The sequence below is a fragment of the Equus przewalskii genome, chromosome 17 (genome assembly GCF_037783145.1).
Source record: "Equus przewalskii isolate Varuska chromosome 17, EquPr2, whole genome shotgun sequence".
NCBI lineage: Eukaryota > Metazoa > Chordata > Mammalia > Perissodactyla > Equidae > Equus > Equus przewalskii.
Genome location: NC_091847.1, coordinates 46742495 through 46874002, shown reverse-complemented (window position 1 = coordinate 46874002; position 131508 = coordinate 46742495). Strand labels below are relative to the sequence as shown.

The 131508-nt window shown below is 36.5% G+C and overlaps 1 long non-coding RNA gene across 2 annotated transcripts; it reads right to left on the bottom strand.

Annotated features, from left to right (window-relative positions):
- Window positions 1–26760: 26760 nt before the first annotated feature.
- Window positions 26761–96484, bottom strand: LOC139076624 (uncharacterized). Of its 2 annotated transcripts, none has more exons than XR_011528390.1 (3): window positions 96348–96484; window positions 27343–27455; window positions 26761–26775 (listed from the first exon to the last, which is right to left on the bottom strand). It is a non-coding gene; the product is annotated as an uncharacterized lncRNA (long non-coding RNA). The 2 variants fall into 2 exon arrangements; XR_011528391.1 differs by having other exon boundaries at window positions 26765–26775; window positions 27329–27455.
- Between the last annotated feature and the right edge of the window lie 35024 nt (window positions 96485–131508).

The following is a 131508-nucleotide window of genomic DNA, read 5'->3' as shown; positions in this document are numbered from 1 at the left end:
CACTCACATGTTGGTGTTTTCTATTCTGTCATTCAAAATGTGTTTTTGTTGTTTATTTTCAATCAGCTTACTCAAAAAGCAGGGTGAACAAATAGATGTATTCAAAACTGATGATTCAACCAAATGTGTATGAGGAGAAATGATATCTTTAAAATGTTGAATAGTTTTTACAACCATCCTTTCTTTAAAACTATTAGACACCAAGGTACGTTGACAAATGGGTCTAATAGTTTCTTTGCAGTGGTCATCACTGAAGAATTGGTAATGCACTCTATTATTTTGTTAGACACGCACTTCTAGTGACATTATAGTGCCCATAAAATGGTCTGATAACTTACAATTGGGGAAAAAAACTAAAGTAATATATTACAGACTTCGTAAAAATGTTTCTTTGGAACTCACTTTCACAGTATTTTAGGATTTCACTGTATCATCCTTTCTCTTCTGTCTAATCTCATTTCATTCTTCTTATCATCCTTAAACTGTTCATGCAGCTAGTTTTTGTTTAAAGACTTCGGTGCTGTTATTTTTTATGGTCAATCACTGCTTAGCCTGGAGCAACAAATGTGCAGCCGAGTCAAGGATGTGAACACAGTGCGGCCAATCTGAGAGTGGGTCACATAACACCAAGGATGTCATTTCATCCTGCCCTCTAGTTCTACTTGCCGACATGTCTTTTTAAGCACTTTTAATTTATGTCCTTCTTCCACTTTTTCTGAAAGGCTAACATGTCACCCTCCTTCCCACGTACAGGGTTTAAATCAGCCCAACATTCAAAAGCACATATACTCCTAAGTGGAGAAATCTTAAACATGAAAAGCATTTGCCAAGGTCTTAGCTTTTGCTCCTCCTTTTGAGTTGAGCATTAAGATCCTTTGATGACTCCTAAAGCTTGAAGAATTAATGAAAACATGGATATGATCAAACAGTTTTAAAGTAATTGGCCAATCTGTTCCTTTTATCTTCTGCAGACAGAATTATTTACAAAACTACAATACTTACTGAAGAGAGGCTTTCTGAATATTCAGAAGAAACTTTTTTCTCTGCTTTTCTTCATATTTGGTCACCCTCCCTTTCTCTTTTTTCTTTTCTTCTTTGCCTCCTCTTCTTTAATTTCCTTCTTGCTAATGATTCCATTTCATCAATTAAAATTAAATATGAATTGTAAGTGATAAAATAAGTTGCTCAACTTTGCTCAAAAAGTTAAGGAAGTTATTATCTCAGTGAGACATGTAGAGGATGGAATTTCAAAATTTTATTTTTAATAAGTACCTATATTTTTAAATGAAGGAATAGACTTTTTCATAGAATGTTTTATTAAGATATTAAGACCCTAAAACAGCTGATAGAATTTCAAATCTGTCAACAGTATTCCTGGCTTAAAGGAAAAGCCCAAGAAGCTGTCAAGGCTTAACAGGACAAAAAGGATCATGTGTTGTATCTTTCAACATCAGTTGCTTTTGTAAAGCTGCAGACTCCAAAAGGGAAATGTGACTTGAGGCCACAACCATGTGGTCAAGATATAATATTTTCTGAACTTCAGATCATAAAAATAATAAATACTTATAACCACATCCACTGACATTAGAAAAATTCTCAATACTTCTAGCTGTCCTGACTCTGGCTGTGCTTATCCAAGATAAATACCTAGAGCTGCTAATTTGAATTCTAAGCACTGTCCACAATAGAAGTAAGCCAACTGCATGAATGCCATAGTGTTCTTTCTGATCCATTTATTATCATGAGTTGTTATGGTTTGAATTGCTTTCCCCCACAATTCATATGTGGAAGTCCTAATTCCCAGTACAGTAGGATGTGATCTTACTTGTAAAGAGGGTTGTTGCCCACGTAATTAGTTAAGATGAGGTCATCCTGGAGTAGGGTGGGCCCCTAATCCAATATGACTGTGCTCTTGTGAAATGAGGAAATCTGGACACAGACAGATACACAGGGAGAACGCCATGTGAAGATGAAGGCAGGGATCGGGGTGATGCAGCAGAAGCCAAGGAACAATGGAGATTGCCAGCAAACCCCCGAAAGCTAGGAGACAGGCATGGAACAGATTCTTCTTCACAGCCTTCAAAAAAACCAACCCTGCCCACACTTTGATCTCAGACTTCTAGACCCAAGAACTGTGAGACAATAAATTACTGTTGTTCGAGCCACCCAGTTTGTGGTACTTTGTTACGGCAGCCCTAGCAAGCTAATAGTTATTTAGTAAGAAGATATATAAAATCTGATGTGATAGTTACAAAGCATAGCATGTATATTTATTTGTTATTACAAGGAAATAAAATCTTCAATCATCCAGTAATTATACTGAATTGGCAATCCAAAATTTTTAGAATCACATTTATGTACTTCCTTTCGAGAACAAATTACACCATGAATAATTTACATTTTAACATCTGGGTCAAAATCCCATCAAATTTTAAGAGTCTACCAAATAGTGATAGAAAGAAACTACAAGATAGCTTCAAGAACCAATTAAAGTATTATTGACAGCTAGTTCAATTTGTGCCACATCATTTGCATCTGAGCTAACTGCAGTGGATCCAGGTTTTATGGGGTCTGAATCTTATACAACTTTGGGATCTCTACTTAAGAAAAAAAGACAAGATTATAAGTCAAAAGTTAGATTCATATGGAATGGACACATGTAGTGATAGTCCTTGAAGCTTAGTCTTGATTAACTTCACCTTAAATCAATCTCTGGAGATAAGACAGTGACAACACGGTCCAGAGACACACAACCAGTTTCACAGGGATGCAGTAATGTAAGACAATTTTGCTAGACTATAACTGTGAAATAAACAAAAGTGGAAACACAAGGGAAAAGACAGACAATGATGCCAAAAGATACTGCAAAAGTTCTAGACAGATCAATCCAGCCTAATCTCACGTCATCATTTCTCGACAAGCAATTGTGCTCTATAGACAATGAGTAAGACTGTGTTGATGAGAAGCCAAATCAATTAGTGGTCCAGTTTGGCAATTTAGAGCAAACAGTAAGTCAAAACAGCTATTGAAATATGAAACAACTGATTGATTAGAAATTCTCCATATTCCAGTTGGGTATCTCATGGACACAGTTTCATATACTAACATCTCCATTCTGTCCTTTTCCCTCTGTAGAATATTCAGTACCGAGCCTTTTTAAGGTCAGCTAAACAACCTGTGCTATTTCATGTGCTTACACCTCTGTCCTTTCTAGTTTCTCTTTTTGGTTATCATTCCTCTTTGTCTTCCCAGTAAATGTCTACTTACCTTTCCCATATGGTTCAGTCCCAGACCTTAAAATAATGGGTTGAGCTTCCATTTCTTTTCATTACTCTACATTACTCCAGGATAGTTATGTTCTTGAACCCATAAAATGTGATACATTGTCTAAGAAGAGACACTTTAAAGTCTCCACCTTTCTTTCCTGTTTATTCTCCTCACACGCAACAGCAATCCCTAGTCATCTTCCTTCTAAATTATCCTCAAACTCCTCCCGCAGCTTTGGTTCTCTCATATATTCCCCTTCCTCCTTCACTTGATTTGCGTAATCAAAGAACTGATCAGCCAAAGGCAGAACCTTTCGAGGAGGGCAGCGGAGGGAAAGAAACTAACAACACCCCCTTTAGCTCCAGGTGGAAGGGAAAGGCTGGGGACACTCTATGTTGATAATACATGCTTCGTCTCTTTGCAGAACCCAAATACTCTCAGACACTCCAGGAAAACCTCCTTAATGACCCACTGCTGCCTCTCTCATCATTAACTGATCACTCTCCCTTCCTTTTTTTTTTTTTTTTTTACTACCTCTGTACCTTTAACATGTTTATGTTATTGCACTGCTGATAATATATTGAAATTTATTTTTTTTAAGTCTGTTTCTGCCAAAGTATGTGAACTTCTTGAAATCAGGGACTCTATATTCTTAGTGCCTAGTATAGTGATGGGCACACAATACCTTCTCAGGTACTGTTTGTAAGAAAGTGTTATCTCCACAGCTTATTCCCAATGTGTCAGTTCCTTTGAGTCTTGTTTCTTTAGAATATATATGATAATTGGAAATGCGTTATGCTAACTTTTAGAGAGGCAGGCATATAGTAGTTGCTCAATAAATATTTATTGATTGAAAGAATGAATTTATACTATTTGAGCTTGCAGATAATTAACCTCTGCAAATAGACTTTAAGGCCCTAAGTAGAACTCATTGCAGATTTCTGAATACAGAATGTACCCAATACTGATTTCTTAATTAATTATATAATTAAGTAGTCAAATTCAGGCAAAATTTGCTTTTGGCAATTTTAATGTTTCACACAGAAAATGAGTTAACATTCCTTCATTTTTTTCACACAAAAAATAGGAAGGACAATTAGACCACACGTATATGGCAGCTCTGTTCCTTTGATGCTGCCAAATAAAGACTATACTTCAGTCACAAAAATGAAGAGTGAGGAAGAGCATAGCAAGCAGAGGGAAAAACAAGGGGAAGGCTTTGAAACAGGAGGAGCTTGGAAAGGTCAGACAAGAGAAAGGATAATTTAGTGTTTCCCAGACAATAGTGAGGGTTTGCTGGATGGGTTAATCTGTGTAGGATCTTTTAGGCTATGATCAGGATTTCAACTTTATCCTAAAGTTTCGTGGGAAGTCATTGAACCTTCAGCAGGGTGTGAGTCACCAAGCTGGATCCACCAGACCCAAGAAGTAGGAGGATTAGATTTTGTGGGGAAGACTGGATTAAACTCATGAATTGGGAGTTCATGAGTGGGAGGGTGCTGAGATGGTTTGGAAAGGTCTAATATACTCAGAGGCTAAGCCTTTGGCAAAGAGATTCCGGTTCATTCTTGTAAACATTTCCTACTCCACTTTTATTCTGCAGCCTTCCAAACATATGCACTGAGATAGGAGTAACTGAAAAATGTATATGTATGAATTCTGACTTGAAGTCCTATGACAGCATCTTATCAGCATCAGCATATAAAGATTGGCTAATTTGTAAATCCTGTAAAACCTACACCCAGATGCGTAGGAATAGCAGAGTTAAATATGCACTAATTATATTTACACAGTGAAAACATATTGAAATAGACACTGAAACGCCGAAACTAGCTGGTTAGTATATAGCCAATCATAGCAAGAAAGTGAACAGCAAAACCACTAGAAGAGCCGATTACAGAAAGGGAGTTCCTTACTATAGAGTATAGGAACCCTGAGCTTTCATGGTCTGATAGCACTTTCTCCTACTACAGTGGTTCATACTATGCCTCTGCTCTTCTAACCCCTGGCTGAAGACTCTGGGCCTCTCACTGAGAGCCCTGGAATTGGATAGCCACCATGAATGAAAGGTCATCCATAGTTTTACAGTGACTAATGGATCATTTGGTCACTTACCAAGAGTTTAAAGTACTAGGAACTTTTACTCCTGCTTCAAGAGGAGTATGTGTGGTGTATATATTAACAGGAATGTTAATTCTAGATATATTGAATAATACTACACTGGGTAGTTTTTTGTAATGTTCAATAATCCTATAAGTTATTTGGAAAGGCTACCTCTGGTCAGTTTCCATGTGCCACCTTGAAACCAATTCACTGTAGGTGTTAGACACCCTATAGCTTTGATAGCAATCTACCCAAACTCCGTATCAGCTGGATTTCCCCAATGCTCATTAGTTTCTGACAAAGGCTGCCAAAATCTCAGTTTCTACATCTGCTCTGTTAAATCTTCAACTCCAAAACCCATCTTTCATTTTCAATGGGAGTAATTTGGAAGATGGGATTTAGTATATTATTTTTTTTTTCCTTCTCAGCTAACTGTGAAGGGATAAAACTATTCTATCTATAAAAGGATAGTTTGAATATAAGAATGTGTCTTTCCACTAAGTCTTAGTTCTATTTATGTGACATAAATGAACCAAGTGTTGATTTTTATTTACAAAATGCACATGTATTTAATGTGTTTTAATTAATTAGCAGGTCCTATTCAGACGTAATAGTTCCCACAGGCTTTTTCAGGAGAAAAACCTAAACAAGAAAGAGTTTCTTCATCTTGTTTATCCAGTATTCTGCTTATCTATTTTTAGCAGATTCCTCTTTACTTTTCCCCAATGGACGGGATCAAGGAGCTGAAACTACATTATAATGAATCTCTTCAATCAGCCCGCTCTTTCTTACCTGCAAAAAGGATAACAAAATATCAAGCTGCCAAGAGCCACGAAGCCTATTTTCTATGTAGAATAATGAATCCTTGGGACAGAGGCTCTGAATGTTCCCTTCAATAGCTAAACGAAACTAATTAAGCTAGTTGGTAAAGTAGGTACATATTTTATTTTTAATTTTACATTTCCTCAATGCTTTTCAAAGTTCAGTAAATAGAAATAAGCTCCCAGAAACCAGTCTACTATATCTCACAAAGTAAAACTAAAATACTAGTGAATATAATCTTAAGTAACACTGTAAAATCTTCACCATGAGTTGAATGAATCGTGATACTGTGCAGTCAGTAGAGTGGGGGTGGGCTGTAGAGGTTATGGGGGTAGGGGCAACTTCAACTCATAAAGATGAGTTCCAATCCCTCTCCAGCTCCTTATGTTTCCAACTGCAATTTAGAAATCAACGTTAAAAAAGAAAAAAACCCAGAATACTTAATAACTATTGTAGTTATTAAAACAATCTCATATCACTCTATAAAGTATTATCTAAAATCCAAATCTTTACAACATTCCAATAAATTTCATTAGATTACAGCTATATCTATATATTATTTACAATTTAAAGTTATGATGTTGAGACCAAAATCTATTTCTTAATGAGAGAAAAGGAAGACAAAACATGTTCACGCTACTATTTCTATTTAATTTTTAATTGCTAGAACCCATAAAAATGAGTTAACTGATTTTTAGTTTTTCATGGATTGATCTGACAGCAGAAAATGATTAATGGGCCCATTCCTGGACATGATTATACCAGTGAACTTAGTGGACCTTCTGCCACTATAAAATTAATGGCACCAAATAAACTCCCTTTGAGATAGAGCAGGAATCAAGTAGAGAGACATTGGGTTTGAAGTTGATGAGATGTACTGCTGAGCCCTTGGTCCTGGAACTCATGAATATATATCAGGATTATGGTTCAGAGGAAAGCTACTGTGATGGGAGCTTATTTTTGAAAGTGGACAAAATGAGTGCTCAGAAAAAAATAATAATTCTATTCTTGAGAATCTACACTGTGGGAAGACAGTCTTCTGTTGCAAATCCTACAGAAATAATTTTACACAATTTGTTACTAATAAGGAAATAGAGAATACTTGACAATTTGTGTAGGTTTTGGAGATGTAAAAGGCTAGTCACTTTTTAATGCTAGCAATAGTTTTTTCTTACTTGCCATGAATTTTTAATGATCACACATATTAAAAAAATCAAGTGTTGATATCTAAAAATATGAATGATAATTAGAAACTGCACTCCAGTATAGTTTCATGTTTCTAGAAAGACAAGTATAATTTGACAGCATGTTATCAGACTCTTTACTCTATATAGATAATATTTCTATATAGATAATATTTTTAACTGTTTTATTTTACAATAATTGCCAGTAACTGTTAAAACACATTTTCAGTACTATTAATAGTGATTTAAGATACATTTTATTAAGATTTAGAATGTGTTCTTATCATAGACATATTTATTCATGTGTACTGCTTAGTGCTTAAGTGTACCCCTGTACTGCTTACTAGTTGGTAAAGACTTTAGATAAATGGAGAAAACCAATTTAATTCTAAACGTGAAATCTCAAAATTTCATAGTTGAAATTTTGTTTTTCCAAGATATTATTTATTTAACAAATATGCAATAAATGCATAATAAATATATACTAGACATAAATACATATTAAATGTTAGTTTAATAAATATATACTAAATAAATATTTAGGCAGTATATGTCATTATGCGTCATTTAACAATTGGGACATGTTCTGAGAAATGCCTCGTTAGACGATTTCATCATTGTGCTAATGTCATGGAGTGTACTGAAGGGGAACAAATTTTGCCACTCCAAAATGTGTTTCTTTAACATGAAGATTGTTTTAGGCTGATTATTTTTAAGAAACAAAAGACTCAGAAAGCTTGTCTTGTTACCTGCCACTTAACTGCCCAGAAAATCTCAGGTTAAAAAAAAAAAAACAACCTGTCTCAGGAAGCAAGCTATCACCTTAGCATAACATGAATGAGGTGGTAGTTAGAGAGGAACCAAGAAAAGCCTGTTGATTGGGCTCCCCTCTGTGTTCTTCTGTTTCTATGTGGCCAAACAAACTCTTGTTTCCCAATGTTTGCTCCTTTTCACCTACCTGTGAATTGCCTTCCATCCCTTTGGAGTCCCTGACTTTCTCCATCACCATCTTCTTTTGTCTTTAGCTGAGGATGATATTTAAGGTGAGGGTTTCAGCCATTTTGGCAAGTTACCTGGTTTTCCTGGGTTTCTCCCCTGTATACTTGTTATTAAACTTTCATTTGTTTTTCTCCTGTTAATCTGTCTCATGTCAATTTAATTCTTAGACCAGCCAGAAGAGCCTAGAAGCGTAGAAGAAAATGTCTTCCTCCCCTACATTACTTACACAAACCTAGATGGTACAGGCTACTACACACTTAGGCTATATAGTATTAATCTTTTCTTTTTTTAAAAAAAGATTGGCCCTGAGCTAACATCTGTTGCCAGCCTTTTTCTTTCTTTCTTTCTTCCTCTCCCCAAAGCCCCAAGTACGTAGTTGTATATCCTAGTTGTAGATCCTTCTGCTTATGCTATGTGGGACGCCTGCCTCAGCGTGGCTTGATGAGTGGTGCCAGGTCTGCGCCCAGCATCCAAACTGGCAAAATCCTGAGCCACTGAAGCAGAGCATGCGAACTTAACCTCTCGGCCATGGGGCCAGCCCCTATATGGTATTAATCTTATGGGACCACTGTCATATATGTGATCTGTCATTGATTGAAATGTTGTTATGCAGTACATGACTGTATAGCCACTTATATCCAACATTGTACTGGAGGACCCATCCAGTGAATAAAATGAAAAGAAACTAATGTCAAGGGGTTAGAAAAAAAAAAGATGGCATGGTTGTATAAGAAGACAAGACAAAGGAATCGATAGAAAAATTATTAGATTAATAAGTGAATTTAGCAGGATCTCTGGACCTGAAGTCAACATCTAAAAAAGTTTATATTTCTATATAACATTGCAATGAATTTGAAAAGATGGTCACCAACTATATATGTGTGTATGTGTGTGTGTGTGACGTATATGTGACATGTACAAGAATTTTGTTATGGGTTGAATTATGTCCCATAAAAAAGAAATGTTGAACTTCTGATGAGACAGGAACCAGCTGCTGACCCAACAAGATAAGGCCCCTAATCAATCGACAAGCTAGGAGAATCAGATAGAGGCCACCAAGATACACATTCCACAGCCTCTGGACTTTCTTGTGCTTATGCATGGACCCTAGTACCCAGGAGTCTACTGACCAGGTGACCCTAGCCCCACTGGCATAGTAAAAATCACACCCAGGGGTGGAGAGCTAGCATGCTAATGATATATGCAATGCATGTGGTGGCATGTTGAACAACAGTGCAGGCGCAAGCACAACCCCACCTCTACATGCCAGGACAAGGCACTCCTCTCCAACCTTTGCCTAATAAAAGCTCCACAATCCCGGTCCCTAATGAGCCAGTCACCTGCCCCTTTCCTTTCTGCACCAGCTCCCTTGTGCCTCCCTTGTGCACAAGCTAATAAACTTTTACTTTTCTACTCCCATTTGTTGTCTGTCTTGATTTCCACCATGGGGGACAATAAGAACCCAATGTTCCAGTAACACTAACCCTTAACACTTCAGAATGTGACTTTATTTGGAAATAGGGTCTTTACACAGGTAATCAAGTTAAAGTGAGATCATTAGGGTTGGCCTGATCCAAGATGACTGGTGTTCTTATAAAAAGGGGAAATTTGGGGGCCAGCCCCATGGCAAAGAGGTTAAGTTCACGTGCTCCGCTTCAGGGGCCCAGGTTTCGCAGGTTCGGATCCTGGGCATGGACATGGCACTGCTCACCAGGCCATGCTGAGGTGACGTCCCACATGGCACAACTAGAGGCACTCCCAACTAGAATATACAACTATGTACTGGGGGGCTTTGGGGAGAAGAATAAAGGAAAAAAACAAGAGAAATTTGGACACAGAGACAGACATGCACAGAAGGAAGATGATGTGAATATACACAGGGAGAAGAGGACCATGTGACTGGAGTGGTGCATCCACAAGCCAAAGAACACAAACGATTGCCCACAAACGACGAGGACGTAGGAAAAGGCAAGGAAAGATTCCCTTATAGTTTTCAGAGGGAGCATGGCTCTACCATAGCCTTCAGAACTGTGTGATAAACAAATTTCTGTTTTAAGCCCCCTACTTTTTGTTACTTTGTTAAAGTAGCCCCAGGAAACTAATGCAATTCATATCAACATTATTTGTTGTATCTGAAATGTTTAAACATCTTAAAGAAACAGAAGAACACACAGGGGAGTCCAACAAACAGGCTTTTCTAAGTTCCTCCCTAACTACTACCTAGTTCATGTTGTGCTAAGGTGATAGCTCACTTCCTGAGACAGATGTTTTTATCTGAATTCTTGTAGGCAGTTAAGATGGAGGTAATGAAGACAAACTTTCTGTCTTTTGTTGCTTAAAAATAATCATCCTAATATAATCCTCATGTTAAAGAGACCCATTTTAAGGTGGCAAATTTTTTTCCCCTGTAGTATACTTTATGATGCTTGCACACTGACGAAATCGCCTCATGACACATTTCTCAGAACATATCCCTGTCATTAAGTGATGCATGACTGTAGTGGTATCCTTGCCGTGTTCCTGATCTTATGGGGTAAATACTACCCATTTTGTCATTAAGCATAATGTCAGAAATACTTTGTCAGATTGAGAAAATCTTTTCTATTACTAGTTTAACAGTTTTAATTTTTATTAAACAGAAATGTTGAATTTTATCAAATTCCTTTTCTCTATTTATTGAGATGAACATCTCATTTCTTGTTTATTTTATAAATGTGTAAATTTTATTTTGTAAATCTTGTAAAGGTTAATTTTTGAATCTTGCATCATTGGAATAAACCCAACTTGATCACTATGCATTATCCTTTTTGCATATCGTGGAATTTGATTTGCTAATATTTTGGGTAAGATTTTTGCTTTTATGTTATGAGAAAGAGTAGTATGTAATTATCTTTTCTTGTAAGTCCTTGTCAGATTTTGATTAGATGTGATTAAAAAACCATTTTATAATCCATTCTCAAAAGTAATTTATATTGAAAATTGTTTATCATAGACCTAAAGGCATAAAATTTTTTTCTATAATATTACTGTCCTTCAGATAGTGAAAATCAGTAGTCCATAGAATTTTCCCAAGATTGGCATTATTCCAGAAAGATTTACGCTTCCACGATTTCATGGCCCTGGAGTCTCCCAGGGAACAATAATAATCTGTCCCTTTCTACCCTCTTACTATGCTTTATACTTTTTCCAAGCACTTATCACCAACTAACATATTATATGTGTATTTGTTTGGATGATTATTGTCTATTTTCCTCCACTGGAATAGAAGGTACATGAAGTAGGGCCTTTGGTTTACCCCAATGCCTTATACATCTGGGGCATACTAGACACTTAATATATATTTTTTGAATAAATACATTAATCTCATACTGTATCCTCTAGATTGTATATATGCACGTATGTTGTACCAAGTTTATAAAGTGTGTGGTTATTATCTGTTTACTTGATTGCTTTTTTCCAGTTGTGGAAAACAAATATTTCTGACAAACAAAATACAAACGCTACACAAATGGCATTTCGAGGTAAAAACCAATTTATTAATCTCTTCATTATCTTTACCATGGAATGGCCTTCTGCTCTCATCCTCTACAAGGAACACAACTCTGCCTGGCATATGTCATCATGTCAGAGCACTGGCTGACAGGACAAAGCAAAGGACCACCAGCCGACAGTTTATAACATTGAGTTTACAAACAGGTGGGAATAATAATTCAAAGAAATAAGGCAATCTTTTGAGAATCTGAATGTGACATATTTGTTCTTTACTGTTTGCTCTCCTAAGGAATACATTAACTCAACTTGGTTGCTGAGGACTATTTATGAGTTATCAAAAGCAAGGCCTGAGGGTGGCCCTACATTAAGTAATAAGCCAAGGGAATACCTGGGTTTCTGTACTTTTCTTTTTACTTTTTCCTAGGAGAACGAAGAATAGTTATAGATTAGCTTAGAGGAAGATGCTTGATACTAATGAGGCCCTGAGTGGGTGAGGCAGCTTTGCCCTTTTCCTTGCTAAGCATGCCTCCCTTCCCTTCAAATCTGCCTTCTCATCTCCAGAATGTGAATGTGTCCTCTTCATGTTGGTCACTAGATTGACTAAAGGGAAGTGGAGATGAATTTGCATCCAACCAAAGGCCTACTGCTACTGCATAATGGCACCAGTTTTGTAATATAAAAGAACATGATAGTAGTTAATAATTATACAAATAAGGTACAAAGATGACTGAGACCAAGTTAGCAGCTTTTTAAAATTTTCAAGACCATCCTGCTTAAAATATTAATAAATAACATACATATTTCTTAATATATGCTGAATATCTCCATATTTGATTATCAAATTTAGTGTTTTCTTTTTTGATATTTTAGTGTCTTATTTCTTTTCTTAAAAAAAACCCCACAACTCCCTAGACATACAAATGAAACGAGGCCATAAGTCACACTGCCTTTGAGGAATTCACTGAAATATTTCAGTCTGACTGGCAGCGATGGGCTTGCATTTTTAGGAGGGTGAGGCTCTCTGAAGACAGCACGCTGAGGAGTGACTGGGAGCAAGGTGCTATCTTGCCTTGAAGCAAAACCTGTGACTGACTTAGAAACAGCAGATGCTTTCTGCAGGCAATGTCATTGAGCTTTTCTTTCACAAAGGTCATTGTGAGAAAGGCCCTTGGAGATGAAAAGAAATAACCTTATTGAAAGGAGGGAGAAAAAAAAAATCTAGTGACATCTTCATTAAGTTGTCCACTGTCCCTTTAGGTGATAGGAAGTTATTTTTGTTTTATCACTTGGCACTATTCTGTTTTACAGTTTAATCTCAATTACTGGACAATGTTTTAGATAATTAAAAATAATGTATATTTGCTTTTTGGAGTTCTGTTTGAAATACATTTGAATACACACATCTTTGATCCTGTTATGAACACTTTAAGCCATATTAAAAACACACATTCAAATAAGTTGAATGGACTGATGTTTTTCTCTTACATACCTTCCTCTTTCTTAATACTTAAATATTTTTAAACATTTTCCTCTTCACATTCCAGAATGGAAAGAAAAGCTTGGATTCATACAAAGGACTAAAATAGAGCAGTTAGTAGGTACCTCTAAAGTAACTGAGGAAATGCTTTATATGGAAAACCAAGATATCTATCTATCTATCTGTGCTTAAAAGAACTTCCCTCTCAAGAACCATTTGAACACTTTAGTATGCTATTTATGTCAACACATAAAGAATTGAGAATGGACTACAATGCCAATACAAATTTGAAAAATGTTCTTGTAATCAATTATGCTGTGAATAATACATGAATGAAAAGTAGAGTGTTGAGTTTATATTATAACATTGTAACTTCCATTTATTGCACTCAGCACCTCATATCTATGAGATCATCTATTTCCCGCAATGATCCTTTGAGTCAATATTTCCATTCATATCCAAGTCAAAGATTTAGAAGCGAAGGTTAGAGAAAATTACCTAAGGTCACTCAACTAATAATTAGAAACGCAGAATTTCTAATTTAAGATTATCTGACTTCAACTGACCCCCTACCCCCACCTGCTACAAAATAGATAAAGACAGGTCACTATTAGCACTCAAAGTTTTCTCTTTTTTTAGAAAGAGGTTGGATTACATTTTTCTTCTTACTTGGAAAGTCATAGAACTTTCAGATGGCCAAATAAAATCTGCTGCATGAAACCACAATTTTAACTTCTTACAAGGAGAAAATAGCCCATTCTAAACATTATAAATTCTATCCTTGTCTGAAAAGAAGAATGATTACTTTCTGGAGGACAAAACTTGCATTTCTATTGTCTTTATTTTCAAGTTATTTCCTTTAAGTAACAGCTGAAGCAGTGTAATAAGGGCATTATATGATTATTATCTTGATGTTTTGGGTTTTCCAAGCCCTTATTTTAAATAAAAAGAGATCTTTTACAAAAAAAAACCACATAGGACTCCTGGTTTCTAGTAATGAAATCCTCATATAAATCACTTAAATTAATTATGTTTCAGAAAGCCCCTCTCTTTCAGTTTGACTTTTTTTTAGAAATTATATTAAAGATTAAAGATGGAATAATTAAGTTTCTCAGGGCTGAATAAGGCAGAGCTTTGAAAGGATAGCCCAGCCCAAAGCTCAGCTTGCTTACATCCTCTGGGTTAGACAGGCCTTGCCAAAGACACAAACTATAGTTCTTAAAATGTCAGGTCTGATCTTACAAATGCTTCCAGTCTTTATAGTAAATTTTCAATGAAGTACCCTACATCTCTTATTTCTTACTTTCTAAAGAGCTCAAATCAAATGTCTGTATTATTCATAGTTTATTCTCACATCTACACTTACATTTGGTCTTATACTTGCCATTTTCATATCTTTTACTGGGTTATCTTAGAGAACTTCCAAAGTTCCAAATTCCCTTTTTCCATTTTTAGATAATTTTAAAAGCATTGAAATCCATCAATGTTGGAGTTTTTGTTGGCAGACATTTGAAACATGCTGCTACTGATTAATCATATCTGTATGTGAAGTGGTATAGTAAACGATTATTGGTGAATATTTTAGAGTCAAACTTCCTGGATGCCAGTCCTTAAACTATGCAAACAAAGAATAATTTTTTTTCCTACTACCTAGAATTTGTGGTGAGAATTATGTGAATAATCCATGTAAAATACTTAGAATAGTGCTTAGCATTAATAAGCACTAAATAATACTATTAATACATTATTAAGATGATTTGGGGAGATTTCTATAGAGACCCATGTGCAGAACCTTACACTTATTTCTAATAAACTTTAAAAGGCATTGGGTAAAGCTGTGTTCCTGATGCTGCTAGGGGTTATGAGGGACAAAAGTAAAGTAAAAGATGCTGCTCTTATGGATCTTAAAATTTAATGAAGGTAAGATGGTAATGAGAGAACAATGGAGTTCTAATTTTGCCACAAAGAAAATAAGTGTACTAGATGTCAGAAAATGAAAAAAGTAAATAAACTAGCGCAAGTCATTAGGAAAGATTTTGCAAAGAAGATAGGACTTAAGTTGTGTCTTGAGAGAAAGGCTTATGATGTTTTCCAGAAGCTTAAGTAGAAATTGAATTTCACTCACAAATAAATTTGCATTTGTCTCATAATTAACAGGCTTAAAAAATTCTAAGGAGAAGTGCTAAAGAAGAAACTTATATGGCAATTTGCTTTGTCATAGTTGAAATTTTGTTCCCTGAATAAGGTAACTTCCTTTGATATCCTTTACATGAAATATTAGAGACAATATGTAGACAGAATGGGTTTAATTAGTATTTATTTATTTTTTTATAATATACTATCATGAACTAAATATTACTGTGAATAAAGTTTATATTGAAAGAATTCTCAGCATGGTGAACACAATCCAGCCAACAGAAGCTAACTGCATTTAAATTATTAGTATTCCTCACTGAAGTTAATGATAAAATTACACCAACCTTTAGATATCAGATGGTTTTCAACTCCTCTCTTCCTTGTGGTACCCAAATCCAATCCATCAGGTACATTAGGATAAAGGCAGATACAGTTGTCAATTTTTAGGGAGAAAATAATTTGATTATGGAAAAGAGGAGTAGATAGACATCAGATTTTCCTCTTTTAATAGAGATGCTTAGGTAGTCCAGAGAAAGGATAAAGGTCTTGAAATGGCTTATTACATTTGCCACTTTTTCTCACACATTTTGAGTCAGCAGTAAGCATGGGGAGTGGCCTAAACCAGCAGCTTTCAAACGTTCTGGCACAGTCTAATTGTGTATTTGAGCTGGCTCACATCAGCTCATTAAAGATGATTGTTAAATTTTCAGGAATGTTGTGAGACAGTTGTTGAAGATGGCCATCATTAAACATTAAATTATATAATTTTAAATAAAATACAATATATTAAAAATAAAGGTAATAAACACTCCAAACGTACCATTTTCTAATTTATTTTGAATTTATTTACATATATTATACCTTCATGGTTAAAATACTATATAATGGCATGTATTGTACATCTTGCCCAACTCCACCTTCAATGGTGTCACAGTGGTAGCTTGACGTCTGCTATGGGGTGGGGGTAGGATTTACATCATAGAAGTTGGCAAACTATAAACTAGAGTGTTTGGCCCCCAGACAGCTCGTTGTTAAGGATTTTATATTGCAACCTACTAGCACATACATATTTATAAATGTAGATATACATTTGAATCAAAATTTCACATTGCTGCACTCTATTTTCTATTCTATTCTCTATACTGAATCTAATAAATGAAAATATCTGGTCATGATTATAAAGTAATTTCTACAATCATCTAAATGGGTCATAATCCAAAGTATGAAAAATAAACTAATCCAAATAGATAAGAATTTATCCCATTTAAAATCTCCTCCAAGAAATGATATTTTACAACTTTAATTGATTAAAATAATGCTTTTAGAAATTTTTTACTATCAAATAAATATACCATAAATACTTCATGTGCGGTTGACTCCATGGCTATTACTATAATACATTTCACACCTTCCCAATTAATCAGTAGCTGTCTAGTTTGAGGGTTTGAGTCCAGCTCTAGATGTAGCCTCTGATGAATCAAAAACAGTGGTTCTCAAGTTTTAGTGTACACAGAATCTCCTGGAAGGCTTGACAAAATACAGATTGCCCAGGTCCTCCCTCAGAGTTTCTAATTCAGTTGATCTAGAATGAGGTCCAGGAAATTACATTTCTAATAAAGTCTCAGGTGCTACTGATGCTGCTGCTTCAGGGAGCACACACTTTGAGAAGTCTTGGGCTAAGTTACTCAGGTTAACTCCAGGCCACTTGCTCCAGGGATTCATTCAAGATGGACAGCTTAAGCCAGGGCCATTCCCTGGTAACAAGGATTTGCTCAAGAAAAGGATGCATGATAGATTTCAGAACAAAGACATATAAGGGCAGGTTTGATGATGGCTCCTGGGAAAGCAGCTTCAACTATGGGCCAAATTTTGAAAGTCATTCTCTCTGCATTTGATCTACTATAAATGTGAAAGATGAGTACAGTGTCTGTTGTAAAGAGTCTGATGATGAAACTGACACACAGAAGAGGCAGAGCCATAGTAGAACAGAGAAATGAACTTGTTCCCTGAACCGCTTCTGACTTTATTCAGTTAGTAGAGACCCCCAGCATTCTCAATATTGTTTAAACTGGTTTGAGTTGAATTTTCTTTTCCTTATAGTGAAAACCATCTTAACTAGTATACCTATATCCTTGATGAAGGAAAGTATTTAAAAATCCCTTGAAATATATCTAAAACCATTATGCTTTTTGCAATAATCTTTATAAACTGAGATATTACTGTGGGGGCCTTTCATCCTTCATAAGTGGATGCAAAACTAACATTCTGTCTTGCTGCCAATAAGGAAAAGTGTGCACATCACAATCCAACTGTGAATCTACATTTTGCATTCTAAGAAAAAACAAAAAAAACAAGATCACTTTGAATAATGGAAGTTGCCCAAATAAATGAAAACTTAAGGATTACACACTCTAACAAAAGAACTTAACCCTTGACTTTTGTAAAGTGGATTTCTGAAGATATGTCTTGAACTTTGTGGTATAATATTCATTTGAGGGAAAAAAATGCTACTCTTCCACCATAAACAGACTGATTATAAATTTGGTAACCTTGGAAATTTTGTGGGGTTTTTTATCTCCATTGAGACACATGATGGGCTTATATTTGAAGAGCCAGTCCTTCTCAAGTTTTTTCTCTTCCAACGGCTTAGTAAGGAAATGTCTTCTTTCTTTGACAAAATGCTTTTATCTCTCTGTCTTCCTTTCCTTTCCTTCCATTTTCTAAACCAAGGGTCAGCAAACCATAGTCTACAAGCCAAATATATCTACAGTCTTCTCTCTGTCTGTGCCTTGCCTTTTCACTCTCTTAGTGAACTTAAGAACTTTGATGAACCAAAGTTCTTAACCTTAGTATGGTCCCATTTACTTTATTTATTTATTTATTTATTTTTGAGGAAGATTAGCCGTGAGCTAAGATCAGCTGCCAATCCTCCTCTATTTTTGCTGAGGAAGACTGGCCCTGAGCTAACATCTGTGCCCATGTTCCTCTACTTTATATGTGGGGCACCTGCCACAGCATGGCTTGACAAGTGGTGCATAGGTCCATGACTGGGATCTGAACCAGTGAACTCTGGGCCACAGAAGCAGAACGTGTGAACTTAATCACTGCACCACCACACAGACTCCCTATTTACCTTTTTAAAATTCCTCTATTATTAGCACTTTTTGTTTCCTATTTAAGAAATCCTTGCCTATTCCATGGTCAGGAAGATGTTTTGTATGTTTTCTTCTAAGAGTTTCATTGTTTTACTTATCGTATATAGATCTGAAATCATTTGTAGTTGATTTATATGTATGGTTTGAGTTAAGGGTCAGATTTATTTATCTTATACAGTAGTCCCCCCTTCTGTGCAGGCCATATGAGCCAAGATCCCCAGTGGATGCCTGAAACCATAAATAGTACCAACCCTATATATATATTATGTTCTTCCTATACATACATACCTATGATAAAGTTTAATGTATATATTAGGCACAGTAAGAGATTAACAATTTAATAATAAAATAGAACAATTATAACAATATACTGTGATAAAAGTTACTGTAGATCTTCACAAACTTAGCATATGATTTTTTTCTTTTTTTATTAAGTAAAGAACTTTCACCTTTTCACTTAAATGAAGCATTTTACAGCTTCTCTTTGGCATAAGCAAATTGCCAGCAACACTACTCTTGTACTTTGGGGCCTTTATTAAGTAAAATAAGGGTTACTTAAACACAAGCACTGTGATACAGTGGCAATTGATCTGATAACTGAGAGGGCTACTAAGTGCCTAATGGGTGGGTAGCATATACAGCAGGGATACGCTGAACAAAGGGATGATTCACGTCGTGGGCGGGATGGAGTGGGACAGCACAGGATTTTATCACACTACTCAGAACAGTGTGCAATTTAAAACTTATGAATTGTTTATTTCTGGAATTTTCCATTTAATATTTTTGGATGGCAGTTGACCATGGGTAACCAAAACTGCAGAAAGCAAGACCACAGATAAGGGGGAACTACTATATCAGATTGACTATTTATTGAACAGATGATCTTTTCTCCACTGTACTATATGGTCTCTTTGCCATAAATCAGGTGATCATATATCATATATTGGTTGGACCTCATTTTTAAGCGAATGTGATATGCTGTACTCAATGATTCTACAGACATTTACTAAGAGTACAGCATTTAGAGTGACTCATTAAGAGTAAAGGACTGAATTCTGCTTCAAGGTGATGGAGCAATGGCAATTTTATTTTGCTCCCCTATCTTGAAGCCTACCAAAATCAACAAAACTAAAAAAGCCTACATGTAATATTATATATATATACATATATATATATATTTAATGAAATAAGGCACTGACCTTATCCCGCAAATGATATTAGGTATATTTTTCCAAATCTGGTGAAACTTGGATTTAAATCCGGGAAAACACTAAAAGCTAACTGTGATCCAGTTACAATTCTCCCTAAAAGTAAATGTCTTCATTCTGAAATGTCCAATGCATGAGTATATTTTTTAGATGTTCTTAATCTAGGGGAATATTGGGACATAGGAAAAGTATGGAATGTCCAATGCATGGAAACTCATGTGTGGCTAAGTTTCAGTTTGGAAATGTTGAACTTAGGTACATGAAATTCTTGCAAACAGAGTAGTCAGTTGAAATAAAGGTTTGGCATCTTGAAACATGTTCTCCACAGGGAGATTCCCCTGACTTTTGCTGCTCTTTATTTAGTCTTAGGTACAGGAATGCACAACCTGCATGTGCCTCTCGATCCTTGGAGGTAGGTGAGGCTTGAACATTGCTTGGAAAGAGGCAGGCATTCAGTATTTGCACGTTAAATTGATTGTTTTTAGCACGGTAAAGACTAACATTTATTGACCCTGATTTTCTCATATGAAAACCTGGTATCACAGTAACAACTGCCATCTCACTTCAGAGGGATGTTCTGAGTAGCAAATGAGATAACAGATGGGAGTTTTGTTTTATTTATTACTATAAAATCCTATTTAAAGGGGTTATTATTTCTAACATTGCTTTCCTCTCTTAGCATATTCAATTTTCCAGGAGAACAAGGTTGACACTTAAATAAGCAGATGATATTTACATGAGGCATAAGTCCAAACCACATCTCTCCTGCTGTGTCAGTGATATTTGAGAAATTGGTCTCTGAACTCTTAAAGCATTTTCCCTTCCATATAGCTCCCCAGGTTCTTTTTTCTTTTCTGAAATGATGAGGTTGATTTTAGGTCTTCCAGGACCAGCAGGAAATGAAGTGGAAGGACATTGGGCAGAGCTGGGAGGGAAGTAGCTATCTGTAACGGTTAATTTTATGTGTCAAGTTGACTGGGTCATAGGATGCCCAGATATTTGGCTAAACATTATTTTTAGATGTGTCTATGTGTGTATTTCAGATGAGATGAGCATTTGAATCCGTGGAGTGAGTAAAGCAGATTGCCCTCCCTGATTTGGGAGGGCATCATCCAATCCACTGAGAGCCTGAAAAGAACAAAAAGTGGAGGAGGGAGAATTCGCTCTCAGCCTGACTGCTTGAGCCTTGCCATCAGTCTTCTCCTGCCCTTTGACTGGGACTTATGCCGTCTGCGCCTCTGGTTCTCAGGTCTTTGAACTTGGATTGAAGTACACCACTGTCTGTCCTGGATCTCCAGCTTGCAGATGGCGGATTGTGGGACTTTTCAGCATCCATAATCATTGCATGAGCTAATTCCTTTATATATCTTTACTCTACTAAAACTAATCAATTTAACGTCCATATATTGAATGCCTGCCACTTTCCAGGCAATATTTAGGCTTCACTCACCCCCAAGCATCCATATATTTTAGTTTTGTTGATTTGAGTGGGCTTCAAGATAGGAAAGCAAAATAACAATGCTATTCTCCATCATATATCTATCCTATTGGCTCTGTTCTCTAGAGAAACCTGATTAACACACACACACACACACACAGACACACACACACATATATATATGTCCATTATGGGCTATATTATGGGCTATATTATTGTATTACCATATGTTATGTATTCTCCATAAGGTCAGTCCTGATACCCCAAGCTAAGCTAACATTTCACTTACAGACCCTTGGCTTTGTGGTTTACACAAACACACACACACACACACACACACACAATATTCTGTTATTACTGTATCTGATAACTGTGGTTCATTTCCAGTTTATGTGTCAAGAATATACAAATATAGGCATGGTTATGACATTAACAAAATTCAGTGCACAGATACAAAAATCTTACATAATTTTGGATAAATCTCTGGTGTGGATAAACAAAACTCTAACCATGAAAGATTCCAGTCTAGACTACTCTTTAAAAATCTGTAATTTGTATGCCAAACAAGTAGAAGCTGAAGTTCATTTAAAGTCAAGGTAAATTACAGCTGTTACTTAAACTGATCTATCAGTCCTATCATTCTGACAGAGAGGAAAATTCAATTAGTCTGACAGAACTGCACAAAGATATCCTGATTACTACCTCCTTCCTTTTACATGTTTCCAAAATGATCTGTTGTTAAAATTTCCATTGAGTGTAATGATAATAAAAGTTTGCCCCTCAAAAGAGAATAATTCTTGGTCAAACATTACCCCACTTAAAATAGAAAGTCAGTTAAACATTCCACTGACAATTATCCAGTTTTCAGGTTGAAGTCCCTTTGTAAGAAAGTGCCTTTGTACATATAATTTCAATTTTATGTTAAACACTTTTTCCTAAATGACCGAGAAATGTAGGAATGTTCTATGACCCTAAACCAAAAAATCTTCTGCTCAGCCTCATTTCAGCTTTGTCTTCAGATATTATAGCTCTTGCATTAACTTTGTGAAAATTAACAGAATATATATTGCCTTTCATACACTCATCTACCTGACAGTGAAGAAATGATTTAAGAAATATAAAGTCAGCAGGGCTGTCCAACAATTTGGAAATAAGGCTCACTCTCTAGGGAAAAAACTTAAAAAGTAGAAAATATAACAGGAAATACTAGACATATATAAAGAAAATTCACTCTAAGTCAGGAACTATGAAACAAACCATGGAGGAAATGCTAAAGCATCTACTTTCAAATCAATGGGACTAAGAATTTTAGGGAGCTGGAAAGAGATGATTTATGTAAACAGGAATAAGTAAATAAAGTGAAAGTGTGTAAAATGTTGAAAATATGTTTTAAAGAATGGAGAAAAATAACATGAGTGGGATAGGCTGCCTTAGTGTAGAAAATGGGAGCTCAGGATGCAAGAATCTATCAGCTAGAGACCGGCACTGAAGGGTCTCCCTGCACACCTGCCTCCCTGGGAAGTGTGTCCTCTCGTGAAGATGTACCTATTGGGCTCGATGAGGCTGTTGCTCAGGTTATTTAACCCCTTCCCTTGTGATTCTGTATTCCTCAAGCAAGCCACCAACTTCATATTGGCTTCGTATATAGACGTCTTCTCAGGAAAGAGAATGTGCTGATCAACTAAGATTGGTATTTTATCTACTTGACATTACAATTCTCAATGTAAATCAGTGATCCTCAATGTGGCTGCATATTAGAATTACCTGGATGTTTAAATATGGATGTCAGGACCATTCCAGACCAATTAAATCAGAATTCTCTGGAACCGGGTCTAAGCATTGACATTCCATACATGATTCTCATGGCACTCATGGCTAAGAACCAGTGCCGTAATTAAACTGGTCATTTGGCTTATACATCAGCCTCTTGTCTCTTTGGTTGTTGCGTGTTGTCTTTTCATAACCAAATTCTATATGAATTGGCAAAACTGAGATTTTGGATTTGCAGAGTTGAAGATTAGTCTCCAGACCTTTTGCTACTCAAAGTGTGGTTTTCTGAATGAGCAGTGTTGGCATTATTTGGGAGCTTTTTAGAATTCAGAATCTCAGGGCAGACAAAAGACATACTGAATCAGAAACTGTATTTTAACAAGATATTTAATTGATTGGTTTTCTCATTAAGTTTGAAAAGCACTCTGCTTTAATATTTCTCAAAATACAATTCTTACACCTGTATATCTGAATAATGCTACAAATATACATTCCTGAGCCCCACCCAGACTGAACACAATAAGCTCCTTGACTCTGCAGCCAGGCAGGTTTCCACTGTGATTACTTTGTCACCTCTTTCTCTTTCATCATCAATAAATATTTCAAATACTCCTGAGAGACACAGATAATCATGATCATGAATTGTTTACAAAATATGAAATACTTTAAAATTAATCATCTAGTTCAAAAATGCTGAAAGAGTGGTAATTCTCTCTTTGATGAATCCATGCTGTTATTCACCAAGTTAGAAACCAGCATGGCCATAAAAGTAGTTACTAAAAAGGAATAGGAAAAATATTTTTAAAAATATATTTTACATAAAAAAAATTTGTCATTGAGTTATGGTTATTCATGCAGCTGCTAAAGGCTCTATTCAGAAGAAAATAAACCATTCAGCATTCGTATGGAATTGGTCATTCTACCACAGCATTCTGAATAATGTATGAGGGATCCAGGGAAGATTAATTTGAATGAAAGAATATTCTAAATAACTTTCACTTTTTAACTCACGTCAAAATTGAAAACAATATTACTGCTAAATCATTCATTCATTTTTGTTTACATTCTGGAAGTTGCATGGCTGGGAGTTCCTCCCAGGAAAAGGATGATATACTTCAGAAATTACACAGGGCTCATGCATTTTCTTTCTTCTGCAGTAGATAACAAGTCCCTAAATGCTCATGTTTTTGTAGAGCAAGGGAATAAAAGATCCTCCCATCATTTAAGAGAACAGTTAAAAGTGGAACACCTGGTCATCAGTAGGAGTCCATGAACTTGACCCATGAAGTGACTCAGAAAGAAAGAGCTACATTGGAGAATGATTTGAAAACAAGCTTTGTGGATATGATGCCCCGAAACACAACTGTTTGATAACAGAATAATTATCTTTAGGATGCCATGCCATGACCATTTTCCTGTAGAGTTCCCATCTTGTCATAACTTTAATGTTTGGTTGTTTTAATGAATTATAAGATGCAGCTATGAGGAGGGGTCACTGCCGTTATTTGCCAGTAGAATCAACAGAAGGATGATTCTCTCCACTCTATATACCCTGGCAACCTCTGTTGTTTGAGTAGGATGGAAGCATCTGACTGACTATTTTGATCTGAATTCAGGAAGCAAAGGCAACACAGCTGATATTCTTCCTGAATATCTCTGCTTCTGAATATGTTATCCTGGCAGATTTTCAATGTAATTCCCCAGTAAAAGTTAACAAATGTGAGAAAAAGAAGCCATAAATAGCAAAACATCCTATTTCAACTAAATACAAGTAAAATAGTTTAATGAACTAGATATCAGAATCACAATTGTTCCAAATGATTATTTTGTAAATAATACAAGACTCCTTAACACTAAAAAAAAGATGTATCTGCTTTTTAATAATCAGATGTCTAAATCCAATAATCTGGATGATTAAAACAAGAAGAGCATCTGATTATATTTGCTCTTCCCAAACCCCACTGAAATGTTAACATATAAATAAAAGTAAGAATAAGTCCAGTATACTAATGGTTAACAAAGAAGGGTACCATCAAATCAAATCTTGAAGAATTTCTGGAAGATAACATATATGTGATAAAAGATTGGTGGAAAACCATGCAAAATTTAAGAACTCACAATGCTGTAAAAACAAAACTGCCAAAAAGTGAGCTTTCTCAGAAGACCCTCGTAACAAACACAAGATGGGGCAGCAAGAACTGGGAGCAATCAGTGGACCCATTTATAAAAAGGCTACACAAACCTGTTTAATACCCCTGCTGTCAGAATTACTGGCTCTAGAGTTTGATCCAAATAAAGATGAAACAGCCTCAAAAGTAAACAATCATCTGCCACCAGAGATTCAGACTGTGGGTGTTAGGACCAAAGCTAGAAGTGGAGTCATGGTCCAGGCAACTTCTGGATCTCTTCACGAACCTTGAAATTCTATTCTCAGAGCATATAATACTAGAGTCCACCTGACCAAACATATGCCCAGTCCAACCCATGACAGACAGGGATCCTGTAATCAGAGTCTAGATCCACTGCCCTTAGGCCACTGGTAATAAATAAACCCCGTCTAGCAATCTAGACTCTACCCTTTATAATATCAATGACAATCATGTTTAATTAGAATTCTCAAAAATTAATCACGGTTATTGTTTTTAAAGACCCAATAAGAAGGTTGAATAAACTAATGGCTATGGTCGGAAAGAAATAAATAGAGAAAAAAAGTTAAAGTTAAAAAAAATCAAGTTAGGGATCTGGAAAGCTTAAATAGGAAGTTCTGTCAGAACACAATGCAAAGGGAAAGAAAAAAAGAAAATTATGAAAGAAAACCCATGAGATATGGAGGATCAATTGAAGAAATCTTATAACTAGCAAAATGGTCATCCCAGAAGGAGATAGAGCTAATAGAGAGGAAGAAATAATCAAAGAAAAAATAAAGGCCCACAGTAAAAAAAGAAAACACTTGAACATAATTAAGTTAAATTATGAACCAAAAAAATAAAGTAAAACATCATAAAACCATATAAATTTAAAAAATATATTATTTCCAGAGGTAAACTAAAACCTGAAATTTCAGGAAAAACATAGTACAATGTTTATTAGGTCCAAGAACTAAAAAATTAAACCTCAACTCTTGTGCCTAGTTAAGTTAGTATTCTGAATTCATATTCATATTCATAATGCATTTAACACCTTAAAATGTTATGATTTATGGGGCTTTAAGTTTTTTTCTTGTTGATGAAAAATATTTCTGAGAAAATAACAAAATAAAAATCCAAGATACAAGAATATATGAGGCAAAAGAAAGGTAAGCCAAGAGCTCAGGAAAATGTTTATTTAATTCCAAATAATTATTTATATTGTAGCTGTGAAATATACTGCTTTTATTACATAAGAATTCATAAAAGAGGCATAATGGAAAACCACAGTATAACTATTCAAATTTTGGAACTAAAATTGTAAACAATTCTTACAAAATCTGAAAGGTAAATAAAGAGGGAGAAAAAGACAGGTAAAAATTTTGCTAAACATCTTCTCTCATTCATAGGCAAAGTTATAGGTATTGATAACCAAAAGTATGTTTAAATGTGTCTATTAAAATATTAAAGGTAATTTTTACTAGTAGAGAAATAAGCTCGTATAAGATGGCAAAAATAAGACCAAAACATACCTGCAATTTTAAATATTCATTCTCAGATTGGAGAAAGTATATACATTTACACCCAAATCCAGCGATCTAAAACAAAATAACATATAAATTTGAAAATGAGTAAACGCAAAATAATATACTAGGAAAATATTAATAGAAAAAAAGAAGTTGATAACATTGATATAAAAATTAGGATTCAAAGGAATTAAAGTGGCCTAAGAAGATCTAATGACTACAAGCTTTATGTATCAAACAACATAGCTTTAAAGTATAGAAAGCAAAACCTGTTAGTGTAGAAGAAAGTTGACAAAGCAACAATTATATTGAACTTAACACCATTATCTCAGGTATCAGAATATGAAGGCAAAAACCTATTTAGGATATAAAGTATTTGAATAACAAAATGAACAATGTTGAGATACATATATATATGAGAACATACCTCAGCTGCCATTTATCTCTGTATATATATACATAAAGTGTATATATACAATGTTTAATATACAACATATAATGTATATATAATATATATTGTGTATATGTATATTCCATATATATATAATACATGTATTATATATAATGTATGTGATATATTCAAAGGGCAGAAGAAAGGGGCAAAATAAAGCAACTTAATTTTCACCTCTGAAAACTCACTTGTTGGGGCTAGGTCTTTCCTTGTCCTTGGATAAAATCTCAGGCAGACTTCATCTCTCATTTGTTCATTTTTTGACAATACAAAGTCCTTCTGTGTGCTATAGACGGAAACACTTCAAAAGGAAAGGGGGGCATAGTTACTTCTTCTCTATTGACTCCACCTGAAGCTACTGTCTCTCTCCCCTATATCAATTTGCTAGATTGTCAATGCTCTTTGAAGTTTGAAAGGTGGTGGGGAGAAGCAAAGAGCAGAGAATAGTTTCCTAAAATGAAAGAGTTGTAAGCTAGAGTCAGTACTCTCTTAGCTTGGTATATGTTAAATACTGAATTTCACTCCTCAGTGTGCTTTGTGGATTCCATGAAGAATATTCATTTTTTGGAATCTCTCACTGAAATTCTTTAATGCACTTTCCAGCCGGCTGCTTATGCTGACCTCGCTCTCCCACCACCCACTGCCCCAGCTTGAGATATTTTGGTTCTCAATAGTCTAAGTTCACTCAAAAGGCTCTCCTTCTGAATTCCACCAAATCTCCAGGTTGCACTCTTGGAAATAATACCAATAAGAGAACCCCAGGCAAATCTCTCTGGGCGCATATTCATAAGAAACACACATTTTTAATCAATCTTTGAGAAAGCATTCTCCAAATCATAGCATTCTATGGGAAATCAAGAGACTTCCATTTCTTGCTCTTTGGTTCCTTCAGGCACGTCAGGCACCAATCAACAGTGTTGCTCAAGCCTCCAGAGAAATATGACGTTTCCTGAATGGTTTCTAAACCTCCCACAATCTACTTGAGGTTAGAGGAGGAGCGCCTCCCTACTCCTATCATGTTATATGTGGGGACATGCCACAGCATTCCAATGACTTTTTACAAAGAAATTCTCTCTCCAATCTCCAACCCCCTTTCATCCTTTCTATCCTCTTTTATAAGTGGTCAATCAGCTAGAAGTTGAAACCTTCCTTTGCAAGACAAGTGCAAGGTTAAGTGGTCTAACACCTTACTTTAGACCATGGGAGAAATTGTCACCTATTGTTTTCTACTCTGTCATTTTGGCCTCACCAGAAACTAAGACTAACATTCCATTTAACATCCTGTTAAAGAATGAGTTGGTACTGGCGTCAACAGGTCTACTCCTGCAGACTATAATTTTCCAGCGTCTACTGTAGATCAGACAGCAGCAATGACAATGTGAATTTCTCCAGCTCAGCTCATGGAAGTTGTTTCCCATGAGAATCAAGGCAATCGAGGACTCAATGGTAGCATGTGATAATCTTAAAGAAGGAATAGCTGAGCATTTGGAGATTTGACTATGACAGAGAAATATGTGACACTGGGAAAATCTCCATTGCCTCCATCATGTCCGGTGATAAACAGAAGAGAAAAACTATTTGAACAAATAGATCAGGACAACTTAAAATGTTACTTGAGTAGTGAATTCATAAATAAGCTGTGCCTTTCTCAGTTCAAGGTCAGAGGATAGAGTTGGCCTTACTCCATAAGTATCTCCCTGATTTTGAGAATATTACATGACGGTTTTAGATATCTGAATGGGGACAAAAATTTTAAAAATAATCTACACGGTGATTCCCCCCACTCCCCAATTACAGAAGTTATCAAATCCAAATGGAAAACTTGCGCCTGCTGCTTCTAGCAGAATGCTCTGCCCACACAGGCAGCTTAACTTGAAAACCATTCAAACAGGAAGCTTTGGAATTAGTGTGCATAGACCCTTGTGCTTAACCAGGGACTACATTTACAGTGGCTGAACACTTCACCTTCTAGAGCCAATTTATCCCACCCAAGATCAGAAGGCACAAACAGATGCTCATTTATCCTAGGAGACTGTATGAGCTTCTGACTCATAGAGGAAGAGTTCCAGAATCCCTTGCTGTGCAAAGTGTTCCACCTAGTGGGAGTTCAGAAATCTGGAACCTTCCATCCCCAAAGAGATTTAATGAAAATCTACTAAATATCTCGGGGATACAATACAGAGTGTTCCTCCATAATGCCACCAGAACTATGCCATTGGTTTTACCTCTGTTTTTCATTTTGGAGAACATACCTCAGCTGCCATTTATCTGTACAGTATGAGTGATGGAAATTAGATACAAGAAACCAGTATGCAGCTAGCCTCAGGGGCAAATTTCAGAAATAACACCTCTAAGTATCAATGTAGAAATTGGGCTACTTGACCATGGTATCAAACTAGAGTGAATGCTCCTGAATTGGGGACTATAGTGTAAAAGCAAAATGAATGACAACTAGAAGCCCACAGCATGTCTCAATTAGGGTGGTGCAGATTTTACCTGCATGCTAAGTGAGAGATGAGAGTGGGTCACATTCAATAACCAAATATTTATTGAGTAAATGATTGTTATAGGACCTGTGATATAGCAATGTAGTTTATATTCCAGTGGAAGGAGACAGAAAATAAGCAAATATGTTAAATAAAAAATATGAAGATAATAAATAAATATGCAGTGTTCCAAGTGGTGATTAAGAGTAATGAAGAAAATTAAATCAGAGTAAGGAAATGGATAGATGTTATTCTTATTTGGTTGGTCAAACGACCCCTGAGTAAGGTCACACATTAGTGGGGACCTGAAAGTAATCAGAAAGCAAGTCATACACATGTCTTGGGAAGAGCGTAGCAGAGAGGGAGTGGTACATTCAAAATAAGAGAAGTGAGAAGGTTGGCAGGCTGAAGGAAGGGTAAGGAGGCGGGTGTGAGTGGGGCAGCTAGCAAAAGGAGAAAAGTAATAGGAGAGGTCAAAGGGGTCATCAGGCACCAGATAGTGTATGTCATTCTAGATCTTGGTAAGCACTTTGAATTTTATTTTGAGATGAAGGTTTTGAGCAGAGAAGTGACATGACATGAGCCACTTTGAAAAGGATTATTCTGATCTTGTATATTACAGGGGTCAAGTATAAGGCAGGGAGATTGGTTAAATGCTATTGCAGTAGTCAAGATGGTACGCAATGGTAACCTGGACTAAGCCATGCACACGTGTGCAAGCACACATGTGTATGTGTGTGAGTGTCTGTGTAGGGTAGAGATGGAGAAAGACAGAGACCAAGATGGAGCAATTCATACTCATCAAGCAGAGACTACACATCCTTTTTGAAGCAATTAGGAGACATTAATAAAAATTAATCATGTACTAGGATATCAATTAAAAATCAATTCTAAAAAATAGAATAAAAATAGGCAACATTCTTCAATCACAATGAAACTAAATTCAGTATTAACAGTGATAGACTAGATGACAAATCTAACCCACTGGAAAATTTTTATAAGTCATCTGTATAAGTTTTAGGTTATTACTTGACTGACAGTCCTTATTAAACTAGGATCCATGTGGCCAGTCCTCTTGTTCACCAGGTGTCAAGTAAGACTGCAGAACTGGGAGGCGTACATTTCTCAGGTGTGTGTCTCAGTACAATTTTTTCCCCCAAGTCCAGGACTCCTTGTGATTTCTCCCCACGCTCTATCTCTCAGTATTTTTAAAAGTATACATCTCTTTTTTTGGTAAGTATATGTTTTTAAAGTGTCTATCTCTTGGTAAAGTCTTCCCTTCCTTCTTTCCTACTTTCCATGTTATTCTGATTCAGAGTTCTCTTGTGCACATCAAGTCTGAGCTCCACTGAAGATCTATCCACAGTGATGACAGAGCTGGGGCTGCTCTCCAGTGCAAATCTGCTCATGTTTTTTAAAAGACAAATTATCAATGAAAGCCTTTCCACAATGATTACAGATATAGTTTTTCTACCATGTGTTCTTGGTGTGAAAACAGGTTAGCTGTCTGGCCGACATCTTCTGCACATTCAAGGTATTTATATAACTTTTCCCCATGTGAATTCTCTGGTGTCTATGTAGGTGCTCACGCTGGAAGAAGGTTCTTCCACATTCATTTATAAGGTTTCTGTCCAGTGTGAAGTTTCTCACGTTGTCTAAGGACAGAGCACACCTTAAATGCTTTCCCACATAGAGACTTGTATGGTTTCTCTTCAGTATGAGTTCACTTATGTCACTTGAAGGATCAATGATTACTGAAGGCTTTACCACATTTCTTACAGACATAGGCTCTCTCTCCTATGTGAGTTCTATTTATCAGGAGAGGGAATTGTCTTGGGGAACACCATATAATTCATGCTGGAGAAGCAATTCAGTGATGTAAACGTTGGGAATTCACTACTCCCAGAGCATCACTTGTAGAGCATGTGAGGATCCACACATTATAAAACGCTCTCTGTGTCATAAATGAAAGGATGGGTTGGATGATCACTCATTCCTTAGTCAACACTAAAGATCTCACACTGAGGATATATCAATTCTAAAGTCAAGGGGAAAAAGTGCATTTGGAGTTCACATAAGAATATTTATACTGGGAATACACTCAACTAAAAAACCCTTTAGAGGCTGGCCTGGTGGCGTAGTGGTTAAGTTCGTGCACTCCACTTCAGCAGCCTGTGATACACCGGTTCAGATCCTGGGCAAGGACCTACACACAATCAAGCCATGCTGAGGCAACATCCCACACAGAAGAACTAGAATGGCGTACAACTAGGATATACAACTATGTACTAGGGCTTTGGGGAGGAAAAAAAAAGAGGAAGATTGGCAACAGATGTTAGCTCAGGGCCAATCTTCCTTACCAAAGAGTATTTCAAAAAAAACCCTTTATCACTCAAGTGTGCAGAAAATTCTGACTTTTGCTGAATGACCTAGTATTGAAAAAAATGTAGGATAAAGATGTGGTACTCTTAGACACCTTGAGTCCAGAATTTGGAAACTAGTAATAAACAACTAGATAAATCCTTTTCAGTATGTTTGTACTTGTGTTAAGCAAACGCCATTGAAAAAACTAAAAAAAAGTATATATTTCCTAAAATCTGCTTTCAGTTCCTTAAACTTTGCTTTTCTAATTATCCACTTCAAGCATGAAGAAGTGTGTTGACTATCTACTATGAAAGAAAAAAATCAGTTTAATGTGGTTTTATTGAAATCATCTAGGATTGCAGACTCATACATTATGTATCTTTGCTTTTAAGAACCAGTCGTGATATTTTCATTTTATTTGGTAAGGTACACTTGTAATTTTAAGACTTAATCTTATTTCCATTGCCAGTTCTATATCACAATGTTTCCAACTTGAGATTCTTTATTTTCAAAGATTTTGCTGTTTGCTTGCACTTCAGGAAAGATACATGGATGATACATTTTCTAATCTCATGGACAAATAAATGACTAACTGACTAAATTAAGAATTTTTAAATCAGTGTTTTCCCTCAAGCTCTGTGGAATGAATAACTAACTATTTCCTCAACAAATAAATTCTAAGGAAAAAAGAATGGTAGGCGACATTTATGGATTTAATTACACTTTAAAGACTTAATCAACCAAACAATTTGTGAATATATTTGGGATCCTGATTTGAACATACCAAAAGTAAATATACAAAATTGTGGAAGATTTATACATTGATTGGCTATAGAATGATATTACAGAGGGTTTTTTTTACGGCAATGGTTTTTAGTTACATTTTTAAAAAGAGTCCTTTTATTTTAGAGATATGTATTGCCATATTTATGAAAGAAGTAATACAATGTCTTGGAATTTCTTTCAATATTGGGGGTTGGGGAGAGAGTGAGTGGAGATACAGATGAAACAAGGTTGGCATGAATTGATAAATTTTGAACTGAGGAACGGGTACATATGGGTTTATTATACAAATTTTCCTACTTTTGTATATATTTGAAAATTTCCATAATGGCATAAGAAGAGAAAAAAGGCTAGCTATTGTTTATTCTTTTCTACAATCATGGAGGAGAGATCTAAGAATACAGCTGCCTTGGCAAGAAAGAAGTTATTTATTCATGACTTGATACTGTAATGCTTGTTGGATTTCTTTTGCTTAAATTTCAATATCTCTACTACATCCATGTCTTAGTCTCTTAAAATTAATTCTATAAGTTTTGTTAATTATCAAATTATACCTTCAGCTATGAAATGTTTTCTTCTATTATATTTTAATATTATTTTTAATATGTTCTGATTTCTTTGGCAATTCTATGTTGTTTTCCACATGGCTTAGCTTATTTCTGCTCAGTTAAATGTTTGCTGCTATTATCTGCATTCTAAGATGTATAACACATTCAATTTTCTGTGGTATAGTTTCTGCTCTTAGTTTTAAAACGTTTTAAAATTTTTCGTAATATCATGACCTTATTCATCTATATTACTGATCTTTCTTCACACTTATTTGCCTCGCAAACAGCTCCATTTTAACAGTCTCTCTTCTTTTAGCTTTTATCTCTTGCCTTACAGTCTATGCTTTCCTCCTTTGTCAAATGACAAAGCAAATGGAATCTGAAATTTCTTCCTCATGTACGAAATCTTTTTCAAGAATATGTTTTTGGATGCTTATAGCAGCTTTATTCATAATTCCAAAACTTGGAATCAACCAAGAATGTCTTTCAGTAGGTGAATGGATAAATAAACTGTGGTACATCCAGATAATGGAATATTATGCAGTGCTAAAAATAAATGAGCTATCAAGTCACAAAAATACATGGGGAAAATTTAAATGCATACTACCAAGTGAAAGAAGTCAATCTGAAGGGCCTACATACTATTTGATTCCAACTTTATGACATTCTGGAAAAGAAAAAATTATGGAGACAGTGGAAAAGATCAATGGTTGCCAGAGGATGTAGGAGGTACAGGGAGGGATGAGTAGGCGGAGCTCACAGGATTTTTAGGGCAGTGGAAATACTCTGTATGATACTGTAATGATGGATATATGTCATTATACATTTCTCCAAACCCACAGAATGTATAAAACCAAGAATGAATCATAATATAAACTATGGACATTGGGTGACTATGATGTGTCAATGTAGGTTCATCAAGTGTGACAAATGTATCACTCTGGTGGGGGGTGTTGTTAATGGGGGATGCTGTGCATGAGTGGGAGCCAGGGGTATATGGGAAATGTTTGTACATTCTGCTTAATTTTGCTTCTCTAAAAAATAAAGTCTACTTCTTAAAAAATGTTTTTCTTCTGCCTCTTGAATGCTTTATGCTCCATTTTACTATAAAATCTTTTTATAGGCCCCTCCTTGAACTTTTTTTATTTTTCAAAGATGGCAAGGCTATCTATGCCTGATATTTCCCCAAAAAAACAGGGCAAGGGGATTCTTCCTAGGCTTCCTTATTTTCCACTTGCCTGCTGTTAGAGAAATTCTTTTAAAGCTCAGATGGGGGAGCTTGCTGCTAATGTGTTGACATAGTACGTAAGAGTGGGGCCTCTAAGGCTATGAACGATCCCAGCAGGCCAACTTCATCTCTGTATGCTTTCTCCTCTGTCTTTGCAGAAGCCTCTGGGTCAGTAGCCAGATGTGGCGAGATCTAGCTTTTTTTGAGGTGCACAAATAGTCTTACTTCTTTGGACCAATCTTACTAACTTTCCAGTTAACAAAATCTCCCACTCAGTATCAGGAAACCACTATTCCAGATCAAGAGGTTCTGGAGAGACAATTCAATTTTATCTGGAAGCCACTGGAATGTTGAACCAACTCACTGCAGTCATCATTACCGCAGCTTTTCTGTTCTTTTTACTTTTCTGAGTTCTCAGCTCCAGTGCCACTATAACGTAAAGGACTTCTGTTGACCCATGTGATTCAACAGGGCCCTCCTGGGGTTTGCCTGGTCAGTCTCTCAGTTCATTCCTCCAAGCCCAGGAAGGCTTATGTCCTCCAGGATGTCAATTGCAAACTTCCTACAAGACAATCCTTCTTTTCGGGCCCAGTGATTTACAAGTAGGTTTTTTTTATTCATGCCCCATCTACACTGATTCTAGCAGAAAGCACTTTAAGTTAGTGGCGGTTTTATGGTTTTATTCCCTAGTTTTTAGGGTTGCTGTAGATTTCCCTCTAATTTTATATTTTCTACATATTATTCTAAAAATAGAAGGAAACACTCCTCCCAAAAAATTCTCGAGCAATCATTTTTTCCAGAAAGACTGACCAAATATCAGATAATAATTTTAAGTAGTCTAAAAGAGCAATGCACTTTGCCCATCTTTTCTTAACAGGTATCCTAATGACTTGAAACTACTTTTGGCTGATTTGAATCCCAGACCTGCTACTACAGTAAATAAAAAGTGGCTAATGATGCATTTTTATTATCTCAAAGTAAGAGAAGTCCCAATAGACAACTGAACATGATATCCAATTATTGTCAAGAAAAATGACTTAAGGACTAATATTCCAAAGCAAAATATCTCTATTGAAAGAGATGTCCTTCAACACTAAATTGTCTTGTAAACATAACATCTTATAGAAGGTTAAGCCACTTAGCTACTCGGAGATGCATTTTTGCAACTTAATTAGTCCCAGAGAATTCATCAAGAAGTTACATTACTTTAAAATTAAAATTCTCATGGGTCCATTAATGAAATTCTTCTATGGTGGGCTGGTAATACTGCTTTGAAATTTTGCCAGGCCAAAGTCATTAAAGCAAAGTTCCATGGAAAAGAATTTGGGGGACTTTATTTTTCCATTTATCTAAGTGTTGTTTTATGAGGAAAATATTTACCCTGACCACTCATTCCCCCACTTTCCTCTATGTGAAGGTAGAATGACTATCTCTTCAACCGCAACTCTTTTTTCATTTTCACTGTAGATAATTAATTACGCAGTCCACTCAACTGACCATCAAAGCACATGGATTTTCCCTAGCAGTAGCATAAAGAACAAGACAGTTTCATGCCAAAGAATTCCCTGTTGTCCAAATATTATCAACATTGAAGTTGCAAGAAATAACATGGAAGGCTGCCTGAAGGATAAGCAGTTTGTTAAATTCCAACTAATATCCTAAACTTTATCCTCACTTTAGTTAGACCATCAAAAAGCTGCACACTTATACTGCATTCTCTCAGATCCTCGCTGAAGCGCTTTTCCTGAATTACATTTTGGAAATATGTCATCACTTTGCTCTGAGAAAAATAGTAAAAGTATTAACAATAACAATGATAATGTTGATGCTGATATTATCGTCCCTGAAATTGGCTACTCCCACAATCTTCCCCTAGTACCTCTCTGATTTTATCCAGTTGGTATCAACTCCATCCTTCTATTTGCTCAGACCAAAAACTTTGGAGCCATCACTGCCTCCTCTTTTCCTCTGATATCCCACATGTAATCCTTCATCACATTTTGTTGCCTCCAACCTCAGAAAAAAAATACAAATGCTGACTAATTTTCACCACCTGCCCCGCCACCATCATGATGCAGACTTCTATTGCTACTCACCTGCATAAATCAAGAGCCTCCTGACAGAGGAATCAGATGAGTCATTAAAATCAGATCATATCGCTCCTCTGCTCAAATTCTCCAGTAGCCCCCATCGCATTCAGAAAGCAGCAGGGGTTTCCAAGGTCCTACTGGGTCTGGCCCCTTGTTGGCTCATCTCCTGTAACTCTCCTCCTCATTCCATTGCTTCAGCGAAACTGGTCCCCTTGTCATTCCTCAAACACTCATGAACAGCCATCCTGCTCCCTCTGCCTAGCATGCCTCCCCCTAGATATCTTCATGCCTTCTCTCTAACCTTTCAGGAGAGTCCTCCCCAGCTACCTTATTTAAAATTGAGACCACGCACACTCACTCTTGGCACTGTTTATCCTCATTCTTACTTTTTTCCCCCCATAGCATTTATGATCCCCTACCATACTATGCATTCTACTTCTATATTTTGAATGTTGTCTACCTCCTCCTAGTTTAATTTCAGCTTTCTACAAGCAGAGATTTTGATCGGTTTTGTTCACTGTTACATTCCCTGTGTCTTATGGTGACTTGCATATAGCAAGCATTCAATAAATATATGTTGAATAAATGACTATGAAAAACAATGACAATGTTAAAGGCTAATATAAGTTGCCTTTTTCTATTGGCCAAACATCATTTCTTACAGGAATTATTTACACTCACAAACCTATAAAGGTGCTACATTTAGTCTCCTTGGGAGCAAAATGAGGCTCTCCATAGGAAAAACTTAACTGAGGTCACCCAGGTGGCAGTGGCAGAGATGAAATCCATAAGTAGTCTCTTTGTCTCCCATGTCTCCACTTTCTTTTTTTTTTTTTTTTTTGAGGAAGATTAGCCCTGAGCTAACATCTGCCACCAATCCTCCTCTTTTTGCTGAGGAAGACTGGCCCTGAGCTAACATCTGTGCCCATCTTCCTCTACTTTATATGTGGGACACCTGCCCAGCATGGCTTGACAAGCAGTGCGTAGGTCTGCACCCAGGATCCAAACCAGGGCCACCAAAGTGGAACGTGTGCACTTAACTGCTGCACCACCGGGCCGGCCCCAGCCTCCACTTTCTTAATCACAGCATTGTCCTTGATTTTATCAGAAACTCATACAACACCTGACGTGTGTGTGTGTGTGTGTTTTAAGTAGAGGACATCGTTCACCATTTGAGAGTTTCTGCTTCATGTAGATCCATGGAAGAGATTTCTCTTAGGTCTCAAGAACAGACAAGCTATGTTTCTCTATATACTTGGCTCATTTTTATCTTTTGGATCCTCTTAAGTATCTAAATGTTTGTGTTCCCATCTGGGTTCTTCACTAAGAAACCCAGAGAGAAATTTTGCACTAAGGTTTAGCATGTAATGTTGGGTGCCAATCTTAACCTTGGCTTTATAATACCTTCTAAAAACTCCCATTTTCACAAACACTCCAATTTCCTTTACTATGTATTTTATCTTTTGTAGTGCGCAGTATTTGTGTAAACTCCTCAAATCCCCTTTGGGATGAGATGACATGGAAAGAAATACATTTATTTATAAATGAAATCAGTTGTGTTCTTGCATGAAATTGCTTTGACCTCTTATGAAACTGCTTATTCCTCGATTGTCCTTTAGCGTTATTTCTTGGCTTTGTTGTGGCTGAGATACTAGAAGGAGCAGCCATGAAACAAAAATAAACAAACAACAGCAACAGAAATAGTAAACTGCACCTTTGTGTATGTTCGATTTATGCAGGAAATGTCGTACAGCACCTTGTCCACTTAATACCAGTATTCTGTTGAATGAAGAGTGCCAGGGTAAATTTCTTATGTGTTGCAGAGCCTTCCAAGTAAGTGGTACACTTTTCTCTCACAGGCTGTCACAGCTGTATGCTTTGCTCTTTATTCAAAGCTAAATTTCCTGTTCACCTCTAACAGTTATGTAAGATCTTGTTAAAAGCGTTAACTTTATTTCTAATGCCATATTGCTTGCCTATCCTTATTTTCCCATAAATTTGATCTTTCATTCACTTTCTTTTTTATCCCACAGTATTATCCATATTTAGCTATGGCTGGGTAAACCAGGTGAGAGCCAAAACCTCACTTTTTTCTCCCAAGGTGTTCTTGTGTCCCTTTCATCATCCTAGCAGGTAGCACACTCTGTACTTCATGCAGAACAGAAAAGAGAAATAGTATGCAAGTATTGCTTTTTTTTTTCCTTCCAGATGTCTATACCCTCAAAAGAACATAGAGGGGTTTGTAGAAGAGAGAAAAGGAAAGGAGAGGCTTTTGTGGATGAAAAAAGGGGAATGAGGGAAACTACAGAATAGCCAATGAGCCCCAGAACAGCGGAAATGGGCCCTGCCTCTGGTGGCCCCACTGGAAGGTAGCCAGACCCCAGAGAGCTCGAGGCAGGCTAGATCACGCAGCATCACCAAAATCTCTAGGGTCCCTGGTAAACCTAGAAGCAGTGGGGACTTGAGCGAGTATGCAGCAGGGGCAGTGGAGCTTCCCTGCAGCCAACTGTTCAGATGACCTGCCAAGAACCGCTATGGCACTCTGAAAGACACTGGAGCTGTGCCATCATCCCAGGGATGAGTGAGAATGTGGGAAGCACTGAGGTTAATTGTTCTACCAGGTCCTAGGGGTTCAGGCTCAGAAACTGAGTTGAGTCAGAGAAAATAATCTTTTAAAAAGTCACATTTTTGCACAACTGTGTTTGTGGACCTACATATATGTAAGTTGCTACAAGTTCTTTTTGAAACCAGGCACAGTCCAAACCAACCAATCAACCCGATGACAAATAAACACATAAACCATGAAAAAACATGAAAATAAAGCAATGTAAGTGGAAGATAAAAAATTTGGAGTTAGAGGGATTTTATTTTGAAGGTTTGAAGTATAGTCTCTAAATGACATTCTATTGAGTACCCTGAAGGCTGAATTAAACTCTCTTCTATCAAATTTCTCTTTCCTGCAAGATATATTATACATCTTAATGCAGTTGTGAGGAACAACAAATAATTTAATGTGAACCACTTTATTAATCTAAATCCTTGGTAGATAGTTGTTACTATTATTAATTACATATTTTCAGACTGGTTGCAGCACATGAGGAACTGAATAATAACGATGACATCATGTGCTAGGTTAATTGATCACATGATATCCCATGTTAACATGCATTTTACTATTACAGCAGTCACATAAACATTGGTCTCCTGTATGCTTAGAACAGACACCTTTGCAAGCTCATTATAGCCCTTTGAGTACCTTTCTAACTCCACTTTCAGTATCATTCTGGAATGTTACGTCTGAAAGCTAGATCACTTCCATTAAGCAGGAAGAGCACATTCCCTGAATGCAGGGTCACAGATAAAATCCGCTTTTCTCACTGGTTTTATTAGGGCAATCTGCCTTTGCTTCTTGATCTCTCTTAGGGATGTGGGGCTGGAAAATGTAGTTACCACAGTACTGTCCTCTTACCTGTGCCCACAATTCTTTTCAAGGAAAATTGAGATCCATTGTCTTGTACAGCGCTGCCAAAATATCCTATATTGATTTCCGGTTTAAAAAAGTCTCAGAATAAATTGGCTTTCAGGCAGTTTATTGAGTCATTTTAAAGTTTAGTTTTCTTTAATGAAACAGCTAAGCTAAAAAATTAATTAATGTTACATAAAGACTTTCTAAAAACATTCAAAGTGGTTATAGTTTTAGGTCTAAACTCTCTTATTTATTTATAGAAACTCTAGAGGAGCTATTGTAGTAGAAAATGGCATTTTTATTTGTCATTTCCATGGTTTGTGCCTTTTATAAATGTTAAAATTTATAATGTCATGTTATATATTTTTTGAGATTCAAAAATAAGTAGAAATTCACACTAAAAAATAAAAAGCTAAACTCTTCAGGTTAAGGTCAATCTGTAACTTCATAAAAGTTTCTAGAGAAATTTTCCCTAACTCAGAGACTAAGAAACTTTTTGTTGATGGTGAGTTCTTCAACCCACTGTGTTCCATGCCAACTAAACCCAATCTGTGTTTATCTTGGACCACAGCATCAGAATCTTGTGGATATTTGTTAAGAAGGAGGATTATAGGGTCAATTCTCAAACTATTAATTCCAACCTTAGGTTCCTAGTCTAATGGGCTTCTTGATGGTCAAGAACTTCTGCACCAATCTCAATCTTTATCAAAATCTCCACCTGAACCCCTCTCTACCCCAAAACACTAATGATTTATTTTGCACACAATTTAGCTTATAGCGGAAACAGTAAGTAGTATTAAACCATGGCCTCATCCTATTTATCCTACTGCAGATAGACAACAGAGGGAAAAATGTTGGAAAAATAAGAAATATTATGAGATGAATAGCCACATGGCCTCAAAGAGAAGACACCTGGAGTCAGATTGGGAAGGAAGGATGAGTATTTTTCACTTAACTTTATTGAGATGAGAGAAATTTAGGAATAACATGCCACAGTATTAGAGAGAAACAAGACTGCGGCTTGTTTCTCAGATTTTTCTAAACTTAGCCAATTCCTTTTGGTCTCAATGGCTTCATCTGAGTAGTGGTATAAAGGATTGGATTATTTGACTGTTGACATTACTATTTTACGGTCCCAAAATTAAAAGTGGTCACGATGACTTTAGTATAATGTTAGTTGAGAGAAAATTATTAGTGATCTGTTGCTGTCATTTACTATAGTTAACAATACTGTATTGTATATTTGAAAGTTGCTAAGATAAGATTTTAAAAGTTCTCATCACACACAAAAAACCTATAACCACGTGAGGTGATGGACGTGTTAACTAAACTTATTGGGGTAATCATTTTGCAATATACCCATACATCTAATCATTGTGTTGTATACCTTAAACTTATACAAGGTTATATATCAATCACAACTCAATAAAGCCATGAAAAAATGCTGCTTTTTACCAACAACTCCTTGCAGGGGAGTTCATGACCAATAACTTTCCAACTGCTTTAAATAGATTTTGGTAAATATAAGTTGGATTGAATATTTTACTGTGAAATATGTTATATTTATAACAGAGTACATAAAACCTTCATAGAGAGTTTAGTCAATAATTATAAAGTGATCACTAGTGTAACAACCAATCAGGTCAAGAAACAGAACATCATTGACACTCAGATCCCCACCTCAACCCATGGATCCTTTTCCAATCACAGTTCTTTCTTTCCCGTAGGGATAGTCACTACCATGACTTTACAGTACTTTCTTATTTTTTTTTAATTTATCTTCTTCATAGATGAAGAAAGTACAACTCAAGTCTTGGTGCTTTTATTCTCCTTGGGAGACTTCCACACATACAACTCAATAGCAAAAAGACAAATAATCCAAGTAAAAAACAGGCAGAAGATCTGAATAGACATTTCCAAAGAAGATATTCAGGTGGCCAATAGATACATGAAAAGATGCTCAATATCCACGTTAGCTTGTGTTGCCCCCATATACTTTAACTAGATGATATAGTTTGCTTATTTTTTAGTTTTGTATAAATGTAATTGTATTTTGTGTTCCTTTGTGTTTTTTAGTTTTATTCAACATAAAACCGAATTTTGTTTTTTTTGGAAAATTGGGCCATAGCAGAGTTTTCATTTTAATTGCTGTACAATAATTTACTATGTGCCTATACCACAATTACTTATCCATTCCAGTACTGGGGAACATTTAGGTTGAAACTAGCTTGGGGATATATTAAACAATGCGGCCATGAACATATTTTTCCTTGTATTCTGCAGCACGTAACCATGCATTGCTCTTGGAATATATCTAGGAGTGGAATGCATGGTCACAGGAGATACATATCATCAAGGTAACCAGACAATGCTACACCCTTTTGCAAAGTGGTTTTGCCAATTTATACACTTATCAGCAGTGCATGAACATCCTTGAAAATCTGTCACTACTTAGATGTGTAAATTTGTCAGATTACGTAGGCTATTATACTCAATCACTCATCCATCTGTCCATTCATTCAATAATTTTTAAGGCTTTCTATGTCCCAGCCAGTGTGCTAGGCACTGGGAACAAAAGGTGAGTACAACAGGGGCTGGCCCCATGGCCGAGTGGTTGAGTTCGTGTGCTCTGCTGCAGGCGGCCCAGTGTTTTGTTGGTTCGAGTCCTGGGTGTGGACATGGCGCTGCTCATCGTGCCACGCTGGGGCGGCGTCCCACATGCCACAGCTAGAGGGACCCACAACGAAGAATGTACAGCTATGTACTGGGGGGCTTTGGGGAGAAAAAAGGAAAAAATAAAAAAATCTTAAAAAAAAAAAAAGGTGAGTACAACAGACACTGTTTTACTGTGTCCATTATAAACTGAAATAATGATAAATCCTGAATGCCCCTTAGGATTCAAATTTCTACCCACACTCAAATGGGCCAATAAACTATGAAGATGATTTTCCAGGAAAGAGTCCTACTGCGGAGGTAAGGAGTCTAACGCGTCGTCCTGATAATGATTAGAGATCATATCAACAGCAGTTCCAGCAGCTTCACTTCCATTTGCTGGAGATGTGCATCTAATATGGGGAATATTTTTCTTTCATGTCACAGGAAACAATTCCTGGATTATTGCTTTGGAGGTTATAGGTTACATGTCTTAGCTTGACAAATTACTGATGGAATGAAGAAAAGGTGCCTCAAAGCAGCAACGAATGGGATATTATGCTTCATGTCAGAATAATATTTAATCCTTTCATCTTTTAAATAGGAATTCTGATTTCATTTAAATTCAATAGGCACACTTTTCTGAGTGCCTGTGTTTTTGCGCATGCATCTACTGTGCTCATAATTGCAAAATTAGTGCATATAAATCACGTACAAAGGCACTGGATCATTATAGCTTTGGTACTCAGATACAAATATACATTTGTGTGTCTAAATGCAGAATGAAAAGGAAAAAAAAAGAACCTGAGAAAATCTGGCACTGAATATCAAGTAAAAGACTGTGCAGCATAGCAATTCTCCTATTCCCATACTAATTTGCCAGAGGAGTTAATTCCAATAACCCAAGTCTGGCAGTGGACCGCACAGCATGCAGTTGGAGAATTATATATCATCTGGAGAGGGTCGAAAAAGTGATTTTTCTTAACTATATTGCCACACTGTTCTTAATCCTTTAAAACATATTATTTGAGATAAATGCTTCTTTTAAATAGGTGGGTTTTCTTTCCTTTGGTGAGATTTGTTCTTTAATATTCCATGGTGGACATTTAAACCTGTATGCAATCTCTTGGTTATTCCATGCAACTTGTCACTGTATTACTCCAAAAAATGTGAAAAAAATACGAGTTGCATACAAAATAACAACCAAAGCAGTTGTGGCCTTCAAAATTAGTTTAGAAAGGTAAATGTATAAACCTCACATCTGTGGATTTGCACTCAATACAGGGCACAAACAGCAGGGTTCTGTCTGCTACGGACAAATAAAGATTCTGCAGGCTCCGTCAAGTGCTTCTCATTCAGAAATGTTGGCAGCACTGTTCACAGTCACAAATACAAATTATTTACTGCAGCATGTTAAGTAATAGGATAGATTTATTGCAGTAGGAGAAGCTGATAAAACCACTGGCAAGATGTAGCTTGTAGAAGTAAACAAATCAACCAGAAGGAGCAGCTGGGGAAAGAAGTGCAGGCATATGTGTGTGCATTTGGTTAAAATGCAATGTTGACTTCAAAATGATGGGAAAAGAATTCTCTTCCTTCTCCTATGCCACCCCAAGGCACAGAATCTAAACAGGATAGTTTCAAATTTCATCGTCTGTCTGCTGTGAGAAATCAGATGTAGTATACGGAAGTCTTCTGTTATTGCTGTAAGTCCACAACGCTTCATAACAACCCCCTGGCTATAAAAGGGAATGGCTGCTACAAAAGTGTAAATTCTCATTGTCAACTATAGAAAAACGAGCAGGGGATGAGAGAGCCCTAAGACTTACAGACTTGCCTCAAACTAAATATGGCTTGCAAACTATTTTTGCTTCATCATTTTGGAAATCACTACACACAGACACACACATACACGCACATTACTCTTGAGAACGCCTCTGAAAGTTTCAAGTTGAAAAAAAAAAAGGCTCTTCCTCAGATTACATAATTTTCATTATGTATTCCTTCTGGCATTTTAGCAGGTGGCATTTCAGTGATCAATGAAGCTCTGGCATCTGCGCTTCCTTGTATATTTTGCTAGTCTGCCAGTCCACTGATCTAGAATTACATTATTGTCACCATCATTTTTAGATGCCTATAAAAACCAGGTCTTCTGGCACCTTTCGTCATTTTGTAGCATGAGAATTACCTGAAGTTCCCTCATATTTTATTCTTAGGGAGACGTTTTTTGTTCCAAAATCTCTTTTTCTTTTCCTCTTTGGTTCCTTTAAAGACCCTTTCACTTATGGCACATTTAGTACTCAAGAAAGACTGGAATAGACACATCAAAGCAAAAAACTTAACATGTTAGGCATTCAATAAATTGTAGTTGAATGGTTGGAGATGCCAAATGTGTCTGGGAAAGATGGCATCTGGACATTTCAAAGCATTTCCATCCTGCAAAACGATACTTTGTGTATACCTTTGGCTTTGCTATATTGCTGAAAACAAGTTGTCATGTCTACTACCTCATCTGATCTTCACAGTATTCTTGTGAGCTAGGCAGGAAAGGCGTTCATTCAATATTTATGGAGTATCTCCTTGGTGCCAGGCACTGTTCTTGGCACTAGGAATAGAGAGATGCATAAACGAAACTTCCCTGTTTTAAGAAAGGGGGATTATATTCTAGAGGTTATCATCGCCAATCTGCAAATGTGGAAACAGAAGCACCGAGAATTAAACGTTGGCCCCTAGTAAGCAGTTGCAGCGACACGAGTAGTAATCAGGTCTTCTGGGTCCTGCTCTTGGTTCCCAGGTTACTCACAACCTGTCTTGGATTGGTGCTAATTGCTGCGGAGAATGATCATGACAAACTCTGAGAAGAAATATTCAGTATTGCTAATTTGAATGGAAACCCCCAGCATGTGCTTGACAATATGTCATTGCATTTTTAAATGCTCTTTACACTAAAGAATCTAGAAGTATTTATTGTATTGGGGAGAAACGCTTTTGGTATATGTGTCTGGTTTATTGCATAACCTGGTCCTGGTAGGTTGTGAGCAGAAAGCAAATAGATTCTTTCTAAGTCCCCTTACAACAACCTCTATAACATCTTTGTTCCTTTCTTCTGCTTCTTTAAGTAGCTCTCTGGTATTTCAAAGATCAGTCCAGTTTAATGTAATTGCCCATTCGATTGAAAATTTCTCCCCTCTCCCATCTGAAGCCTGGACTCAACACCCCCGTATGGATAGGAGGTGCAGTTAACTTCTTGATTCCCACCTCTGGCCCTTCTAGGCTTTTCCCTCATTTACAATGCTGCCTCTTAATCTCTCAGGTTAGTGTGGGGAGACAAACGAGAAGCAAAAAGCAGATAGGTCTCACTTGACTGGTACAGGTGTCCTATGGATTTTGATGTCCAAATGCTGCTTTTTCTCTTCTTGGATGCTTTTGAGGGATTTTCAGACTTATATTCTAGAGGTCTTCTAGCTCCAATTCTCTGACATGGAAGGGTCTCCTCTGACTAATGCTTCTGTGTCTTTCCTCAGCCATATTTTGCAGTAGTTTACCCTACATGTCTTCCTCAGTATAACACCTCACCCTCAAAGGTGATCCCACCCCATGATTTTTGGCTGGTGTCCACCTCAACGTGGCCTCAGCTTGGCTCCCTTCTGTGGAGTCCACATCAGGCTGATGGGAAAAATGCACCTTTGCCCTGCCAATCTCTGAAAGGGGAGGCCATTCCCAAAGCGGTGCTCTTGGTTCTGCTGTCAAAGCAGAGCTGCCCTGCCAGCTGCCAGCCACTGACCTTTACACTTTTGTAGGCATGAATCACATATCCACAACCTCATCCCCCAATCTCCAGGAGATTCAAGTGAAGCACGCCCAAGGTTTCTTTGGGATCCTCCGTCATTTGGCATGAAGTAAAGAGGAAAGAACCCTTTCCCCTACACTGAAGATGGGAAATGCCACAGCATTACATCTAGCTTGTTTCAGAAGAAATTCTGACTATTTACCATGCTTCATCAACCTGCAAGCCAGAAGGAGGCGTTCTTAGTCAGCTCGGGCTGCCATAACAAAATACCAGCGACTGAGTGGCTTAAAAAACAGACATTCATTTCTCACAGTTCTAAAGGCTAGGAAGTCCAAGATCAAGGTGCCAGCAGACTTGGTTCTTGGTGAGCATTTTCCTGGCTTGCAGATGGTGGCCCTCTTGCTGTGTCCTCATATGGAAGAGAGACAGAAAGAGAGAGAGAGAGAGAGAGCTCTTGTGTTTCTTCTTTTCAGGGCACTAATCCCATCATGAGGGCTCCACCTTCATGACCTAATTACCTTCCAAAGACTCCATCTCCAAATACCATCAGACTGGGGGTTAGGGCTTCAGCATATGAATTTTAGGGGAACATAATTCATTCCGTAGCAGAGGGTGATGTGCTAACACTCATAAAACCATCTTTTGCTCACTGCTTTTGAAGAACTGCTTGTTCTTCAAACGGCGTGTACATTTTAGGAACTCCCTTTTTGTTGAAGGTATTTAGATTCATTTTTCTCAGCTTTGTGGATTCCTCTGACACGCTGAGACAAGAATAACATTTCAACATCCTTTTAAACGTATGACTATTTGAAAAACTAACCTCCTTACATTTGTAGAGTTTTGTCTTTTCTTTTAGATATCAATATCCATCTCCACCTTTATGAAGTCTTTCAAGACAAAATCCACACACAGAGCAACCACAATAAGCTTAGCAAAGGCTAAGAGTTTCCTAAATATTTTTATATGTGATATTAACTGTTTGCATTTGCTTTATTGTTTTGTGTTCCCTGTCTTTTTCATGTATATAGAAATCATTTAGCTCTGGACTAAACAATCTGTCCAATAGAACTTTTTGTGATTAAGGAAAGTTCTCCCCTGTCCAACATGGTAGCCAATATCCATTTTTGACTAGTAAGCACTTGCAATGTGGCTGGTGCAATTAAAGACCTGAATTTCTATTTTTATTTAATTTAAATTTTTATTAAATTTAAGTTAAAATTAATTAAAATTAAATAAAATTAGGAAGTTAACTTTAAATTTAAATAGCCACATATATTTAGTATTTACCATATCAGATAGTGCAGTACCAAATGACTGGGATCTTGATCTCTAATTCTTTTCCCTTGTACAGCAATACCCAGAATGATGTCCTCCTTAGAGTGCATTATATTATTCTACTCAGTAAATACTCAATGACTATTATTTCATCATTTTCACATTAGCAAAGATTAGTACTTAAACATGTATAGCTGATGACAGTAGTACAAGCCACTTACTTTTGATAATATTCCACTACTAAATGATGTCCCTTTCTATTTTGTTACCTAACTATGCCTCTGTCTTTCTTCTACGTCATGCAATAAAGTAATTTTGGAAGGTAAGACTTAACACAGTGTGCATCATTTATTTTTCAAAGAAGAAGCTTTCGAGCAATGACTATATATATTTTGAGATGGAGTGTATGTGCAACTGGTAGAATGGACCAGGATACAACGGCTCATATGATTTCCAAGGCCAATCACCATTGGCAGATATGGATTGCAATGGCCATGTTGGGCACGAAGTAATTTATATCTATTTCAAAACGCTCTAGAAATGCAAAGGACATGCTTAAGTCATGCACTGCTCCCTAATCTTCATACAAACAAAACTGTCCTACTTCGGATAACTCTACTTTATGTTGAACTAGCTACTCCTGAAGCTTCCTGGGAGCCCCTCACATTACTTTCAGCTCATCTAGCAAATGTACAGTATTTCTGCTTCTTGTTATTTTTTGTAGTTACCGTTTGTTAGTTTGCCAAACCATCCAGCTTCTATTCATTATTCATCAGTCCAAGTACAATGTCATTGACAATGAGCTTCAGTGGATATGCTATAAGCTTTCTGCAGGATTTCGTTGGTTACTAATTCTGTCATTTGAAAGAAGGGATGACACACAAGTAATACTGATGACAATGCACAGAAGTCATATACAAATTTTGAATCATTTCTAAATCTCCAATATTTACAGCCCTTTAGACTGCTGCAAAAAAACCTTCAATTTGTTCTAGAACTTCACTTTGGAGTTATGCTGTAAGGCATGGAGGGAAACCAGATATCAATTTTCTGGGACTAATCTTATAGGAGGTATCCCATCAAGTTGATATTTAATAGTCTTTTAAATCCTCAGAACAAGTTCCAAAGGGGAAAAAAAAAATGTTTCTCTTAACACCGAGTATTCTCATTATAGCAGTAGTGTTAGTCTATTCTGATAACTTATATGATGCAGTATTGGTGGAATCTGCTGGGAAATAACATTATTATCAGACTCACTGCTTTTGACACAATCAGGCCCACAGGACTGTTTCAGACTAAAGGTGGTGAAAAAGCCAACAGCCACTGAAGATAGCAAGCACAATTCTCACTGAGTATTTTCAGAGTTGAAGAAGGTATCAGACGCATCTTGGGGCATTATAGCACATTAACTCAGGTATAATTTAAAATTTTTCATTCTTTGAGTATGAATGATGATATGAATAAAGGCATTCTGTCCCAGCTTTTCTGAAAGACCGTCCCAGCTGCTTCATCTTGTATTAGCCTTCTACATTTTCTAAATTCCTGTGGTACTTGTCGCTATTATACAATTTGGCAATTTAATGATGTCTTCTATTATCACCGCTCACACACGAACTCTGCTTATGGATAGGGGACATGCCTCACACATTTTCTACATTTTTCACAGTGCTTAGCATGGTGCTAGGCAAATAAAAGGCATCCAATAAATACTTTTTTATCAGTATTAAGTATAATGACAACCATCTTGCGGAAAGAGAACTTAGATTTAAAAGTCATTGTATTTTATGGGCAGTGATTAAGCACTAACACCTCACTTACTCATGTAAGGTACTCTGCTTTAAATAACTGCAACTGTCTTTTTGTGTGATCGTATTTGAAAGCACAGTAGCTCACAAGAGGTTAAATTCTGGGGCTTGTTTACTAGTTCTTTATTTGATAAGACTATGGATCTCCTTTTCATTTAGGGATACTTTCCTGAGCTCTGGTCAACCTGTTTTTTCATTTCATTGTAGCATTCCTAAAGCAGAGAGCACAGGGTCACTTTCCTAATGATTTTTTTTTTTCTGGAAAAGTAAGAAAACTATTTAACACATAGAACCATCCCATTCCTACAGTGGGACACTAATGGAGGCAACCTTGGCACCCAGGGACTATCTGTGTCCAACAGGTATCTGTGCCACTTATCAAAAGTAAACACACAATACTCTCCAATGGACTGAGAGCCACCACAGCAACTTCACCCTTCAATAAAGCATCCTGTGTCTCCTTGTTCAGATGGGTGGAAAAGAGAGAGGAGGAAGAAATTGGGAAAGGGGCTTCAGCTATAGCCTTTGGTAAAATAACAATCCTGTGTATGAGAGAAGGTTGGGGAAGCACTATTAAGTACAAACTCCATTCTACAGTTGCTTTTAGGATCATTGGAGTCTATGGAAGCTCTGCAATACCATTTAAGGTATTGGAAAATAATGGAAGGTTGGTTTTCTATGGCACTGAGGCAATTGGCTTCTCTTCTGGTAAGTTCCCTTCAACCACCATAGAAAAAACATTAGCTTTCCTTTTTCATCACCCTTTCTCCACACTCATACCCTATAGCCCTTTGATTCCCCCAATGTACTGAGGACAACATTAGACTTTGCATCAAGCTGTTTTCCCTAGGTAAGTCACTGCTTTTATACTCACACTCGAGAGAAAGTGAAAGAAAGTAGGAATAGTCGGAGAGTTAATTCACAGATTTCTGGAGATCTGAGCTTTCCAGAGGTGCTTGGAAAGCAGGAGTACCAAGAGCTGTGTGCCACTTTGGGAATCAGTGGCATGATGAAAACAAATATAAGTGATTATCCTGAAGTTACTTTCAACCAAAGGAGCATAAAGTGGCCACAAGGTGGAGGTTCAAAATGGAAATAAGTCGCATGCAAACTCTGTCTAAGTGAATATTAAACTATGACCCAAATCTGCCATTTTCAAAAGTTAAGAAACTCTTTTAAACTGCAGAACACACTGGAACTTTTGCAACAGAGTAAATAGTGCTTAACATCATAAAAGCATCAGGAATTACTATTGCCATACACAGAACTGATTATGCCATGAAACTCATATTGTATCATTACTGGATCAAGATCTGCACAATGCTAATTATAGCATCTGAGTTACCACTGCAACAGGAAAACTGTGGTTTTGCCAGAGAACTTAGTATTTGTTTGAGTATTTAATACTTTCAGTAACCATGACTATGATAGTTTGTTGATTCATTGGGCCTAACAGGTTAAGCAAAATTATGAAACTATTCACTTGTAGACTAACCATTATTCCTGAAGCTACCTCCCATGGTGGCCCAATGAGTTCTAGAAATTTCCAGGAAAACTCTAATAATACTAGTTTCCTTTACTGCTTAAGAGACCACAGATCTTGACTTGGCAATTGACTGACCATGTAAATCTGGCCAAGTGACATAACTCTGAGATGCAGTTTCTCATCTACAAAAGGTAGGATAAAATATGTCTATCTCATTGATTTGCTACAAAATTAAATGAGATAATGCATGTAAGACATGTAATGAACACTCAGTAAAGGTGGATTTTATTCTCATTTGAAAAGCATTAAATGTATATTACTTTGAAAAATGTCTGTTAAAAAATTAAAACAGAGATTTGGGCTGTGCATTAAGGGAATATACCTCATATTTCTCACACTTATGGCTGCCAAGACTGTTATACAATATTTTTGAAAGCCTGGTGAAAGATGAAAGCATATTTGAATGAACCCATAACACTGTCAACTTAGTGGCATGCAAAGGAGTTGTCGATTGATGGTTTCCAGCAGTGTTTACAATGGGCATTACCCTAGGTTCGTAAGAGTGAGTACGCATTTATTTCAAATGTAACGAATCTTTAACATAGCTTATCTTTTTAAGATCCCACAGTTCATATAAATGGCTTCTAGGGAGAAAGCCCACTTTACTTTTCTGCACTGAAATCTAGAATTTGGCATCTTTAATTTATTGTGGATCTTATAAAAAGCACTCAACCAACAAGAGGACACATAGTTAATTATGTGCCACTTTAGGAGAAATGTAATACACAGTGAACAAAAATGACTCTTAAAGTGAATGTTATAACCTAATTGGTTACTTGCACCTTATAAATTAGAGCTAATTAGCAAAAGGAAATTTTTACATCTCAGAGTGGTTACATCGGTTCGCCAGAATTACATGGTCAGCCAGTTGTCAAGTCAAGATTTAAGCTCAAGTTTTCTTAATTCAAAGTTAATATTCATTCTATTTGCTGTGTTCTTCTAAGAAGTAGAAAAAGAAACTAGTGGTATTCAGGCTTTTCATGGGAATTGCTAGAACTCATTGACCCAAGATTGGGCAAAAAGAAATTGTCTTCACTGTCTGTATTATCTATAAGAAAAATAGGACTGTTTTTGAAAATGTGAATTTCTCCCTTTTTCTTCAGTCTCCCTAGTAAGTGAATAACAATCATGTTTATTACTTATAAATAAAACTTTACTTGTTCCAATTTTTAATTAATGTTACCAATTCTTAAAGTCACTGAATTATACGTAGTGCAATAACTTATTACACAAAGATAAGATTTTAAAATGATGTTGCAAAATGAGAAATCAATGTAAACATAATGCTTAGGTATCAGTAGTAAGTCTTTCTCATTCCTCTTTCATCAAAATCACCCTCTAACCTGAATGTCATCTTGCTTCCCTTAACCATTACTGATTACGCATAAGGAGGTTGGCTATATCTTTCCTACTCTTTCAGATCATTGATACAGATTTTTTTTAAAAAGAAACATAAGAAGTAAAACAATTTTAATTTTTAATAATTTTTGCTTTTCTTTGTCTCTTTTGAATAATTTGTCATTATACTTGGAATGTCTAGAGCTCTGTTAAAGAAATACAGCAGATTGATTGTTGAGACATTCTTATTGTAAGTTTTATACTTGAATGCTCATCAATCATCCTGAGAACCACTCCCTGCTGCGTGTGTGCTGCAGTAAATATCTGAATAAAAATGATCTTGATAATGCACCAAGGCAGAGAAATAAACTAAAGATCCAGAAGAAATATACCAACCTTTTAAAAATGGCCTATATAAGAGATTCGTGGCTTTCAAAGTTTTTGATCGTCAGCCCCAATGAGAAATAGATTTCACATCTTGATCCAAGACAAATGCACATCAATATCAAATCACCAAACAATACTTTCCCTCAACTACTAAAGTGCTTGTCTTGTTAGGAGTAAGATATTGACATGTTAAATACAACAATGGGGTAAATAGACTGATTATGGTTCTTAAGTTTATGGCAACTATAACGAAATTAGAATGCATAACTTTTAAACCATCAGAAAAAAACCCCAACAACTTGAGCTATTCTAAAGAAGCAAAAATTAGTAAAAATGAAACAAAATGATAGTAAAAAAAGTTGAAAATATGGCCAAGAAAGCAAAGCTGAGTCCTAATAAAACAGCGATTACAATATACGCAAATGACATAAAACAAAAAGACATAGAAACTACTGATATTAATAAAATTGAAAAAAGATATATGAGGCAGATATGAACCTAAAGAAAGCTCTAGTAATAGTAATATTTGAAAACATAAAATTTAAGGCAAAAAATACGGTACAAAGAAAGACGTTATATACTTGAAAAATGAGCAATAGAGAACATGGTACATTCATCATAAATACATATGCCTCCAACAATATATCTTCAAAACATGTAAAGGATTTACTGACAAAATAAGAGGAAAGAAGTGATAAATTAAAAATTTGGAATGAAGATTTTATCATACTCCTCTCCTAAAACATAGATCGTGCAAAAAAAAATATGCAGTGATATAGAAAACCTCAACAAAACAACTTTATGACTCTTGCTAGGTTTGAGCCACTAAATATATATGAAATTCTGTCTTTCAAATCAGAATATACAATCTGTTTAAGCACACATAAAAATTTACAAAATTGGCCACTTAAAAAGTCAAAAAGAAAGCCTTAGTAAATTACGAAAGATCAGTATAATGCTATGTTCTCCATTTTTTTCCATTCCCATCTATTGTCTTTCTTTCTGTCCCTCTGTCTCTGTCTCTCTCCCTCTCCCTTCCTTGCTCCCTGCCTCACTCCCTTTATCTGTAAATTTCATTGTAGCACAAGCTACACATAGAAAAGTACACAAATCATAAATTGTACACTCAATTAGTATTCACAAAATGGACAAATCAGTGTAACCAGTCTTCCAAACAAGAAATAGAATATTACCAGAATCCACAAAGCCTCTTATTTTTTTAAAGATTGACACCTGAGCTGACATCTGTTGCCAAAATTTTTTTTTTCTTCTTCTCCCCAAAGCCCCCCCAGTACATAGTTGTGTATTTTCAGTTGCGAGTCCTTCTGGTTGTGCTATGTGGGGCGCCGCCTCAGCATGGCTGATGAGCGGTGCCATGTCTGCGCCCAGGATCCAAACTGGAGAAACCCTGGGCCACCAAAGTGGAGCTTGCGAACTTAACCACTCGGCCACAGGGCTGGCCCCTGAAGCCCCTTTCTTATCCTCTTCTAGATGTTATGCCTCTGCAAGGGATATCCTGATTTCTAATAGAATAGATGGAGTCATATAATATGTATTCTTTTGCTTTTGATGTCTTTTGTTCAACATTATGTTCATGAGATCCATCCAGTTTGTACGTTTCTCATTTTTTTCCTTTTATTTTACTCTCATTTTTGTAAGGTATTTAAATATACCACAAGGTATTTGTGGACATTTGAGTTCTTTATAGCTAGTGGCAGTGCCAGTGCCTCCACAAACATTTTTGTACATGCCACTTTGTAAGGAGACATACATATTTCTTTTGGCTTTATATAGGTGTGCAATTGTTGGGTTATAAGGTATACACATGTTAAACTTTAGTAAATAATACTAAACAGTTTTCCAAAGTGGTTGTGCCAGTTTACACACTCATTACCAATGTACGAGAGTTTCAGTTGCTTCATATCCTTGCCAACACTTGGTATGGTTTTTCGTTTTTGTAGTAGCCACTTGGTGAGTATAGACGGTATTATGTTAAAAATTCAATTTTTGTTTCTATAATGAAGTTGAGTACATTTTCACATTTCTATTGGTCATTTGGATATCCTTTTTTGCAAAGTGCTTGTTTAAGATTTTGCCCACTTATGTGTTTGTCTGTGTTTTGATTATCGATTTGTAGAAATTCTTTACATAGTCTAGATAAAAGTCCTTTCTAGATAAAGGTATTGTGAATGCATTCTCCAGTTCTATGGCTTGTTTTTTTCACTACTGAATGCTGTCATTTGATGAACAGAAATTTGTAGTTAAAATGTAACAGTTTAGTTCATTTTTTTCTACGTGGTTAGTGCTTTTCATAAACTAAGTAATCTTTGCCAACACCATGTCATGAAAAGATTCCCTTATGATTTTTTTAAAGCCTTAATGTTTTACCTTTCACATTTATTTCTACAATCTGGAGTTGCTTTTTGTATATGGTATAAGGTAGAGTCAACATACCCCTTTTTTTTAAACTTACAATTTTGTGAAGTTGGGGTATAGCTTTAAGTATTACTTTCAGTTTTGAAGCAAATACTGCATGGTGCCATCAGTATAAAATACCGTAACAAAAATAGCATAAACCTAGAAATCATCTCATAAAATTCAGTATTCTTTGAACAAGGACATGCTATAGTGTGCTGGACTTGAAATCACGTGATCCTTCATCTACCACAGCTGTCAAAATTGAAGCAAATCAGTTTCTGGACATCACTGTCCTCAGCCATGACATCTGTGGGTTTTGATCCAGGTCCCTGCTAAGATCTTTCCTTCCAGTTCTAACCTTTTCCCTCCTTGAGCTTTTGATGCCACCCTCTTTAAAGGCAAGACATTGCACTAAGTATTCATTTTAAATGATTACTTTAAAATATTTCAATTTTGCTAAAACTTAACATAAAAATGCTAAAACTTAACATAAAAATATTTCCCCAAATACCATCTATACACAGCAGCTGCTTCATTTCCCGTTGTTTCTCTCACTCTTTTTCTTTCTTTCTTTTAACTTACTTATCCATACTTGTTTACATATTTCATTTATTCAACCATAATTTTTAATAGAATTCTACTATTTGAGTCTGTAAAGTGTATAATTCAATACGGCTTTCTTGAGCTTTTCCAGATAATAGTCTGCTTTGTTTATTTCTTGATTCTCTGTGGGGAAACTCAATTTAAATCACAGCCAAAAGCAAAATAAAGTTTAAAATGACACTGAATCAAAAGACACAATATATTTAATATTTCACATAAAAAGAGAAGGCATGAGGAATCTAATCATTAAGTAATTCTATAGCTCTAAATGTATATACATGATGAAAACCCTTTGTCTGATAATGTAACAAAGACAGTCAGATTTTCTTTATCTTGATCTCATCCTGCCTTTAATATGAACTTGCAAATGATTTCCTTATAAGGAACAACACCACACCAGCTTTAATCCATTCTGATCCAATAATAACACCACAGGAAACTGAGCTCATTATAATAAAAAAATAATTGCTATAATAAGAATAGTATTTGCAAAATAATTATTGCACTGTAATAGTTAACATTAACAACACTCAGAAATTTGGTACCTTTTAAGCTGGTCTAATGTAATAAAGTGGATATATTTAGAATTACTAAAGGTATTATTAAAATATGGTCCCTTTAAGTGATGATAATTATTTAATAATACCGATATAGAATAGAACATTTGTTCCTTATGTAATTGAAAGCTACTTTATACATACAGATATTTAAATAACTGCATTTGTAAACTGGTTGCAACTATAAGAAATCTCAAGAGCTTTTATTCTATAAAAATTATTGCAGTAATACGATGCTTACTTATCACGGCTGAAGTGACACAGTCGTGAAATGCAGTCACTCAAAGGGTCATCCTTCCTGTCTAAGGAGTAGAACAAATGTACCATTAGTAATAGTGAACACAAAATGATTAAAACATTGACTTATTGACATTCAGGATTTTTTTTTCCTGTGTTCATAACAGCAAAAACGAGTTTATAAATTACCTGTGTATGCAACACACATTGTTTGAAAGCTGCTCTTTAACTGCCACAACCCAGTGGAAATAAAAGGACAGCAATTAAACAAGCATCCTAATTATCATAAACTCTGAGGAATACACGAACAGAGTGCCAGGAGGCATTCATTTATTTTCATGCCAGGATGTGCTTTATTTAAGCACAGTACAAATCACCAAAGCATTTGAAATCTACGCTCAGGTAAGACACTCGTTAACGGAGATGTCTTTGAGCAAACTACACTGAGTGAAGAATGACTGTGCCACCTAACATCAATTTTCAGTATGAAAAGAGGACTTACATTACAGTGAACATACTTATATTGTCTGTGATGCATTTTCACGATTTCAAAATAATTAGTCAAGTTGGGCATATCAGCCAAAAAATACCAGGCAAACAAGTTGTACTGAACAGTGAAGAAACAAAACAACAAAACAGAACAACCTGTTAATTAACCAAAATTTTCTCCAGCTTAATACTTGAACAATCACTAATCTCGAAGCAGTCCCTTTTATTTTTGTCAACTCTGTGACAAAGTACCTCCTGTATTGCCTGGAAACTTTTAATTTATATTCATCTGTCCTTGCCTCTTGGGATCAAGCAAAAAAAAAAAAATCCAATCCTTCTTCATGAACAGACCTTAACCTTTACATATGAAAACAAAAAATCATGTCTTCCTCTTTCCTTCCACTCTTTCCAAGATAATAGTCAACTATCCCTCACCAACGTGGTTTCAGGTTCTTTCCACATTGAGTCGTCTCCCTTATGACTATGTCCAGCTTGTCCATAATTGTGTGCGGTATTCCACTCTGGTGCATTCCAGTGCAGACCAAGCAGGCCCTCTGTCACCCGGTTCTAGCTACTTTCATACAGCCATCACCAGACTATGTTGGCCACATCGTAATATTGATCACACAACTCTCTGGCTTCACAAAGACTCAACTGAAGTCACATTCCTGCAACCTAATCTTTGAGTTGCTTTTTTTTAAACATGCTGCCTTTTTTTTTTTTTTTAATGCTTCTATTTGGCCAAATCTCACATTATTTACAGGCAAATGCAATGGTAGGAGGTCTCCCTACTATTCCATGTTGCGCTTATTAGAAACTTTCGAATTTTAATTGCACTTTCAGAATTGCATTGCTAAGTGCTTCCCAATACCTTCCAATAATCTTCCAAAATCTCATGCCATGGAAATGTGACTAACTCTGGAACTTCAGAAATCTGACTTATGACCCCTATGTGTTGGCCAACTCAAATGTCATGTTAACTTCCACTTCTCACAGGGTCTGGTCACTTCCATCAGCATAATGATTAAGATCAGAGCTCTGGCACCAGACAGCCTGATCATTAATTCAAGTTCTGCTGCTTGTTAGTTGTATGATGTTGAGAACTTAACGAAACGCTCCATGCCTTGTTTCTTTATCTGTACAATGAAAATGACAGTAATACCTGCCTCATAGGGTTTTTTTTGTGAGGATTCATTTAATAAAATACATTAGTTACTGAGAAAGCATTTAGTACATAGCAAGCCTTAGCTGTTTAGCTATTAACTTGCAACCAATTTGTCAGAACTGAGATCAGAATACTGGTCCAATTATGTATTATGTAAGACCGTCCTTTCTCAGAATTTATTATGCTTATGAATCACCTTGACCAAATGCCTATTTCCAGGTTCCAGCTGATTTGTTAGGTCTTTTGACTTTTTTTTTAAGTAGTATATACAGGCACACAAGCCAACAGAAATTTTTTTGTTACAGCTCTGAATTTTCTAAGCTGATGATTTTCCTTTATTTATAAAGATCAAAATCAAGCATAGTTCTTTATGAACTTTTTCTAGAAATTAAAATTATTTTATCATATTAATGATAAAGTTAATTAGTAGATATTTTTAACAATTCCTTCCATTTAGCTCCCCTAATGAAATTGTTTATATTTTTATAATTTAATTTAACTCAGAGCGAATTCTTACTCAAATATCTGCTGTCTAAATTTCTTAAAAGCCAGTCCATTCTCAACTTTCATGCAGAACCTTTTATTTCCAAATTAGTGGCTATCTCAAACCATTTACTGGAAACAAGTCATTCATTTCCATTGAATTCCTTGCTTTTAATGAGATTCTACTTCAGTTACAGAATTCAAGCCTAAGTCATCTTCCTTAGTTCACAGAATTTTCCAAAAGTAATTCAAACTTGTCCTCAATACTGCATCCTAAGAAGTATTGACCTGTGTGTAACATGCTGTTAAAATGTGACTTTCCCCTCAGTTTTGGCTGAGGTGTGAAGGCCATAGGCAATGCTGGCCAAAGAGAGCTCTGAGAGCAATCACCACAACTGCTGAAATTTGAGAGAATTTATTTGAAGAGAACGGGGACTGGGAGTTGATCCCCTGAGGCAGAGGTCAAGGAGGTGCTATCTTCTAACCCTAAGCAAAAGTAACAGAGAATTCTAAGGGATCACTCACAGTACCTGATGCGCATCCCAGCAGAGGTGGAGGCAGTGGATTAGTGAGAAGGTCATTGTTAAAAGGATCATGCTAAAGAAGGCAGCCTGCCATGGCTAGAGGACTCAATGGCAAGAGCCTGTGGATTATCCTGTAGGGATCAAAGCTGGGAGCTCAGGAGAAGCTGGGCAAAGGAGGAGCGATGCCCACCTCAAGGCAGTTTCAAGGAAAGAGAACCAGTAAGGGATTCTTCACAGAATCACCAGAGTTTCCATGAGATAGTCAGTTTTAAATATCTGCCAAACTCAGAGAATACAAGATCATCCTTCCCTTGCTTTCTTCTAACTCCCACTCGGTTGAAAACTGAGGTTATTCTCCTGAGAGAAGAGGAGCAAGAAAAGATGGAAGAGTAATTTTAAATAAAGTTTGGGATTTTCCATATTATCCAGGACCAAGTAATTTTACTTATTTAATCGAGACTCTTGGTAATTTAAAGTGACTCCTGGTTTGGCCTGGGCTTTTCCAGTGTCAGGAACATATAGTCACTCACTAAGGAGATTTAAGGACACAGTGAAAGACAAAAGTAACGATAATTTCTAACTATATCCTATGAGACCTGCCTACGCAAACTGATTACATATGTGTGCATGAAAAAAGGGGAACTAAAAACACAGACTGAAGCAAAATAAAATTCTCACTCTATATCAGTCATTGGCAAATCTGCTAGAAGTTCTAGCTATTGGATTGAGTATGAGAATTTCCTATTTAATTCAGATCTGTGAAAGTTTAGGTTGCAGTTTCTATTTCCTGTCTGTGATGGCAATCTTTTGGGATAGATTTCCTACACAAAGCCAGATTTTCTAGTAGGCTTTTCATCCAATTAAGCTATTGAAGCTATGCAGCCTATTTGGTTCAAGATGGCCAAATTGCTACACAAGATTTCCCTCCAGCCCTTTCCAAATCCCACTGAATTGACAGTAAAGATGCACAAGGAAGAGTATAAACCTACAACAGTGAGGAAAATAGAATTAAGAGGGAGATCTTCACTGAATGAGTTTACAACAAATTTCTGAAAGTGGTATATTTCCAGGGTCTAGTCAGAGTACTGGGACCCATAGCCCCCCACCCAACCCCTAATTAAAAAAGCCTAAGAGAGAATCAGCAGGAAAAGCAGATAGGAAGTAGAGAGAGAGGTGCTGATGGATAAAACATAAGGGTAAAATTTATATCAAATGTCAAAGGAGATAGAAAATGTGAACAAAATACAAAAAGAAAGAAAGAGTTCATTCAAGAGATCAGAGATCTCACTAAAAAGACTTCAAGAAAAGAAGGACAGAAGAAATAGAGAAGAAATTATGAAAGATGTGAGAAAAAAATTTTACACAGCACTGAAAAAAGCAAATCCTTAGACTGAAATGGTTCACCAACTTCCAAGCGGAAATGATGAGGCCAGTCCCATTGTAACACATATTTATGAATTTCACAAATCCCAGGAGAAATAGAAAATCCCCGAAACTTACAAAGACTAAGAATCAGATTTCCTGTAATAGAATAAGAATCACTTTGGTATCAGACTTCTGATGAGCAAAAATAAATGTTAGATAATATTGGAGTTACATGTTCAAATTTTAGGAATTTGGAAAATGATTCCAAGTCATTAGGAATTTCCAATCAATAGGAATCAAGGAAAATGATTTTGGATTTATAATTTTATGTCCAATGAAATTATTAGTCAAGGATAAAGGTACAATAAGGACATTTTCTGACATGCAACTATCAAACTTTTACTTCTTTACTCCTCAGTACTTGCATCTGAGAAACCAACTTGAGTATATATTCTAGCAAAATGAGGGCCAAACAAGATAGAAGAAAGTACAAAATCCCAGAAACAGTGCCTCTAACACAGAAATAAATCTAAGAGAAACCTCATAATGACAACTGTGCAGCTTGCCTAGAAAACAAATAAATCATGGTAGAGCAGGAGATCAAGGACTACCGAAGAGATCTCACTGGGAGGAACAAGAATTCCTTACATAAGAGAATTGAAAATGAATAATTTTCAAGAATAAATAAAGGGATATATTGCTTGTATGAATCAGAAAAGACAATGGCAATAAAAAGTCTCAGGAAAAACTGAAAGCAAAGCAATGTGTTTAAATATGAAATAATTATAACATATCACGATTTTAAACAATTGAACGTAAAAGAAAAAGTAGAATGAAGGAGAGAGAGAAAAACAATGAGTATGAGCCTCCTGGCCTTCATGCTAGAAATATGTACTTTCAAGTGGCACAGGTGTTATTACATTAGACTTACATGGCCTCATTTACACTTTAGAGGGAAAAAAATGTTTTTAAGCTTTGTTTTATCCAATTCATTTCTATTTATGCTATAAATTAACAACTATTTGGACCTCTAGGAAACAGAAGATATTTGGTTCACTCTAAGGAACACTTGTTACTTGTTTTGAAGATAATTCCTGATGGGGGGCTTTCAACTCAATTAATAGTGTGGGCTGCGCCTGCTGGCCCACGTGTCTCTAGAATTTCAGAGGGCTGTGGCTGACTGCCTTCCATAACACACCTAATGAAGCCACCTGCACCTTTGCTATCTAAGGCATCTCAATTAAATGAGAAGCCTGTCCTGTAACGGTGTTAAAAATGCTTCTGCCAGACATGGCTATGGCAGTTTGCCACATCTAGAGGGCCTCAAACTGCTGGGAGCTCTGAACCCTGTTGATTGATTGCAGTCACTAAAGTCTTAGCACATGAAGGTCTGTGCTGGCAGATGTCACCTTGGCATTAGATAGACTGGTGTCAGAACAGAGATCTCTGAAGACAGAGCTCTAGCATAGAAATGCAACACCCACTACAGGACATAGATTGTAGTGGGTGAAAACTACGTTACTTTTGTTTTGTAGCTACAAGTATTGGTCTAACTCCTGATACACAGTGGGCACCTAAGATATGCTTGATGAATGAAGAGGTGGAGGGATAAATTAAATGAGTGACTGAGCAAACAATATTCTAGATAGTTAGTTTAGTCAGACCTATAACCTTAGTGTGTATTCCTCTCATCAATATTCTTACTGGGTATTCCTCTTACGAATGGTTAACACTTAAAACATATATTGACGTTGACTTTTCATAACACTTTAAAGTACAACAATTGCTTTGTTCTCCATTTTACCATTCCTCCAAATTTAAATAAGATTCATGTAAGAATTATACCTGGCACACATTAAACACTCAATAAAGATTAGCTATTTATTATTATTTTTTAAGAGTTTGAGAATAACAGAGAGATAGAGATAGAAATAAAGATAGAGGTAGAGATGGAGAGATATAGCACTAGTAACAGAGGGAGAGAGAAGAGAGAGACTAGAGAGGCAAAATCAAATCAAGTATTTCTCTCATTACCTAATGGAATTTGTAACTGCCAGGCCCAGACTAAGAGTGTGAAGAGCCAAGACTTTTGGTCATTCCTTGGACTCTAATCCATTCAATTGTATAACTACTATTAGCTAGAACTGACCTTGATTATATCCCCAAAGACTGAACCATAAACTTTGCTCAAGTTAGTGAATAAAATACATTTATTTATAGTTACAAGCCAGTGAATTGGATCTCAAATGAAAGAGTATATCAAAATGTTCCCTGTTATTATTTTGTATGGGCAACAAAGAATTAATTGCTCCACAACACTTGAGGTGCAAGAAATGTCACAGTACTTTGCCTTTGTAAAAATCAAATCAAAGCTAGAACTGAAGCTATTTATCTAGTTTAATAAAAAGCCCAGTCTCAGAGCTTCTTTCCTTCTTTCTTAGGTTGTGGCAGAACCTAGGATTACACTGCCTGGAAAATGGGGAGAGGACATTCTGCTCATTGATCTACTGTCTTTAATTGATGAAGACGTTCTTGGGTGGATTAAGGGTAAACTCAATCCACCCACAGGACAAAAAAATCCAGAACCAGAGAACACAAAGGCATGCAGGGGGGAAAACAAGTTTTCATTCTTTAGGTGATTAATCAATAATATCAAGAAAAGACAAGACACTGATATATTTCTTAATAACTTTCATTTCATATGCAATATGAAACATTTGAGTAGAAAATGATCATTCCCCCTTAATTCTCCTCCTTTCCCTTTCTTAACTGTCTAAGAGTCTGTTTCCACTGAGGGCTGGTCAGTGCAATTAGGGAGCCAGTGAGAATAAGACGTTCCAAGAGGTTTTCAAACCATATTAATGAGATTTTTGACACAATGCTTTCTGAGTTGAGAGTAATAAGGTTTTCTTTTCACCTCTTCAATGACTTCAGAATCATTTTAAAAGTTTTCTTCATATTTGCCACAGAAAAATGGGCTAAGTATTTTAGATTCAACTTTGACTTGTCCTGTTAGATAGTAAAAGGAAGGAGGGATGGAAGGAAGAAAAAAAAGGATGGAAAGGAGGGAAGGAAGGAAGAGAGGGAAGGACAAAGGCAAAGAGGAAAAGAAAAAGGGAGGGTGGAGGGAAGGAGGGAAAAGGGAAAAAGGAAGAGAGGGAAGAGGAAGAGATGAATGAAGGAAGGCAGGAACATCAATCTAAATAAAAGATGACTAAGGATAAAAAACTCAGATTTCATTGCAACAAATACAAATCTTATTCTAAATATCATTTTACCTTTAAAAAGATACAATTTCAAAGTCTTTTAGGAAGTCTTAGATTTGAAGACTTGGGAGGTGCTGATTAAGTTTGTTTTATTTGGGGGCTGGCCCTGTGGCTGAGTGGTTAAGTTCGTGTGTTCCCCTGCAGGCGGCCCAGTGTCTCATTGGTTCGAATCCTGGGTGCGGACATGGCACTGCTCATCAAACCACGCTGAGGTGGTGTCCCACATGCCACAATTAGAAGGATCCACAACTAAGAATATAGAACTATGTACCGGGGGGCTTTGGGGAGAAAAAGGAAAAAAATAAAATCTTTAAAAAAAAAAAGATTGTTTTATTTAAACTTTGGCTTTAAACCATTAGCCAATATGAAGGCTCTTTATTTGAAAAAGTCCTATAAAATCTTTGTGATAATAACCATAAGGATGCTATTGAGGATTTTGTTCATTGCATTAGAGCGTGACATTTTTATGAGGCCCATCTGAAGGAGTTTCTTCACCAAGTAGTAACAATACAAGTTGTGTTTCTCCTTTATCTTCATACATACTACATGATATCAATGATGATATCATTTTTCCTTGTACTACACTTTAGAAAGGTCACAGCCGTATCTGTGGCTCTCCTTGGACGTGTCCCAGACCTCGTGTATGCTCAGGTTTTACCCATCTCACCTGGCTTGTTCTTATGTTCTTGTGCTTTGGTCCAAGGAAATATGTCTTATTGCTAATATGGTATCAGTGAAGAAAAGTTAATTTATATTCCATATCTTATTCTAAAATCACAAATAACTATGATTTATATATTATAAGGGTTTCCCTCTAAAATGTTTAAAATCAAAAAGCAAACACAAAAATATATATACAGGGCTTTTGATTAAAAGGAAAAATTCTACCCAGAAAATGTTTTAATCCGGAACAACTTATTTTTCTGAGAGTTCCAGGTAGTAAAGGTTTTAGTCTATTTAATGAAGGAAGTCCTTTGTTCCTCCAAAGACTCATTCTATTTAATAAGCAGTCCCACATGTAGGGTACAGCAAAACAGGAAATGTATTGCGCAATAAAATGTATAAATGACATACTGGTTTTATAGCATGACTAATCTTAGGATGAAGAAAATGCTGGATTTATAATAATCAACTCTGTTTCCATTCAACTGCTTTCTATGAGAAATTCAAATCAAATTATGCTAAATAGCAATTAGTTATAAACTCTTCAGAGGAATTATTTGGTTTTATTTCCAGTAAAAGCCAAATCTTCATAAAAACCATTAATTAGTGTATCTTTTGTCTCAGCAGGGAAACTAAGAGTTGAGCCCTTGAACTTCATTTAACTTTCAAAAGGGTCTCTGCGGGTCCAACTGAAATGCTCTGGAGGAGTGGGGGTGGATGACTCAGGACAGAAGATATCCCGGAAAACCAAGATGAAAATGGTTGCTGATGCAATTTTTTGGACACTAGTCAAATCAGCCTTGTCAAGTTGTAAAATTCCTCCTCTTTATTACCCTATAATGTATACAGTGGACATCCCTGACCTTTACTTCATCTCCAGCTCCCACCTCCATTACACAGGGTTTTATTTTCTGTATTTGAAGTTTTTCAAGAAGTATGAAGTTAATATCCGGGGAATCATCAGTTTTCTACCAGAATCCGTCATTATAAATCAGCTTCAGGTAGACCCTCTCTCTTAGTTTCCAATCGCTGTTGTAACAGATTACTACAAACTTAGTGGCTTAAAACAATAAGAATTTGTTATCTTTGAATTCTGGATGTCAGAAGTTGAAATCAGTTTCACTGGCTGCATTTAAGCTGTCCGCAGGGCTACATTCCTTCTGCAGGCTCCAGGGGGAATTGGCTTCCTTGCGTTTTCCAGCTTCTAGTGGCCAGTTGTATTCCTTGGCTTGTAGCCTCTTCCTTCATCTTCAAAACATATTATGCCACTCTCTGCCTCCATCATCACATCACTTTCTCCTCTAACTCTGACTCTTCTTAGGTCCCTTTTACATGGATCCTTGTGAGTATATCAGGCCCACTCAGATAATCTAGGATAATATCTCAATCTCAAAATCCTTAACTTGATTACTTCCAAAAGTTCCTTTTGCCTTATAAAGTAATCTTCACAAGTTTCAGGGACTGGGACATAGATATATCCATCATTATTTAGTCAATTATAGTCCACACTCTGGCTACCAAAGATTTACATCCATCTTACACGCAAATACATTCACTCCTGTAGGACAGCAGAATTTGTCACCCCAAAAAGTATCTCTTTGGCTTATTTTTAAGAATAAAAGACTCAGGAAGAAACTTTGACCTTCCTCGTAACTGCCTAAAAGAATTTGAAATAGAAAGCCTGTTCCAGGAAGGAGCTATCACCATAGATAACTATAGTATAATATGAACTGGGTGTGGTAGACAGGGAGGAACCTAGCAAGGCCCATTTGATCAAAGTCCTCTCCAGGTCTCTTTGTCTCTGCATGCAAGGCATGGCAAGCATTTGTTTACCAAACATTTGCTTTTCCATCTCCCTGTGAATTGCCTTCCTCTCCTTTGAAGGCCCAAATCACTACCCCTAACATCTTCTTTTGTCTTTAGCTAAAGATGATATTTAAGGTGAGGGCTGCAGCTATTTTGGCAAGTTATTCAGTTTTCCTGGGTTTCTCTCATGTATACATGTTATTAAACTTTGTTTGATTTTCTCCTATTATTCTGTCTTATGTGAATTTAATTCTCAGACCAGCCAGAAGAACCTAGAAGTGTAGAGGAAAATTTCTTCCTCCTCTATTCCTATTCCAATATCCCACAGAGTCTCAACTATTACAGCATCAACTCAAAGTAAAAACTCTCATCTAAATATCATCAGCTCACAAGTCCCAAATCTCATCATCTAAATCGTCTAAATCAGGTATTGATGAGACTCTGGGTATGAGCTATTCTGGGGCAAAGTTCCTCTCTAACTATGGACTTGTGAAATTAGAGAATAAAGGATCTTCTCCCATAATACAATAGTAGAAGAGCACAGGATAACAGTTCTAGACATCCTCATTCCAAAGAAAAGAAAATGGAAGAAAGAAAGGAATCACTGGTCCTAAGCAATGTCAAATCCAACTGGGTAAACTCCATTAGGTTTCAGTGGCTGGGAATAATCCTCTGTGGTTTGCAGTTCTGCCCTCTGGGTCTTTACTCCACCCTTAAACCACCTCATTCCCAATTTCCATGAGGGTGGGAGGGGGAGTAGGGAGTATTTGGTGGCATGTGCCTCAGGGATAAAAGGAAAATGCCTATTCTGCCTACCACATACTAATAAAATGCTGAAAATAATGCTTGGTTTTTAAAAAAATGTACAACGTATAAAAATGTCCTCAGATCAAATTGCTCCTAGCAAAAAGACCACTTCAAAGCATCCCCCGAATAAAAAGACCCCGGCTTCCATAGGGCTGCATCAGAGCTGCAGTAGCAAAATATCAGGTACACATCTGGAGTAATACATTTTTTAAAAACCTGTCGCTATAACTATATACTATTTCAGAAACACAGCAGAGCACACCTCGTGTAATAAAAAATTTGGTTAGGGCAGTTTTATTTCTGAACTAAATGAGATGATTACATTGGGATAATCTGGCTTTTGTAATGACACACGAAATTTAGAACTGCCCAAACTCTTCTGCATAGATACAGAGAACAAAATGTTTGACCTAAAACTATGAATGTTTAAATCAAAGGAGGAGGAAGTTAGTTTAAAAATTTTTTCTGACCCCAAATATTTGTGGGATACAACCTCATTGCAAATCTTTTAAATTCAGAGGTAGATGGAGCCTTCGTTGTTCAAAGGTAAACACTAAGGTAGCAATTTATTTTGCTATTTACTTTGGATTAATTTCACAGCTAGAATTGAATAAGAAGAACGGCTTGTTTATTTTAGATAAGAATTGTAACTAGAACAAAGTTGTGACGTCTGTGGAATGGGAGCCATCTCTGCCTCTAATTCAACAAGCTGGCTCCAGTAATAGAAGGGGAAATTTGGTCGTATGACATATGCAGAGTAATAAGTTGTAAAAAATAAATTATTATATTTAAATATAATGATAAAGGACAATATTGTTCACTCCATATCCAATTTAGAATAAATTAGAACAAAGTCAAGAAGTGGCTAAGGGCTTTAAAACATGTCCAGTCCATTTATTGCCTTAAACTCCTATCCTATGTAATGAGCATTAACAGGCGTTATACATAGGCCTGCAGCTGAAAAAAATACCACATTATGTCAGAAGATTTTGTTGAGATGATCTCCAAAAGGTTACACTGTGGGTTTGTCTCGTTGAAAGCAGAGCATCTTTACTGAGTGAGACAGAATAATCCCTAATTTCAAAAGGAGGAATGTAGGAAGTTAAATTGTTTTCATAATCATTTACCTTTTTAAAAAGGCTTGTACAGTGGCATTTATGTTAAAGAAAAGAAGTAAGGGCTATGTAGACTGACCTGTGGTTGTTTTGCTTTCTACTATGTCTTTGTTTCATGGTATGTTTCTGTCAGGAGAGAAACAAAATGTGAAAGAGATCCATGCTGACTTCAATGTCCAATTCCAACCCAGAATCCATTCTAAGCATCCACACTCTCCCTGCCCTTGAACATCTTGGTGTTGTCTAAACCACTCTTAATGAACCTTGGTGCTTAGGAGGGTTTCTGCCAGATCACAGATGTGTTTATAAAACAAACAAACAAACAAAACACAAAAACCACCACCAATAGAAATATTTCTTAATGATTCGCTTCCAGTCTAGAAATTTATGGCTTTTTTAGAAGTGTTCATTCTAAAGGAGAGTATGTTATGAGATATCCATTGATATCATATGGATTATACATTACTTTTGGCATGACTGATTTATGTTGAATTAAAATAAAAAGCAATATGCTGAGTCAAAAAATGTATTAAAATACCATCTCTGTTATCTTTAAGTTTTAATGTTCTTTTGAGCTATTTTATGTTGTTTTCCGAAAAACTAAAGTTGTCTAAGATAGAGTAGCTATTTAAAAATATTTATTAACCAAGTAATTTTAATTACATCTCATTTGATTTTAAAAATAATTCAACTTTAGAACAACGATAATACATCTCAAGATATGTTTCAAAAATTAAAATCTATAATGATTCTTTTAACTCTGACCTTTCCCTCCCATGGATAATATTAAAGCCACAACCACTGAGACTATTTTTTTTTTTTTACCATGAGTTGAGCATCAAAATTACCCAGAGCAGTTTGAGATATAATGGATGACATTCTTGTGCACAATGAGCTTTCATTCTAAACAAGAGAGATGAAAGAAGCAAATCAACCCACTGAAAAGACGTATATATCCGTAAAGTGACAGAGCACCATATTTGGGGGATTTTTTTTTTCTTTGCTTGGCCTTTTTCAGATTCTTCCATATTCCCGACCCTTTTGTCAGTTGCAGAGCAGGGGGGGAAAGGTATTTCTCGTCTAGGTTACTTGCAGGCCTAGGGGAAGAAGAGAGGAATGAGAAGGTCACAGTAACAACGGTGGTCTGGCTGCACAGAGCAAACGCCACAGAAGAATGTTCCATGCACAGGACTGACGAAGACTATGGAGTTCCACAGAGACCAAAAAATCAAGTCTGAGAAGTTTGTAGGATAGAGTCGATATTTAGTCACTTTTAAAACGTGTACACTTGCTAATCAGATTCACCCTCACCTTATTCAAAGTGGGATGATAGTTAAGGTTACATCATTTAACAATTCAACAAGCATTTACTGCACGCTTTCACTGTCCAAGGTCTGCTTTAGGTGCCAGAGATCAAAAGTTGAGACAAAGTAGATCCCACTCTCCCTATAGAAGTTACAGTCCATTTACAGTAGGATGCAAAATAAACCACAACTAGGATTGGAAAAATGGGGATTAAGTTCTCATAGACAAAGAACCAAAAAAATGTAATGGTAGTTGGGAGGACAATGCTCTACAGTATTGATCCTGTAAAAACAGGAAACTTTGAAAGCTCACATTTGCCATAAAAATCTATTAGATCCAGTTAATCTAGACTGAGCTTTAGCAAAATTACACCCACCTAATGAAAGCTATCATTAAAGAAACCAGCAGTGAGTGTAAGACATTCATTATTCTTTCATCAGTTATTCCCAAGATTCGTACAAGTGTTCTTCATCAACTGATTTATTAGGCCTAAAACCCAGTATTATAAGGTAATTCTAAGTCTTATCAAAGCAGTGAAACTGTTATGTAAAAGTTTCTGAATAATAAGTGAACTGTACTAAAGGAACAAAAAACAAGCTCCAGGGAGCTCACAAAGTTAAAAAATAATCATGATACAGTAACCATGGAACTATAATTACAACTGCCACATAAATATACTGTTATCCAGTTCGCTCACTCATCTGCATAGCATTGCTGTATTCTGAGGGACAGAATTTCTACAATACAATAGAACTTAGTCATGCCTATGAGGGTAGATGATAGGATTGAGTATAATAATCTCCATCTTTGGGAAGCCAACAAACCAGATTCCTTCACATAGTATTTACATTCCTCTCCCTTCAGTAATTCACAATGACAGAGGAGAGAAATTTTGTCTCAAAGCAAGTTTCATATTACATATACCTATATATTACATATATGTATTTGTACATATATTACATATACATACATAATTACAGTGCCATGAATTACATAGAAAAAGGATCTTAAATAGAGAAGATTTTTCCATTTTGCCCAGGACCTGGATAGGGGGGCTGAGGGATAGAAGAAAAGGACATAAGAACAGAATATCCAGAAAAACATGGTGATAAAGAGAAGGTAGTGATGTTTAGTTTGAACAATCTCCAAACGTGATGCTACTATGTGCACTCCAGTTGATGATGGTTTCTGCTTGGAGCCTGGGTCAAAGCCTGAGAGCTTTAAAGAGAACCTTCTTCTCTCAATATACCTGATGTTCCATCTCCACTGGCAATCAGAAGAGCAGGAGAGGAAAAAAGTAAATTATTTTGGCAGGAGAGAACAAGCTCATTTTCTTCAAAGAAGTGTGGTGTACCACTGCTGGCAATTTCTGGAAGAGGCAAGATGAGGGTCATGTACACTGGGAGCAACTCCATTAGCTCTTGCCTCATTTCCTCTGTATCTCTATACCCCCTCAGACTTGAATCAACTATTTAGCCCCAGCTGCACACAAGTCTAGTTCCGGTCCACAGGATAAATCCTAGTGGAGCAGCAAGCATGTGAATAGCCTTAGTCTTACCTTCTACTGGAGCTTGGAGGCTATTGATAACCTTAGTCCTGGGGCTCTACTTCATTGATATTTCATCCTTTCCTCCACAATGGTCCCATGTATAGGTCTGGGATTCTGCTTTGATCTCTCCTTAATATGGCTGCTGTCTTTCTTGGAATGGGGCCATTTCCAGAACCTCTTCTCATGGGGTTGTTCTCTAGATAACTCACCTGTCCATTGCCTTTTCCGGTAGGTGGCAGGAATTTGCTTCTCATGCCACTGGTCTCTGACTAGGTTCCTTTTACAAATAAGCAAATTTCCTACAACAATGATGCAATTGAAGTTGACCATACAATCACCCAGACTTTCCCATTTCTGGGTCCTGTTCATGCATAGGATATTCCTATGCTGCCTTCTATTATGCCTTGAGTTATTTGGTTGACCTCACTTTAGGTAGCATCACCAGCGGATTAATTTGCACAATCCTCAGCAGATGCTTTTGAATGTGGCTCATCTTACTCTTAGAGTAGTTAACAGGCATGCCAGTTACTCAAACTAACACTGAAATGCAGTCATGTATTTCTTCCTTTTTTGGAGGTGTTGTTGTTGTTGTTGTTGTTTTTGGTGAGGAAGATTGGCTCTAAGCTAACATCCATTGCCAATCTTCCTCTTTTTGCTTAAGGAAGATTGTCACTGAGCTAATATCTGTGCCAATCTTCCTCTATTTTGTATATGGGATGCTGCCACAGCATGGCTTGATGAGCAGTGTGCAGGTTCACACCCAGGATCTGAACCTGTGAACCCCAGGCCACCAAAGCGGAGTGCACAAACTTAACCATTATGCCACTGGCCAGCCCCTCATGTGTTTCTTAATGATGGGGATATGTTGTTAGAAATGTGTCATTAGACGATTTTGTCATTGTGCAAACATCATAGAGTGTATTTACACAAACCTAAATAGTATAGCTTACTACATACCTAAGCTATATGGTACTAAGCTTTTGGGACCACCATCGTATATGTGGTCTGTTTTTGATTGAAACAGTTGTGCAGCATGTGACTATAATAAAATGGCACCAATTCACTGAAAACCACCTGAGTCTCATCAGTGCTTGGTTCATTGACATTTTCCAGTTTTCTCTGCTTTCTACTGAATGAAATTACTAAGGTCTATACATCTGAATTTATTTTCTGACTTGCAAACAGAAGAACTAGAAAGCTTAACACAGAAAAATCTCAAGTTCCTTGTAGCCAAAGCTTATGTGCTGGGAAAAAATAATCTAAGACTTGTCCTTACCATCAAAAATATTCATGGGCACACCAGAATGACAGAATTAAGTCTATAACAAGATGTTCTTCTTATATAACATACTGGCTCTCTCTGTAACCAGATTGTGACTTCTTCCTGCCAGCCAAAAAGCTGATATATTCTTGGAAATGTCTCTTCCAGAATTAAAAGAAAAAAAGATAATTTACACTCTAGGAAATTATTTTGTCCACAAAAGAAACAGACGCATTCTCCCTTAAGGGACAAGGCCTCTTTGTCATTCTCTTATTTTTATAGAAGTCAAATTTGCTAAATATCAGTGTACGTTTTTATTAGGGAGACGGCTCTCCTGTTTCTACGGGATGTGTTGCTATTGTATTCTTATTATAGAACAGAAGTTCTCAAGGCTGGCTGCACATTAAATCACCTGCAGAGTCTTTAACTAATGCTTCTAATGCCTATGTGTCACCCTCCAGGGGCTTTGATTTAAATGACCTGGGGTGGCACCCAGGCAGTGGGTTGTTTTTCAAAGCTTCCCAGGCAATTCTACTGTGCAGCCAGGGTTGAGAACCATGGCTACAGGGTCAGTTTGTGTCTGTTTTTCTTTGTAATTGAGCACTGGAATCCTGGTTACCGGGACAGAATATTGACCTAAAGTGTTTTCACCTTCTAATGGCCAGGTATTCCCCTTACGGCTGGCTAGCTTAGGCTCAATGACGAACTTGAGCAAGGTCCAGAGGAGCATCAGCTGCACTGTGACCGTCATTTTATTCCTAAATCCAGGAGCCTTCCTGGAGATTTCCTCAGTCTCTCTCCTTCTGATGCTTTGGAACAGATGGATTGTCTTCACAAAACATTTTGCTATTTTTAATTTGTTTGATGATTTAAGGCCAGATTCTTCTCTCGGATTTCAAAGAAGCCTTCAGTGAGTTTCAAGGCAATCTCAAGTCCTACCATGTAAAGTGTATTCTCCCCTCCTCAGTGAATTACATGGCACCAAGTCCACTCTCCCTTTATTTTGTGATATCTATTTATCTCGTCATATTGCATCTCCCAATAAATGCAGGATTTAGCATTCTAATGCCTCACAATCTCTCCTCCATCTAGAATGCTCTCTTTAAAAAATTATATTTAATGCTGCTGACAGAAAAGGTATCTTTCTGTCCAATGCCACCTGCTATTCAAAAATATTCGATATTTGTTTCATATTTGTATTCAAGTTTTGCTCTTTAAGAAACGCTACTAGTGATGTAATAGGTGGCATCCCATTAAGTTACATATGTTCCTTTCAAGCATGCTTCAATGCTCTCATGAAATAAAGAAAATTGAATTTTGAAATGTAATATTCTGTATTCTGCCACCTGCAGAAAAGAAAGCATTATTAGCCTTTTAGGAGAGGGTTGGCAGTCAAGATTTACATTTTCCCTTTTCCAAATAAAATACGTCTACAATATTATAAGGTTTTGACATATTCTATCTTAATTAAATGCATGTAAATGGACACATTCTATGATTTAACTAGCAAATAAGTGTATTTAAAAATGAAATGTGCAAGTTTGTAGCAACTTAAATTGAATCAGCCTCTCTGGCAGTTTTTAAGGTAAGCCTGGAAGTTGTTAAAGTAAGGACATAATCTGAATTAAATGGTTTGGTTTTCCCCACCATCATAATTTCCTTTGGTAATGTTTCCTTAGTCTTTTTTGACTGGAGGGAAAGGGACTTAACTAATTTCTACACAGTAGAATATGTATGAGAGAAACCCCCACGAGATTTCATATGATGACATAACGTATTGCCTCCTCTACAGGGCCCTATCCAGAACCAATTGTACAATTTTGAAGCTTCATTATATTACTCTATTTAATTAATCTAACATCTGATTTTATTAGATTTTTCCCAACTGACAAAATCAAATAGTTCCTTTAACGGGATAATAAAACTAATTTAATTTTACATGTATTTTTCCATTTATTTTAGCAATCATAAACCCAAGTTTGGGAATGGCTTATTGTTGATCAAAAATGTTAATGAGGACCAAGGCAGCCCATTATACCTCTTAATGTCATCTCTTAGCAGAAGTAAATAAATACAATAACGGAAAGTGCATTAGACTGGCAGTGAGGACTCTCATGTTCTAACAATGGTTTCCAAGGCAAATCATTTCATTTCACTGGGCCTTAGTTTCCTCACCTCTGAAATGGGATGGTTAGCCTGCCAGTGGTTGAAACTGTGGAGCTCTAATGGAATCAAGAAGGTCACTCAAAGCCCAGAGGAAGTGGAGGGGTAGTTATGCAGCCCCCACTTCATCAAATTCATCTCCTCTTTCATCTATTTTATGGTTAAGACTGCATTTATTAGGAAAAAAAAAAAGTTTTCAGTTTCTAACTAATTTGAAACAGCATTAAAATAAAGATGGACCAAAGTCTCGTCCAATTCCCGAAGTAGAGAGACATTCTACAATAGGATTTAAGCTCCTAGGTCCTGTGTCCTAAACCTCTGACTGGAGATTTGAATTTGCATGTCACACAGTGATATTGTATTGAAATTTGATATTACAGGATGAAATCTTATGGCTGTATAAGGTTAGTAACATGGTTTGAGAACCATCATTCCCATTTATAAGACAGTATAAGTATATAAGAATTACTTTAAAAGCTTTTGGAAAAAAAAATTTTCAATTCCTGGCAACATCCCAGGTGTACTGAGTCAGAATCCGGAGGAAAGGAGAGATGGCTGTGTTGGTATATATTTTGAAAACATGTTCCCAAATTATTCTGCTGCTCACCTTCAATTAAGAAGCATTATTTGCATTATTGTTGTATGTGTTTTCACTCCTTAGTTTTTTATTTGACTTCCCATCATTAAATTAATATCACCACCTGCAGTAATCTACTCAACTAGGTTTGGGAAGCAGAATTTTCATTTTACACTAAAGAACTTCCTTCATAAAGAATGAGCAGTGCAATCCTGCACAAAATGGCCTGCCCAGGCACCAAGAGAGCTCTCAAAACCTAGCTGAACTTTATTAGTATCTTCTAAGGAACAATAATGTTAGTTTTATGCTGAATAAAAGGTAACTGGACTTCCCACTGTGCATCTACCTCAATTCTAGTCTATCTCAATTAGCAAAAGCCACTAAAGGCTTGGAGTCCTCTTGTAGCTGTTTTGACTTAACAGCTGCATACTGCAAGACAAGTAAGAAAGGAAAGAGACCTAAGAAACTGGATATCATTTGCTTTACCTGGAACATGTTCCTCAAGAATGTCAATGAAAATTTATAAACAGCCCTCCTTCCAATCATTACTGTGTTTGCAGGATGGAAAATTTGGGAGATGGGTTGATAGATGGCTCTTATAAAGGTCATCCTCCAAGAAATCTGAGATTAGACTGCAAAGTAGAATTCTACAGTAGTCACAATTTGTCTTGGATAGATTTCCAAACCTGTGCTAGTGGCAACCATCAAAGCAACTATTCTGATGAAAAAAAGCTATAGTTACATTGTCTCATTTTCAGTTCCAATGTTATTTCCTAGCACTGTGGATTTTGGCAATTTCCACAACCTGTCACAAGGAAGGTAGAATTTTGGCAATATCTTACAGGGATGAGTTGGAAGTTGACAGGTAGAGAAGAGGAGAGAGTACTTGGGACAGCTTGGATGAACAGAGTGGGGTTAAGAGTGCCTGCTCTTTTTGGAGAATGGCAAGGAAGCAGTGTTAAATCTCTGGCTCTGGGGTCTCAGTAGTCCCCATCTGGGGTCTTGCTTCCCAGATTTTACTTAGCCTCCTCAAGTCTCAGTTTCCTTCCTTGCACCACCCCTGCACCTGACCATGGCAAAGATTAAATGAGATGACTCTGGTTCTGAGCACAGTGCTTGGCACATGGTTAAGTTGTTACTGAGGTGGTGGTGGGAATGATGTCGATGATATTGAGGATATCAATATCAATGCTGATGATTTGGAGGAAGATGGGGCTGAAAAATTAAAAAGGAGACCAACCACCTCCTTTTGGGAACTTTTGGGCCAGATGAAGTTTGGGATTTTATTTCACAGAAACTGGTGAGATGGAGATTTTATACATGGGTGAGAGGTGTGAAGTATGTCTGATGGCATGGATGAGAGAAAGGAAAGGCCAGTTGCTTATAGGAAGACTGAGCAGGGCCTATGGCAATAGTGCAGGAAGAGGATGTGGAAGGCTGGCTGTAGAGCAGCAGCAGTGCACATGGAGAGAGTGAGATAATAAGATAGACATTATGGAGGAACCAAGTGACTGGTATAAGGAGGGAGGGGAGACAGATCAGAGGTTTCTAGGTTGGGAAGCTGACTGGGATAATGAATTCTGACAAGGAAATCAGGGAACATAGGAGTGTGTACAAGGGAATGAGTTGGTGGGGTTCAAGAGAGGATTTTGAAAATAATAGTCTAGAATTTAAACTGCCCAAGCTTCCTATGGGATCTCCTGAGCATCCCCTGAGAAAGCACACATGTTCACCACATAATATGTTAGTTTCTTCAAGGGAAACTGTAGTGTCTCAGTAAACAAGGTTTACCAAGCAAGTGTTTGTACTATCCAGGGAAGCAGATGCTTTCTGGTACTGTTCCAAATCTTTAAGAATCCAGAAAAGATCATCAGACAGTGCCATTTCACTAATACTGTGTGGTCTTCATTGTTTTCAAACTCTTCCAAATTCATTATCTCATCCAAGCTTTGCTACGTTCCATCCATTAAAAGGATCAGATTTTGTCACTAACATGGTCACATGCTGCATGATGATGTTTCAGTCAGTGATAGCCCACGTACACAATGGTGGTCCCATAAGATTAGTACCATATAGCCTAGGTGTGGAGTAGGCTGTACCATCTAGGTTTGTGTAAGTACTGTAGGGGAAGAAGAAATTTTCCTCTACCCTTCTAGGCTCTTCTGGCTGGTCTAAGAATTAAATTGACATGAGACAGATTAACAGGAAAAAAACCCCTGAAAGTTTAATAAAATGCACACATGGGAGAAACTCAGGAAAACTGAGCAACTTTCCAAAATGGCCAGAGCCCTCATCTTAAATACCATCATGAACTAAAGATAAAAGACGTTCGGGGTGGGGAGAGTCAGGGACTTCAAAGGGAAGGAAGGCAATTCACAGGTAGGTAAAAGTGGCAAACATTTGAAAAATAAGTGTTTGGCCACACAGGAACAGAAGAACACAGAAGGGAGCCCAACAAACCTGCTTTTCTAGGATCCTCCTTGTCCACCACCTAGTTCATGTTATGCTAAGGTGATAGCTCACTTCCTGAGATGGGTTTTTTTCATCTGAATTCTTTTAGGCAGTTCAAGGGGCAGTAACAAGACAAATTTTCTCAGTCTTTTGTTTTGTAAAAATAATCAGCTGAAAATAATCCCCACGTTAAAGAGGTACATTTTGGGATGGCAAATTTTGTTCCCCTTCAGTATACTCTATGATATTCGGACAACAAGGAAATCATCTAATGACACATATTTCTTAGATGTATTCCCGTTGTTAAGTGATGCATGACTGCATTGCAAAACTAAAATGGAAAGGTTTGCTTGAGTCCAAATAGCTGATTACCAAAGGAGCTGGTGCTGTTTACACTAATGCATACTGTTTCGAACCATAACTACATATTTAGCATATATGTGAACATGCATATATAAATATTTTGCATTTTAGAAGTATGACATCTGCTTTAAAAAGTGTTTTAGTAATGTTATACTACATTTTAAAACACAATAAAAACTTTAGCCATACAATGTAAAACGTTAATCATAAAACCTGAAACCTGAGAGCGTTGCATTAGGAACTTGTGGAGAAAAACTTTGCCATCAGCAATGACTGAAGGTTTATACACCAAACAGCTATGAAGTGCTTGGCTCACCAGTACTGAAGTGACCACCAGAAGAAGGGAACTGTGGACAGACTGAATACCTGGATACTCATGCATTTGTTTTAAAAAACATATTGTACATTTACAATGTGTTTCATTATATGTTGGTGCTTCAGAGCTGAAAAATATGATCTCTGATCCCAATCCAGCAGAGAAGTCATAAAAGTACACAAGAAATTATTACTGTAATACCATGTGTTACTCATGATGATGGAGAAAATTCAGAGGAGTGGTTCCTAACCTAGGCTCTGGAGCTAAGGGAGGCCTGCAGAGGAGGTGACCTGATTCTGAAAAATGTGTAGGAGTTAACCCGGATGAAAGCTGGGCAAGCATATTGTTAAACAGTGGGAACTGTCAAGGCCTGTTTCCCATTCTCTGGAAACTTCCTACTTCCTGGACAGATCTCTGATTTGGACCCATCATATTGACTTACTTTGGAGCTCCTTTCTTGAACAGCTGTTTCTCCTATGATTAGAAATTACTCGGAATTGAACCATAGGTGCCCCTGTCCCCCGGTGGCAATGCTTGGTAAAGAAGTTACTGAATGAATTCCGGTCAAAATAAGGCACTGCACATAGAATTATAAATTGCTAGAGTTGGAAGGGAATTGAATCCAAACCTTTCAGTGTATACATAAGGAACCTAGGAACTCCAGAAGGTGGCTATAAATAGGTATAGGGTACAGCATCTAAGATTTAGGTAGATGCAATCCTCCCTGATGATGTATTAGCAATATTTGGCACACATGAAAACTCAGACATGACTTGCTCCCCTCTCTACCTGTCACCCTCACTCTTCCTTCACTTCACCTGCAAGGAAGGTTGGCTAGATTTCCATGTACCATACTCATCAAATTTAACGTCTAGGAATATAGTTTACTGCAGTTCCTTCCACTTATTCTATTTCTAACTGATTGATTTAAAACCACTAATTTCCATTCCAAGATAAAACCACAATTAGATCTTGAATGATCTTCCTAAAGGAGCTCTTAACAAATATATGAGGGGCCAGAGGGAGGACGAAAGAAAGAAAGAAAGAAGGGAGAAAAAGAGGGAGAGAGAAAGAGGCAGGGACCCAGTTAAAATACAATTTTTAACCCAAAGAAACATCCTTAATTATAGAAAAAAGTAATAGAAAGGTAGTGAAGGGGTTAAGAGAGGGTTCATTAAAAATTTATAGGGAAGAAAACAAAGAAGGGAGAAAACAACTCATGCAGCAGGGTAGAATGGAAATAAGAAGCGCTTTAGAGCCAAAACTGGGATTGGACCACTGACTCTAACAACAATAATGAAGTTTGGCCATGTGAGAAAAAAATACTTAATGGTGGAATCACTGACATTGTATAAATGGCACTTAAAGGTGACTTGATAAGTCTGTAAATGGAGATATGGGAAAATGACATCCTGCAACTGTAAAATGAATAGCTTCAATTTAAGCCCAATAACTTATGCCTGTTACCGTTGTTACAACCGGCCACCTTTGGCTCACACCATCAACCTCCAATAAAACACAGTTGGCAGCACTGGTTACTGGGGTAATAGACTATGCCCAACATATTTGATCCAAATTTAAACAGGATCCTGCTGTCTACATCATCAGAGCAAGAAAGACAAATTGATCAAAATTGTAGGTAAATAAACCATTAAATGATACGTTGGTTGCCAATTTTGCAGCCTCAACACAGCAAAGGCTTTAATGTGATCCTTAAAAGGACAGTCCCTCTCTGGTGAACAGCTGATGTTACTTGCTCCCCATAGGTTCCTGTAGTATAATGCCTAATATATCTTCATAAAATTGGCAATGGTAAATCAGATTTTCACAGTACCAATTCAGCATGGTTTAGGTAAGCTTCCCTCAAACCTAGAGGCAGAGTGTAACACATCCTGTAAGTATCAGTTAGAGCATTGGTTCTCAACTCTGACTGCCCATTAGAATCACGAACAACCTTTCAAATGGTGATGTCCCCAGGACACTCCCATCAATAATTCTGGTCAGGGATGGAGCCTGAGCGCTGGTGTTTTTAAAGGCTCCCAAAGTGATTTCAATATGCAGCCAGCACTGAAAATTTCAGATCATTTCAGATATTTCTGATAAATCAGAGTATAATTTGGAAAAGAATACATGAAAACAAAAGCATTTATAAGTCAACACCTGAATTCTAATTTTATCCTCATTTTGCTTCCTTAAACCATGATGATATTAAGCTCCTTTTATGAAGTGTCTGTTAAGTCCTTTGTTTCCTTTTTTCTTTGATTCGTCTTTGTTTTTCTTAGTGATTTATAGGAATTACTTATATAGTCTGGATAACAGTCCTTTCTTGGATGTATATATTGAGCTCTTTGCCTGATATATATATTGAGAATATTTTCTTCCAGCCTGTGGCTTACTTTTTCACTTTTTTTCTTAATGGTGTCTTTCAAAGAGCGGATGTTTTACATTTAGATGAAATCCAATTTATTAATTATGTTCCTGCATGGTTTGTGCTTTGTGTCTTGTCTATCGCAAAGGATATAAGTAGGATTAAATATATTAAGGATTAAATATATTCTTCTATATTTTCTTCTAGAAGCTTCAAATTAGTTGGCTTTTAAATTTAGGTATTATCCATCTTGAGTTAATTTTTGAATATGATGTGTAGCAGAGTTGGGACTCATTTTTTCCCATAAACTTATCCAATTGTTTCAAAACTATTTCTTGAAAAGATGTTCTTTCCTCAATGCAATTACCTTGGAACCTTCTTCAAATATCAATTGGCCATATATGTGTAGGTCTATTTCTGGGTTCTATATTGTATTCCATGGATATATTTGTCTATCTTTATGCTAATACAACACTGTCCTTATTATTGTAACTTTAAAGTTTGAAATCAGGTAGTATGAGTCTTATAACTTTCTTCTTTTGCAAAATTGTTTTGGCTATTTTAGATCAGGTTATTTGTACTTCCTTGTAAATTTTAGACATACATTTTTACAACAAGTCTGCTGAGATTATAATTGGGATTGTGTTGAATCTGTGAAATAATTTGGGGAGAATTGACATCTTAACAATATTGAGTCTTCTAATCCATGGATATGATACAACTCTTCATTTATTTAGGTAGTTCATAATTCCTTTCAGCAATGTTTTATAGTTTCTAGTTTATAGGCCTTTCATGCGTTTTGTTAAATTGTTTTTAAGAATGCCTCTGCTTTGATATTATTGTATGTGACTTTTTAAAATTTCATTTTCTAATTGCTTTTGATATATAGAAATATGATTGATTTTTGTATATTTACTGGTTAAACTGATCCTACTAAATTCATGCATTAATTTTAGAAGTTATTCTTTAGACTCTTTAAGACATTCTAAATAAACCATCATGTTTTTGCTCCTTCTTTGTTTCCAATCTGTAGGCCTTTTATTCCTTCCCTTATTTTACTGGCTTGAGTTGCCACAAAAGGTAGAAGTAGTAAGAATGAACTCCTTTGCTTTGTCCCCAATCTTAGAGAAATCGTTTAATATTTCACCATTTACTATGATATTAGTTTCAGGTTTTTCATAGATTCCCTTCAAAAGATTGAGGACACTTCTATCTAGTCTCTGTTTTCTGACAGGTTTTCTTTTTTTTAACCATAACAGGGTATTGAATTTGGTCAAATGCTTTTTCTGCATTTATTGAAATGATTATATATTTTTTTCTCTTTTATTCTGTAAATTATAGCAAACTATAGCAAGTTATTTTTGAATGTTAAATTAGCTTTTCATTTCTGGGATAAATACCACTTGGTCATGATGTTTTACCTTTTTATGCATTGCTGGATTCAATTTGCTAACATTTTGTTAAGAGTTTTTCCATCTATGTTCATGAGGGATATTGGTTTATAATTTTCCTTTCTTTTAATGACTTATTCATGTTTTGTTATGAAACTTATGCTGTCCTCATAAAAGAATGAAAGAGTTTGTGTAAAACTGGTATTACTTCTTCTTTAAATGCAAAGAGAATTAACCAATAAAACTATCCAGACTCTGTGGGAATATTTTTTATTATAAAATTAGCTTCTTTAATAGATAAAGTTCCATTCAATATTTTTCAAACTTTACTTTATAATTTTAATCATATCTTTTAACTCTTTTTATAGTAGACTACCAATTTTGAAAAAATTATTGCAAAATCTTTATATTTAAAAGTTAGATGATCAAATCTATTTTATGTTACCAAATGTATTAAAGTCTTTAGTTTTCCAAAAATTTCATCTCTGATTGGAAATTTTAGAATTGATATAGCATAAATATTGTTTAAATATTTCTTCTCTTATTAGAGCTTCAGAATTAAGCCATAAGAACTTATGAAAAGCATTAATTTATTTCTCCTCTTAAGAATACATGTAATTTGGCAATTCATAATTTCTACCCTTCTTTTCAGTTTCCTAATTTTTGAAATGAAGGGATTGGATTAGATAATCTCTAAGAATTCACACAGCTATGATAGCCTCTTAACTCCAAGTTATGCTATTACATTCTTCAGATAAAGTATTAAATGCTTTGCCTAAAGTTTGAATAAATTTAGCTTGCCAATAATCTTAATTAAATCTATTTTTGAGAGTTTCTAAAGTACTTCACAAGAACATCTTAGGCAATTGTGGACTTTATCAACATATATAGGGAGGGGAGAGTCAGTATTATCTACTTAATTGCATTGCTATTAAAAGCCAAACAAGATCTTTAAGATCTAAGTCTTGCCTTTTTAGAAACATTAGTAGAGGAACATATTTATTAAATTTTGAAAAAAATTAAAGATGCTTGACTTATAAAGATTAAAAAATTTATGACATACTATGTCAACATTCAAAAATATTTTTGAGTAAATACTATGTGTGAGGCACCAAAGATACAGTAGTGAACAAAAATATACAACAAAACCCCGCCCACATAGAGTGAATATTCTCATGAATGCAAATGAGAAGGACGAGACAAGTGAATTAGTTTGGACGTTCTTGACTCATAGTAGAAATTTTGCAATAACCCTTTCCATTGATTGCTATGCTTTCTGTTTCCTTCCATCTCTACTACATCTCTGCTGCCCCACTTCCTAGTGACAATATTTGGTGCATAAAATTGAAATTGTGTAATTCAGGGTTGATGATACAATTTCATTATTGTTTCATGCAATTGACCAATTAGGTATTTTCTTTTATTTTAAAAAATAATGCCATGGAGATAAAATCCCCAACCCAAATAATTAGAATATTATCCATTATATCTACCTATGTTTTCCACTCCCTTACCCCACCTCAATGTCCTTCTACCAGAAGTAGCCATCCTTTAACTCTATAATTCCTCCGTTAGATTAAACTTCCCATCTTAAATGCACCAAAACACAGCCTGAGTGTGTGTATGCTCTACTGGAGGGCTGGCTGTATCGTCTTCACTTTCTTCCCACAGGGCCTAGCACTGGGCTGGTACAGAGTATGCGTTTAGTTAATGTTTGTTGAATGAAAGCATTATAGGAATTCTTGGTTCTGTCATTCAGTCCCTGCAGACATTGCCATTAGGTATAATATATTTCCGCAAGAAATATGCTTAACAAAATGAACTATCATGTGCACAGGCTCAGCAGTTAAATGGATACGATTTTGGTCTTTTAAGAGACTGGAATCGAAACTAAACTCCTATGTATATACAGTAATGAGGTGTTCACATAATCATTGTAAACTATATTAAAATCTCATAATACAAGCAATGGGAATGCACTAACATTTGTACAGTAATAGAAACTTTGGCTTAAAAAAAACTAACACTAACCTGCTTTGCATTTAATTACAGTTAATTTCAACCATCACTGCTTCCATTATTTAAAAAAAAACCAAAAAACCAACAAATAAAAACCCATAGAGGATTACCAAGTCTCAGTAATGGAACTAAGTCTTCTGGTTTATTTTGTTAATTGAACTAGTGCAATAAAAAAATTCTTTAGCACCTTCTAAAAATAAATAAATAGATTTTAAAAACTTCCATGAAGGATAATATTTTTATCTGCACGATGCTGAATTTCACTTTGCTCCTTGGTCCAATATGATCCTGCTAAGATACTCTCTAAAAATTGATTTTTATTTAATCACAATCACTACTATACTTAATATCACATAGTCCTTTTCTTGTTGGCTGCTGCACATACAGCATTGAAACTAAAAGCAATCCTGTTCCAGATCTACAAGATCCCCCAGCCTCATTTCCTCTACTAATGTACTCCAATCTATGCTTGGATGGTTAAAACAAAATTGAGTATTACTATCACTACCTTTGTGAGGTATATATTTTTACTCAACTATTTCACAGCTCAGTTGATGTGGTTGTGAGTTGATGTCAAAGATTTTCCAATCCCTAGCTTACTCCATGCAGTACTTCAAACTCTAATCTTGTTTATTATCATTCAAAATAAAATGCCTATGCTACAACCCTTTCCTGCTAAAACCTCTTCCATCTGTAACACAATGAGTAAATATAAGATATTACAAACACTTAGCAACTTGTGATTTGATTTCTCCACACTGTGGTTCAAAGTCATAGAATATCCCACTCCTCACTCTTTCCCACTATTCTGATTGTGGAGATAGTATATTCTGTTATGGACATACCAGCACCCAGAGGCCCTGCTGTGTGCAAAGCTAGGCTCATTCAAAAATAGACCGGTCTTTCTCCTGTTGAAAGGCGCCGAGGACACACACATACACAGACACACACACACAGAAGATATGAGTTGTATCTATCCAATACAATAATATCTTATTACTTCGGGTTGAAAAAGTAAATTTTGTGATAAAAAAGTCAAGTGAATTCCTTGTAAATAATTGATTTATTGTTGAGCTTCTTCATTTTAAACTGGCTGCTCTACATCCCATTTACTCTCTTAAGAATACTGACAGGGGAGGGAGAAGTAATAAGTAATGGCCATATGAAAATACTGCAGCATTTTGCATTGTGGCAGAGGAGAGGCAGGGTTTTTAAGATTCAAAGGAGCATGGATTCAGAGCAGGCCTATCAAGGCAAGACAGTAAGGATAACATTTATTTGGACATACACAAGGTTAAGTTTAGAGACTTAATTGTAAATCATATAAAGTCTTAATTAACACTTCCTAATCAGGTGTTTCACGTGAACGTGATGCTCTCTGCAAACTACTCAAATAGGAGCAACAGAAGCGCCAGACCCTCACAGAACTGGAAAACGAGGGTTGTCTGAACCTTGTACAGCAAATGCTGGCTGAGAATTTTATTTTACTTACATAGCTTGTGTATGACCATGATGTGAGCATAACAGCCTTAGCTACTCCTGCCATCTAGGGACCCGGGTAAAGGGAATAGGGAGAAGGCACATGGAAATCACGGGGTGAGACTGTCAGATTCAAGGCTTCTGAAATTTAAATAGAACCCTCAGGATTTACGTTTCAGCACCAATAATGACTCGATAGAATTTAATTTTTCTTAATAGCTTCTGGACTTAAACTACACATCTCTTATACTGTTAAGCAAAGCCATAAAAGAAAAAAATTGGGACAAAACTTCAAGGCACCCAAAGATGAAACTTGTGTGAACTTGAGCACACTGGTCATACACTTCAGAAGACAGTTTTCTCTCAGATTAGTTTTTTCCAGGCTCCTATTTAACTGCTTCCAGAATCATCACATTTTCTGGTCTATAGATTACTTGAGATGAAGGTGTCGTACTTTTCTCATTCTTGGAGAAAAGTGTTCCTTATAGCCATTGGGTCCTCTTGCTGTTCAGCCTGGCTGCTAAGAGAAGGAGCATTCACAGCAAAGCGCTCCAGTTTAGTGTTAACTGACAGAAAATTCTTTTTCCTGCTCACAAGATTGGTAGAAGAATAAATGGGAAAATTCTTGCTTTTGAAGTCCTGTTATATTTGATTTGCTATGCCTTGCAACACTCCAGAGATTCTTATTTATGATTTAAAGAATGACTAGAATAGTGTAAGGGAATGTTAGCAAGGGAGACATAGCATTTGATGAATATCCCACGAAAAACGCTAGTCTTACTCAGGGGAGAGCAGGGTGGTTTTTTATTTGGTTGGCAAATAAATGTTCAAATTCTTGGTCAAACTCCTTCAGGGCCAGTCTATAGCCAGTCTATATGTTTAACTGGAAAGAACCTCATTGCCTTTGCCAGATATAAAGTTGGTGACAATAGTTGATTTTTCAATCCTTAATAGAATTGCAGTTTCCTCTTGCTGAATAGAGCCAAATACATAACACATAAACCTACATCTCTAAGATATTTTATTAGCTTATTCTCTAAAATGTGTCCTCGATGAAATACAAGTGATTTCTCCAAAGCAACACAGTAATATGACTAAGAGGCTATTCTCCTGGCTCTATATCTAGCACAGAATGCTGGAAAATATTGGACACTCTCCCAAAGAAGATCCAAAACTAAGCCATGGGTAATCCATCACAGCCCCACTGAAAAGATCTACTTGAAGTCAGATTACCAAATTGATAATAGGGAAAAATAATAATTAAGACATATTATTTTAGAATCCTTTTCAAATTATAGTGGATTCTTTTACCTGGCTCATTGGAGGAAGTAAAGGTTATATCCTATTAACTAAAATTTAGTTTTGTAAATATCTGACATTGGAAATCTTTCAAAAAATGTATGCTATGTCCCTAACCTTCTTAATCAGAATATTCTAAACTCTATGTGATGTAATAGTCAGTTATATCAGTGGTCCCCAAAGGACCACACCTACATTTATTTATGCACTTGTGTAGTCTCTTCCCTTTGAGACTGTACCAGCCCTGTAACCGAGTTTAACCAGTAGAATGTGGCGAACATGATACTGTATCAGTTCTACACCTAAGAATTCAGAAGGCCTGTCAGCTTTCGCTTTGAGGCTCTTGAGTAAGCCAGATACTCTATAGGAAGTCCAATTACCCTGAGCTTCACGGAGAACCCACAGTGAGGAGGTCTGAAATCCCTGGCTGGCAGCCCCTGGTGAGCTTCCAGTAAACAGCCAAAAACAACTTGCCAGGCATATAAGTAAGATACCTTATAAGTGCATCCTCCAGTCCCAGTTGAGCCGAGCCAGCTGACCTCCCATGGAGCAGAGATGAGCTAGCCCCTAGAGTCATGCCCAAGTTACAGACATAGGAGCAAATAAATGATTGCTGTTTTTCTAAGCCACTATGTTTTGGGATAACAGACAACCAAAACACTGTACTTGATCTTTTCTTAATGACTCATGGTCATATATTTTTTGAAGAGCCCACGGTAGACATCAGAAGATCTAGATTCTTGTTCCAGGTCCACCATTTATAGTCTGGTTGCTTAGCTATTCATATTCTCCATTTCTGCATGTATAAATCCTGACTATCCCATAGGATTGTTGTACATTTTTGTACATAACTGAGTGACATAAAACACATTACAGTGCTTTCAAAACTACTCTATACATCTGAATCTACTCACTGTTAGCATATTACCTTTAACTCCCAATTCTAATTTCTTATCTATTGTCACCTGTATAAAAGTAAAGTTTTGGAGCCAAAGAGGTGACTTAAATTTTCGCATCAGTATACTTGATTTTGTATGTGATCTCAAGTTGGTGAGCCACCACTGCCAGCACTTGAACACTTCATAAATAAGATGTTGCTATACTTGTACACAGAGTGAGCCAATTTTCATTTTAGAGAAGGAATTATAGTGTTTCAAAATTATTAGTCTCTCAAAAATTTTTCTCGAACTTTACAATGCGTCTTTGATAAGACATTTCCCAATATTGTTCTCTGCAAGCAATTCTGCTTTCTTCTGATGTTTTCCAAATTGCTAGACAAAAGATACACAGGAATCTTACATATGTGTAGCCTTCGGCCAGTCCCTTCATCATTCTGAGATTCAGTTTGAGCTATATAAATTAGGGATAACTATCTCTGTCTTGCTGTTTTGTGTAAGTACATGTTGTTAGAGGCACTACAAAGTCATTCACTAAATGGTAGTTGATAATTATTGTCACTATTATCACCCTGATTTCTTTTGTGTGCCATATTAGTAGGTATGCCTTCATCTTTATGGTTTAGAGATTTCTGGGCAATCTGTTTTTATACTCCCACTGAGAAGAAATAAAAGAAACAAGAGATTCAAAAACAGCAAAGACAAGGCAGATTTTTTTCTCTCTGAGATTTCAGCAAAAGGCATTTTATGTGTGTGTGTATGTTTTTATCTCATATTATGAATATGAGCTCCCTGAGAGATATGATATTCTTATATCTTCTGTTTAGCATCTAGTAAACCAGGGGTGATTAGGAGAAACATCATTATTACAGCAGCAGCGACCATAACAACAAGAACAGATATGCAAAAGCCAGTGTCTCTGATCTTTTCACAGTAAAATAAGCTCTTCATATTTTAGTGAGAATAAATGAAACATAACTGAAATCTTTTGCCTAGTTTTGAAGCCAGGTTTCCAGGCAGCTTTACCAAATGCTCCAAACAGAAAGGGCAGGAAGAACATAATTCTTTCTGATCTCTTCCCACTCCAAGACTGTTCTTAGACTGCAGCTCCTAATCTAGGAAGGGAAGTGGGCAAAGATCCTAGATACAAGTCTCTGGTTCTAACTCCTGAACTGTAATTCATTCTCTGAAGCCCAGGAACTATCTGTAGTCAAGAGATCCCAAAACTGTTTTGGAGTCTGTTATTGAGCTAAAATAAAAAATCAGAAACAGTGAAATGCTCATCAGAAAAGCAAATTCCTATAGCTCACATTTTTTTGTTATTATTGTTACATTTCAGACATTTGAAGTTCCAGGGAAAATTTTCCACCACCTATGAGGCATTCTTAAAAAATACTTTAAGGCCATCTACATTGTTCATCAAAATAATACCCAATGCTCCCAGAAACAACAGTGGATTTTAGGAGGGTCACACACATATTTTGATTCCACTTATTCTAGCAATGTACACGGTATGAAAACTGGAAAGGACAAAGAAAAGAAAATGAAGAGATGAGCTGATATCAATACTTACACAAAATATAAATACAACTGCTGTCCAACTGTATGTGTGTGTATGAAGACAGTAAGAGAACACTTAGCTATAAATGGATTCCAGTCTTTAGCCTACACAAACTATAGCTCAGCATCACTCCCAGTCACCCAGGTAAAAATGTAAAGAATGGTAGGAGTGCCAGAAGTGGAGTTAGGTAGATATGCCTTCAGTTTTTATAGCAGGAAAAATGGTGTATTCACTCAATATTTATTCTTTCATTTAGCAAAACTGTTTTTGAGAACTTCTGCTATGTACTAGATACTAAGATGTTGGGAGTCAGAGATGGAAATCCTGCCCTCAAAAACTAAGGAAAATAAGAGTCAAGTAAACTGCAACTTGGCAAGGATAAGCACGTGGGACATAGAGGATGGGAGGAAATGGTATGGAGAGTACAGTTTGGGGAAAATATACTTTAATGTGGGTCCACAAACACTTATTAAATTCTTCTTGTGAACCAGGCACTGGACATACCAAAACAAGTTTGACCCAGGAAATAAAGTGGGCCACTCCCTGAAATAATAGAAAATGGAGTAGGAATGTATCCAACTTGACATATATTGGAAGGTTTACCTGGTGAAGTGTTGGGCTTGAGGAGAGAGAGGGGAAGGAGTAGAAAAATTGATAAAATATATGACCAATGGCATCTATTTTGGGGGACTCTGGAGGTAAGGCCACCTTTTAACAGTAGAGAACACTGAGACAGGGCTCAAGGAGAGAAAAGAAAATGAGGCAAATGAGAAAGTGTTTTAAGAATGAGTAAAATCATTATCATCAAATATTGAGGGTCCAGCTGACAATGGAAAAGATACACTTTAGAGGCATGAGTCAAAAGTCATTGTCAAGATTGCCTTTTTGTGGGTGAGAATTATGCCTTATTCATCTTGCTATGATGAATATACATTTAGAACTTTGCATACCATATGCGTTTTGCTCAGAGCATTAACTATTTTATTGAAAAAGAGTGAAAAGGAAAAGAAAGTAAAAAAAAGAGAAAAAAGTTAAGATATAGAAGGCGCTCAGAAGGGTAAGATGAAAAGATAATTAGGGAAGGCCCAGCAGAAAGAGGAGGCTAGAGCACAGCAGGGAGAGACAAGAGGATGTGGATGAAAGAACAGGGACACAAATGAATGAACATGAAGAAATAAGAAATGAATGTGTGGATGAGTAAATGAGACAATGAATCAAAAAAGAATCTTAGACTTGTGTAACCACAGGCACATTTAGAGCCAGTTCAAACAGACCCCATCTCTTATCAACAGAGTGATTAAGAAATTGTCTTCAGAAAATTTGCAAAGTCATGTAGCCAGAGCATGCACAGAAGAAGAAATCTTGACCTGAAATGACCATGGAACTAAAGATTCTCCTCCCCATGGAACCAAAGGATCAGGATGACCATCATTTGGAAGTTGGACTCTTATCAGAACTGAGGGGTCAATCATTCAGGAAGATATGGCGTTAAAATTCCTCCCCCACATTACCATAAATGTTTAGAAACTCACCATAAATGTTTAAAACCTCATCATAAATGTTTAAACCTCACCATAAACGCTTGAAGCCCACCAATCAAAACCTGTCCCACCAGCTTTTCCCCGTGGCAGCGCATTCTCCCTAACCACTTAAATTTCACCCCAAATCCTGAATGGAGGAGACAGATCTGAGGGTGCATGCCCTCTGTCTCCCTGAAGATTGATCTCACAGAATAAAGTTGATTTCTTTTCCCAAAAGCTGATGCTGTAATAATTGGGCATTTTCTAATGCATATCAGGCAAGAGAATCCCAATTTTGTGCAAGAATACTTGACATTTGGGAAAAAAAATTTCATTTTAAAACAGAAGGTTGGAAAAGAAGGGAACAAAGGATATGAGATAATGAAGTGAAAATGAAAGATAACATCCTAGAGTCACAAGAAGTAAATGTGTGTAGGTAGGCAGAAATGAAGAAAGTGAGAAAAGAAAAGAAAGGCAGGCATAGAAAAAGGGCAAAATATAGACACATTTCATGGCACTAATTGCATTTTATTCATATTCTTATGTATCACTGTATCTTCTCCAGTCATGCAATGTCTAAGGACTTTTTAAAGTCAAAAGTGGAAAAATAATAGTTTATTTGGAGGATTTACAATATATTAGAAGCTTTGAATTGTGGAATATATATTTATTTTTTAAAAATCTCTGCTACAGTGACAGGTAATTTTCTTAGAATCTAAAACTCTGATTTGGGACAAAGAAGGTTTTAGAATGAAAAACAAAGGAGGGAGAAAAACAAGGAAACAAGAATAAGTGTTGATTGGTGCTGGTTGTCAGCATGTTGACAAGAAGGAAACAGATGAATAGTCACCAAGAATGCTAAGCAGTAAGACACTCTGACAAAGGAAAGCAGAGATTTTTTTCTTTCTATTTGTCCTTTTGGATTTTGTTCATGGATCACAATCGGCTGTGTGTACGGAAGCATGGCAACCGCCAAGACTGATTAACACCTGACTTTAATCTCTGTTCCATTTGCGTCATGTGGTTTCCACACTCCTGTGCCTTGCCGGTTTCTGCTGGATCCTTGATTTTTTCCTTAATGAAGAATTTTCCCTGTATCATTTAGGAGAGATGATTCATTGAGAATTTTCTTGCTTTCTTATGGTACAACTGGTCATACACTCCCCATCATAAGTGACATCTCCATTTACGGAGATCAGTGGTTCTCAGTCTTAAATATGCATCGGAATCATTACACCTCGCCTGCAGTTCCTGATTCAGTAGGTCTGAAGTGAGGCCCAGGAACTTGCATTTCTAAGAAGTTCCAAGATGAAGTTGATGCTGCTGGTCTGGGGACCACATTTTGGGAACCACTGACGTAGATCATTTCTAATAAACAGATTTTCTCAAAAAACTTAGTCTGTATCTAGAATGACAGCAAGCAAACTCAAGTTCCCTTGATTAGCAACGATGTTCTCTGCTCATATCATTAATCAAACAAAGAAGCTTTAAATATTCCTCACCACCATTAATAGCAAAATAGTTGCTTACTACATAACTATTTGTATCTGGCAAAATAAAACAGTTCCTAAATTACAAATTCTGCACATTAAAGTATGTAAAAATCAATGTTGTACACTTCCCAATACATTTCCTCATATATAACCTTCTACTATTCCAGTTGATTTGGGCTTAAATAAAAAACATTTTATGAATTAAATATGAATCATTGGATGTTTTAACTCATTTTCTATTACCTATAATTATAAGAAAAGCAGATACATGTGGAGGAGGTAGCTAGAAACTTTCATGGAAAATTGAAAGAGAATTTTGAGTGCTTCTTTACAGCAGTACTTGATTATTATACCTTAATTCATTTCAAAATGTAAGGCTGTATTTTTTCCTAATAAAATTTTAATACTAAAACTACTTATGCTTTCAGTTGTGGTAAGGGTTGCTTCTTTTCTTACCAGTGAAATTAGAATGTGATGTTTTCCTGATTTAACGAGGCAAACCAGTAGAAAAAGATGAAGGACAAAAGTGTACAAAGCAATAAAAGTGTTTTTAAGATGGATTTAGCCACACTCTTGGAAGTGTGCAAATGGCATTCTGAATGGGCAAAAAGAAAACGTGCTATGTGTTCAAACTTAGGTTAAATTCTTCCTCTTGTCAGCCACCAGGAGACACTGTTCATGACCCACAGTTTAATTGTAGACTGTTGTCCGTACTGTGATGTTCTCAAAATGTCGTCTGTGGATGTCTTGCACCAGCATGTATGTAACAACATGTATGTAGAAGGCATACTGTGTCAGGAATGGACATTTGTATGTACCTGTAAGTCTGCACCCTAAAATTTCAGAATCACTACAGTTGTGGGTAACGACAGAGGAGATTAACTATGGGTACAAAATAGTAATTTGTATTTTTGGATTCAGCACATTGAGTTTTTGCCTTCACATACTCTAAAATCTATGTATACCCAGTTTGCATTTAAAGATGACACTAATGGCAACGACAATAGAAATTTTTGAGCTACTTTATTTCATTTACAAGGGTGATATTTTTAACAGATCTTTGCATGTAAATTATGGATTACAATTAAATTATTGTTTCTAAAACAATTCGTTTTTATCTTACATAGTGAATAACAATTGTAGTGTCCAATTTAGTTGGAATCAGCAACCTGTATAGGTAAAATTTAATAAAATCCTGTCACATAATGGTATACAGTGTTAATGATTCAGATATCACATCAAAATAAAGGATTGTTAATGTCTGATGCAATGAGTATAAGATTTTATAATTTCAAATTGAGCCTTTTACAAAATAATCAAGTTAGTACTGAAAAGAAATTCACCAACATGCTCTACAAAATTGGATAGATTTTCTTAGCTTTATTCATAATTAGAAAACTGTAGTGAAAAAAATGTTTGTTTATACTGTCTCCAACAAAACAAACCAGAATCCACCAAGTAGAATATGCCTGAAGATTTGCCCTTATGCCAGCTTAATCTGCCATATATATCTAATGAATAGCCATAAAGGTAAGTCCTAAACTTCAATGCCATTCATTAAAATCGCTCAGAAGTCTTCTTCCCCTACTCCTTTTTTATTTTATTTTTATTTATTTGTTTATTTTGGAGAGAAAGATTGGCCCTGAGCTAACATCCCTTACCAATCTTCCTCTTTTTGCTTGAGGAAAATTGTCCCTGAGCTAACATCTGTGCCAATCTTCCTCTATTTTGTATGCCGGATGCCACCACAGCATGGTTTGAAGAGGAGTGCATAGGTCTGTGCCCAAGGTCACCCGGGCTGCCAAAGCAGAGCCCGAGCTTAACCACTACACCACTGGACTGGCCCCCTTCACTCCTTTTTTAAGTTGTACTTGCTCTTACCACATGCTTCTGTCTCTAGCTTTATGGACTTATCTTGGTTCCCCTGCCTTGACCTTGGCTCTTTCTACAGTAATGGCTCAGATTCAATTTCTGACCATCTTCCTTCTCATTCTTAGCATTCATCCCAGTGATTAGCATATCTACAGGTTTTGCCTCATCCCTTGCAAAAAGAAGTAGATCGTAATTTTGATATCAAATAAGTAAAGTGGGCTTTTTAAAAGCAGGCATCTACGTTTTAAATCCTATTCAAAATATCCAAATTTTGAAAACGTAACAAAACCAAATCAAACAAAAGTTCAGTTTTTCACACATGCAAAATCTTCTTAGTTTGGTATCGCATGATTTATGCAAATGTTAAAAGTGAATCTTGGATTCAAAATAGTTAATAGTTTTACCTATCATTAATATTGCACTTTAAAAAGGATTAATGTGCAATGTTTTATTACAAAGCTATGAACTGTGTCCAAACAGGTGTAAAGAAATGTTGAAATAGGTTCCATGTAGGAGAACGTATAGCTTGTATTTTCCGAATAGCAACTTCAATAAATTAAAGTGCTCAATATTGTACCAGCAGAGTGTCAGAAATGAATAGCAAAGCTGCCAGCAGAAATGTTTTCAATTTCTTAAGCACCATCCTGGTCCCTGACAGAATTGATTGGCTTTTTGACACAAAATTGTAGTGGCAGAGATTAAAAAAAAGGAAGAAAATTCCTTTTTAACAAACTACCTGATAACAACTACATTGCATCCAAATGTGACTAAATACACCAAATGTTCTATTTTAGAGTGAAGCTAAGATAAATAAAAGCACTATTATATTTTGGCATTTTAAAAATAATAATGAGAACAATACTGAAGTGAATTTCCAAAAGAAAAATATTTTTAAAAGTTAATTTAATGGGTTTTCTTAACCACAAAATTTTCTTCTGGATTTGAAATGTGAATTAAACATTCTGCATCTATCCTCCTTAAAAAAATTGTTTTTATTATAAAAGAAATGCAAGTTCATTGAAGAAACTTGGAAAATACAAAGACATCTCAAGATAAATATTGAAATTTTTAAAATGATATTAAATATGATATGGTATATATTTACGTACACTTTTTATATAACTTGTCTGCAAGGCAAAGTTCTAGAAAAGTAACTGTATGCATATATTCTCAGGTATATGTTTACAGTCATACATATGTTTACATGCACAGAACTTAAACTGTGGAACTTATTTGCAACAGTTATATTAAACATAAGGTTAATGGTGTATCTATTTTTTTGTTTGATATTTTTATGGTTTCCTTACTTACATGTAAATTACGAATCTATTTGAGAGTTATGTCTCATGTGACTATCAGTGAACTGAAATGCTGCCCTAATGATGCTTGATTCATATAAATTATTATTTGGAAATTAGCAATATGCTGTTAAGCATATATATTTAATAATAAATAAATATATACGCATATATATATGACTACATAAATTTTATTAAAACCAACCTTTAGTGATTATCTTAGAGCCAAGGTTTAAGCAAATCTCTCAGAAAAGTCTGAAATTCTGAATATGTTTAATAAAATGATATTTTTTAGATTACCAAAATTTCACTTTACAAAAAGATTCACAACTAGCTTTCTTTAAATACAAAACTCCCGATAGTATGCAATGTTTGTTTATATATCACTATCTAGTCACAGTGTTGCAGACACAGAAATTTAAAATTAGAATGATAGAAGCAAGAGACATAATTTAGCACAATTATATTAATACATTTTTATCTATTATGAAAAATAGTGCACCTTATGCTACAGTTTCAAGACAACAATACTTTTAAAAAATCAAATATAACACTCTAGTCTACATCCTCATCTATCCTTCAGTCTGCAAATTTTGGCCAAGGACATATGTGTGCATTGAGGCTGGATTTCACTTTCATTAGTTGGTGTAGTCAGTATAAAAGCAAAGAAACAACAAGTACTGAGACATGTGCACAAATATCTCCATTTCAAACACCACTGCTCATAATATATTATAAATGAGGTATCGACCTTACCACCAAATCGAGAACAATCCCCGCAGTGAGCCGGGGAGAGAGTCTGGGGTAGTAACTCTCTTGCCGGCCGGAGGAGATTTAACCAATCTTGGGCTTCACACTCCACCAGTTGTGCTTAGTTTCTCATTTTCCTTGAGAACCTTGATACACTCAGTTGCTATAAACATGACCGTGGAGCTCTTGGAAACACTGCACTGTATGAATCATCCTCGGTGCTAGGTTGTGATCTCTTTCTTCCGCACTGAAAACAAAACACCACCCTTACCACCCCAACTGCATGTCTCAGTATATTTACGGGAATCATCCTATTTGAAGAAAAGGGAGGCTGTGAATGTTCATTTTTCTCCGTTTTATTACATTAAAAATATCCATCATTGATATCTGGGATTTAATACAAAGGTTCAAACTAATTGCATACATTTTAAACTTAGTGGTTGAGAAACATATTTGGTATAAAAAAACACAATAGACAAAAGAATAATTATAAAGAAAAGGTATTCTGAATTTCAGAAATATAAAAAACAAGGACAGGGACTAGTTTCAATAAATATTTTTTCATGAAAGATAAATGGTAGTAGACTAGTACTCAACAATAAATCTAGGAGAGTATATACAATGATATTATGTTTAAATGTCATGTATAGCTCAGATTGCTTGAAGGCAAAAGACTGATACTCCTAGATAATGTTCTGTATTTATTGACCCTATAAAGTTGTTAAGTACAATACACAGGTATGTGTTTGATAGTTACTCATTAAATTCAACTTTATGAGTTAGAATCACCACACTCCATGAGAGCACTGAGTCCACTCAGCCCTCACATCCTCACCCAGGTAATGCAATTTTAATCAATCCAGTTTCCACTTTTAGACTAACTGTAATTCGCACATTACGTGTAGGGCTCTAAGAGTCTTCAAAAGTCCTTGAGATAGTCACCTACAAGGTTAAACTAGAAATGCATCATCATCCTGAGACATATAATGAAAAGTGCGGAGGTAAGGAAACTCAAATGTATTGACCACTTTCTATGTTATAAATTCAGTTAGTCTCCCACATTATTTTATTTAAAGCCTATTATGAATGCAGCTTTTGTTAGGCCAGCAATGATGGATTTAGAAAGACTTTATGGAGGAGATAAGGCTTGAGGTTAGCCATGAAGGATGGGAAGAATTAAGATATTTTAGAAAGAGGTATTGAATAACCAAAAGCATGGTGACAGTCTAGACTCTGCATGGCATGTTCTAGTGAACCAATTTACTGGGAATCGATGGTTCGTGTAACGACATTATGAACAATAAAGATGGAAAAATAAGTTAGAATTAGACTGGGCAGGCAGACAGTAAATGTGGTACAGGCACTGGGAGACAACTGAAGGACCGTGATGTAGGGAACAACTTGCATGGAATGTTGTAATAGACTGAGCAGAAAATCCTGTTAATGGGCTCTTGATAAACTGAGTAGTAGGTTACAAGGGTCTTAGCCTAAGCAGTGGCAAAGGAAGTAGAAAGAAAATGCTCAAAAGATTTAACAAAGGGAAAAGCAACTATCCTTGTGGATGTATTACTCTGAGAGAGAAGGACATAAGAAACGCTGGCAATAGCTAGAAGAGATTTTAGCTATTTTAGAGAGAGCATGGCAGTATGGCTTAATGATAAGTCAGGAAAAGATGTGTACAAAACTGAGAGCTTTTATACAACTTGGCAACTTGGGAAAGACACTGTTCTAGAATGTGCCCACCAGACAAAGGAGCCGACACACGGGTAGTAGAAGCTTCCTCATAACTTACTGCATCCTGAGACAGTATGCCAAAATGGTAGCATCTTTCCAGAACAAGAAAAATACCAGAAAACTGTATTAGTGTCCACATTTCATGCTTTTATGAACTGAATCAGCTGTGTAAGATTTCACTATTATCATTGATGGACATATTTATGATTACATCATCCTCTATTATCACAAGAAATAAGAGGAGGCTTGACATTCCATCATTCAAAATTGCAACAATAAATTCCTTCCCCAAACTTCTAGGAATTACCAGATAACCACAAACAGAGCACCTATTAGGCAGATATTGGGTATTCCAAGTGACTCAGCCAGGTACCATACAGCAAAAAAACATGGAATTGAAAAATCATGCAAGGCTCCTAAAATGATATATTTCAATATGATTTCAGAATTTAATATAGACTTTATTCAGATAATTGTTTATCTGATATACTTGGGTTTTGCAATGATATATGCAACAGTAATAAAAAAAAAAAATCATCCCAGGGCTGGCCCAGTGGTGTAGTAGTTAAGTTTCCATGCTCCACTTCAGCGGCCCAAGGTTCATGAGTTCAGATCCCCGGTGTGGACCTATATACTGCTCATCAAGCCATGCTGTGGTGGCAGCCTATATACAAAATAGAGGAAGATTCGCATAGATGTTAGCTCAGGGACAATCTTCCTCACGAAAAAAAAAAATTATGCCTCATGATACAGGTATTTGCTCTGTTAGCTGAGTTGTATACATATGTTGAATGGATAAGGCACCCCAAGACCTTATAAAATATCCCATCTAGCAATATTTGAGCAATGCTTATATAGAAGTAGCTGAACATCACAAAGCAGCCACTTGTCCACCTGAAATACAGTGATCACTGAAAAAGATACTCTTTCAACTTCAAGTAATATTTGAGAAAGCTGTGAAGCAGTAAGCCACAAGTCACCTAACTTGCAGAATGGCTTGAGTTTTAGTGGACATTATTGAACAAATTGTTGACTCTATACTTGGAACCCTGGCCAATAATCTTTTACCTAAAATACACCACCTGAAGATCTCAAATCACCAGACCCTAATAAAATTCTAGTAAATAATTATTTCCCAGTAATCTCATATACAATCAGCTTTTTTCCCAATCAGGAGAGGAAATAAAGGAGAAAGAACTACTTTTACCTTCCTACCAATTGAGTGAAACCCCAGTCTCTAAAAGAAACCCAGTTATTGTCATAGCATGATCAAGACTGAATAAACCAGTGAAAATCTGACGTATTTACAATACAGAGATACATTCTTTTCATTTCTGCTTTTTCATCCCTAACTTTTCCCCACAGGGCTTCCTTTTTAAATCTCCATTATCAATAATCCCTTGGCACCCCAAATCCCACTGGGTTTACTATTTACAGTGTTATACCTCATTATAAGAATATTATAATTATCGTTATCCTAAGATTCACTCTCCCAGAAGATGTGAGATGTCTGCTTAATAGTCACTTCTCCTTTTGAGACTGTTGGGTAATCCATCACTTTCAGACATGCTTTTGGACTTTCTATAGCAGGTTATTGAGTGTGACCACTGGTGTTTTATTATTCCATTAGTCCTTCCTCTTCTTGGTACAATTTCTACATTTCTCGAATTATCTCACATACTCTCAATCTACTTACATAGACAAACTCTAGAGACATGTCTATGCCAAATAGAGAAACAAATTACTCACATATCTCTTAATAAATTGGTAATGTAGAGAAGCAAATACCAATGGGCTTTTAAAAATTCAAAAAGAGCCTTCTCATTTCCCAATATTGAAAGATTCTGCCAGTCACCTATAGTCGCAGCCATTAACACATATTCACATGAGCTTATAGCTGTGTCAAACGTGAAAACGAAATAGAGTAGTGGTTGTGTGTGTCTTGTACCCATGCTAGTGAACACAGATAACACTTTTAAACAGTGGAGGGAGGCATGGAAACAAAGAGAGAAAGCAAAGTGGGTCATTTCATATTCCTCAAAGTTTTCAGTCCCCACGACCTCCATCTTATTTTCTTTTACTAGTATGTTGCTCATTACACATGCAAAATTCAGAAATATAAAAATAATTCCTGAACATTAAACAAATCTTCCATCTTGAACATTCCTCCACACAGACTTGTGTACTATATTTGATTTGCCACAACAAATCTCTTTTCACAAAGCCACGTCTGCTTTCTGAGGTGAAATTGCTTTCTATTTTTCATGCCATAAAGAGGAATTAATGCAAAACTGCAAACGCTGATTTTTATTGTCATGAGATATATTTCATTTTATTTTTCTCTCGAAGAAACTACAAATACCATCTTTATTTGCAACAACATGGAGAAGTTGTAACACAGATTGTACAAAAACACCTCCAGTATGACAATAAAACTAAAATAACAGTGTTTCATTAAGTGGTCAGGCTGTAACCCCGAATAGAACATAACATGAGTGCGGCCAAAGTTGAAAGGCAGGTAAGTGCCACCCAGGGAAGAGACCAGTGCATGATTTGAGGTCCATGAGGACAGACAATATGCACACCAGGCTCAAGCGCTATTATGTTTATTTACAGCAAAAGGAAAGAGAGCGAATACAAGATCCAGCCCCTTTCAATGCATTGGTCCTCCATGGCTGGAGGATTGACTCCACAGCCAATGTGGGCAGTGTGGCTGCGCATGCCCCACCTTGTGCTACCATAGAAGGACTCCACCTCTGACCCCACAGGGTCTGGAATGCAGAAAGCTGGTGGAGCACGCAAGGGCCGTAGAAGCACACGGAGCTAAACAGTCTCAAGAAAAGTCTGCTTGTGCCAGATACAGAGGGATCAGAGATGTGTGTACTAGCTGGGCTCTGAGCTCTTTGCATGCAATGCAATTTGTGAGCTTGCCAGCATGTCCTTTACAGAGCACAGGTTCTTCTTGGCAACACAAAGGAGATGCCCAGCTGTGCCTGGACCCTTCCCACAGTGATACAAACCATTTTCTTTTAAAGACTGTAAAGAAGTATTATAATCAAATATAGTAGTTATATTTTATAAGCAATTCAGAGATTAAGAGCTCCTTCACTTATCTAATAATAGTTGATCTTCTCTCTCAACAACTCACAGAGCAGGCAGGCCATTTGCTCTTATCCTCATCTTCAAATGAACTGTAACTCACAGAGATTTAGGAATCTACCAAGAAGCCCACCTTAAATGAGAGGTGGGATTACTTAGCATTATGGTTCTGGTCAGTTTAAGAAGCATTTAAATCTTTTTCAACTACCGTGTTTTACTTAAGTCTTAAATGATTGCAAATAATAATGTTTTGTTGTCCCTGTGAAAATGCTGATTAGTCTTTATTGGCCATTACGAGTATGAAGATACATTCAAAGTTCTTTGCCTTGATATCAGACATTTTATAAAAGCATTTTATAAATGAAGTTCTATTTTTGTATTCCATTTATGGAACACATTGATTGGAAGTGAGGCTTAATTGTAAACTTCAGTTCTTCACTATTACTCATAGAAGAAAACGAAGAGTTAGTTTTAAAGATAAACTGTTACGGATATGGGTATGCTCCATTAAAAATTTATATAAGAAGTTAGAGGCCATGTCTTTCTAGAATACTGAGTACATAGTTCTCCATCTCCTCACATCATTTAGTGTGATATTTCAACACCCATATCCCGAACTGAAAAATCTGAACTGTGACCACTTCAACAAATATATATGGGGTGCCGACCGGGTATGAAGCCCTCTGCTCAGTACTGCAGGGGCACAAAGATTAATCCAGCATGGATCCCACTTTCAAGGGGCTTTTAATATAATAGGAAAGATGTGACATGGGGAATGCAGTTATATTACAATGCAGAAAGATAGATACTCTACAACCTCTACAGAAAAGTACCAATGGGAATGAAAGGAAGAGCAAGGCTTCCTGGGACAGGTGACTCTGAGAAAAGTCTTTTAGAACAAATGAAATGTGAACGTATTGAGTGGGGTGGAAATGCTTTATATCCTGAGCTAATAAAAATAATTTATGATGCCAGAAAGTTCATTCAGGCTACATAAGAAGAAATGGATTAGTAGAAGATAAGTTTGGAGTGGAAGGAACCAGTTCATAGAAGACTTTGAACAACAGACAAAGCAGTTTGGAATTAGGTCAATTAACGTGGTTAGGCAAACCAGGTTCTATCAATTGCTTCCATTTTCTGGCAAATTTTCAGCCCTAAGATCTTCATCAATAAAACCTGTCTTACTGAATTCTATCTAAGCACGAAGCTATTCTATGCAATTAAAGGTAGTAGTGTCCATTAAGAATACAAAGAAATGAATTTATTGCCAAAACATTGTTTCAAATGCAATCTCACGTTTCATAGAATATGGAAGGAACAACATAAAAATTAGTGAAAAGGCATCAGGAAAAAAACTGGCTAAATGTATGCGCATGCCAATGTGACTTAAAACCTGTTTTAAATTTACTGAAATTTTTTTCTTAAGAAACTATTAGTTTCTAATAATAATAACAGTTAACCTTTTCTGAATACATATTACATGCCAGGTGCTATGCAAAATTTGGGTTTACATACACTATCTTTGATCGTCACAGCAGTTCTGTGATTTGTGAATTGCTAATACTAATTTATAGAAGACAAAATTAAGATTCAGAAATGCCCAAGGTCACACAGTAAAGTAAGTTTGGAACATAGGATGATTACCCAAGTGAGCCAAGCTATAAAACTAGGGTCACTTCTTTTTACTACACTAAACATCAAACTAGTGTCTCTGTAGTTAAACCTGATTTCCAAAGATATTAATACATTTGAGTTTTCCAGCTACTAATGCAACTCTTCCAGGAAAAAATGAGTGAATTGTTTTCTATTTTCTTCTTTTATCTAGTCATAGAAATAAATGATATCTTTAGGAGAAAGCAGCAAGCCCACGGATACTAAAGCAAAGACAAGACAGAATTACAGATTCCTATCTGAAATCTAATTCCTATCTGTAATATAAGAACCCATTCTATCCACACTTTTATATAAACTCTACTGGCACTGATACCAATGTTGAAAAATGTCAAGCCAATTTCAAGTATAATCAGTTCTTGTGAATCCTAAGTCACATAGAGCTTGAAGAGTGATACAGTACACATAAAATTTAATTTTCCTATATTAAAAAAAAAAAGCCTGCTGATGTAGAACCTCAAATACAATTCTGATGTAGAACCAGTTGGGAAGAGGATCTGATAATCAGAGAGACTACACTAGTCAGAAGCCCCATTAGCAAAGGACATTTCGTGCAGAACCGAATTCGCTTTAGGGATTCCCAATTGTCATTAAAGTAAAAGAGGTTTCCTTTGATTTCACCCAGTCCGGTTCACCCTCTTCACCTCTTCATCTCTAGGTTCTTAAGTCTATTAGTAATGGTACCCGGAGGTGGGGGCTCTGGGAGTTGATTAGGTTATGAGGGCGGAGCTCTCACAAACGGGATTAGCGCCCCTAGAAGAAGAGACTCCAGGTAGCTCCCTCATCCCTTTGACCTTGTGAGGACACAGAGAGAACAGCTATCCATGAACCAGGAAGCAGGCTCTCACCAGACACTGAATCTGTTGGCACCTGGATCTTGGATGTTCCAGGCTCCAGAACTGTGAGAAATAAATTTCTGATGTGTATTAGCCTCTCAGCCTGTGGCATTTTTGTTTATAGCAGCCCACACAAACCAAGACATAGGACAAACCACAATCAGAACGGTTACATTGTTTGAATTACAACTGGAGGATCCCAAAGAATTTTGACTTAACAACCTACTCCTGGCTGTGGTTTAAATATTGAAGACAGACCTCAACCAGCATTTTTGCTGCAAAAATTCCATAGTTAACAATTCTCCTTTTTATAATGTATTTTCTTACAACAGAGGAAAGTGATTTAGAACATTATTTTAGGTACTTAAAAGGTTCATTTTAAACTGTCTCAACGTTTCAGGAAAGGTCTTTTGGTTAAATCCTAAGGCATGATGGGAATTTTGTATTATTTTAATTATGTTACATTACTACTTTCTTATTAAAATTGACAACTATCTTATTATTGAAGTCGATGTAAATATTTCACTGAAGCTAAGCTTTATATTATAGCTTAATCTTTTTAAGTTGCTCCAAGTAAAATATTGAGGTTCTTATTCCTTTTCTACCCATATTTATCATTCAAATATAATTTTTGAGGTAATTCTCTAAAGTACCTTAATAAATTTTTAACTTATCCTGCATTTTTTCAGTCAACTTTGACAATGCTATCTCTATGTCCCTTACTGAGGTTTCACTATAAAGCTCATAGTTAATCTGGTAAGATTTGATTCCACTTAAAAGGAAATAATAATTCCACCTACCACAGATAAGGATTGAAGCACTTACCTTGACCTAGAAGTCTTCTGTCACTTAATATCAGGGCCCATTTTTTTAGATTTTTAAAAATATCCATGAGGATCAAACATGTTTCTTTTTTTTTCTACTTAGCATGTTGCTCTGCACCTAGATAAACATCCCCTGGATGAGTTTGTCAATTGTCATGGCACTCATCTACCCAGAACCCCAAGTTTAATTGAATTTCAGACTGTTTGATTAATATGAGGAGGGAGAAAAAGAGATGTTGATTGTAAGCACGTGATCAAAATAAAATCTCAGCACAATAGGATGCTCAACAAATTTAAATGACACAAAATAGTACCTCAATCATGCTGCTTTCCCTGTCTCTTCACTTTTGGAAGTGAAAGTGAGTTTGTTTTGGGGGTGTGTCAAGCTTATATTTTTTCCCAGCTCTATTGAGATATAATTGACACATAGCGCTCTGTAAGTTTAAGGTGTACATCATGTTGATTTGAGACATTTATAAATTGCAAAAGGATTATCAATGTTTTTTTTGACGATGTAGCAGAAAACTGGCTCAACAGCTGGTTTTGTTTTTATATGTTAAATACTTATTTGTTTTATTTCAATTATATTCACAGATCACATTCTCTACGTGTTACATTATTTTATTTATTTATTCATCACACTCACCAATGTAATTATCTTTTTTAAGATTTTATTTTTCCTCTTTCTCCCCAAAGCCCCCCGGTACACAGTTGTATATTTTTAGTTGTGGGTCCTTCTAGTTGTGCCATGTGGGACGCCACCTCAATACGGCCTAATGAGCGGTGCCATGTCCCCGCCACGGAGCCAAACCGGGGAAACCCTGGGCTGCTGAAGCCGAGCGCGTGAACTTAACCACTTGGCCACGGGGCCGGCCCCACCAACTGTAATTTTAATGTATTATTTTCATAACAGTTTTAAAAAATCAAGAAAGAGATGGAAATAACTGTGTGGACATTATCAACTGACCACCCAAAAGCCAGCTAACACTCTCTTCTCCCTTAAGCTCCTCTACTATAGAGGCAAGATTTAGAAATGTGATCCAGCTTTGGCCAAAGCTATGTCAGTAGAAAATATGGGCTGTATGTGAGAGGAGGACTTGAGCAAGGTTTTTTCAAAAGCATATCCTCTTTTATCTTTTGCCTTTTAGCTTCCTCCATCTTCCCTCTTCTAATACAGTCTGAAAAAGAGAACTGAAACCTGGAAAAACAGAAGTCATCTTGCATTCATAAGAATGAAGGCCATAAAGGTGACCAGATATTCATAATCTGCATCATTTTTTTCTCCGTCCTTTCATTACTAATAAAACGCCCTGAAATTAAATGAAAGTTGGAGTTCTGGGGAGACGAATGTGATAACAATTGACAAACTTTCTTTGGGTATATTAATCATGAACCTGCATAGGTGAGGAGCAGAGTACCATGCTAAACAGAAGAAAAGAAAAGATTTTCTTTCCCCATAATCATAAAAATGGCTGATTGGGAGATAGAAGGAGCCTGGTTCCTTCTAATGTTGATCCATCATGCCAGGCCTGGATTGCTTAAAATGAGCTTTTATTTAAGCCCCTGTTGACTATTTTTCTGATGTTTATAGCTGTAGACATTCCCTAAGTGTTTCAAATTGCCAAACTTAGAGAAAGACATTCAAATTGATGACTTATTTTTATTTAACATCAATTGTATCATTTTACTGCTTTAGAATAAAAATCCTCCTAATTTTTGAGTTTCAACAGAGGAAATCATTCTTAGCATGTGTGCAAAAACATGGCTATATTAGACCCAAACTTGTCTAATGTCATAATGCAAGCTTGCTCTTTTGCCCCTTCCCTGGATACTGATTTCATTTTTCACTCAACCTGCTTTACATTTAAAGTGTTATGACTCAACCATTATCAGAGAAAAGATTGACCAAAACATAAAGCTATTTCTTACCACTACAGATTTTCCAATTTTATAATACTCACAGACACTCAATCCAGTGGGCAAGATAAGGAACTTCTTTCAAGAAAGAAAAATAAATAAATCCTGAATGCCCCCTTGAGGTGACATGTGTTTGGACCACCTTAAGAGTTCATTTGCTTTTATGTTTTCTCTTTTTGGCAAATTCTTAGGAGCCCAGAAGTGTAATTTTCAAGAAAAAGAAAAAGAAAGCAGGTGTTAAACACTGTGAAAATGGCCACAGAAAAAGATATCCCCATGATCAAGCAAATCCTTTCTGTTCAGTACACATACCAGGCTAGGTACACTGGAATCAGAATTGTGGATAAAAGCATAGAAAACTCAAAAAGGGATTACAAGGAGAGGAAAACAAAAAGAAAACTAAATGGCCAGAGAATGTGACATACACTCCTTCCCAGCAGTATTTTAGAAGTTTTTTTCCTGTTGATAAACTCCATCTCATATTAGGAAATGCTGATTCCAAGACCTTTTGTCTTTTCTTAGACATTTTCCAGATAGTCTCTTTCTAGTTAATACTTATTTAATGTTTTTCACTTTATTTCTACCTGGAGCCTTGGATTTGTAAACCTTACAATTCTCTATTGCTTAAAGCAATATCTTTCAGATGCCTTCAAAGACTTTCTTTGATCATTTTAGTTATTTCTTCTAAGGTTCAATATCATTTTTATGTGGCTTGACCATATATCACTAAGTGCAAGAGAAACTGGACTAAGAGGTGATAATCCAGCCAGGCAAGCAACAGTCACCAATTTATTTTAAAAAACCTCCCATATTTACTAGAAATTTAATAAGGTGAAGAAGATTCTAGTTTTTCGGAACTCTTCTCTGGAAGAATACTCCATGTGATTGGAATGAACATTTTGATAAGCTCGTTGGATACGCAGGGAGATCATAAAAGTCATGCTCAAGTAACAACAGGGTCTGCTGAACATCCTTCTAAGGAAAGTGAGTCTGATGAAGGACATTTATAGGGATGAATGAAGAACGAATATTTGGAACCCGAGCTGAATTGTTCACTACAAGAGAGAAAAGGCTGAGCAGCGATCCTCATTTTTGCCTTTTTCTGATATTGGTCTCTCTTCTAAATAAATGATGGAAAAATATTTCAAGTGCATCAGTCTTCAGATCATCAGTCTGATCAGAAAATCCTCACATCTCAGTGAAGCCCTGGAGTAAAGCACTCAACCAAAAAAACCCCACTATTTCTTTGCCCTTGTTGAATTGTTCTGGGTGGTTTTCGTTTGTCTCCATATTCCAGAATTGTCTTTTCTATTTACCCATGGTATTTTATCTGTTATTCAATTCGCATATTTTCTAATGTCCTGTATCAAGTTCTGTGAGCCTATCTCCTGTTGTTTGTTGTTAAATCTATCCATTGAGTTAGTAATGTCAGTTTTCAGTTGTAGACTTTCTGCTTGATTTAATTTATAAATTTCTGTTTTGAATTATAATTTTTCATTTTCTCCCTATTTTCCTCTGTTATCTTGCACATGTTAAGCATACTTATTTTCAGGTGAATACCTGCCGATACAAATAATTGACTTATCTATTGTCTGTTTCTTTTTATGATCAATTTCATGGTTCTATCTTTCCTTTCCCTGCCCAGTAATTTTTGTTTGAATGCTAGACATTGCATATTTTTAAAAAAATGGTAAAGGCCCTAGATGATGATATCTTCAACCAGAGAAAGTTTCTTCTTTCTTCTGCTCAGCAGATAGAGTGGAGTTGGTGTGGGGTGATGGAAGGAATTATGTCAAGGTGAGGAGGCTGCTTTGGTAAGACTCAAGCTGCCTCGTGTTTCCTTTGCTCTTACAAGGTAGCCCTTCACGAATCTCCTTAGAAATCCTTGTGAATCTTTGTCTCCTCAGCAGTGAAAATCTGCAAAAATTCCACCTTTTAAAAGACCTTTATGACCTAGCTTTTCAGCTCCTGGCTTGCACAGCTTCAGATTTTGACAAACGTCTTAAGGGGGAGAATGCATGTTGTTTTGAGGTTCTTCAAGTCCCTGATTATGCAGCACCAGCCCTGCTCCATTGTCAAAAGCTCTGTGGGCTTTTTGGTTTTTTTTTTCTGTGCCATAGCGGTGGTCCTCCCTCAAGGGTCAACCTGGATTATCAGCCTCTAACTGTGTCAGGATTTTGAGGTGACTCTAGAAATAAAGAGGTTGAGGAGATCATCAAAGCCAATGTGCCACTCCCTTAAGTACTTTCAGCTCCCATCTGTTGGTCTCATGAACCTCTCCTTGCCTCCACCCTTGACAGGTCTGTATTCTCCAAACACACATGAATGCAAGGAACTCACTCTGCTTTCACAAAATTTTTGCTCAAAGATTGTACAGCTTCAGAAGTCAGCAAATGTCAGAGTTGGAAATTGTACATGTATATAAGATTCTTCAAGTTTCATTTTTGTTACTCCAGCCTGATGAGGTTGTAAAAAGTTCTGATAGATTCTTTGTTTCTAGCATTCTAGCAGTGACCTTCTGTCTGAGCCTAGCCCATATTTGCAATTTGTAGCCTGTGTGTAGATTCAGTAACTGCCCCCAGGGACCACTGCAGATTCTCAGCTCAATTCTGAAAGGTTCTCCCTGTCTGGAATTTTACTTGTTTTAGTTCCCACTGCTTCCATTGCTTTCTAATGACTTTAAATATATCATTTTTGTGATTAATTGGCTTCTCTGTTTTTGTTGAAAGTCTTGGCCTACTATGAACTATTTCATGCTTCTTCAAAATGGAAGGCTTTAATTGTTTTGAATTTCCATTACTCTATTGAAATCCTCATTTGCTATAAAGTATTTTAAGAGGAGTAAAAGATATCTAGAGAATAACACACCAAACACCAGTGTATCCTCCCCCCAGCTTAAGAAGTAAATGTTTGCAAATCAACCCACTTCCTAACTTCATAAATAAACCACTGCAAGTTCAATAGAAGGTCTCTGTGTATAATTTGCTCCCCCCAAATTATTCAATATCTTGAATTCAATATTTATCATTCTTATAAACATCTTAATGCCATTTATTTACACCCACCAACATCCACACACCACTAAGCCTTCACACATAGGCATTCAAATTAATAATTCACTACTTAGTATTTTTTGTACATCTCTAAACTTTATATAAATTGTATGATACATTGTATTACCTTGTGCAACTTGCTTTTCAAAATTTCAACATTCTTATTTTTGAAATTTTAATTGTGTTGATACATGTAGTTTTTGTTTTATACTTTCACTGAACATTTGAATTTTTTCTGTCTTTTGCCATTGCAACCAACACTGTTTGAATATCCTTATGCAGTCTGTCCTTTTGCAGGTGTAAAAATTTCTCTAGAGTATATACCTAGAAGGAGAATTGCTTGGTCAAAGGTTATGCATGCCTTCAAATTGGGCAAATTGCTACACAAGGTAACAATACTAATTTAAATGCCATCCCAATTTTATGGGAGTTTCTGTTCCTCTAATCCTCACTAATATTTAGATTATTTAGCTTTTAAAATTTTCCCAATCTCATGGTATGAACTGGTATCTCATTTTATTATTTTTTAAATTTATATTTTGTTATTTATTGAAGGAGTTTTTATATATGCCAAATATTAATACTTTATTGATTATGGTTAATGCAAAACATTTTCTCAGTCTGCAATTTTTCCTTTTCACATTGTTTATGGGATCTTTTAATGCACAGACATTTAAGACTTCAATGTATTCATTTTTATCACTTTTTTTATTTATGGCTTATATATTTTTTGTCAATTAAGAAAGAAATCCTTTCTCTACATTTTCTTCTCAATGTTATAAATGCTTGCTTTACACAGTTTGGTTTTTAATCTATCTATAATTAACATCTGCATAAAGTATGAGGTAAGTGCCCAATTTATTTTTCTCATACGTGTAGCCAATGATTCTGCACTCCTTCACTAATTTGTAATGCTTCCTATATCCTCTACTAAGATTTCAGGTATGCATGTGCTGTTTTTTGAATACTTATTCAATTCCATTCATCTATTTGTTCTCTCACCTTATATTTATTTGTCTTCAAAATTAGCTGCCTATTCTTGGCATTTTGCTGCTTTGTATAAATATTGAGTGCTAGTTTTGTTAATCTCAATAGGTGAGGCTATTCTCTTTAAGCAAAAAATCCCCACACAATTTTAGTGGCTTGAAAAACAATGGCTTTTCTTCCAGGTGGTGAATCAGGGGTCTAAGCTATTTCATTTGTGGACTCACGGCCATCTCAGGTCTTCAAGGTCACCTTGATGCATATCATGTCCTCTCGTATTCTATTGGCTAGTGCTAGTCATCTGGCCAAACTATCTGTACAGGACGCTGGGAAATGTAGAGGTGCACCGTTTCTGCTATGCTACCTATAAACACTCATGGAAAATACATTGTAATTTTATTTCTATTTCATTGAATTCATAGGTAAATTTTAAGATAATATTTTTAATTAAGACTTCAATTTTTTAGAGCAGTTTTATGTTCACAGCAAAACTGAGGGGAAGGTACAGAGATTTACCATATACTCCTCGTCCCCACACATGCATAACCTCTCCCAGTTTTGGCCATTCTAATAGATGTGTAGTGCTATCTCACTGTTGTTTTAATTTACATTTCCCTGATGAAATATGATGTGGAGTATCTTTTCATATGCTTATTTTCCATCTGTAAACTTTCTTTGGTGAGGTGTCTATTAAGGCCTTGGGACATTTTTTAATCAGGATTTTTATTTTCTTAGTGTTGAATGTTAAGAATTCTTCATATATTTTAGATAACTGTCCTCTATCAGTTGTGTCTTTTGCAAATATTTTCCCCCAGTCTGTGCCTTGTTTTCTCATTCTTTTGAAGTTGTCTTTCTTAGAGCAGACGTTTTTAACAAAGTCCAGCTGATTGATTATTCCTTTCATGAATCATGCCTTTGGTATTGTATCTAAAAAGTCATCACCATACCCAAGGTCATCTATGTTTTCTCCTATGTTAACTTCTGGGAATTTTATAGTTTTGTGTTTTACATTTAGGTCTGTATTCCATTTTGAGTTAATTTTTGTGAAGGTTAAAGAAGCCTGAATCTAGATTTATTTTTTTGTATATGGATGTCTAGTTGCTCCAGCACCATTTGTTGAAAATACTACCTTAGCTCCATTTTGTTGCCTCTACTCCTTTGTCAAAGAGCAGTGACTATATTTATGTGGTTCTATTTCTGGGCTTTCTATCTTGCTCCATTGATGTACTTTTCTATTCTTTCACTAACACCACACTGTCTTGATTATTACAGCTCAGTAGTATTTCTTGAAGTCAGGTAGTGTCAGTCCTCCGACTTTGTTCTCCTTCAGTATTATAGTGACTGTTCTGGATCTTTTGTCTCTCCATTTAAACTTCAGTCAGTTTGTTGATATCCACAAAATAACTTGCTGGAATTGTGTTTGGAGTCACATTAAATCTATAGATCAAGCTTAGGAGAACTGACATCTTTACCATATTGACTCTTCCTATCCATGAACATGGAATATCTCTATTTATTTAATTCTTCTTTGATTTCATTCATCAGCATTTTGTAGTTTTCCTCATATAGCTCTTGTACAGATTTTTTTATATTTATACCTAAGTATTTCATTTTTGGGGGTACTAATGTAGAAGATATTTTGTTTTTAATTTCAACCTTCACTTGCTCATTGATGGTATATAGGACAGTGATTGACTTTTGTATTAACCTTGTCTCCTGAAAGCTTTCTATAAGTGCTTATTAGTTCTAGGAGTTTTTCATCAATGCTTTTGGATTTTACAGACAGAAAATCATGTAATCTGTGAAAACAGTTTTATTTCTTCCTTCTCAATCTGTATACCTTTTATATTCTTTTTTTTTTTTGTCTTAATGCATTAACTAGAACTTCCAATATGATATGGAAAAGGAGTGGCGAAAGGGGACACAATTGACATCTTTCTAATATTGAATATTTATGCTTTTAAATGCAGCAGGTCTCCTAATTTATTTAGATTCTCTTTGGAAAAACCCCACTTACAAAGAAATGGAACTGGTTACAGAGCTACAGAGTCACTGAGGGTTGGAGGATTTAATTTTGCGCATTTATGCATTCACTCCACAAATTTTGATAGTCTATCTAGTATCTGCCAAGCTCTGTGGGCCAAGACCAAAAACTAAGATGATTAAAAGTCTGCTTACTCTAGCTTAACACTTCTGATAACTCTTGCACACTTTAACATATGATCTAAGAAATGATAGATACTGTCTGCTGTATGTAACCATTTGATGTGTTATTCAGTTTTCTTAAAATGGGAAATTAGGTAACTTCCTTCAAAAATATCTTGGAAATATGCAATTTTATCACTTTTCAGCCCATAAAATTTAGGTTTCCCTTATTCACACAGGGGACTGCAGCAATATAGTGGCTAGACCCATTGTCTGCGTGGGTTTCAGAGTTGTTCCCATGTGGCAGTGAAAGGAAGGCAGTATATACTTGAGAAGCCTCCACTAACTGGTTTCTGGGAATCCTAGGAATTGATTCAATGAGAGCAATAACACTGATTATTCTTTATTAGTAGTAACTTGAGAAGACAAATGTATGCAAATGATTCCTTCTTTAACAGACTACTGCTTTTTACATAGTAGGTTCTGAAAAGCCATTGAATACAAAGGCATAACACTTTCACATGGCCATAAGTACCTAAAGTTCAGAATTGAACTACAGATATGTCATGCAGCAACTATGCAACTACCAACATTGTCTCTAGGAAAAAACTGTTCACAAAGAGGACATTTGAAACTAAAGGAGGTACATCCTTTGTTATTTTTTAAATTCTTAGGATGACAGTTAATGAATACTCAAATCTATTTCAGCAGCCTGAAAGAATTAATTATGTACCCCAAATGCTAAAGTTATTGCTAGAAAATAAATTATACAGGAAATCTAGCTGGTCAGATGTTTCTTCACAAAGCATTGTGTTTCGGGAAAAGTTTTACTGTGGGTGTGTGTGTGTGTGCATGTGTGCATATGTGTGCATGGTGTGAGTGAGTATATGTGCATGTGTGTGTAGGTTTGAGGAATGTAACAAAGGAATGGATGATAGATGGATACTCTTTCTCCAGAAATTATTTTATATACTGCAGTCTTTATAGCATATTACCTATTTCCCCTGCTAAGCACCTTATTATAGGAAGCACAAAAATGATATCCTTTGACTCTCCTGTAGTGATGTATATTTTTCCATTAAAATCAAATGACAAGTTCACCTCCAACTACAGTTTGAACCAGCCCTCACCTAATTTGGATTCTGATCTAATCAGCCTTGGCTTCTCCATGTCTTAATCCTACTCATGGAAGAGGGGCAGAGAGGTAAGAAGGGAGGGTAAACCTTGGAAAGCTAGAGGGGAAGTTGGGAAGTTCTGTTGTTATCACCCAGCTCTACCAGATGAGGAAGGGATTTCCAGGTAGAACTCTATGCTCAATTGTGACTACACGCTGAGGTTACAACTGGTTCAGCCTTTCAAGCCAAATTAAGAGCAAATTTCAGCATATAAGCCCTTAAGGGAAAGGTTTAGAACTTTCAAAATTATTGTGGGTCATTTATTGACGTGAGAAAATCTAAAATTCCTACATAGCCTGCATCTACCAATTTAGAGACTTTATGGTAACTGGTAAAAAGCTAAAAACAAAAAAGAAGAAACAATTACTATTAAGCATCTATATTTTAAAGGAGACAAAGGATGAACCTAAGAGATGGAGACATCTAATTTAACTTCCAAATCTGTAAAAAGGACTAGAAAAAATAATCACCAATCAATTGTCAAGCACCTAGAAAAGAATGGAATGGGGAACAATAGTCAGCCTGCCTTGGTAGACTAATCTAACATGCTTTTCTGTAAGAATGCTTAGTTGACCTGACACTGTACTCACACTACCGCAGCAGCAACATATTTCGGAGATGAATTTGAATGCTAATTATTTAGTCTGATCATCATCTTTGTTGATGACCATTAGAGTGAGTGCCTTCTGGATGGTAAATTTGTCTTTATGGGTAAACTAAAAGACTCACCAAGCATGAATCACAATGCCCACCTTCTGAAAGGGCGGGGAAAATGTGTGTGATTTGTAAGGACTCCACTTCATGAAGCTGACTTCAATAGCGATCGCAGATGGCCTAAAACAGTAAGATCCAGGTTGACATATAGAAAACTACTTCAGTCTGTGAGTCACTGTAATCATAAATTTGTGGAAATAGTGTGAACTCCATCAGATTGTCCTCTGGGATTCCCACCAACCATATATTAGCAAACAGTCCACTGCCTGGCAAAGAGAATTGAGATATGGCAAGAACAGGCACTAATGCATGCAAACTATCTAGTTTTTTTTAATCAAAACTTTTTATTCTTTCCCAACAATGTACTCACCAATAAGCTAAAAAATAAATTAGAACAGCTACCATTTAGCTGGGGAACTCTAGCTAAAATTCCAAAATTCCCTAGGTCCTCATTTTCTCATTTCTAAAATGAAGGTGTTAAATTATTAGATAATTTCTAAAAATCAATGCAGCATTAAAACTCTATGGTTCTTGAAGATAAACTGGAATTACATGTTTCGTATTATGCTTATCTATTAAAAATGTAAGTAATTATAGCCTAAGTAGAGAATGTTTATCAATAGTTATTTCTCAGATGTCGAGCTGAGGAAGGTAGGTAGTATATTAAGAAGTGGTTATCTGTATACAAATAAGACCTATATTAAATTAATAGATGGTCAAAAATATGCCTGCGGTCATTAGAAAGACAGATAAGGCAGCTCACTTTTTAGAATCAAATAAGCTGGGCTGCTATTTTTATTTTGTTTTGTTTTCTTTTTGAGAAGATTTTAGAGAAAACAGACCAAGAACTAAGAGGTAAAGAGAAGTATTTTAGGCTTTTAAAGAGAATGGAGCTTAACCTGGAGACACAGCCAAGTAAGCAAAGCTACGAATTATACCTAAAGTTGAAATATAAGAGAGGAAATAAAAAGCTTGAGCATCCTAGCAAGACAGCAACAGTAGTAGAGCTTCCGCAGAACATCTGAGAAATTAAGCAAGAATATGAACTAAGGACGAACACTAAAAAAATAAAATTACAGAACACAATCACTTGGAACTTGAAAGAAAACAGGCTAGGAAAATTATTTTGCCACAATCAAAGAAAAGCAATCTTATAACTGTAACATATAATTCTTAAGAGATGATTCCAGATAGTCTATACAAATAAACTTTTGGTTATGTTATAATATTCTCAATTGTTAAAATATCTCTGTATTCACCATATTTTATCTGTTTTTGTAAATAAAATTTTAATTTCCTCATAAAGAATGTCACCCTAAAATACTATCCTTTTCCTTAAGGAACAGAAGCCATATCATCATCTTTCATCTAAAGATGGCAAACTTTTTTTTTTTTTTAAAGATTTTATTTTTTACTTTTTCTCCCCAAAGCCCCCCAGTACATAGTTGTATATTCTTTGTTGTGGGTCCTTCTAGTTGTGGCATGTGGGACGCTGCCCCAGCGTGGCTTAATGAGCAGTGCCATGTCTGCACCCAGGATTCGAACCAACGAAACACTGGGCCGCCCGCAGTGGAGCGCGCAAACCTAACCACTCGGCCACGGGGCCAGCCCCGGCAAACTTTTTTTTTTTTTTTTTTATTGCCCATTTCACCTTCATCTTCCTTCAATAGGTATCCAAGTAACAGTAGAGAATATGTTTCAATGTCAGCCCACATATACATTGCCCAAAACATCTTTGGTTCAAAGCTGGTTTCAGAGGGAATTACAAATCTAAATGAATTAGCTCATGACCTCCTTTAAAACTAACTTCAGAAATGACTGCTTCATGCTTCATCAACTGTCTTTAACGTAATGAATTATAAAGTATGGTTAAATCACCTTGCAGGGACTATTTAAAAGTGAATAGAGTCCCTTTACTTTCCAACTTATTATTCCTCTTCGAGGAAGATTAGGAGGAGATACCAGATGGTTAGTTGTCCATCCATACTAATATTAAAGGCAGTCAAATGTCAAATGATCCATACTATCATTGCATTGTTCTTCTGTGCATAATGTATAAGTCATTTTTGAGGGTCACTACTAGACTAATCCCAGCAAGTAGCTAAAATACTTGTTGAACTGCATTGTATTATATTTATTCTCCAATATAAATAGGGTCATGTGCTAAACTGTTTTCAGTTATAATAACGATGCTAATCGACATAAGTAATAAAATTAAGATAATCACCTGAAAAGGTCTCAGTAAGCTGTTATCTGGAAAGTAAGAAAATGATAAGACTAAAAGTGCAATGGTCTCACACTACAAAGATAGAAAACCTCCTTAAAGCTAAATAGGAAGGTTTCCTAGTGCCACATACGCAACTCCAAGAAGAGAGGTTATATCTAAGTCTTTTAAATATGTCTTTATCCGTCTGTTCCCAGGAACTTCACCATAGTTTGGGCTAACCTAGTTCACTTCCTCCCTGAAATATTGCAATAACTTACATGATTTCCCTTCTTACTATCTAAATCTCATCTAGTGCCTTCTACAAACAACCAACCAATTATATCTCATGAGATTGTCCTGCTCCAAATCTTGCATTGCATATCCTGTTCCTGATAGGATATACCTGTAGGTCCAAAGCATTCCCTTGCAGAGTCATTCTGGGTTATCAAGTGGTTTCAGTGTAGGAAGAAGGAAATTCAGAACCCAGTTCAAATGAAGCTTTAGTCACTAACTAGCTATCTGAGTTTGAGGAGGCACCTTAGGCTCATGATTCAAATACCAATCTAACGTTGACTCTCAGATTGTAAAATTCTGCATCTGTACAGTACTTTGCCAGGCATAAAGCATAGCAGATCTGAGGATTTAACTTATTATTAAACAGAATTTTGACCAATTCTCCTGGTTTTAGCCCTGCTTTCCACTTATTTCCAGAAGTCCCTCTTAACAGTAACTGAAGCCTTCTGGAGATCTATGAGGTGAGCTGTGTAGCTTCTTGCCTTTCTGTGCAATTACCTTAGGATTTAACTTTTTTAGGGCTGCTAGGTTAGCTACCACTCATGCATCCACCTTTTGGTTTCTAGAATTGTGTTGCTGTTTTCTCCTCTTCTGGTTTTTGTCCTTGTGGGTTCACGCCTTCTTAAAAGTTACCTTTACTATCATTTTAACAGGATTTCAGAAAAGAGTAAAAGTAAATGCACATGTCTAATTTGCCATCGTTACTTAGAATTACATTTTCTTAAACTTGTTTCAGAAAAGGTATGCTGTGAGAGCTAATTCCGGCAGACCCAGAATTGGCCTGAGCTTGTTACTAAAATAAGAAATGTGCCTGCACAGCACTGACACCTGGTTAAGGCATGAACTGTACTGATTAATAGCATTGCTTTATAACCATAGGTCCAAAGAGTTGGGGGGGAGGGGGTTGTACCAGCTTGTCAGCATTACTTATGGGTAACAGTGAGATTGATGATTTGCATTTGGTCTCCATGAGACCCTGAGAGGGCCTGATGTAGGAGTTGGTTATGTAGCAAAAATCTGCCTACATGACGAGCAGAGTCATCCGGACTGAGACTGCATTTGGGAATCCCTGGTCCCAAGGCATCTTGATCTGAGAGATGTTGGAGGAGGTCATTGAGAGGACATGACTGCCAGTTGTCCCATGAGGTGGCTGGGGCAATCTGAGGCTCCTTTCCCCCTCCCCAGTCCTTGGAATTCCACTCACTGTTCCTACACTAAGAGCTGGTTGCAAGGACACATCCATGAGAGAGTCGTGTGTCGTTGAGACCATCTGAACTATATACGTGACTAAACAGTTAAGGCCTCCATATAAACCTTTAAGATTCTGGCAGGCAGGTGCTTACAGCTTCTCGTCTTGTGGCCACCCAAGGACAAGCCTCATATGTAAGTTCCCTTGCTTATTAAACCTGCCACCTACCAATCTGGAGTGATCTGCTTCTTTCTTTGGTCTCTCCCTACCCTCCGCGTATAGGGGCTAGTTTCAGGTTTCACCCAGGGAACTCCTGAGATGGCAAACCAATAAGACAGAAAGTTCATCTGGTATGGTCTTTATAAAGGAGAGCAATTGGAGCTGGTACCTGCCTTTTCCTGACCCCTCGCTGTGAAACAGCCTTTGGATGTGATGTACATCCTTAATTAAATGCTGTTGCTATATTTCATCATTTTTCCTTCCATAAGTTGCAGGTTTGCATTCATTGTCATTTTGGATCCTGTGACCCTTCTTCAGCAATCTAACACTATTTAAACGTCCCTGTGAGCACAATAGGTAATCATAATTTTACATTTTCATAATACTGCTTCAGTAATTTTTGCACAACAAATTAATGTGTTATATTTACTAGATAAAAAGCATTCTTGTTGGCTTCGGACCCTAATAAAATAAAAGCCTCAGATATGAGTAAATTAAAACATGCCATTAGTTAATCTCAAAACAAACAGAAACTTTAGAAACAATAACGAATACAAGACAGCACCAGGCAACAAACTTAAGCACATTTTTTGGTGCCATGTGGACACGCTATAAATAATTGATTACTCACGAGTATCATCCTGACACCCCATCATCTATCATAAAGTAATGTGCCCTGCACTGTGAATTGAATGTCATGAACTGAAGCAGAAGTCCAGAGATACAGATTTTCCATCTATACTCCTGGATATTTTTACAGAATTACTGTTTTTGGCTTCAGAAATTAAGCTAATAAAAAGGAAAAAGAATCATACGTTTGGTAATTCTGGCCCATATCCTGTAGGAATTTCAAAACCCGTAGTGACAACTTGAATGAGTTTTGAATCAATGTTAGTGTTCACTCTGAAGCAAGGTACTAGTGCATTTCTGGCCAGAAGAGTGTAGCCAAATCTTGCACCTGCTGAAACCTTACTCATCAATCACAGTTTCACGTGGGCCATGTAGCAATAAGGCACCATGGGGTTTGTTGGTGGCCTGCATTGTTTCTATCAAGCTCCCACTAGCAAGACAACATCATTGGCAGTATTTCCAAAAGGAATCAGGCAACTAGGCCAATGTTAAATTCCGGACTCAAAGTATAAATTTGCAGCGTTAGGTCCCAGATGTCATAAGCAAAGGACAAATATGACTTCTCAAATGAAGGAAAAAACCTAGAATTTTTGAATGCCTACCAAATGTCAAGCACTGTAAGCATTTTATACACTAGCCTGATGAGAAAAATATAATTGTTCCCATTTTATGAATGAGAAAACTAAGGCTCAGATTTATGAATGAGAAAACATAGAGTGTAAGTAATTGGTTGACATTCTCACTGCTTGAAATGTCATAAGCAGAATCTGAACATAGGTGTTCATTGCTGCAATGTGCTCTTTCTGCTGCATCACATGCTTTCCTAAAAAAGCTCTGTTACTCTTCCATCCCCTGTCTAAATAGGCTCTCTATTAACATCCCCTCTGCATTTTCTAAATTGAATGTGGCTTTCTATCTTGCTCAGTTATTGAGTTTCCTAATAACCTGGCATTTCAGCAAAGTAGTCATTCATTCATTGAATCACACATACATTAAGTAAACATTTTCTGAACACCAACCTACTCAAAGTGATAGAATAAATGCAGTCGTATGCACAAATAAGAATATTGATGACTTAACCAAGGATTTTCTAGTATAGAAACCAACTTGCATTTAGGATATACTTTACCATCTAAAATGAATCGTTCACATATCCAACACACATGCCACATACAGTTTTACACCTTCTATACTCACATTCTTAAATTTTCTTTGATTTGATAAATTATGGCCTTTATGACATCAGCTGGTGAACAAATATTTCAAGCTATTGAACAGAGGGACTACCTGTCTGCCTGCTTTGCATGGCTGTGTTCGCACATAAAACACACTTTTGTCTATGCAGCAGTGATTGTTTGAGCAATCATAATGTTTTATTGCACTCTGCCTTTATTTCATAAAAAATGGCCAGAAAATAGGAAATGAAGGCATTGTTTTAGAGATAATACAATTGAGACAAAATGGAAATGGTTAGTTATGCCAAAAGTGATGAATCCTATGCTGATTGGCTCTGTTTTCAATTGTGAGGAAAAATAACACAATCCAATGTTGTGAAAAAGAACTATCAGATTTCTATCACTGAAGATTTTGTCTGAAAGCCTCCATTTAGTCGTACACAAAATAAATAAGCATTTAAAATTATAAGTTTAAAAATCAAGGTTCAAAATCTTGCCAGTCATTTGGATTCAGAGAGGGTTCCCCAACCCAGTAGAGCGTAGTTGTACAGTTGCTACAGGCTCCTTTACCAAGAAAAGAAAACTAGGAGTTCAGTTTCTTTAGACAAATTCTTCAAGGAAGTTGATAAGAAGCCATCAAAGTGAGCAGCAGAATCTCTTACTCTCTCCCTTCCAAAATCATCACCAAATACTTCCCAATATCCAAATCACTTATTTTAGTTTTCCTAAATGTCATTCAAGTAAGCTCTGAAATTATCTAGTACATTATAGGAAAAATACGGCACATTCATGCATTTAGAGAAGTGGATCAGGTAAACCATTATTTTAGACGTGAATTTCTCTATATTTAGTGTTTAATCCAGTTTTTAATTTTTAAAAATGTTACAAACTATACATCATAAAATTTCAGGACTTATAGAGTCATCATGGATTTTATCTCCTTTTAATTTTCTAGGAGTTGAATCTCATTTGTAAGATACTACTGTTTTTCTTTCAGATATTCAACTATTAAATATATTTCCAGGAATGTTTTAATTGGAAGGTAGGGAACAGCTTGTATCAAGATAAGCCCTTTAAAAATATGTTGGGGAAGAACGTTTCATAGAAATTTGGTAATATTAATATGCACTTCTCTTCATAGAAACTAGGTAATAGATTTAACCATTAAATTAATTTATTTAGATATTCAAAATAACTGGATTCTAACTTTTAAGAATATATATTTTTATTTCACATAGGTAACATGCAAGAGGAGAAAATCTCACCTCTAGTTCTTCACCAAGAACAACCAGGTCATTGCCTGGATCCTTGAAACCATTCGAAATTTTAATATTTTAAAAATTGGACTTCCCTAGATCAGAAATAGTTTGTTTCTCAAATAAAATATCCTAGTAATTTTTCACTCAATATTATTGTTCCCTTTTTTATTAAAAAACATACATATATTAGCACCTATTTTTGAGCTTGTTAAATATATCAAGTTATCCCCAGATAGCTCAATCTAATGAAACTTACTATAGGCCTTTGTTACATTGATGTCTTTGAAAGACATGTCCAATTCTTATGGGTTGTTTTATGTATCCTTCTCTCTTTCAGAGCAAACATCTCTGCATGTAGAATGTATTCTGCTCATGGGTGGGGGAAAGAGATAGCTAATAATTAGACAGATAATTTTTTTTAGGACATATAACAAAAATTTAATTCGAAACAATTCAATTTAATTTTTGAAACTAAGAATGATAGAAGTAACAATTTCCTTGACATTTTATTCTAAAAGTGTGTTTCTTTTACTGTTTTCAAGACTATTACAATAAAATAGCTTCACAGCTTTACACGCCAGTCCTCTCACAGAAAATGCAATCTTATCAAACGGCATTTTATCATCCTTTAACAATATGAATGCTTGCCATAAAAATATGGAAAGAGAAAAAAAATCACCATGTCCTTAGAAGCACAAGGATATAATTTTAGTTTTTCCACTTTTGGGCTGTTATTTCTTCAACCTTATGCCACCTAGTCAATGTTAATGTGTATATAAAAGCTGTGAAATTATCTATCATGTTATAGGGAAAATACAGCACACTGATGCATTGAAATCACTTTGAATGCCAGATTTTGAGTCAGATCACCTAGGAAAGACATGGCAAAAAAATAGAAAGGAAGATATTGTCCTGACACTTTGAGATAATTACAGACCACATAGCCATGCAAAAGTGTCTGGTTATGCAATAGGTACGTAAATACTAATAGAATGAAAGAATAAATAAACAAATGAAAATATCATTTCTGTCAGTTAAAGAATTGACAGTAGAAGAGAAGCTACAAAAGAGACTGAGATTGAGCAACGACGTTCTGGGAAGAAAATCAGGAATATTGCAGTGTCTTAAACACCAAGGAAGAGTTTCTGAGCAAGGAAGGAGTGGCCAAAGGTATTGGATGATGCCGAGATGTCAAGCAAGAAATGGACCAACAAGTACCCTGTATACTTAGCCCCTTGGATGTTAACGGTGACCTCACTGAAAGATTTTCAAGTGAGTGGTAACTACAGAAATTGGATTAGAATTGGTTGAGATGTGAACAGGAATTGGGAAAATAAACCCAAGTTTAGATTACCACTTCAACAAGTGTATAAGTGGAAGGAGAGAGAAAAGGTGGCAGTTAAAATGGGATATGGGATAGAAAGAAACTTTGTTTCTGTTCTGGTTTTCAAAATAGGAAGAAAATCTTTAAATGCACATTGAGAGGCATCAACAGAGAGGGAGGTAAGATTCTTGAGAAAATATGAAGAAAAATCTTGCCAGCAGAATGGAAGGATGCTTCTTCCACCTTGATCTCGTTAAAGGATCAATGAACTGGTGGGAATGCAGCTGTCTCACTAGATCTGGTGTTTGGATATTGAAGGGGATCCTCTGTTCCTGACTTTGATTTTCTCTGTGCATTGTCGGGAGATGCTAGAAGCTGAGAATGGTGGGGAGATGAAATTCAAAGCTGTATAGGTAGACATGTAAGGGAAAAAATAGACATATTATTGGCTTCATGGTTTAAGACAATTAAGCTGATAGTTGGTATGCTAAAACCAACAACTTTATATATACTGGGATTTTTTTCCGAAGACTATTTTCTGTATAAATGCAAAAGCTCAGAGACTTATTTTCTCTAATAGGTTTATAAGTACTAGTTTTTTAGCATTTATTCACTTCACTTCAATAAATACCCTTTCTTAGGATTTTGCACTTTAACTTTATGAGCAAAGTATATATCAATAGATTTTGAGGGTCACATTATCATATGCTAACCAACACAGAAAATCTCATACTAAAAAAGAACGCATCAAGGGGACAGCATGGTAGCGCAGTGGTAAAGTTCATGCACTCCACTTCAGAGGCCTGGGGTTTGCAGGTTCGGATGCTGGGTGCAGACCTACACACCACTCATCAAGCCATGCTGTGGCGGCATCCCACATACAAAATGGAGGAAGATTGCCATAGATGTTAGCTCAACAATAATCTTCATCAAGCAAAAAGAAGAAAATTGGCAACAGATGTTACTCAGGGCCAATCTTCCTAACCAAAAAACAAAAAGAAAGAAAGAATGCATCAGAGCTAGCCAGTGGCATAGTGGTTAAGTTTGCATGCTCCACTTTGGTGGCCTGGGGTTCATAGGTTTGGATCCCAGGAGTGGATTTACACCTTGCTCATTAAGCCATGCAGTGGTGCCATCCCACATACAAAATAGAGGAAGACTGGCACAGATGTTAGCTCAGGGACAATCTTGCTCCCTAGAAAGAAAGGAAAGAAGAAAGAGAGAAAGAGAGAGAGAGGGAGAAACAGGGAGAGAGAGAGAGAGAGGGAGGAAGGGGGGAGAGAGAAGGAGAGAAAGAGGGAGAAAGGAAGGAAGGAAGGAAGAATCAAAAATAATAAAATATTTAGGCATAAATTTAGCCAAGGATGTGAAAGACCCAATCTTAAAATTTGTATGGAACCTCAAAAGATCCTGGAAGCACCACACTTGCTGATTTTGAAATATATTACAAAGCCATAATAATCAAAGCAGTGCAGTACTGGCATAAAAATAGACATATAGACAGAATCGAGAGCCCAGAAATAAACTCCTACATATACAGACAAATAATATTTGACAAGGGAATCTATAATATTCAATAGGGAAAGAACACTCTCTGTAATAAATGGTGTTGGGAAAACTTAAGAACCACACACAGAAAAATGAAATTAGATCTCTATCCTACACCACTCAAAACAGAGTAAAGACTTAAATGAGAGACCTGATATCATAAAACTGTTAGACAAAAATATAGGATAAAAGCTCCTGACATAGGTCTTGGCAATGATTTTTTTGGATGTGACACCAAAAGCACAAGCAACAAAGGCAAAAATAAATATTTTATTTTATCAAACCACAAATCTCTGCACAGCAAAAGAAACAATCAACAAAGTGAAATGGAAACCTATGGAATGGGAGAAATATTTGCAAACCATATATCTGATAGGTGTTTAATATCCAAAATATATAAAAACTCATACAAATCAATAATAACAAAACAAACAATCTGATTTTAAAATGGGCATAGGAACTGAATAGATGTTTTTCCAAAGAAGACATACAGATGGGCAACAGGTACACGAAAAGGTGCTCAACATCACTAATCATCAGGGAAATGCAATTCAAAACCACAATGAGCTATCACCTCACACCTGTTAGAATGGCTGTCATCAAAAAGATAAGAGATCACAAGTGTTGCCACAGATGTGGAGAAAAGGGAAACCTTGTGCATTGTTGGTGGGAACGTAAATTGGTGCAGCCACTATGGAACACGTTATGGAGGTTCCTCAACAAATTAAAAATAGAACTACCATATGATCCAGCAATCCCACTTCTGGGTATGTATCCAAAGGAGATGAAAAGAGGATATCAAGGGATATTTGTATGATATCAAAGAGATATCTGCATGCCCGTGGTTATTGCAGCATTATTAACAATAGCCAAGATTTGAAAACAAGCTAAGAGCCTGTCAATGGATGAACGGATAAAGAAGATGTGGTATACACACACAATGGAATCTTATTCACCCAGGAGAATGAAGGAAATTCTGCCATTTGCAACAACATGGATGGTCCTTGAGGGCATTATACTAAATGAAATTTCAGACAGAAAAAGACAAATACTGTTTGAGATCACTTATATACGGAATCTAAAAAAGCCAAACTCATAGAAACGAGAGTAGAATAGTGGTTATCAGGAGCTGGGATGTGGGTCAAAGTGTACAAACTTTCAGTTACAAGATGAATAAGTTCTGGAACTCTAAGGCACAGCATTGCACTTATAGATAACAATACTGTGCTATACACACGAAAGTTGCCAAGAGAGTAGACTGTAAACGTTCTCATCACAAAAAAGAAGTGGTAATCATGTGACATAATGGAAGTGGTAGCCAACACTCTGATGGTAATCATATTGAAATACATAAGTGTATCAAATCACAGATTGAACACTTTCAAGTTATACAATGTTATATGTCAATTATATCTCAATAAAGTTGGAAAGAAAAAAAAATGACCAAGTGAATTAGAAGACAAGCCAAAAAATAGGAGAAAATGTTGGCAAAAGACACATCTGACAAAGGACAGTTATCCAAAACATACAAAGAACTCTTATAACTCAACAATAGGAAAACAAACAACCTGATTAAAAAATGGGCCAAAGACCTTAACAGACACCTTACCAAAGATGATACACAGATGGCAACTGAGCATATGAAAAGATGCTCCATACCATATGTCATCAGGAAAATGCAAATTAAAACAATGAGGTCCCACTACACAACCCATTCAAATGGCCAAAATCAAGAACACTGACACCAAATGCTGGTGAGGATGTGGAGCAACAGGAACTCTCACTCATTGCTAGTGAAAATGCAAAATGATACAGCCACTTTGGAAGATAGTTTGACGGTTTCTTACAAAACTAAACATACTCTTACCAGACGCTCCAGCAATCATGCTCCTTGGTATTTACCCAAAGGAGCTGAAAACTTACATCCATACAAAAACCTGCACATGGGTGTTTATAGCAGATTTATTCATAATTGCCAAAACTTGAAAGCAAATCAAGATGTCCTCCAGTGGGTGAATGGATAAACTGTAGTACATCCATACAATGGAATATTTTTCAGCACTAAAAAGAAATGAGGTATTAAGCCATGAAAAGACATAGAGGAATCTTCACTGCATATGACAAAGTGAAAGAAGCCAATCTGAAAAGGCTCTAGATTGTATGATTTCAACTATATGGCATTCCAGAAAAGGCAAAACTATGAAGACAATTAAAATATCAGTGGTTGTGGGAGGAGGGGTGGTAAGAGATGAACAGGCAGAGCACAGAGGATTCTTAGGGCAGTGAAAATATTCTGGATGACATTATAATGATTGATATACATCATCATACGTTTGTCCAAACCCATAGAATGTACAGCACCAAGAGAGAACTGTTACGCAAACTACAGACTTTGGATGATTATGATGTATCAATGTAGGTTCATTGCTGGCTAAAAAAAATGTACCATTTTGGCAAGTGATGTTGATAATGGTGAAGGCTATGCACGTCTGGGGGCAGGGGATTTACAGGAAATCTCTTTACTGTCCTGTCAATTTTGTTGTAAACCTAAAAATGCTCTAAAAAGTTAAAGACTTTAAAAAAAAAGTGACATAAAGGCCGTGGCTTAACTTTATTCTTCTATTTTAGCTTTTTCTCTATTTTTAATGAATATCAAATTTTCAATCTAGGTTCATTTTTCTTTTCAATCTTTTTAATGATTTCCTTTCTGCCTTAATTACCAAAATTCATTAAAAAGACATGAGTTTATACTTTTTGTTGTCTAGGATATTTGAGGGTAGGGGTTCTGTCCTATGGTGATTGATTGATTTAAACTTGGAAATCTTCCTTTTAACCTAAAAAGCAGACCTTAGACGAACATTTTTTCTTTGAGAGCCATTATACAGCTACAATGCACACTCCTGAACTGCTTGATTCTCATTTATCCACTTACATGTTTTCAACTGATTTTTTAAAAACATATTGTTTTCTAAAAACATAGCCAAGTAACATCCATTTATAATCTATACTGAAAACATTGCTTAAATTGCCTTGAAAATGTTTTTATGCTCATATGTATTTGGGGTGAGGGCATTTTGAAGAGAGGAAGAACAAAGAGATAATAGAAAAAGTGGATAGTGGATTTCACTGTTTAACACAAGCATCACAATTCCAGCTCTACGATGGACCTGGAAGCCTAGACTTAAAGCATCAGAGGCAGAGTCTTCAAAAATAGTGCAGGGGGCCGGCCTGGTGGCACAGCAGTTAAGTTCACACGTTCTGCTTCAGCGGCCCGGGCTCGCTGCTTTGGATCCCGGGTGGGGACCTATGGACTGCTTGTCAAGCCATGCTGTGGTAGGTGTCCCACATATAAAGTAGAGGAAGATGGGTACAGATGGTAGCTCAAGACCAGTCTTCCTTGGCAAGAAGAGGAGGATTGGTGGCAGATGTCAGCTCAGCGCTGATCTTCCTTAAAATATATACATACATACATATATATATATATATATATATATATATATATATATAGCAGGATGTGGAATTGCATAAATGGAAAAACACTTAAAAAATTCATAAAAGCAGAAATTCTTCAACCTAACCAAAAAAGGTAAGTTTTATTGTGTTTCGAAAAGAAGACAAGCCAAAGGGTACAAACTTTCAGTTATAAGATGAATAAGTTCTGGGGCTCTAATGTAAAGCATGGTGAATACAGTTAATAAGACCACATTATATGCTTGAAATTTGCTAGAGAATACATCTTAAGGGTTCTTACCACACACACACACAAAAATGGTATCGATGTGAGGTGATGGATGTGTTAACTACCTTGATTGTAGTAATTATTTCACAATGTATATACATATTAAGTCATCATATGATATACTTAAAAAAAAAGAACAATACAAGCAATATAAGATAGAGATTAATCATGCCAACGTAGGATTCTAATAGATCTGGGTTCAAATAACAACATGATCACTTCTGAGGTAAGCAACCTAAGGTACGTAAGTAACCAAGTCACTTAACTACTGAGCCACAGCGTTTTCATCTGAAAATGCAGCTAATGCCTCTATATCCTAGTCTATCGGGATCCAATGGGTAACCATAACAAAGTGCTTAGCACAGGGTGTTAGCACACAGTAAACACTCAGTACTGGCATTAGCCATTATTATCAATCATCAATAGACTTTTCTTTGTGTATGATTAAGTAGCTACGTCTGAGGAATTACAAACATCAAGTGTATTATGACTTTTTATGCCCCTCTTTTAAATGATAAGAAGACGTTTCTTCATTAGATTTCCAACTAAGGAGAATGTGCTCTTTTTTTGTCCTTCATGTCAAAAAGTAATTAGGCCCATGGTGTTATTCTCGTAAGGGAATTCTTACAAAGTCCAATGTGCGACTTATAGAGATTCTCTATGCTTTTCTATTTTCTGTCTAATTGCGTGGACGCAGTTTATAGAAATTTTATCATCACTTGCCTTTTTTTCCACAGGTATTTGATGACTGAAAACCACTTCCAACTTTGGCTGCATTTGTGCATAAGCACCATCTCCAGACCGTTAGGTCAGAAGACACCAGCCTAGGCTTCCTGGAATGGAACTTTGGCTCTCAGGAATGAAAATTACAAAAGGTAAACTAAGTGAGGAAATGATGAAAGGTTTAGAAGGGCCCTCTTAAAAGTTTACAGATGTTTGCATGTAGACCTGCCTATGGTAGACATGAGACCAAGGGCAGGAAGATAAATGGTAGCTTTGCCCCTAATGTGCTCCAAAAAGCCATCATGAGCAAAAAGAGGTCAACCTTCACTTTGCCCTAACCATAATTATTGCTCACAAAGAGTGCTAAACCTGGGGCTGGCCCGGTGGAGTGGTGGTTAATTTCACGTGCTCCACTTCAGGGGCCAGGGGTTTGTGGGTTCAGATCTCCGGCACAGACCTACACACCACTCATCGAACCATGCTGTGGTGTCATCCCACAAACAAAATTGAGGAAGATTGTCACAGATGTAAGCTCAGGAACAGTCTTCCTCAACAACAACAAAAAAGAGTCCTAAACCCATCAGAAAGCAAGGCAATGGCATCTAATGCTGAGTTCTCTAAGGCCAGTTTGACCCACCAAAAGTGCCTTTGAAAATCATCCTTCACAGCTATAAATAGAAGTGGCTCAGAAAGCAAAGGTGACGAAAAAGGTGTTCTTGACAGCAAATGGTACCCTGAAGACTCCAAAAGGCTAGACTTTCCCCGGCTGCCCAGGGACCCCACTGTCGCTTTTGCAGCTGGCTTTCTGTGCCTGATTCTCAGCTTATCAGAGAGACTTGCTCAGCCTCTGTGCAAACAGGAGTCTATGGGTCACGGCAGCTGAGCATGTCTCCCAGGGAGGCTGGCTGAAAGCCTGGGCACCTCAGGGACTCCAGGAAGCTAGAGATGGAATTTTTTTTCCTCTCTTAGCCAAGGAGTACAGTTGGCTTGCATTTCTGAACCCAAACTAGATAATGAAAATCAACAAATGTTAAACTTAAATAATTAGGAAATCTTAATGAACTTGCTTTTAAGTAACAAACTTTTATAGAAAATAACTGCGGAAACACAAGTGAGATTTTTTTGCCTCTCCTAAACATCAAATTTCTCAATAGGATAAGGGCCTAACTGGAGAGAGTGACCAATAGTAGGAACCTGACTCACTCATTTGTCTCATAAAAATAAGAAGAAGAAAATCCTATTCTATATCTAGACTTGCTTGGGGAGTGAAACTTGGATAAATGTCTGCTACTGTGTTGGTCTCAGCAGTATTTTTTTTTAAGTAAGCATCAGGATATTAAAGTTGCAAAAAAAATTGAATACAGCATAATAATCTTGGTATTGGGTATAACTAATCAACCGATTTTAGGTATACTCACAAAACTTTTATCAAGTTTTATTCTTCTCCTAATAATGAATTTTAGGTTTTTATGTTGGAATTGAGTCTGTTTGCGATGTGAAAACTCACCTTCCAAGAATTCTAGAGATAAGTTTTCCCATTTTTAAATGAAATAATCTCAGGATTGAAATTCTGCAATTTGTTGAGGGAAGAAAACCCTATTATTCTCGTGATGCACAAGAAGTAGTAAAATTTTGCATAAAAATAATATGATGTGAGGGAAGATCCAAGATGGCGCCGTGAGCAGTCCTCTTTGTCTCTCCCCCTTCAAGTCTACAATTATTTGGACACTTATCGCTTGACAAAGGATATCCAGACAGCATCTCAGGACGTCTGAGAGACCCACGCGACTATACATTGGAAGGCGGACGGACTTTCCTCCGGGAGGATGTGGAAATAGGTGAAAACTCTCCGACCCCGACGAGCAGCCTAGTACCGGCAAGCGGCTTTCTTCCAACGGACGCCCCCAGAGGAGCTACACACATCTAGGGAAGGAGCAAGCACACAACAGAGGAGCGACGGTGGAAACAGGTGACCAGAACCCTACCTAAACCCCCCGCAATTACTCCTAAACGCAGAGGGAAACTTTGGAGTTGCACACCTGAGCCCGCAGGGAGAGTCTCTCCCCGCCATTGGCGGAGAGACCCCGCCTGGTGTTCGCGGCGCCCGGAGGGTCCCAGAGAGAGTCGCTGAGGGTACGGAGGTCTCCCAGCTGCCGTTGCCCGCCCCGTGGGACTAGGGATTGCTGGAGATCTCGGAGAGGACCGGGGCTGGGGGAACTTTCAAAGGCCGGCTCTGCGACCCGGACGGGAAGCGCCGGAGTTCCGCCCGGGCAGCAGACAAAACTCTCTGTCTGCCATTAGCAGAGGGGCTACGCCGAGCATTCACGGCTCCGGGAGAGGCCCGGAGAGAATCCCAGAAGGCGGGGTGACCCCCAGCTGCCGTTGCCCGCCCCGTGGGACTAGGGATAGCCGGAGATCTCGGAGAGGACTGGGGCTGGGGGGAGTTCCAGAGACCCAGCTTCGTAGCCTAGGGGGAAACCCTACAGGCTCACAGCAGCCTTAGGGAAAGCCTCTGCACAGCACCAGTAGAAGGCACCCAGCCACCAGCCACAAGGCTGGAAGACCCCCAGGGCAAAAGCAGCATAGCTAGGTGAACTAACCACAGACTGTAGAAGATGCCAATAGCTCTCCTGCGACCCATAGAGGACAAGTGAGATTTTGTGGGTGCCGACAGCAATGGAGCTACAAATATAAGTGATCCCACTCCTG